This window comes from Ovis aries, chromosome 16 (assembly GCF_016772045.2).
Source record: "Ovis aries strain OAR_USU_Benz2616 breed Rambouillet chromosome 16, ARS-UI_Ramb_v3.0, whole genome shotgun sequence".
In the NCBI taxonomy this organism is placed as follows: Eukaryota; Metazoa; Chordata; class Mammalia; order Artiodactyla; family Bovidae; genus Ovis; species Ovis aries.
The window spans coordinates 26,155,598-26,269,257 of record NC_056069.1 but is presented as its reverse complement, the minus strand read 5'-3'; the positions used below and the strand labels follow the sequence as shown (position 1 = coordinate 26,269,257).

At 40.0% G+C, this 113,660-nt stretch overlaps 1 protein-coding gene across 1 annotated transcript; it reads left to right on the top strand.

Annotated features, from left to right (window-relative positions):
- The first annotated feature begins 208 nt into the window (after window positions 1-208).
- ITGA2 (integrin subunit alpha 2) lies at window positions 209-109,153 on the top strand. The gene is made up of 30 exons (XM_015101301.4): window positions 209-367; window positions 31,533-31,653; window positions 47,944-48,053; window positions 51,055-51,146; window positions 54,678-54,792; window positions 54,947-55,074; window positions 57,567-57,715; window positions 63,185-63,335; window positions 63,613-63,778; window positions 65,765-65,841; window positions 68,775-68,913; window positions 69,789-69,934; window positions 71,653-71,796; window positions 73,555-73,758; window positions 74,463-74,599; window positions 76,343-76,482; window positions 81,698-81,849; window positions 84,712-84,822; window positions 85,413-85,495; window positions 87,751-87,892; window positions 88,991-89,083; window positions 89,622-89,698; window positions 89,785-89,868; window positions 93,255-93,357; window positions 95,119-95,229; window positions 96,160-96,264; window positions 98,716-98,829; window positions 101,813-101,902; window positions 105,004-105,120; window positions 105,556-109,153. The coding sequence occupies exons 1-30, from the start codon at window positions 310-312 to the stop codon at window positions 105,634-105,636; spliced, it is 3,540 nt and encodes a 1,179-aa protein (XP_014956787.2). The 5' UTR covers window positions 209-309; the 3' UTR covers window positions 105,637-109,153.
- The last annotated feature ends 4,507 nt before the right edge of the window (window positions 109,154-113,660 follow it).

Below are 113,660 nucleotides of genomic sequence, written 5' to 3'. Positions count from 1 at the left end.
CATCCCCGCGGCTTCCTGGATCTCGGGGCTGGGATGGTGTGTGGGGGTGTAGGTGAGGCTTCCGGGGGTGTGGAGCAGCCAGGTGTGGCTCGCTGGGCGGAGGGGGTGGGCGGGGTCGGCCGGGGCAGGTCTGCTGTGTGCCGAGGCTAAGGGGCGGGCCTTGGCGCCCCTGGAGCTGCCGGGCAACTTTTCCCGGCTCACGCCCGGGAGCGGGAGAGAAGCCCTCGGGACGGCTTCTGGAGAGTCTCAGTGTCCTTGGATCCCCGCGCAAACCCACAGCAGCTCCAGCGCCAGGGCGACGGGCTCAGGATGCGGCCAGGACGGACAGGCGGCACGCCGCTGCAGCTGGTGTTAATGGTCAGTCAAGGTAAGCGACGTCTTTGCTCCGCATCGGTTGCAGGAGGAACCTGCGTGGGTCCCCGGGTGGGGGCACGAGCCAGGAGTTCTGCGCCAGCGAGACGCAGGCGACTTTCGTCTCGGCTCTGATTCCACGTGGACCCAGGCTTCCAGCCTTCCCCGCGGGACGGAGAGGGACTCCTCATCCCAGCTCCGGCTCGCCCCCGCCTGGTGTCCCCATAAGGCGTGTCTCACCCTGTCTGTAAAGCACCTTTCGAAGTTAACTGGAAGCGCGCTTCGCTCTCAGGCACACACGCAAGCGCACAGAAGCGTGGGGGAGTGGGGATTAGCTGGGCGCCTGCAGTCCGGCTCAGACAGGTGCCCCGCCAGACCCGGACTCCGGGGTTCTGTGCATCCCGACAGCTCGGTCCTGGGAGGTAGCCTGACCCTCAGCGCGATGCCTGGTGGCTTTGCAGGAGCCTGGGAGCCCATTAAGCTTATTTTTCAACCCGGAGCGTGTGACTAATGTCCTCATTTCTCCAGAACGCAGCACTGCTGTGTCTTCCCTTGGGGGACGTAGGAAAACCAAGCGCCTCTTAGATGCTTGGCAGAGGGGAATTCTGCCCTTCTGCCTTCCTCTTATTGTTGTAACGTCGTCTGTTCAACGAATGCAAACTTAGGTCCAGAAAAAGTTTTTTCCACTTTCTCGATCTCTGGCGCTACAACAAAAGAATTACGCGCAGCTGTAGCTCCTAGGGCAAGGCGGTGACAGGCAGGTCCGCCCCTCCCCTGACCCCTTTTTCACTAAGTGGAGAAATGAATCTGGGGGTGCCCAGCTGCGGCGCGACCACAGTCCCTCAAGAGCGCGTTGTCCAAACTTTATCCAGAGCCTCGTGTGTGCTTATTTCAAGAACTTTAGTTTACTTTTGGGGTGGAGTGGGGGAGTCACATTTGTATTTTGTAATTTGAATAGCTAGCAAAAGAAAAAAAAGTGGTCTCATTTTCAAATGTTTATACCTAGAGGATAATCTTTGCTAAACTGCCCTCCTTTGAGGCGCCAGTTGCTGTCCTTGATCCTGAGAGAAATCTAATGCAGAAGAGCCTTGTAGCCTTTGCTCCAGGTTAGAGAAATAGCAGAAATACAGAAAAATAGCAGAGAAAGAGAAATTGTCCTCACCCCAGCAGAGAATAGGCATCAGTTAGTTTTCTTCTCTAATCCTGGGTCTACTACCTCAGATATTCTCTCCTGGGACCCCAAACATGTTCTTATGGGCCATCAACCCTAATCTAGAGGTTTCAGATAAAGTTACTTTCACCTTGAGATTCAGTCCCTGGAGACCACCACTTTCCTAAGAGCTAATGGACCCTTCAGTCCAAGCTTTTCAGCTCTCTTTAAGTGCCCTTTATTAACATAAGCTATGGAAATATAACATTTTCTTATTTTCGAAGTGTTGAGGCTTGTTCATAACAAAGCAGTGAGAAATAACTTTAAAGGAATGTGGTACTGCAAGGCATAAAGTCAGGTTCAGAGTTTTTTTCCCCCCAGAGTTGGTTAACAAGGACAACTCGACACCTTGCTGCAAGCCAGCAGAGGTGATATAAAATGACATCTGTCCAAACAGTTTGTGTAGTTCCTCCTTCCTCCTGCTCCAGGTATTTCTGTACTCAAGGAACAGGTTTTCTCTTAATTCAGGATGATCGTAATAAAGCTTTCTCATTTGTGATCTGAACCCAAGTTCCCAGGAAAACAGCATCGTTTCTCTGATACCATGCATATCCAATATTAAGGTGAATAATTGAAAGCTCTCAGTTTGTGACAGCTACAGTTTTTTATGGCATGACCCTATCTGTATAAAATTTTTGAGCACCCATCATTATTATACATACATATTTGTAGTTGTTTATAGGTTATATCCATGTATAATTGTTCAATATAAATACCAAAAATTAAAATGTAAAAGTCTCATATGTGTGTGTGTATTTATACATCTAGCATACACTCCAGCATATAAGCCAACCACTATAGAAACTTAAAACCATCAAATCTCATTTTAACACTTAGATTCAGATTGGCTGTCTATAAACATTCTCACAGGTATTTAAGAAAAAGCAGTGCTCTTAGTTTGGTCTCATATTTATCACCTTTCATTGATCTTCCTTGATTTAAGTGCTTGCAATCATTGAAGTGGTAACCAGCAGGTTGAGACTGGAAAAGAAAGACCATAAGAGGCCTGGATAATCCATAAACCAAGGTCCATAGAGGAAAGGGAATGTGATTTTTAAATGCATGACGTCACTTACACTCTCTAGTGTGTTGCTTGGCCAAGGATAATCCTTGCCCCTGGATTCTAGGCCTCATCTTCTGCTATCTCTGGTACCCTGCCCAAGTCACCACTGTCTAATGAATATTTTCAAATCCCTAATTTCCCCTCGGGCTGTAAATATTCTAATTTCCCTCTTAGTAAGCAGGCCCTCCATTAGTATGTGATTTGGCCGCTCTTTCCTCCTGAAACACCGTCCATCCCTGGCTTCTGTTCCCCCTGTTTGTCTCCTATTTTCCTGGCTGTCCTTCCTTAGTCTCCTTCACAGGCTTGGCTCTTTGACCCAGTCCTTGCTGGTGTTCACAGAGTTCCATGCTGGATCCTCTTCCTTCTACTGGTTCTCTTTGGGCCTGCTCCCCATTCAAGTCAGCATCTCCAGCCAGACTCCTCTGCTGAGTTCTGGTTCAGTAAATATCTCCACTTAGGTGACTTCGTGTCCCCAACCAAAGTGGATACCTCTCCTCCTATGTCATCTATTAGTGTTTAATGGCAGCATTATCCTGCAAACATGAAAATCGGGGATCTCTTCCCTTGTTGGCAACCTCACAGCCCATCTCCAAGTTCTATCTGTTGTCCCCAACTCATGTGCCTTCTGCTCCCACCCAGTTCAGACCCTCACTTTTTTGTCTCTGGACCCCTCCTGTTTTTAAGCTGGTTTAACTGGGTGTTGCTTTGTCACCAGGGTTATCTTTCTAAACATTTATCTGTATCCAGTCACCCCCTTGTGTCAAACATTGAGTGGCTGCCCAGATCATGTAACGCAAAGTCCCAATTTTGTGGCATGTCATAAATAAAGTCTTTCACCATCTGACGGCAGCCTTCCTCTTCAGCTTCTTCTCTACTACACCCACCCTGCACACACACACAAGCACACACTGCACATAGGCACATCCACAGTACATACATCCCTGAACCACTCGTACACGCCTATGCACACCATTCTGTATTCTGACTGCACTTGATCATACCATATTTGGTATTAGAATATTTTCCAGATTATGTTATTTTGCCTTCACTGCCTTGATGCTTTTTCCCTTTTTCTCTCATCCCTTTGCAACTCACCTTTGTCCTAAGTTAAAAGAGACAACCCCGAGTAAAATGATAAAGTAGGGAAGTTTTTATAATAAAAAGGGAAATTTTAAGTAATCTCTTACTTCCAGGACCTGTCCTCAATGACCTCTCTCCACTCAGCGTCAGCCCCTCAACCACCTTAGGCCACCATCCCATGTGGCAACTCCCTTCCTCCACGACTCTCCATCTACATCTGCCCAGTGTACACTAAGCTTTACTCTCCTAAATACTGGTTCTGGAGCCACTGTTTTGATTCACATTCGTGGAATGAGGCTTAGGATTCAGTTTTTAAGGACTTCCCTGATGGTTCAGCATGTAAAGAATCCTGCTGCAACACAGGAGACACAGGAGATGCGGATCCAATCCTTGGGTCAAGAGGATCCCCTGAGGGAGGAAATGGTAACCCACTCCCAGTATTCTTGCCTGAAAATCCCATGAAAAGAGGAGCCTGCCAGGCTACAGTCCAAAGGGTTGCAGAGAGTCGTACATGATTATGCATGCACGCACACCATGCCATTTGGTATTTAAAAACAATTACTCATACATTTCTGATATACAGCCAGGTTTGGAAGTAATTGCTTAAATACTGCACCTTCTCTTTCCTAACAAATTAAAATTCCAAATTGCCTGTACCACCTTGCTCTGTGGTGACCACCAAGTCAGGTGTATTTCAACACTGAAAGAATGCATCAGGTGAAGTGAATTCCCTCTAAAGTAAGTGCTGACTGCTTCTGTCTTAGTGTGCTGATAGCCCTGGACATATAAAAAAGGAAGAAGCCTGTTAACGTAAAGAGATGAGCATCTAATGGTAGAATTTTAGACATTCAGCAAAATAAAGACCATTCAGTCTGTGTGTCAAAAATAAAGAATTTCTAGTGTATTATCAGCACCATTTGCGTTTCCATTGTGATCACCCTTTCCTATTCTTCATCAAGTACAACAAGACCAACAGCATCCTCTTCTATGGCTGATTCGCTTCCTCTTAGATGACATTAGCCAGCAGCTACTTTCAAGGGGACAGTCACAGAGTTGTTCCCGAATGTTGATTGCTAGAAGTAACAGGTTCGCTTTGATTCATTTTCCTTTCCAACTTCATAGTCATCACCAAGAATGTACTGGTTTAAATACCATGTCTGTCTGTCTCTTTCTGAAAACATATGTAAACCTACTCTACTTCCCCATAATAACTCTCATTTGGGCAAAATGTTCAAGATACGATAAAAAGATATTTCAGCACTCTATCTTTGCCTAAATTTGAAATAACATATCTGCTATTTCAAAAATTACGTCTACTACTCAAACCAACTCAGCTAGACACCCATATTTATTTGAATTTAAGTGATATGTGAAATTAAAAGAGGCTTACTCCTTGGAAGGAAAGTCATGACCAACCTAGATAGCATATTTAAAAGCAGAGACATTACTTTGCCACCAAAGGTCCGTCTAGTCAAGGCTATGGTTTTTCCAGTAGCCATGTATGGATGTGAGAGTTGAACTGTGAAGAAAGCTGAGCGCCAAAGAATTGATGCTTTTGAACTGTGGTGTTGGAGAAGACTCTTGAGAGTCCCTTGGACTGCAAGGAGATCCAACCAGTCCATCCTAAAGGAGATCAGTCCAGAGTGTTCATTGGAAGGACTGATGCTGAAGCTGAAACTCCAATACTTTGGCCACCTCATGCGAAGAGTTGACTCATTGGAAAAGACTCTGATGCTGGGAGGGATTATGGGCAGGAGGAGAAGGGGACGACAGAGGATGAGATGGTGAGATGGCTAGATGGCATCACTGACTTGATGGACGTGAGTCTGAGTGAAATCTGGGAGATGGTGATGGACAGGGAGGCCTGGAGTGCTGCGATTCATGGGGTCGCAAAGAGTTGGACACTACTGAGTGAGTGAACTAAAGTGATACGTGGGGCCCTTACATGCCAAAAATGTTTGCTCTTATACATTATCAATAAAGCAGCACTTATTCAGAAGAAAATGTAAAAAAATTCAGGAAGAATAGGGAAAATATTTGGGACCAAAAGTATCATCCTGACATATAAATGCTACCATCAAAGTCATAATCAGCCTTACTTAGCTTCGGACATTATGGAAAGACTAAACACAGCATAAGAGGGAAAGAACCATGGAAAGCAGTTACTCTAATCAGTAACTCCAAGATGCGGAGTGTGTGTATGCTTTTGTTATGGTAACTAATGATTTACCAGGAGGAGCACACAGAATAATGACTCTAAAGAGAAGAATCTTAAAACCACAAATCCTGAGACAACAATAGGTCTTGTGTATGAAAGTGATCCCTATGATCCCCCTTCTGATGAGATGTAGGTGCTTTGCTGCTCTGGTTACAGTGAATTCCATAAAACTAGTTTTTGATCATATCTTTATGTAACGCTCGCTTTATGTAAGGCAGTATGTTGGGTCCAATGTAGAACCACAGGGAACTTGAAACATGGTCCAGAGAGGTTGTAAGCTACTTGGAACACATCTGCACATGAGGGAAAGAAATTGTCTGAGTCCCTGGGAGGAGGCTGCCTAACCAGTTTCATACCCTGCCATCCTCCTTTCTGACAGAAGCCCAGTTACTGCGTTAATCTCTCCTCTGCACAACTAGGAGGTAATTGAAGGGTAATTGAACTGAACCAGTGATGGTGGCCCCAGATCTCTTGCTACTATCTGACTTGGACATGGACATATAATGGAATTTTAGCCAATGAGATGTGGAGAAAGCTTTCTGTGTAATTTAAAACTTGCTTTGTTTTTGTTGTCTATGCCTATAACAAAGATATAACTAAGTTTTTATAACATAATGGATGTCATGTGGTTTCATGTAATTAATTGCTGAATAAGTACAGATACATTAATTGCTGAATGAGTGGTACAGATCTGCTCAGGGACTTTGGGAAAGAATTTTTTATTCCTAAGAGAGATACTCTTTAATAAGCATATTGTCAGGTCTAGATGGGAATCTTGTAATAGCCACAGCCATCTTGCAACCATGATGTCAGCTAGCCTGGGGATGAAGCCAACACACTGGCCTAGTGGAAAGAGAGAAAGAAAGCAGGTCCTTGGTACTGACTTTGAGCTCCTGAGTTACTGAAATTTCAAGTCTTCATACCTCTTGGTGTTTTTAAAAATTTCCATGTAATTTGAAACTTGTGTTGTTTCTGTTGTGTTGTCTATGCCTATGACATAAACATGTAACATAAGTTTTGATAACATAATAGGTGTCTTATGGTCTCATGTAATTAATTGCTGAATGAGTAGTATACAACTAGATGTTGAATTCAGAGGATGGAGAAATATCACTGAGACATGTTTGAGTATCAAACTCTGGAAAGGCCATCCTAGGGAATAATCGTTACCGTTCAGCTCTGCTGTGAAGTGCTTTGGAGTCCAGTTCTTTTTAAATGACTGTAAGCGAAAATTTATTGTGATCAGGAGTAGGCTCCATCTCCTAGTTCCTGAGCCAGATGTCTCAGATGCTTGAATAGGAAAGGAGAAGGCCGTTATGCCAGGAGCACATTGCTCAAAGTATTCACAGAAAGTGAGAGCTGGGAGGTGAGCAGGCACTCTACCATGAAAGGCCTTTATAAGTCCTGGCAAGGAGCCTGGAGTTTATTCTGAGGACCGTTGGAGGGCTCTGAAGGGCCTTGAGCAGGGCAGTGATACACTCAGGTTGGCTCCTTGGCAGATCACCCTGGCAGCAGGAGGGGACAGTGGAGTGAATGGTCTCATTTCACCGTTAGAGATGGCAGTGGTCCAAACCCAGATAGCAGCAGTAGGGAAAGATAGCTGGGGACAGATGTGAAAGGAATAAGGATGAATCGACGGGATGTGGTGATTGACTGACAAGAGTGAGAGGCTGTAACACTGACCCCTGGGCTTCTGATGTGAATAACTCAATGTAGGGGGTGGGGGGGAGCATTCACTGGAACAGGGAAGGCTGAAGGAAGCCGGGATCAGAGGAAAGAGAGAGCAGTGCAGGTTGACAGGTTGAGTTTGAGACGGCCAGGTGTACACGTGCAGTTATTAGCTGGTTGTGTGCAGCGGTGTTAGGAACAGGAGCGAGAGTAAAATGGGGATAGAGAGCGAGGAGTCTGGGCATCTGGAGAGGGATTGACGACGTAATGTTGATGAGTCAGATGGAGACAGACTAGCAGGTGACTGGCTACAAGCTGAGGAGCCACCTTAGAGGGTCAGATGAGGAAGTGGAGACAGCAAGGGAGAGAGAAGGCGCAGCTGGAGGAGGGAAGAAAGGACTGTGGGGACTGGGGCGCCACAGAAGTGTTTCGAGAGCTTGGTCCGCAGGATCAGCTCCTTCCCCTGAGTCAGGCAGGTCTGACGCCTTGGCAAGGACAGTCTTCACTGATGGACAAAAGCACAACCAGAGTGTTGTGGGCTGAGCAGTCAACCAGAGATGGAGAGTAGGGACGGTGTCTGGAGGTTTGACAGGAAGAGAGGAGAAAGGAGTAGAGGACTGAAGTGGGAATATCTGCTCAAAAACAAACATTGGAAAAACTTGTGTAGACATCGTTATTATGAGGGGTTTTTTCTTTCTTTCTTTTTTTTTTTTTTTTGCTTCTGTCACTTACAGTACTGCGCGGTACCTTTGTAGTTTTGAAATTCACACTGAAGCATCCATCTTTGGCAGGAGCCCATGACGTGAGAGGAGAAGGGGGGAACTGATGTCCGTGAAAAGGATGCTGTCAGGGATAAAGGAGAAGGAGGGGGAAACTGGATGCCCTGTAGCCGCCCTGGACAGATTAGAAACCACACATGATCACGTGAAGGAAGGCAGAGCAGATTCTGGGCTGTGAAATGGAGAGAATGTTAATTGATGAGAGAAAGGTGAAGCTAACCAAGGCCTGCAGAGAGAAGACTGCAGAGCTACGGGAATCGGCACCTCCCACCCCCCAAAGTGGCTGCTTGGGTTAGAGGGAGCTGATGTATATACACTTTTGTTTGCTTCAGAACATATTACTGCATTAAAACAGTTGTAATTAACAAGCTTAGAGCTGTTTTTAGGGTGCATAATATATAAAAATATTCCAATTCTATTAGTAGAATTAAGTTCAGTGCTTCAGACAGATTTTCTAAAAAAAAAAAAAACAAAGAAATTCTTTTGTAGCTATAGATTTATGTGTCTCCAGTTAAGCTTTTAATGCTTTATTTCTATCTAGCATAATAAAGATCCTCAAAAATATCTTTTGAGAAATCTGAGTCCCATATAGCACAGAGAATTAGTGTCATCTTCAAAAGGTTCTGTTCTTAAATATTAAAGCCTTTTATTCTGTGTATAACTCAAGTGGTTCTTTTCAAGGCATTTTAAATATTTCCATTAATATAAATTAGAAAAGAAAGCCTACTCCTAATTTTCTTTAAGTTATTAGTTCAAGGTATTTGTAGTCAAATATTTTATCTAGTCTATGCCTGCCTACTCTTGTACATGTAAATTACACTTACTAACCAGTATAAACTTGAACTGCATATTTTTGTAATGTTTTCAGGTTCATTGAATATTGGGACTGTTCATAATTTTCAAATAGGTTTTTCTTCCTTTGAGAGAATGGTCTGTTCTATTGACCAAACAGTTCCTAGAAGATTCCTGCAGTATTATTCTGTGTTTGAAAGAGTAACTGCAATTCCTCTTGTTATTAATTTAAAGAGACTAGAGACAGTTTGTACTACAGAAGCTGTACATAACTCCTGATCATTGAAAGGCTTTCTGTATAAAAATGAGGTTAATGTTTAAACAGAGCAATGAAACAAAAGAGAGTGATGGACGCTGTATTGTCAGTGTAAGAGACTATTCCATTGTGTTCTGAAGAGCGTGTGCAAAGCCATTGTGTTCATGGATGCCTTGAACGTTGGCAGTTGTCATTCTCCTGATTCATTCAAAGGTGGCCTTTGTTGGTCTTTGTGCAGGCCTGATCTCATTTCCATGGATACCACATAGAAATGCAGACTAAATGCAAGCTGGCTTCTGGTCAATTCAGTCAGATAACTCTATCCCAAATTGTTTACCAGCTTCCTTCAGGTCCTGTAACTAAACAGCCTCTTGGACACTTGTTAAAATATGGACACTGAATTATAAAACCTTTTTGTAACATTTTTCTGAATGTTAGTACATAACATACATATTTCAGAGTAATTGATTTAGTTTTCTGTGTACTTATTAACATTGTTTTGCAGGGAAGGGGGGGACATAGCTTTGAAAATTGAGGTACTTTTATATGCTCTTTATTTTCCTTTATATAAATTGTAATAGCCCAGATTTTAAAAAGTCTTAGCGTCAAATTGAAAGATGGTTAGATAATTTATGTAAATGTCATAGTGTCTTAGTTCTTCAGGTTGCTATAACAAAATGCCACAGACTGGGTAGCTTATAGACAATACAAATGTGTTTCTCACAGTTCTGGAGGCTGAGGAGTTTAAGATCAGGGTGGCGGCAAGGTCACATTGTGGTGAGTGCTCTTTTCCTGGGTCATAGCTGGTGGCTTTTGCCATGTCCTTGTGTGGTGAAAGGGGCTAGGGGCCTCTCTGGAGCCTCTCTTATGAGGTGCTAATCCCCTTCATGAAGGCAAAGCCTGAGTGCCTCCCGAAGGCACCCACCTCCTGGTACCATCATCTTTGAGGATTAGAATTTCAATTTAGGAAGTTTGACAGGACACAGACATTCAGACCATTTAGCATGTAGTAATTGTGAAGTCCCTTTTCTTATTGCAGTATTTAATTTTGCCCCTAAGATCAGTATCATCTTATTTATTTATTTTTGGCTATGATTCAAGTGAGATGAGAACTTGAAAGTGAAAGTGTTAGTCACTCAGTTGTGTCCCACTGTGACCCCATGGACTGTAGGTTGCCAGGCTCCTCTCCATGGATTTCTCCAGGCAAGCATACTGGAGTGGGTAGCCATTCCCTTCTCCAGGGCATCTTCCTGACCCAGGCATTGAACCTGGCTCTCTTGCATTGCAGCTGGGTTCTTAACCATCTGAACCACCAGGGAAGCCCCAAGATGTGACCTTGGCCCTTTTTAATAGTACAGTTCCATAGTTTCTTACCTTTATCTGTGTTCTCTCTTTCTAAGATACAATTTAGCCCCTAACTCATATTCTATAAATCCTTTAATCCAATTTAGTTGTCCTTCTCACATGGACCTTTCATAGCAGTTGTCACATTCTATCTCAGTGATCTGTTTACTTGGATTTACATCCTGTAGATCACAAAATCTGAGAAGATAGGAGCGTGTCTTGTTTTGTTGAATGAATGAAGCATGTATGACAGCTAATGTAGTATGGATTAAACGCACACTTTCTGAATGAATGCCAAGCTGAAAGCTTTCTAGCACTTTCCAGTTTGTATATGCAGAGATCCTTTTATTTACAGGTTTATCCAAACATGCTAAAATATTCCTTTAGTTGATTTTTTTTCACTTTGACAAAGTTTGTTTGCTTTTGGAATGTTTCTCCTTTGTCTTGAAATGTCAGACTAAGATAGTGCTGTTTACAAATAACAAGATAAAGTATTAAGACAGTGCAGACATCTTTTTTCCCCCTAAAAAGCCTTCCTGACCCCCTTTTGTGTTTTCATAAAGCGGCACTATAATTTATCTTCAACTTGACTCTCTCAAGATAGAATTTCAATAATATGAGGTAAATATGTCCATCAAAGTGCTAAACTTGATTAATACTTTAAGTTTATAGCTTCTCTTTATAAAGCAGACTATTTCAATATACTTATAGAAAACGACATACTGATACTCATGTTAACAGAAAAAATATATTTCTTTCTTTTGATATTCGTGTGAAAGTAAATTTTCATAAATATTATCACTGTTTATATGAAAATGACTTGTTTACTCTTTTCACTTATCTTTTGTATATGCTTTGCCATGTGGTCCTTATATTTAGAACTTTACATTAATACATCCGGCCATGTCATGGTTAACTATTGTCCCATTGTTGGATATTTAGGTTGCTTCCTGTGGGTTTTTTCCCTCTATTGCAAGTAATGTGGCTATAAATATCATTGTATGAGAAGTTTTTTCTTTCTTTTTCCTTTTGGACAATTTCCAAAAGCAACATTACTGGATCAAAACTTATCTTTATTTTTTAGCTCTTCTTGCATACTGAACACTGTGGTCATCCGTAGTGTGTGATTTTTCACCACTTTTCCCAATATTAGACTTTCATTTATTTTTTGTAGGTTTTTTTAAACTTCTTATAGTTTGGTGAATGTAAACTGGTGCTTCATATTTACTTTAATTCTCATTCTTTATATTCATCAGAGTACATTTTAAGTTACAGTTTTAAAATGTCTATCTTTTGAAAAATATATTAGAGTGGGATATTCTAGTTAGTCCTAGAAGAAGCCTCACGAGATCATCTGGTATTGCCAATAAATATCTCATCTTTACAATAACTAGCTTTTGAAAATGACTGAAATCCAGGACTCCAACCTGGAGTCTATCATTTCAAGATAGCCTTCACAATTTCTTCTGAAAATTTCTTTGAGAAACTTCTCCTTGTCCCCTACTTCCAAAATGGATTCTAATCCGTTTTCGCTTGAGGAGTTGTAGTCATGTAGTTCAGATTTCCATGCTTCTGTATGTCAGAATACTTTAGAGAGAAATAAAAGACATTCTGTTTGCCAAAGCACTTGACTTTGAGTCTCTGAAGATTGTTCTGGTTAGCTGTTGCCGTGTAACCAATCACCCTAAAACTTAGTGGCTTAAAATGATGACCATCATTTGTTACCTCTGATGGTTTCTTGCATAGGACTTTGAGAAGAGCTTGGCTGGGCCTTTCTGGCTTGAGGTCCCTCATGTGGTTACTGTCAGAGGGTAGGCAGCTCTCTCTTCACGTGGTTCCATCAAGCACGTGGTTTCTCCAGCACGGCACTCTCTGGGTGGCCTGATTTCTTATTGGGCAACTCAGGGGTCCCAAGGCAAGTGTCCCTCTCAAAAGTGGCAGAAACTGCATGATCTTTTCTAACCTAGACTCAGAAATCAGGCAACTGCGTCTATTCATCAAAGAAATTACCAAACGACACCTAGATTGTAGGGGAGATTTACTCAGCATCTTGATGGGAAGAGCCTCAAGTCAGTCCCAGACATGTTTTAAAACCACCGCAATGACTTAATCAGCTTAATGGTGTTTATAAGACCATTGATTGTTTAGATCCATCACTTCAGCATTATTGGCATGTGAGACTAGGTAACTGTTTGGGGGCATGGAGCAGTAGGGGTGGCAGGAGGGGCTGTCCTGTGTACTTTAGGATGCTGAGTGACATCCCTGGTCTCTACCCACTAACTGCCAGTAGACACTCCCTTTCCCCACGATGGTATGACAACCAAAAATATGCCCAGACATTACCAAAGGGCCCCCGAGGGACAAAACTGCTCCCAGCTGAGAACCCTTAATATATTAAACAAACATGTTCATGGCATCATGGGAGGAGCTCCACCTCTGAGGAGCAGATTTCAATTTTATTGCCGTTTTTCTGGATGACTTTGGATAAGTCATAGGCAAACTATTCCCAACCTTGCTGGGTCACTGGGAGGATCAAATGGAATTGTGAACAGAAAAGTATTTTGCACACTGTAAAAGCAGATATAATGTTACATTTTAGAATTTATATCCTAGGTATTCATCCTTTTCATCACCATTCATTATTTGAAGGGTCCTCAATGCAGTGCCTATCATTGGGAGGTAGAGTGTCAGACACTGGCGGAAATAGAGGATTCAAAGTAGCCCCCCAGGCCCTCTGCTTTCCATTTCTAATGTCACTTGTGGAAGAGAATCTAGATCCTTACTGAAAATAAAATTTAACACTCAAAACAAAGACTTTTAAGAAAAAACTGCATTTTTCTTTCTTAATGAAAGCAGGAGAATGTTACACTGCTGTATTTCAGAAGCAGTTTTAAGGGTCATTTTATGCTTTTGGCTTTGCACTGCTTTTTTTTTTTACTTTTAAGCACTATAGCTATAAGCCAAACACTGTAGAGCTTAAATCTCTCTATGGAATAAATGTGTGGTACTTTTCAAAGGGCCTATAATTTCTAAGTTTAGCCACTTTATTATTTTTTTGAGAGGAAGGGGGAAGGATTTTCTAACTTCTTTCCACAGTATTGTCCTTTCAGCATGAAGACAATACTATTGAGAATGATTTCCTGTAATTTTGTACATGTTCAAGGATCTAATGCGACCTATGCCCATTTTCTGTTGTCATACATATTCTAGGTAATGATTAACTACACTTGAGAATTTGAAGTCTGTTTTCTTAGTTTCAAAGTCAGGGTCTGAGTAACCCATTTCCTGCATCCGTGGCTTCCTGGAGGGTCCAGGGGCTGATAATGTTTTCTTGGCCCTCGTGGTGAGTGTGTGTCAGCAAATTGCAGGCACGCTGCCCTCCTACCCATTACACAGCAGTTCTCAGAAACTTAAATGGAAACTTATTCAGGATATGCTTTTCATGTCAGAGGTGAAAGTGGGATCACAAACTGACATGCCTTTTTAAAATTTCTCAAAAAAGATGCGATTGTCAGTAACATATAATGAATGATATTAATAGTAAAAATAATCACAAAAGCAAGCTATCTTTACTAAGTGCACATCGTGTGCTGGACACTGGGTTGAGAATTTTATTCTATTCTCTCTGATCACAATAAAGTAGGCTTATAGATTGGGTCTATTTCAAAGAAGCAGCAGTGGCTTATAGAAGATGAATAGCTTGTCCAAGGTCACAGAGCTATTCCAATATCAGAGGCCAAGCTTTTTAGACTCTACAAAGTCCTGTTGGTCTTGTCCAATATGTGGAGTTTTCAGTTAAAAAAAAAAATTCTTATACTTACAACATTGGCATAGTTCTGCCACTTCGTCACTCCAAAATAGAGTCAGTCTTCTTTTTAGGATTCTCCTAAAGCCAGGTAAAAAGTAAAGTTAAATGTTCTCTAAAATTCTAAATAGAAAATGAAACGTGTGTGTATATTTTTATATACAATCCACTCCAGTATTCTTGCCTGGGAAATCCCACAGATGGAGAACCCTGGTGGGCTACAGTCCATGGGATTGCTAAGGGTCAGGCATGACTTAGAGACTACACAACAACAAATGTATGCCCATATCTGTATACACATGTGTTAATCTATCTTTTAATCCTTCTTCTCAGAAGGACTGTATCTCAAAACGTATCTTTTCAATAACGTGATTTCAAGCATCTTTCTTTGAATTAGTCTAGAACTTATATTTGTTAATGAACCAGGTCTTTACTTATCTCCCATTGTATGCATAACTTCTTCCTATTTGGAACCAGTCTGTGTTCCATGTCCAGTTCTAACTGGTTCCAAATAGGAAAAGGAGTATGTCAAGGCTGTATATTGTCATCGTGCTTATTTAACGTATATGCGGAGTACATCATGAGAAACGCTGGGCTGCATGAAGCACAGCTGGAATCAAGATTGCTGGGAGAAATATCAATAACCTCAGATATGCAGATGATACCACCCTTATGGCAGAAAGTGAAGAACTAAAGAGCCTCTTGATGAAAGTCAAAGAGGAGAGAGGAAAAAGTTGGCTTAAAGCTCAGCATTCAGAAAATAAAGATCATGGCATCCGGACCCATCATTTCATGGCAAATAGATGGGGAAACAGTAGAAGCAGTAACAGACTTTATTTTTGGGGGCTCCAAAATCACTGCAGATGGTGACTACAGCCATGAAATTAAAAAATGCTTACTCCTTGGGAGAAGAGTTATGACCAACCTAGACAACATATTAAAAAGCAGAGACATTACTTTGCCAACAAAGGTCTGTCTAGCCAAGGCTATGGTTTTTCCAGTAGTCATGTATGGATGTGAGAACTGGACTGTGAAGAAAGCTGAGCACCAAAGAATTGATGCTTTTGAACTATGGTATTGGAGAAGACTCTTTAGAGTCCCTTGGACTGCAAGGAGATCCAACCAGTCCATCCTAAAGGAAATCAGTCCTGAATATTCATTGGAAGGACTGATATTGAATCCGAAACTCCAATACTTTGGCCACCTGATGTGAAGAGCTGACTCACTGGAAAAGACCCTGTTGCTGGGAGGGATTGGGGGCAGGAGGAGAAGGGGATGACAGAGGATGAGATGGTTGGATGGCATCACCGACTCAATGGATATGAGTTTGGGTAAACTCTGGGAGTTGGTCATGCACAGAGAGGTCTGGTGTGCTGCAGTCCACGGTTCACAAAGAGTCATACATGACTGAGTGACTGAACTGAACTAAACTGATGCATAACTTATTGTTAGTTGGAAAGGTGAAACAATCAGCAGTCATTCTGTTAATTCAACTGATTTTTATTGATCTACAATCATGTAGATACTCCAAGTACTGGCAAATATAACACTGAACAGAACAGGTAAAGCACCTACTTTTAGGGACAAAGGCAGATAAAACAAGTGAAGCTTAAGCATCAGGACCCTCACTTCAGGCCTGTTTCCATGTATTCACGTCTGATATTTTTAGTACATGTGTGAAAGTTCAGATCATTTTCTCCTTCATACCCTAACATATTTCAACAAAGACATCAACAACAAACTGGTTGATAAATGTCATCAGTTCAAAAAGTTTCTGGATTAATCCCTGTAAAAGAAAATTTGAAGTGCCTTGAAATATTATAGCTCCTGTATCATACCGGGGGGCTTCCCTGCGGGCTCAGATGGTAAAGAATCTGCCGGCAATGCAGGTGACCCGGGTTTGATCCCTGGGTTGGGAAGATCCCCAGGAGGAGGAAATGACAACTCATTCCAGTATTCTTGCCTGGAGAATCCCATGGACCGAGGAGCCTGATGGGCTACAGTCGTTGGGGTCACAGAGTCGGACGACTGAGTAACTAGTGCGTGCATACACGCACACACACACAAGATACTGGATAACAATCCTGAATATTTACCTGACATACAAATAAGGTATTATGGAAATGAAAGAAACTTTTTTAACTCTAAATAATAATAATTTTAAACCTTCAATTTACCATGCCAAAAAAAATGAAATACTTTTTAAAGAATACAATTTCACACAGTTATCAAGTGAAGAGGTGCTCAAAAGATGCAGAGCCAAGGCAAAAGATATTACAGGAATATGTCAGGCAATCAGTAAAATGTATGGTTTTTTTAAATATTTTTCAGTTTTTAAAACTAGCTTGCTAGGATTACTTTTCTTATTATAAATAGGTATTTAATTTTATATCTGAATGTGTTCTACAATTTTTAAATTTTTTCCTATGGAGAGATTCTGCCTCAAATTGTTGAAGTGTGAACCCCTATAAAACTTAACTCTTCAAATATAGATTCTAATAAGGTTGGCAAACAAATGAAAAAGATAAATATTTGTATATAACATATGAGATAAAGCTCTATTAAGAAAAAAAAATAGCACTGTAAGGGGATCTGAAAATGCTGCGCAGGTAGTGGGAAATGGAAAGTTATTTTTAACTTGGGATTCTATTATGTCTTTTGCTATATAACAAATTACCATACCTAGGGCAATTTAATATACATTTATTGCCTTATCATTTGGGTGAGTCAGGAATTTGGGCATGGCTTCACTGGGATCCTCTGCTTCAGAATCTCTCATAAGACTGCAGTCAAAGGTGCTGGCTTAAGGGGCAAGGGTCTCATCTGAATGCTTAACTGAGGAAGGATCCACTTCTGCTCATTTTTAATTGTTGGCAGAATTAATCTTGTCTGGGGCTGTTAACCGAGTGCCTCAATTCCCCATTGGTTCTCACCTGAAGGCTGCCTTCTATTCCTTGCCCTCTGGGCCTCTCTGTTTTGTCAACAAATGATAACATCTGCTAGCAAGATAGAAGTTATAATTCTATGTCATATAAATACAAAAGTAATACTCTATGATATTTGATTCTACATTTCAAATCTTCATCTCAGTTGGTTTGAAGTCACAGATCCTGCCCTCAAGGGAAGAGGATCACACCAAAGCGCGGATAGCAGGAGATGGGGCCCACTGGGGACCTGCTGACCACCACAGCTGATGAGGAAAGGCAGCTCTGATAGACTGGTGTTTGATGCAGAAACAGGAAGCTCTCTGGGAACAGGGTTCCACACAGAAGGGACAAAACAAAAGGACAAAAGTCAGGGTGAGTTTAAGGAAGAGCCAGGTGAGTGAGCTAGAAAGGTAGGGTAGGAGGTGAGGTCAGACAGGATGGGGAGACAACGATTGCATAACTATTGAGACAAAGCTTACACAGGAGAACAGTATAACATTTCAAGATAGTACATCACAATAAGAGATGCAAATGGTGAGTTAGAAGAAGAGTGTGCAGGCTAAAATGATAGGGGAAAACCAAAAGTCTATAGAGAAATGGCCTGTGAACAGAGATGTAACTAAAGAAAAACTAACTTCAGTTGTGTCTGCTGTCTCCATACATGGCCTCGAGATGTGTCAGGCCTATCGTGTTAATGAGCAAGCTATTCCACAGGCCCTGACTTGCTAAATGGACACAAATGCTGTTCTGAGGAGGGAAAGGAAGATACAGGAGTTTCTCCTTTCATATAAAAGGAGTTTAATGTTAAAATAGAAAGTGAATTGATGAGCTGGTACCCCAGTACTTCACCCCATCCTCTCGGCCACTGGGAGCCAGTGAGTCTGCCAAATAGCAGCTCATCCTCCAACATCATTGTGAAAAAAAAAAAGAATTTATTGAGTTGTTAGGAAGCACTAAGTCATAATAAACGGACTTAAGAAGCAATTGCTATAGACTTTTGAAGATGTTGATTGCCTGCAAGGTCAACAATTGTAAAAGGACATCAAAATCACCTAACAATGTGCCACAATACTCTGATACTTGATATGTTTGCTTTGTCACAAAAAACTGACTTGTATTTTTTTGTACAATATATGAACTTTAAAAGATATAAACTTGAATTAGTATATATCTGTTTTGTATATGTGCATCTGTATATGACAGGCTTGTCTTTGAAACACAGCATAGAAAACTGAAAATATCTGATATCAATATAATCCTGTTCCCCCCGTCTTAGTCTGCTGTAGTTGCTGCCAAAACAAGATACACCTGAATGGGTGGCTTTAACAACAGGAATTTATTTTCTCATGGTTCTGAAGATCATATTAATATTCCAAGATCAAGGGACCCTTAGGGTTGGTTTCTGATGATGCCACCCTTCCTGGCTTGTAGACTTCTGGCTGCGTCCTCAATGTGACCTTTCCTCTGTATGTACATGGAGAATGAGAGATCTAGTGTCTCTTCCTCTTCTTAGATGAACACCCGTCCTATAAAACTAGGTTCTTTATGATCTCTTTTAACCCAATTATTGGCTGGGATGGATGGCGCAGTGCCTACCATAGCAAACTCCGCTAAGTCGCTTCAGTCGTGTCTCCTTGTGACCTTGTGGACTGTAGCCCACCAGGCTCATCTGTCCATGGAATTTTCCAAGAACACTGGAATGGGTTGCCGTTTCCTACTCCAGGGGATCTTCCCGACCCAGAAATTGAACCTGCATCTCCTGTGGCTCCTGTATTACAGGCAGATTCTTTACCACTGAGCCACCCAGGAAGCCCAACCCAATTGTTAATGCCTCCTTTAAGGTCCTATCTTCATATATAGTTACATTAGGAATTAGGGTTTCAATGTGGGAATCTGAGGAAGATACAACTCATCCATAACACCCCCTAAAACTTAACTGCATAGTGATACATTCATTTCTGCAGGGAGGTGATACACATATTTTTTTTAATATGAATGCAGAGTAATTCAGAGAAGGCAATGGCAACCCACTCCAGTACTCTTGCCTGGAAAATCCCATGGAAGGACGAGCCTGGTGGGCTGCAGTCCATGGGTTCGCGAAGAGTCGGACACGACTGAGCGACTTCACTTTCACTTTTCACTTTGATGCATTGGAGAAGGAAATGGCAACCCACTCCAGTGTTCTTGCCTGGAGAATCCCAGGGACGGGGGAGCCTGGTGGGCTGCCGTCTATGGGGTCGCACAGAGCTGGACACGACTGAAGCGACTTAGCAGCAGCAGCAGAGTAATTATCACATAAATTAATTACGTGCACACACCATTGAAAAAAAAGTGGCCATAAAATTGCAAAGCAGAACAAATTATGAAATCATGGCCCAGACATCAGCTGAAGCCCCTTTGCTTCTTAAAATTGAAAGATACTTCTTTTGAATCCCTATTCCACCCTTGTAGGAAAATACATTGCTCCCCTAAGATTTGTCTGAACCCCCAGGAGACATCCATTTTCATTGTCATTCAGTCCTCAGTATACAGACCGGGGAGTGTTTCTTCTCTACTCTGACAGGCCTGCTCTTTGGTTTTATCCTATGTACAAGCAAATACATTAGCCCATTGCCGTTTCATGGACGCCGACAGATGACATGAGATTCCTGAGTTAGAGAGCAAGGACTTTATTACTCACAGCATGCAGGCAGTGCGAGCATGTTTACACCAGTTCCCCTTGTGCTTCCCCATGAAGGCTCACAAGGGCCACGGGAGGGGGTCCAAACGGAAGCCTGCACGCTCAGTAGGCTGCACTATGAGAGAGGAAAAGTAAATTTGGTGACCTGCTGTTTTACAGCAAGAAGTCAGCACACCCTTTCTTTTTGTCCTGGAGAGTGAGATTACCTTGCCCTCAAGGCTTCTCACTACAAACACAACCCAGGCAGACCTCTGTCTGGACTTTGCATTGCTGGCAGACCCACTGTATTGAGTTGAATGGTAGTCCCCCCAAAGATATTTCTACGTCCCAGTCTCTCAAATCTGTGAATATTACCTTATATAGACTGAGAGGCTTTGAACCTGAGGCTTTGAAGGTTGCCTCAGGAGGATGTTGGTAGGAACATGAACATCAAAGCCACTTGCAGTGAGGGCTCACAAGGAAATGAGGAGCGTGTTGCTGGAGACTGGAGGAAAGGTGACCCCGGTTTTATAGTGGCAGAAAGTTTGGTCTGATTGTGTCCTCCTGTTGTGTGGGAAGTTTTTAAGCAATGAACTTAGACATTTAGCTGAGGAGATTTCCGAGCAAAATGTTGAAGGGGCAGCCTGCCTTTTTCCCTTGTTGAATGTAGTGAAGTGCAAGAGAAAAGATAAATTGAGGAAAGTATTAAACGAAAAAGAACAGCACTGGATTTCCGTGGTGGTCCAGTGGTTAAGAATCCACCAGCCGATGCTGGAGACATGGGTTCGATCCCTGTTCAGGAATATTCCACATGCAGCAGGGCGACTAAGCCTGAGCCACAATTACTGAGACTGTGTGCCTCAGCCTCGGAAGCCTGTGCACTCTAGATCCCATGCTCCACGACAAGAGAAGCCACCGCCACGAGAAGGCTGCACACCACGAGAGAGTAGCCCCTGCTCACTGCAACTAGAGAAAGGCCTCACAGCAATGAAGACCCAGAGCAGCCAAAAATTAATGAATTAATTAATTTTCAAAAAGAACAGTACTTAATAAGAAATTCTCAGCCTATATCCATAGTTGTTTTAAAAAGCAAACATTAGGAGACTGATTGTTAGGAGAGAATGCTCTGAAGAGAAGGCCAAGGGTGTGGTAGGAAAATGTTTTGCTGAATGGATTCGGCATGTGATTCCTGGATCCTCTCAACCATCTCAGAGGCCAGGAAGTGAGAAAGAGTTATCCAGGAAAGGTCTGTGGAGAGCCCTCTTGTCTAATGGCACAGATCCCCATGACATATACAAGAGACCTACAAGGTTTATAGAAATGTTGTCTCAGCAGAAATGCTACTCTCAGACTGAAGGGGAAAGAGAAGCAGAGGCTAGTAGAGCTATTGCAGGCCCAGAGGATGGAGCCTTGACTAATAGAGGGTAATTTTCAGACCTTAAAACCTAATAGAATTTGACCTGCTATGTTAAACTTTCTTGGTACCATTGACTCCTTTATTCCTTCAAATCTCTCCTTTTAAATGGAAAGTTCTATCACATATTTTTACACCATCCTTTTTCAGATGCAGAGAACTTATTCTTGAGGTTAATAGACGCCCAGATTGGGAGAAATCTACCCTAAGATAGACCATACCTGGAGTTTCACCCATCCCTGATCTAGATGAAAGAGTTTCTCCTGGACTCTTCAGCCCAGTTCTGCGGGGAACCTTTGCTGTCCCCTAAGAGAGGTTCTCTATATCTTGGTGACAGCTGCACCTTTCTGCTGTCCTTGCAATGCTCAGCTCACTGCCCTGTGCCCCTGCTCCCACCAATACCTCTGCAGCTTCTGAGGACCAGTCCACCAGGCATAGGGTAGAGGTGTGCTCCATGCCCTCAGAGCAGTGACACCCTGTACTGGCACTTTAACAGAGATGCAGGCCTTGGAGTTCATGTGTACGAGTAATGTGGATTTTATTTTTTATTGAGATATAATTGACATATAATATTAGCTTCAAGTGTATAGTGCAGTGATTTTTTAAAAAAATTTTGATTGGAGTATACTTGACTTACAGTGTTATGTTTCTTTGTTACAGCAAAGTAAATCAGTTATGCAAATATATATATTTTTTCAGGTTCTTTTTCATATAGGTTATTACAGAACATTGAGTAGAGTTCCCTGTGCCGTACAGTGAGTCCTTATTATAATATAGTCGTATTTATATGTTGGTGCTTCCCAGGTAGCACTAGTGGTAAAGAACCTGCCTGCCACTGCAGGAGATGCAGGTTTGATCCCTGGGTCGGGAAGATCCCCTGGAGGTAGGGCACAGCACCCCACTCCAGTCCTCTTGCCTGGAAATCCCATGTTCAGAGAAGCCTGGTGGGCTATAGTCCTTAGGGTTGCAAAAAGTCAGACACAACTGAAGCAACTTAGCACAGCATAGCAAAGCACAGTGTGTATAAATTAATCCAAATCTCCCAATTTATCACTCCCCGCCGCCACATTTTCTTTGGTAACTGTAAGTTTGATTTTGAGATCTGTGAGTTGTTTCTGTTTTGTAAATAAGTTTATTTGTATCATTTTTATTAAATTCCATATATAAGTACCATCATATGATATTTGCCTTTCTCTGTCAGACTTACTTCACTTGTATGATAATCTCTGGGTCCATCCATATTGCTACAAATGACAGTTATTTTATTCTTTTTATGGCTGAGTAAATATTCCATTGTATGTAAGTATCACATTTTCTTCATTCATTCATCTGTCAGTGGATGTTTAGATTGTTTTCATGTCTTGAAAATTGTAAATAGTACTGCAGTGAACATTGGGGTGTATGTATCATTTTGAATTATGATTTTCTCAGGGATATATGCCCAGAAATGGGATCATTGTGTCATATGATAGTTATGGTAGTTCTAATTTTAGTTTTCTAAGGAACTTCCCTCCATAGTGTTCTCTATAGTGGTTGTACCAATTTACATTCCCAACAACAGTCTTGGAGGGTTTCCTTTCCTCCGCATCCTCTCCAGATAGTTGTTTGTGGATTTTTTGATGATGGACATTCTGATTGATATGATGCTGCCGCTAAGTCGCTTCAGTCGTGTCCAACTCTGTGCGACCCCATAGACGGCAGCCCACCAGGCTCCCCCATCCCTGGGATTCTCCAGGCAAGAACACTGGAGTGGGTTGCCATTTTCTTCTCCAATGCATGAAAGTGAAAAGTGAAAGTGAAGTCGCTCAGTCATGTCCGAGTCAGCGACCCCATGGACTGTGGCCTACCAGGCTCCTCCATCCCTGGGATTTTCCAGGCAAGGGTACTGGAGTAGGTTGCCTTTTCTGATTGATATGATACCTCATTGTAATTTTGATTTGCATTTCTCTAATAATTAGTGGATGTTTAGCATCTTTTCATATGTTTTTTTGATTATCTTCTTTGGAAGATATATCTTCTTTAGAGAAATGTCTGTTTCGATCTTCCCATTTTTTGACTAAGTTGTTTTCAACACAGTGATTTGATACATGTATATTTGCCAAATGGTTGCCACAGTAAGTCTAGTTAACATCTATTGTTGTTGTTGTTTAATCACTAAGTTATGTCCGACTCTTTGCAATCTCATGGACTGTAGCCTGCTAGGCTCCTCTGTCCATGGGATTTCCCAGGCAAGAGTACTGGAGTGGATTGCCATTGCCTCCTCCAGGGGATCTTCCCAACCCACGGATTGAACCCACGGATTGATCCCACATCTCCTGAATTGCAGGTGGATTCTTTACTGCTGGTCCACCAGGGAAGCTCTCTTACCACACGTAATTATATATTTTTCTTCTCATGATAATAACTTTTAAGGTCTATTCCCTTATACATTTTCAAATACACAATACAGTATTATTAACTATAGTAACCAAGCTGTACCTTACATCCCCTTGACTTATTTTATATCTGAAAGAGTTCTTATATTTTTGTTAACTATTTAGCAGAGGTATTTCCTCCCCTCAAATACCAGCATGCATCTGTGGAATGGGCCAGAATGCCTTAAGAAAGTCCTAATTTAAAATACTCCTCTCTGGGTCATCCCCATGCACCAGCCCCAAGCATGCTGTATCCTGCATCAGACATGGGGATGACCCAGAGAGATGTTATGGGGAGGGAGGTGGGAGGGGGGTTCATGTTTGGGAACGCAAGTAAGAATTAAAGATTTTAAAATTTAAAAAATAAAAAACTAAAAAAAAAAAATAAATAAAAATAAAATTAAAAAATAAAATAAAATAAAATACTCCTCTCTGTCCAATTCTACCTCTTGCTTTTGGTCTTATATCTGTTAACTTGAATTTTTCCCTTTATCTCTCTGGATCTTTTTGCAAATGAATATCTTCCATGAAAAGCCAGCCCCACCTGCCCTTCAACATATATTCTTAAATTTTGCAATAGCTACACAAATTACTCTCCTCCTTCTACTGCAAATATTTGTCATTAAGCTCTGACAATGATATAGATGTCGACACTTCCCCCCAAAGTTTTGCTGCCAAATATAGAATGACATGTTTTGTTTAATACTTTTATTTCTGCCCTTTTTTTCAAAAGATTTTTTTCTTTCTGAGCCTCACTACATTTTGAGAACAAAACTGGGTTAACTATATCTCATCTGTAACCTTATAACTTAAAATCAGTTTTCAGAATAAAGTGGGAGAATGAACTCCATATTTGCTGAAACGAATTCTTAAATTATTAAAGTTTCCCAGAAATCTATTTCAGAGATGAGCAGGAACTCTCTAGACAGGAGGTGCTATAAAATTTTTAAATGAGTGGAAGAAAATAGAAGTTTGCATTAATCAATGTGTGCTTAACAATCTGGTTTGCCTGTGGATATTAAAATGACAACAAGCCAGGTTATAATCAAGAATGAAAGGCCCCCTTTAATTGTGAACAGAGAGGAAATTAGTTAACCGTCCAGGACCACGCATTGGTTATTTTTACAGTAAGGATGGGTGAGATTCACTGAATACTTGGGCTTGGTTACTGTCAACAAATACATAGCAAGGTCACCTTGGATAAGTACTTCCTGCATTCACAAGCATACACATGAGGACCGGAGGGAAGAGTTACACTCTGGGTAATGACATGACCTAGAAATGCACTGCATCTAATACAGACCTGGAAAGTATAAATCAATAATCTGTGACTTGCTGGGCCACTTTTTCCCTGTCCCCATTCTCTTCTCTTTCATGTCCCCATAGTATTCAGCAGGATGCTCCTTAGGCCTCGAAAGACCTTGGTCTTCCTCTTTGTGTAGTGAATTCCAGCTCATCCTCTAAGGTCCGTATAGATTGCCACCTCTTCTATGAATGAAGCCTTCAAATTTAGATTTATCCTCTTCTTAACTCTTGGGTCACGGTTCTTTGTAGCTTTCTGAAACTTAGTACTTATCCCATGATAATATAATTTTTTATTTCTTATTCCAGTTACAAGAATGGAAGCTCAATGACAGCAGAGGTCTTATCTGTTTGGTTCATTGCTTCTGTCGCTAGGTCAGTTCTGTCGCTCAGTCGTGTCCAACTCTTTGCGACCCCATGGACTACAGCACCCCAGGCCTCCCTGTCCATCACCAACTCCTAGAGTTTACTCAGACTCATGTCCATTGAGTCAGTGATGCCATCCAACCGTCTCATCCTCTGTTTTCTCCTCCTCCCACCTTCAATCTTTCCCAGGATCAGGGTCTTTTCAAATTAGTCAATTCTTCACATCAGGTGGCCAAAGTAGTGGAGCTTCAGCTTCAACGTCAGTCCTTCTAATGAACACTCAGGACTGATTTCCTTTAGGATGGACTGGTTGGATCTCCTCACAGTCCAAGGGACTCTCAAGAGTCTTCTCCAATACCACAGTTCAAAAGCATCAATTCTTCAGCACTCAGGTTTCATTACAGTCCAACTCTCACATCCATACATGACCACTGGAAAAACCATAGCCTTGACTAGACGGACCTTTGTTGGCAAAGTAATGTCTCTGTTTTTAATATGCTGTCTAGGTTGGTCATAACTTTTCTTCCAAGGAGCAAGTGTCTTTTAATTTCATGGCTACAGTCACTATCTGCAGTGATTTTGAAGCCCAAGAAAATAAAGTCTCACTGTTTCCCTTGTTTCTCCATCTATTTGCCATGAAGTGATGGGACTGGATGTCATGATCTTAGTTTTGTGAATGTTGAGTTTTAAGCCAACTTTTTCACTCTTCTCTTTCACTTTCATCAACAGGCTCTTTAGTTCTTCTTCACTTTCTGCTGTAAAGGTGGTGTTACCTGTGTGTCTGAGGTTATTGATATTTCTCCTGGCAATCTTGATTGCAGCTTGTGCTTCATCCAGCCCAACATTTTGCATGATATACTCTGCACATAAGTTAAAAAGCTTCTGTCCCCAAGACTTAGGAAAATGCCTAGCACAAAGGAATTGGAGAAATATTTTTGAATGATTCATTTCTTAGCATATGGGCATGTTTAGGATGTAAGGAAACAGGATGAACCAAGTAGGTTGTCATTTTCCATATGATTCAGTTAAGTTATGACAGACATAGGAACACATTACTGTAAGCAGTGGGATTGTAAAGAGGAAATAGACATTGAATTAGAATACTTACATTAAATTTGTAAAAGCTAATTAGCCATCATAGGCTAAGTGTGAAATGGTGACATAGTGAGTTGTAAATATATATGTGAAAAAATAAGTATAGAGAACAGAGAGACTTAATCAAAAGGGGCAGGCTCTTCAGGGAGGGATTGATGTATCAGGTAGGAAGAGATTTAGGATCAGTGGGATGAAGGCATTGTGATGGAGAAGATCATGTTTTGTGAGAAAAATGAGCAGACTATTTATGAATAGAAATTCTGGACTATAAGCTTGACATGATGAGCCAGACCAAGACTCAGATCTCAGCCACCAACTGAGTGACAGTGAGCAAGAAAGGTGTCTAACCTCTAATAACCTCCCTAGTTTTGCTGTTTCACAGTGTTGTTGTGGGGATCAAATGAATCAAGATGATTCTGATGTAGGCAGACCAACATAGGCATTAAGAAATAGTAGGCTACACACGGGAGTATACATTTTGGTTTATATATTGGAAAAAATATTAGAAGGAAATAGTATATCCAAATTACCTGTACTTGCATTAGAATGATATGATTATGAATTATCTTCTCTTAATAAGAGATATATCCATATCATCATCAAATAAAATATATTATTAAAAATTTACTTCATACAATAAATATTATCCTAGGTGCTGAGAAAATAAGAGTGAATAAAAGAAATAAGGTCTGGACTCTTAAGTCGCTTAGGTTTTACTAGGCAAGCAGAGATCGTTTCGGATGGTAAGTGCAGTGATAGTAGCATGATGATTGAGGAGGACGTAAACTGGTAGATGAGTCAGGGGCAGTCTCTACAAGGATAGCAGAGACCTATCTGAGCAAAGATCTGAATGATGGATAGATGGCAGGACATAAATACTGAGTTGAGAAGACTGCTCTAGGCAGTGGGTCTGGATGCTCCAAAGGCCATAAGCAGAGTGAACTGGATGTGTTCAAGGGACAGAAGGAGAGCCATTGTGGCTGGAATACAGTGATTGGAGAGGGTGGTGAAAAGTGAAAGTCACCAGATACATAGGGGCCAGATCATGAAGGACTTTTGAAACTGTGGTAAGGAAATTAGATTTTATTCACAGACATTGGGGGTATTTTAAGCAGAAAGATGATATGATTTACATTTTAACTAATATTTTATATATGTGTGTAAGATAATCATGATGGTGTGATCACTCACCTAGAGCCAGACATCCTGGAATGTGAAGTCAAGTGGGCCTTGGGAAACATCACTACAAACAAAGCTAGTGGAGGTGATGGAATTCCAGTTGAGCTATTTCAAATCCTGAAAGATGATGCTGGGAAAGTGCTGCACTCAATATGCCAGGAAATTTGGAAAACTCAGCAGTGGCCACAGGACTGGAAAAACTCAGTTTTCATTCCAATCCCAAAGAAAGGCAATGCCAAAGAATGCTCAAACTACCGCACAATTGCACTCATCTCACACGCTACTAAAGTAATGCTCAAAATTCTCCAAGCCAGGCTTCAGCAATACGTGAACCGTGAACTTCCAGATGTTCAAGCTGGTTATAGAAAAGGCAGAGGAACCAGAGATCAAATTGCCAACATCCGCTGAATCATGGAAAAAGCAAGAGAGTTCCAGAAAAACATCTACTTCTGCTTTATTGACTATGCCAAAGCCTTTGACTGTGTAGATCACAATCAACTGTGGAAAATTCTGAAAGAGATGGGAATACCAGACCACCTGACCTGCCTCTTGAGAAACCTATATGCAGGTCAGGAAGTAGCTGTTAGAACTGGACATGGAACAACAGACTGGTTCCAAATAGGAAAAGGAGTAGGTCAAGGCTGTATATCGTCACTCTGCTTATTTAACTTATGTGCAGAGTACATCATTAGAAAGAATGGGCTGGATGAAGCACAAGCTGGAATCAAGATTTCTGGGAGAAATATCAATAACCTCAGATATGCAGATGACACTACCCTTATGGTACAAAGTGAAGAAGAACTAAGGAACCTCTTGATGAAAGTGAAAAAGGAGAGTGAAAAGTTGGCTTAAAGCTCAACATTCAGAAAATGAAGATCATGGCATCTGGTGCCATGGCAAATAGTTGGGGAAACAGTGTAAACAGTGGCAGACTTTATTTTTGGGGGCTCCAAAATCACTGCAGATGGTGATTACAGCCATGAAAGTAAAAGACCCTTACTCCTTGGAAGGAAAGTTATGACCAACCTAGATAGCATATTAAAAAGCAGAGACATTACTTTGTCAACAAAGGTCCATCTAGTCAAGGCTATGGTTTTTCCAGTAGTCATGTATGGATGTGAGAGTTGAACTATAAAGAGAGCTGAGGGCCAAAGAATTGATGCTTTTGAACTGTGGTGTTGGAGAAGACTCTTGGGAGTCCCTTGGACTGCAAGGAGATCCAACCAGTCCATCCTAAAGGAAATCAGTCCTGGGTATAGAAGGATTGGTGTTGAAGCCGGAGCTCCAATACTTTGGCCACCTGATGCGAAGAGCTGACTCATTTGAAAAGACCCTGATGCTGGGAAAGATTGAGGGCAGGAGGAGAAGGGGATGACAGAGGATGAGATGATTGGATGTCATCACAGACTCAATAGACATGAGTTTGGGTAGACTCTGGGAGTTGGTGATGGACAGGGAGGCCTGGGGCGCTGTAGTCCATGGGGTTGCAAAGAGTCAGACACGACTGAGTGACTAAAGTGAACTGAACTGATACATGTTCATGTATATATGTATACACATAGTATATATATAAATGTATATGCACACACACACACACACACACACATATATATATATATATGTAGTAAAATTTAACTGCTAGGTGATAAAATGTAGCCTATCATGATTTCATGTCATGACATGATCTGCCAATGTCTAATTAATGGGGAGAAAATGAGGTCATTTCATATATATATATATATATATATATATATATCCATATGCGGCTTTTCAAGCATTATATATTTTAAAGGGGGACAGTTTGCATTACCTCCCCAAACTTTTACTGATTTGTTAGATAATTTGTAACATATTTAAATAAGATTTACTGAGTTCTGTACTATGGGGCAAAGTTAAGCTCTTGATTGGAAACACCAGTATTCTGAATGTCAGTTCTGGTTCTCTGCTTCCAATACTGTGTTATTTTCACTTGCATTTAATTTCCTGAAAAGGATAGTGGATGGTGTATTTGAAAAAATGATATTAAAGAGAAAATTTGCAAATGTAAAGCTGTGTAGTGTTTGCTTTAGAGTGTTTGAAAATTATTTGTCCTTCTCTTCCTGACAGCACATTATTTCTAAAAAAAATAGACAATAGTGAGCTGTGTACTCTTGAGTGAACACACCTATGGTGGAATGATTTTGGCATGTGAAGAGGGACATCAACTACTTTCATTCCCCAAAGCTTCATTACTGACCTCGTTATTCCTTTGGAGCACATTTCTGAATCTGCTCCCGAAGTACAGGGGCATAATAGGAGAGCCAGCCCTTTTCCTCCATCCTGTCAATGCCGGAAACAATAACGCACTTTCAGTGTTGCCCAGAAAGTAGAGTATTCCTTTGTGAAGACACATAGTTTTCAGTTGACAGTTGACATAGTTGATGTCAGTTTTGAAGGACTCACATTGCCTTCAGTGTCTGCAAAGATAACTACTGATCTCAAACAGCTTGAAGCCTGTTCCCATCTCTATGCACTAAGTCGATTCAGTCATGTCTGACTCTTTGCAGCCCCATGGACTGTAGCCCACCAGGCTCCTCTGTCCATGGGGCTTCTCCAGGCAAGAATACTGGAGTGGGTTGCCATTTCCTTCTCCAGGGGATCTTCCCAACCCAGGAATCAAACCCACGTCTCTTATGTTTCCTGTACTGGCAGGTGAGTTCTTTACCACTAGTGCCACCTGGGAAACCCCATCCCATCTCTATGAAGAACATTGGTGTCCACACTACCTTCTTTCTCCAGAATGCAGTACAGCCAGTGTCAATGCCATCAGTGTCAGAGAGGCTGGTCTTCATTGCCCCCTCTTTTCCCTCTTTTCTTTCCATCAAAAACAAGGTTTTTCAAAAAGATCTATCCTATCAGGGCCTTTGTTGTTTTTGAAAGTGAATATTGTTTCTCAAGTATTCAGAAAGAAACATCAAAAAGCAAAACCACTTCTATAGTTCCTGCTGGAATAAAACACATGACCCCTTTCCCTACATTTTCATCCTCAAAAGTGATCCCTTCTGAAAGAAATGAAACAATTTTCAAGCAGCTGTGTGGTTTTTTTAACCTCCTTTGATGTAGTCAGCAATGTTTTTCCAGCAGACATTTCATATAGAGTTCATGTCAAGATTTTCAGGAGAAATAGAAGATAACCCTCTGACCCTGCCTTCGGGTGGCTTAGAGTCTTCTTTCATTAGGAAGGACAAATAGAACCAGAGTTACTTAAGAATCTGTAAAGGTAATATGTGGTTTAAGAGTTCAAGCTCTTCAATCAGACAGCCTTATCCTGGCCTTCCCTTTTGACTTTCTACCTGTATTTCCAACAACTTCAGAAATTTCTGCAAAGCAAGTATAATAATAGCAATCATATTCTAGAGTTGCCATGAGGCCAAATGAAATAGTGAATCATGCACATAACGTATTTAGCTTGCTTCCAGGGCCTCAAATTAATACTTAAAACTCTTGGTAAACATTGATGGAGAATAATTATTATTTCAACCAGTTTTTTTTTAAGTGGCCTTTGGGAATTATATTACAACCTTATATTCACAAAATGTAAATATGGACTGTTTTCATTTTTCTCTAATAGGCATTTTAAACTGTTGTGTGGCATACAACGTTGGTCTCCCAAAAGCAAAGATATTTTCTGGTCCTTCAAGTGAACAGTTTGGCTATGCAGTGCAGCAGTTTATAAATCCAAAAGGCAACTGGTAAGAACATTCTTTATCTTTTCAGTAAAGTCATTAAATAAATTTAATATCTGACTACAATTGCTTGTTCAGATTGATGCATGAAAATGTTATTAATTGGTAGCCCTCAAATATCCTTAAATGAAGAATTTTTCTTTCAGACTTGGTAAATATCGGATTGATAATTAATGGAATGACTTAAAAGTACTTAAAAAAAAAAAAAAACCTCGATAGAAAGTTTTCTCTAAATATTCCTTTGGGTTCATAATACAAGATTTTGACCATTTGATGATAGATAAACAGATAAGACAGGTAGGTAGATGGACAGATTTGTCTTCCTTCCTTACTCTGTAAACTGGTATCCATTAGGTTTTATAAGTGTTCTACTAGCTAATGCTACCTCTGGACCATTTCTAGATGGCAGAATTGTTCCCTACATTTTCTCTTTCAGCAAAGCTTTGTCTACTGGCTTCATTTAAAGTCAGCATTCCCTACTCCAGGTAACCAAGGGTCCCTGCAAACATTCATGCTCCCTGTTGCAGCAGAAAACTCCAGGCAGATCCTGGCTCATTTAGAGATTTTTCTGATGATTAAATAGGCAGTTATTAGCTTATCAAATAAGGGCTATAATTTATACCCCTTTTCCTTCATGAACTTATGTCTGGTGCTCTAAAAAAGTGGAATTCCAACAAACATTCAGGATCCCAATGATTGACATTTAGGTGCGTGCCTATCTGTATGATAGGGAAACAAAATGAAATGATACTCAAGAGCGTAGTATGTCTGTGAAGGCATCGTAGAGGAGGTGAATCATGAGCTGGGTCTTAAGATTGGAGGTGAACAAGCAGAAGAGTATTAACTCGTTCCTGCTTCAGAGCTTTGGTGCACTGCTTTTCTCCTAGAAGGGACTGTCTTCGGAAGATCTTGGCTCTTATCTCTCAGTTTCAACTCAAATGCCTCCTTTTCAAAGAGACCTTTCAGAACCAACCTGTCTGAATTAGCACTTCACAACCGCTTCAGTCGTCTCTAGCCTTTTATTTTCTGAATAGCCATTGTTACTGTCTGAAATTATCTTTATGTGTTTGTACACCCATGACCCATCTTCTGCTCTGTCTCTGAGTGTAGGCACCTTGCTTTGGGCACTGGTGTGTGCTCAGAACCCAGAGTGGCAGCTGCTGTGGAGTAGAGGGTCAGTAATTATTTTCTTGATTACTGAATGAAAGTCCTAGTTCTACCTGGTTCACTCGAGGTAGTCTACAAAGTGATGTCTTGTAGACTGACTGACATAGAAGCTGAACAAGACCTTCAGACAAGTTCTGATGGTCCACTTCGTAAGCTTGGCCTTGCTGAGGACAACCTGGCATTAAACTTGAGGTGATTCTTTTTAAGTAACAGTTTTTCTGGGGCAGAGAAAGAGCCACCATCAGCAATAGATGCTATTAGAGATGTCAAGGATTGCTGGCAGCTCAGCCACTGGCCACTTTGTGGGTTGGAAGTTACCCAAAGAGACACAGGTGACAGAGATCTAGCAGGCAGAGTCCTGGCCAAGTGGGCCCTGTCTCCTTTCTCTCTCCAGGATTCCCTTTAAGTGCAGAAAGCATTGCTAGAAGACAAACACATTCCAGGGAGCTCTGCTCAATACTAGGTCATAACCTGAATGGGAAAAGAATTTGAAAAAGAATAGATGTATGCATATGTATAAATGAATCGCTTTGCTGGACACCTGAAACTAACATAACATTGCTAACCAACTGTATTCCAATATAAAATAAAAATGTTTAAAAAGACAAATGTATTCATTTGTGGTGAGAATCTGGTGCTGACAGGGTTGTTTCAAGACCAAGGACACCAGACATTTCTAAATCCTGCCTTGACCTTCTCAGGACATTACGGAAAGATACGTCAACACAGAGCTTTCTGTTAGATATAGGGTAAGGCTTATCAAGGACTTCTTTCCTCAAGCCTAGTATAACCACCAGCTGGTATGTGCGTACTCCATCCCCAGGAAGCAGAGAAGGGGAGGTCTTACCTGGGGGCTACACCCTGTGGGGGTGTGAAGCAGGAAGAAAAGAGAACATAAGCTGGCCTGACATGCTAGCCTAGGTCCCTCCCTGATCTGGCCTCCTAACATCCAAGTCATGGATGTGATCTAATGCACCACAGGCTGGATGCTATATGAGGGGCAGAAAGTATAAAGCATGGACCTTGACTTTAAGGCGTGTGGAATAGAGTCTGTGAGGAGGATGGATGTGCAGATCAGGCAGCCATGAATAATGCAGGGGCATAAATGCCAACCCCCATAGTCAACAGCATTTGCGTTCCTCTAGTGCCACTTGCTGTATTAACTTACTGTCGAGAGCTCATTTTCCCTTCCTGAGACCTGAGATGCTAGAGGGACAGGGCTCCTTCCTGACTGCTCTCACTAGTTGACACCACCTGGGTTCCTTGCCCAGGGGGCAGGGCTGGGGCAGGATCCAGGTGTGAGTGGGTTTTCACGCTGCAGTGCTGGGGTGGCCGAGGTTAGGACCAGCAGCTTTCATGACTCTCAGGATCAAGGAAAATACTATGAAACCTGGAATCCAGAATGGCCTATTTGTTTTGACAGTTGGCACTGTGCCCCTCCCCACTCCTAATTTATGACAATCACACAGACATTATGGGAGTAGCAGATGTGGGAAAGACTGTTTTAACATTAACTTTCCTTCTGATATTAATCAAGTTAACTTTGGGCACAGAAAGTGATATTACTATGAATTCCTTTAATAACTATGAGTCTTTTTCCCTTAGACTTTATATATGTAATACTCACACACATCTCTCTCTATTTTTTTAACTCCCTTACTGTAAAAAGGGAGTACAAAAATAAAGCTGCTGTGCTGGTAGTTTTCTCCTCAGCTCACTTTGACTTTCTTTACAGTCTGTCTTGTTGAACCCAAACTTCATCTCTCAGCTCTTTCCTGCCCTCTGAAAACTCATTTAAAGCTCTAGCCTGAGTTTTCTTAAGTCACACTCTGCTATTTTCAAAGTACAGATTTTATCTGTTCCATATGCCCCATGTTTCTAAGAATGTATTGGCATATTTCGCACAGGGATCTATAAGATTTTAACAAAGTGATCATGAATCCTTTGCTGGTTTTATTTATTATACTTTTATTACACTGTGGACTTTTACTTTAAAAACAGTAGTGATATGCTTTGAAAGTTCCTGAAACTTTTTCATGGTCTCTTATGAGCTGGATGATTTTAAAAGCATGATTACCTCCCAAGTAGAGCTCCACAGCACTCTTCTTCCTGTAAGTAAAGCTGTGGTCTGTTCTCCCTCCAGTTGTAGGCAAAGGGTCACCCTACTTTGGAGCCGTCATTTTATATACAGGATGTTCAGATGTGGGTGGTGCAATCCTTATCACAGTTGTACAAAGGACTGTGATACATTTAAAGTCATTTCCTGGAAGCTTGTGGTGATACGTACTGTTTCTGTTTGTCTAATCTGAGGGCCTGTCTCAAGAATCATCTGAACTCATTGTATGACTCAAAAATCTTAGAACACTGCAATCTCTTGTGTGACGAGGACTGTCTGGGATTGAGGGTATTTCCAGTTGTTGAAATGTATTTTCTTGTTGTAGTGAGGACCAGTGCACACTTGCTCTTTAAAAGGAGAAATATAATGAATTGTGTCATGCTCACTCAGTTGCTCAGTCATATCCAACTCTGTGACCCTTTGGAGCCCGCCAGGCTCCTCTCTCCGTGGAATTTTTTGGCAAGAGTACTAGTGTGGGTTGCCATTTCCTCCTTCAGGGGATCTTCCCAACCCAGGGAAGAGTTTTCTTAAGTCACACTCTGCTATTTCAAGGTACAAACTTTATCTGTTCCATGTGCCCCATGTTCCTAAGAATGTATAGGCATATTTTGCACAGGGATCTATAAGATTTTAACAAAATGCTCTCGAGTCCTTTGCTGGGTTTTATTTATTATACTTTTGCATCTCCTGTGTCTCCTGCATTGCAGGTAGATTCTTTGCCACTGAGCCATCAGGGAAGCCCTGAACATATTTCATAGCCAAAAATAAAAACCCTTCCATCTATATATATTATAGATTCTACTTTTTAAGTAAGAAAAATTATAGCAAAGCATTATGTGTATTATAAATATAACAGGGTGTATGAGATACCTCTTATAAGGGAATTTTAGATAAACAATAGAGAAGTAACATTCAATTCTGCACAAACAGCAATGATTATGTCATATAGTATATTGGCAATATCAGTACTAGTAAATTCTTAGCCAACACATAATACTCATGATGACTCTAAGAGTTTTGTCAAATTATTACCCATTTTATAAGTGATAAAGGGGTGAGACTTAGAAAGCTTTGTTAGTCGTCTAAGTTTACAGAGCTAAGAAGTAATATGCATAGGGTAGATTACTACAAGCAGCTTCCCTGGTGGCTCAGAGGTAAAGAATCCACCTGCAGTGCAGGAGCCACAAGAGACACGTGTTCAATCCCTGAGTCAGGAAGATCCCCTGGAAGAGGGCATAGCAACCCACTCCAGTACTTTTGCCTGGAGAATCCCACAGACCGAGGGGTCTGGTGGGCTACAGTCCATAAAGTCTCAAAGAGTTGGACACGACTGATGTGACTTAGCATGCACACACACAGATTAGTACAGAAATAAGGTGTTCCAAGTGGGCATGTTTTTTCAAGTGTCCAGGGAAGAACATGGGAGAATGTAATTGGCATTTATAAATAATATTTAAATATAATTTTCATGTGAAGTTTATAAAGTAAGATGAACTTCATTCAGCATTTTGAATTAAAAATTGTTATAAAAAGTGTTACCGGGGATGACAGTTCCCATCTGTCTTTTCATTCTCTGATAGACAGAGATTTGTCAGATGAGCCAAGAGCTAGAACAAAAGGGTTTTTATCCTCAGCTTCCCCACCATCAGCTGGGTGACTTTGGAAGAGTAACAGAGCCTCTCTGGATCACAAAGAAAAAGGCATCCTGACCAAACCAGAAGTTTTTAGTGCCTTGTGAGAGAATAAAAGTAAAGCACTTCAAAAACTAAACTACTGTGCATATATGAGATACTCTCATTGCTGCTGCTAAGCCGCGTCAGTCGTGTCCAACTGTGCGACCCCATAGATGGCAGCCCAGCAGGCTCCCCTGTCCCTGAGATTCTCCAGGCAAGAACACTGGAGTGGTTTGCCATTTCCTTCTCCAATGCATGAAAGTGAAAAGTGAAAGTGAAGTCGCTCAGCTGTGTCCGACTCTTAGTGACCCCAAAAGTGCAGCCTACCAGGCTCCTCTGTCCATGGGATTTTCCAGGCAAGAGTACTGGAGTGGGGTGCCATTGAGCTCTGTGTAAACACATCTAGAAGCAAAATCAGGATTTTTAATGACTCGTTCCTCCCCACCTCTGTCCACCCACCACTTCCTCCTCAGCCATTTCTCTTCTGTCACGGATTAGCTCCCATGCAATATTAGATTAATTTTGGTCCATTTCTTCTTCTTCCTGGCCAAGAATGCTGTTCTGATCCCTTTTCCAAAATAATCATCTTTGTCTTTCATTATACAGCCTTTAGATATCAGCCAATATCATCCTTTATATCTCTTCATAAAGATAAAATCCAATATCATCCTTTATATCTCTTCATAAAGATAAAATTCTCTTGCTATTAGGTTTTTCTGGCAGTGCCATTTAACATGCTTACTTTGTTTATTCATAAGGTTTGGCTTTATTTTAAATCCATGACATATATATTTCTTTTTGTTCTATTACATTTCAGTTATTTTCACCAACTTCTAACTTAGTCATATTTTTGACTCTACAAAGGCTTAGAAGTCTGACTGTAATATATTCTTGTATTTTTAAGTTTAGAAAACTTACCATTAATATTTTTATGGCTAATTATTATGCTATTGTCATATACTTAAACTAACACTATTACTAGGTCTACAAAGTGGTGTGTCTCCTGTCAACAATGACTTTCCCATGGCTGGCAGTAGGGCCAGGGTAGATAGGCAACCAAGTTCCTTTTAGAGCCCCGTAGACCACTCCAGTGTTGATTTACCTATCTTTGTCACACCATAGTTGCTAATTTTTTTCCACTAAGTTAAAATCATCTTTATGGCTACATTTTTTTCAATGATTTGCATTATATTAGAAAGGGCACTTTAAATATTCCCTGCTCCAACTAACTTCTTCCTTCCCCAGCTCTGGACACAAATTTGTAGGTGTATCCACAAACAGGGTCACACATACATGCCCACCTTTTGTGACTTGCCTATGGAATAGATCTTCTGAGCCAGAGACTCTGGAGACCTTCAATGATCTGTGAAAATCCTCCATGCCTCGCCGCCTCAGTCAGTTCAGTTCAGTTGCTCAGTCATGTCTGCAGCACACCAGGCCTCCCTGTTCATCACCTACTCCCGGAGTTTTCCCAAACTCATGTCCATTGAGTCGGTGATGCCATCCAGCCCTCTCATCTTCTGTTGGCCCCTCCTCCTCCCGCCTTCAATCTTTCCCAGCATCAGGGTTTTTTCAAAAGAATCAGTTTTTCACATTTAGCCTCACTCACCACCTAGTTTTATCGTTTTAAGCTTCCCTCTGTGTTAATGCCTGAAGGTCTGTTTTCAGAACAAGTTCATTCATGATGGTGCTGGGACACACACACACTCCCACACACACTCCCACACACATTCTCACGCACCCCCCCCCTTTCTGGTGGATACTTGTCTGAAACTTTCCATCCATTGACTCTGTCTTAAGAAGGATCTGGTAAATGCGAAGTGGCATAGGTGGGACCTATTTGTTAATTTGGTTAGGACCCAGATGATGGAACCACAGTGATAGCTCTCCTGGAAGGGTTCTAAGCCAGCTTAGTATGACAGAAAGAACTGGAGGTTTGGAGTGAAAGGACGTAGGTGCACATCTAGGCTCTGTTGCCAATCAAACTCTTAGAGTTGGATTTCTTTATATGGAAACAGGAATATTTCCTTATGTGTCTTATAAACTATAGTTTACAAATATTGTTGCTTTTCCAGTTCTTTCCATTGATAGCTATCTGCTGAAGCATCTATTTAAAAGGTACTGTCTCATGGATTTTGAGACATAAAAATGTGTGACCTTAAAAGCATTCCTTTCCTCCCCACCGGGGCACAAGCATGTGGAATTTATATCGTCACAAGGCATTAAATTGACTGTTTTGGCTTTTTATTTTAACTTCAGGAAAACTTCATGTTGGATGCGTCAGTGTAACAGAATCAGTTTTTATTGATTCATTTGCTTCCAGTTCAAGAGCTGATTTCCAGGGTTTTGTGAGATAAAACTATTATAGGCTTAAGATGTTCTAGCAATAATGGGGTCAGTGGACTCTGCATCGGGGGACTGAAAGATCTTGAGGATGTAGCCATCCCACTGTTTGAGGAAGCAGCCTGGCAGCCAGAGAAGTCTGGGGCAGCACAATGAGGCCAGGAGGCTGAAATTGCCTTGAAACATATGCTAGAGTTTAGCTCATAAATTATAGTAGTGGTGCTTCCCAACCAAGAGCTAAAAATGAACTCTTACCTGTCTTCTTCCTTCCTAGAGATGGGAAATCGTTACAGGTGAATTCTTCCCATGACAAACTCCTTTTATGTTCCAAGCAAGTAGCCATATGGAACTCACTGGATTCCTTGTGTTGTCAGTGGCCTGGAACTAAACAGTATAAGGAATAATATTCATATTTATTTATAAGCTATAGGCTTTGAAATGCCTCATCTTAATGTGGGTGTTACATTTAGTAGGCTTCTACTGCCAGACAAAACAACTCTGTGGGTGGCTGATAGACATTTCCAACTGAAAATACCTCCCTCTGAACTTCTGAGCTTCCTTTGCTGGAGTCTTGCTCTACTGACCATATCCTCCTTATCTGACAATGGCCACTTGGTTACTTTTAATTCTTGCCGACAACCTTGGGGTTACCCTTTGCTTTGTTTTCATTCAAAAACTAACTTCTCAAGAAATACTGCTGGTCCTACCTTCAAAATAAATTTACAATATATTGTTACCACCTTGTCACCACCTTCCCTCTGCCAGCCCCACAGGAGCCTGGCATCAGCTCTTGCCCGCATCGTGCCACGTGCCTTCTAAGTGCTTCACCTGCTCCACCTCCACTCCCATGCAATCATTCTCAACAGAGGAACCTTCAAAATCCTCCTAAAAAGTATCAGATCGTCTCAATACTGTGCTCAAAACCCTCCAGTGGCTTTCTCATATTTCCACTCAGAGGAAAAAACAAGTCCTTACAATTTCATACAAGGCTATCTGTGATCCAGGCCCATTACTAACATGACCTCATCTCCCACCATTTCCCCCTCGTGCATTCTGTGCCAGCCACAGGGCTTTGCACCTGTTGTTCTCATAGTCAGGACTTCTCTTCCACCAGAGTCTTAAGATGTTACTCCTTTCCCTCCTTCAACTCTTTACGTAAACGTCACCTCCTCAGTGACACTTTCCTGGCCCTCCTAATAAAGATTGCAACACCCTCCACCCCACGCTCTTGACTCTGCCCTCCTCACTTGTCCCACAAAGTACTGATCACCATTACCATAAGTCTTACTTGCTCATTACATTTATTGTCTGTTTTTCCCCCTAGAAGGTAACTTCTGTGAGGCCATAATTTTTTTAATTTTATGTATTTATTAATATGTTTGTTTATTTTTAGTTGTACTGGGCATGGGCTTTCTAGCAGAGGCAAATGGGGCCACTCTTTGTTGCAGCTTCTCATTTTGATGACTTCTCTTGTCGTGAAGCACAGGCTTTAGGTGCATGGGCTTCAGCAGCTGTAGCACAAGGGCTACAGGCATTCCAGCTCTAGAATGCAGGCTCAGGAGTTGCAGCTCTCCAGCTCTAGAATGCAGGCTCAGGAGTTGTGCAGCGTGGGTATATCTGCTCCATGCATGTGGAATCTTCCCAGACCAGGGATAGAACCCAAGTGCCCTGCATTGGCAGGCAGACTCTTATCCACTGTACCACCAGAGAAGTCTGGGGCCGTAAATTTTTGACTAATTTATAGTCACTAATGTATCCCCAGTGCCTAGAATTGAGTCTGGCACATAGTTTGCCTGGCTACCATGTACAGCTTCACAGGTTGTACACTGCACAAGGCCCAGGTACACCATTCATGTGGGAATGGAACTCCTTAGAGTTGTACAACATGTCAGTCTCCTAGGACCTCAAGAAACATGTATTTAATCAAATAAAACATGCTTTGCCCTAGTATTTTAAGTGCACCTCTGTTGGTAATCTCTGGGAAAATCTCTAGTATCAAAGAAATGCTTGGAGAGTTTAGAGACTCACAGACCAAAGGAAGATATTTATAACAGCCCCTGGATTGTGGGTTTAAAACTACCTACACCACTATAAATACTATTTACTAACTAAACAAAGTATTTTGAATTCCACTGGAGGTGGGCAAATTGGCTATGTTTTGGAACTCTATATAATCACTATTTTCCCACAAGATAATTGAACAGTAAGTGTTATTTTAAGTAGTCTTGGAAGAATTCCCAGTTTCACTGTAGGAAAAGAGAAGTTTATATCTTGGGATTTTGTTCTGTTTTGAGAATCAGCACACACGACTGTTCATGCAGCTCTTTGCCTGGTTGTGATTAAATTCAATCTGTTACTTCAGAGAGGCTTCGCCACACTTAGTTTACCCGCTGAGGTGTCTTGTCCCCCACCTTTATAACATTCTCTCCCTGCATGTTTCTTCCTGCTATAGCTGATTACATAAACTTTTGTAGATAAATATACCTGCCTCCCTCATCTTCCTGTCTGATTAATTTGAGAATGTCACAGTTCCCTCGGAGTAGCCACAGGTGATGTCATAACCTCTCCTTTTGAGGGAGAGTTGTCAGGAACGAGGATTTCACTGGATGCAAGACAGGAGGAGAATCTGCTGGAAACACTGCCAAAAAAGGAGGTGGGCAGTGGATTTTCAAACCTTCCCTGTAATCGCTAGTATGACCTATGACTACCTACTTAACTAATGTGGTTCTCAGTAGTTAAAGAATGAGTCATACACAGTGAGAACACCATTGCTGTTCTTCAACAGACATGATGGTCTGGTTGCCACTGTCCTCTACTGTTTTGTGGTAAGAGTTTAATATGGGGTGGTGCCGCCAGAGATTTCTATGCATTCTGTGTGAGACTCTCAAGCCCTGTCATGAATTTCTCATTAAATGGCATATAGCTGCACAGAGGCTTCATTTCTTCTTGTCTGATGAATGGGAGCAGGGGCAGGGACCCTAATTCTCACGGTGGTGGTAGAGATGTCATAACCCCCCAGCACCATGAGGTTATCCAACCCTGAATTCTGGGGTGAGGTGGAAGGGAGGCCGAGACAGTGTCCAGGGAAGACTTACTAGGAAACAGCAGGTGGCCTTTCGAGCTTTCTCACTGAGAAAACGCATAGCTAGTGATGCAGCTCTACGGCTGGAGGCCCAGAAGAACAAAATGATTAAATTTTAGCTGAGGAGCACTCAACTTATGTTTCTCGGTGTGTTTCTCTGGAATAAGCTAAGGATAGATAGGAAAGCTGTACAACAGAAGCTGCCTGAATGACCATACTTGGTACTGTCTGAACACATGCTGTTCTTACCTGACTGTACACAGCACATCCAGGGCCTACAACCCACGTCTCAGTAGGTGTGTGTCTGACCCTCAGGTTCCAGTTTTTACTCCTTTATGATTCTGGAAGCCGACTCATCTGTTCAGACAGTTTTCCCAACCTGGGCCCTTTGCCAGGCCTTCTTGCCACTATTTAGGAAAGAGAATAAATAGCCTAAGGGTTAAGAGCTTGGATGTCAGAATCAGTTATGCTTGGCTTTCACGACCCATGTGAATATTAGTAAGTTGCTCATCTCTCTCGGTGATTCCATCTATAAAATGGAGATAAAATAATCTCAGACCCGTTTGGCAAAGGAACTTAATAATGTTCAGAAAGCCTCCTATACAGCATCAGTTGTTGTAAGATTTGCTGTCATTAATATAAATTCCCACAGTTTAAAGGGGCAAAGCCACACTTTTTGTTATAGATTCTTGCTATAAGGTGCTATGTTGTTCCCTACAGACTCCACAGTCAGCCTTTGTTTAAAAACTAAAGACGTGCGTCTGACACGTGGTAGCTACGTGGAGACTGAATCAGGAGCAATTGACCGAAGAGTACCCATATAATGCTTTCTTCTCAACTCGGTGGAGTCTTTTCACCTCTTATTTTGCTTGTTTTATCTTTAATTCAGACAAAAAGAAATAAAAATTTTCTATTCAACTTTTCCTTAGCAAGAGAATTCTCGTGTGTGTGTGTGTGTGAAATTCGCTCAGTTGTGTCCGACTGTTAGTGACCCCATGGACTATAGAGTCCAAGAATACTGGAGTGGGTAGCCTTTCCCTTCTCCAGGGGATCTTCCCAACCCAGGGATCAAACCCAGGTCTCCCACATTGCAGGTGGATTCTTTGCCAGCTGAGCCACAAGGGAAGCGCCAGGTAATAATGTAGAATCGACACAACATTGCAAATCAACTGAACTCTAATAGAAATTTTAAAAAATAATGTTGACTCAGTCATCCATTTGTTTCTTCACTCATTTTTTTTCATTCATTCCTTTGACACCTAGTCACTCAGTGCTATAGGCAGGATTCCTAGTCCCCATGGACTTTTCCTCCATGGGGGGCAGGGGTGGGGGTGAGTGGTATTTAGTCAGGGAGCAGGCCCTTACAGGGTAATGTGATGAAAAGCTCAGAGGCTAAGAAATTACTTAGGCAATCTACCTTGCTCAAATGTAGAAGAACCAGGTGACTTCTTGGAGGAAGTGGTTGTCTAATGGGAGAACTAAGTAATGAGCAAAATTTTTCCAGTCAGGGAACAGCACATGTTAAAGTTTAGAAGCAAGAAGAACCCAGCTGCTCCACCAGATCAGAGTCTAATGACTAAAATACAGAATTTCAGGGAAGTAGAAGAAAACAGGCCTGGAAAATAAAGCAAAGGCCAAATTATCTCTTTCTTTCTTTTTTTAATTAAAAAAAATTTTTTATCATAGTTGATTTATAATGTTAGTTTCAAGTGTACAGCAAATTGATTCCATTTTATACATATATATAATCCTTTTTCATTTTTCAGTCTCTTTCTTAAATTTTAAAATGTATCCTGCACACAAAGATTAGAGGTAATTCTGTATAGTCCCACTATGGAATGAAGACCACAGACTTGTACAAATGGAGAAAATCAAGCTGCTGGAAGATAGTTTTTACAATACAGAATTCTCATAAGTTTCCTAATTTTCTCTGAGTTGTCATGAACTTGAAGAACATCAGATCTGCTCAAACATGCACTTCAAATCCTGCTCCTTGATTCTCATCCTTCACTAAGCCAAATATTGGGACTTATAGCCAACATATCCATTTCTATCTTTTTCAGAAATCTTAACCTATATGTCTGGTGCTATTGCATTCCTCTTTATAGGCAATATTTTGATGTGTTACTTTTTAATTGAGGTATAGTTGAGGTACAATATTACATTAACAAATGTAAAAGTTTCAGGTGTACAACATAGTGGTTCACAGTTTTTAAGGGTTATATTCCATTTAGAGTTATTATAAAGTATTGACTTTATTTCCTGTATGGTGCTATGTATCCTTACAGCTTGTTTGTTTTATACATAACAGTGCCTCCTCCTCCCCCTCCCCACTGGTTGCCACTAGTTTCTTCTCTACATCCATGAGTCTGTTTCTTTTGTGTTATAGTCACTAGTTTGTTTTATTTTTTTAGAGTCCACATATAAGTGATATCACACAGTATTTGTCCTTCTCTATTTGACATATTTCCCTTGGCATAATACCTTCAAGTCCATTTATGTTGTTTCAAATGGCAAAATGTCATTTTTTCTCTTTTTTTGGCAAAAAAACTGTATTTGTGACTAAAATAAAAATTACAGATGCATGTTTATAAAACCTTGTTATAATGTTACCATTAGAAATTATTAGCTGAAAATTAATCAAAAATTCAGATTGAAGACAGTTTACATTTTAAAATAGCTCATGTGGAATTCTACTTAAGTAGCATCTATTTCCTGGAGAAGGCAATGGCACCCCACTCCAGTACTCTTGCCTGGAAAATCCCATGGATGGAGGAGCCTGGTGGGCTGCAGTCCATGGGGTCGCTAAGAGTCAGACATGACTGAGCGACTTCACTTTCACTTTTTACTTTCATGCATTGGAGGAGGAAATGGCAACCCACTCCAGTGTTCTTGCCTGGAGAATCCCAGGGATGGGAAAGCCTGGTGGGCTGTAGTCCATGGGGTCGCACAGAGTCGGACACGACTGAAGTGACTTAGCAGCAGCAGCAGCAGCATCTATCTCCAACCACTACCTCTGGATTTTCTTTCCCCAAAAGGCAACAAAGTGGTGATTGAGGACATTTAGCAACAGTCTTATGTGCTTTACTCCAAATTCAAGGTTTAAGTTGAACTTGTGATGTGAGCTGCATTATCCTATAGCAGACCAACTATATTCTATAGTTAAAAATTCATTCAATCAAATAGACTGCATGCTAAATTTTTAAAATAAAGTTTGATAATAAAAATGGCATCCTTTTTATGATTAAGTAGTATTCCACTGTAGGTGTATGTGAAAGTCAAAGTTGCTCAGTCATGTCCAACTCTTTGCGACTGTCTGCAGCCCTCCAGGCTCCTCTGTCCACTGAATTCTCCAGGGAAGAACACTGGAGTAGGTTGCCATTCCCTTCTCTGGAGATCTTCTGGACCCAGGGATCAAACCAACTCTCTTGCACTGCAGGCAGACTCTTTACCTACATATGTGTGTATGTATGTATGTGCGTATATGTATATGCCACATTTCTTTATCCAATCATCTATTGATGGGCACTTAGGTTGCTTTTATATCTTGACAATTGTAAATAATGTTGCTATGAACATTGACGTGCACATATCTTTTCAAATGAGCATTTTCATTTTTTTTTTTCCAGGTATACACCCAGGAGTAGAATCGCTGGGTCATAAGATAGTTCAGTTTTTCATTTTTGTGCAACCTCCGCAGTTTTTCACAGTGACTGCACCAATTTACATTCCCACCAACAGTGTCGTAGAGCTCCCTTTTTTTCTGTATCCTCACTAACATTCCTTATTTGTGGTCTTTTTGATGATAGCTATTCTGACAGGTATGAAGTGATATTTCATTGTGGTTTTAATTTGCATTTCTGTGGTAATTAATGATCTTAAGGATCTTTTTGTGTGCCTGTTGGCCATCTGTATGTCTTCTTTGTAAAATGTATATTCAGGTTTTCTGCCCTTTTTTTTAGTTTGTTTTTTTTTTCCCTTTGATGTTGAGTTGTAGGAGCTGTTTCTATATTTTGTACATTAATCCCTTATCGGTCTTAGCATTTGCAAATATTTTCTCCTATTCATTAGGCGGTCTTTTTGTCTTGTAGATGGTTTCTATAGACAATATTTTAACAGATAAATTAGGTAAAGTTATCTACTCATGAGAAGACAAAAACTTGCAACTCTAACTGTAATCAAAGTTAACTGGTTTAAAGTCTTCTAGAATCCTCTACAAAATACTTGCTTGAGAATATTTGTATAAGATAAGGGGAGACGATTATTACTGAATCATTAACTCTTTCAAAATAATTTGTATTTCGCTCTTTCCATGATTGTTTATGCTGCTCCCTCTGATAAGAATGCCAGCTACCAGCTTCATCCTTCCATGTCCATGTTAGCTTCCTTTGACCGTTTAAATTTTTTTCAAGAAGAGCAATTTATTGATATCTTTCCATTCATTATGATTATTATTTTTTATTTGTTATTTTTTAAAACAGTTTTACTACATTTAGTAGACATAAACGTGCCTTAGACTTCTCTTAGTTCACTATAGCACTTAATTGAGCACATTTTGTTTAATCAGTAATGACAAAATATTTAGACAGAAGTATCATGAAAGAATTTCAGTTTCATAAATCAATAATCTAATCTTTCCCAACTTTGACAAGGAAAAAACATTGAGTCAAATATGCTTCCTTAGTTACTGGTTGCTGCTGAGTAGTTAACCTACAGGAGTTTCTAAAGATCAGACTGTTAAATGGACTCTTTCTGTCCATTCTTGGCCAGAAATGTCCCGTTATTCTACAAGGAAATGCTTAGTATCTTTTTGGAAAGCTCTGTAGGAAGTGAAACTATCCAAAAGGAAAATGTTAGCACATATCTCTGACCTCTGCTTCTGTATTCCAGCTATAAACACAATGCACATAAGGAGAGACCCACAGTATACTCGCTCTGTATTTTTGCTGAGCATTCCCTTATATAGACAGTAAAACATAAAGCCACTTAGATAACTTATGCTCCCTAAATAACATATGAAAGTGCTCAGGGCATGGAAGACACTCAACAAATGTTAGTTCTTGCTTTAGGTTTTAATATTATTTCATTCTTTAGAGCTATACTGAGCAATATGGTAGCCACGCAATGGCAACCCACTCCAGTACTCTTGCCTGGAAAACCCATGGATGGAGGAGCCTGGAAGGCTGCAGTCCATGGGGTCGCTGAGGGTCGGACACGACTGAGCGACTTCACCTTTACTTTTCACTTTCATGCATTGGAGAAGGAAATGGCAACCCACTCCAGTGTTCTTGCCTGGAGAATCCCAGGGACGGGGAAGCCTGGTGGGCTGCCGTCTATGGGGTCGCACAGAATCGGACGCGACTGAAGCGACTTAGCAGCAGCAGCAGCCACCTGTGGCTACTGAGCACTTGATATGTTACTTGATTGTGCTTAAAATATAAAATACACATTGAATTTCAAGCACTTAGTATGGAAAAAGAATGTTAAATAGCTCAGTAATTTTAATATTGATAGCAAGTTAGTATGGATATACTGAGTTAAATAAAATATATTATTTAAATAAGTTAATTTCATCTGTTGCTTTTTTCTTGGTTTTCTTGATGCAGCCACTAGAAAACTTAAGATTATATATGTGCCTCACATTTGTGACTTGCATTATATTTCCATTGGACAGAAATGCTTTAGAGAGACCTCCCAGGTATTGTGGCAAGACAGCGGCACTGCAGATGTTCATCAATTTCTTCATCAGCTAAGAAGAAAAGAAAAAGAACAAGTTATAGCTGAGCAAATAGAAACTGTCTACTTATTAAACTGAAATTTAATGTGGATTTTTTACTGTTTTGTGGTCAGCTTTACCTTTAAGAAACTATAGCTAACATTTAATGTCTAATGGAAAATAAAATCCCTATTTCTAGGTTACTGGTTGGTTCACCATGGAGTGGCTTTCCTAAGAACCGAATGGGAGATGTATATAAATGTCCTGTTGATCTATCCACCACTACATGTGAAAAATTGAATTTGCAAAGTAAGTTATAATTAGCAACGTGGTTTTTTTTTGAATACATATCAAAATCTTGTTATATACTCAGTTGAAAAAAGACAACAAAACCAGTCAGAGTTTTGCCTTTAAGAAATATATGCAGCTTTTGTTGCCTTTATCTCTGTAGTCACATGGGGTCCAACTGTATCCAAATTTCCAGCACAGTTTGATGACCTAATTAAGTAAGATGTGTGGGAAACATGCTGCCTCCTGGACCATCTGGCCCAGTCTGTGGACCAGTTTCCACCAACATTGAGGATGATTTTGATGATTGCTAACAGAAATCTGAGACTATTCATTCTTCTCTCCCTCCCCAAAATAAACCATTCAGTATAGAAACATCAGCACTAGGGATAATTTGGGGGGTGCTGAGGAACACTCTGTGTTTCTGATCACGTGAAAATGATCTTGTTCTACTAAAAAAAAAATCACTATTTGGAATTATTTATAATTGTTGGAATTGCTGGGTTTTAATTATCCACAAAAGCAGACCTCTATTTCCAGAAGTTAAGTAGTGAAGGAGAATTGGCAAAATAGTTTGATAAGATAGCAAGCAGGTTTAAGAAACAATTTTTCTAATAAAAAGGAGATGATCCTGTAAGTAGAAACATCTACTTCTGCTTTACTCACCACATCAAAGCCTTTGTGTGGATCACAACAAACTGTGGAAAATTCTTCAAGAGACAAGAATACCAGACCACCTTCCCTACCTCCTGAGAAATCTGTATGCAGGTCAAGAAGCAACAGTTAGAATTGGACATGGAACAACAGACTGGCTCCAAATCGGGAAAGGAGTATATCAAGGCTGTATATTGTCACCCTGCTTATTGAACTTATATGCAGAGTATATTATGCAAAATGCCAGGCTGGATGAAGCACAAGCTGGAATCAAGATTGCTGGGAGAAATATCAATAACCTCAGATAGGCAGATGACACCACCCTTATGGCAAAAAGTGAAGAGGAACTAAAGAGCCTCTTGACTGAAAATGAAAGGGAGTGAAAAAGTTGGCTTAAAACTCAACATTCAGAAAACTAAGATCATGGCTTCCAGTTCCATCTCTTCATGGCAAATAGATGGGGAAACAATGGAAACAGTGACAGACTTTATTTTTTGAGTGCCAAAATCACTGCAGATGACAACTGCAGCCATGAAATTAAAAGATGCTTGCTCCTTGGAAGAAAAGCTATGGCCAACTTAGCATATTAAAAAACAGAGACATTCCTTTGCCAGCAAAGGGCCATCTAGTCAGAGCTATGGTTTTTCCAGTGGTCATGTACGGATGTGAGAGCTGCACTATAAAGAAAGCTGAGCGCCACAGAATTGATGCTTTTGAACTGTGGTGTTGGAAAAGACTCTTGAGAGTCCCTTGGACTGCAAGGAGATAAAAACAGTCAATCCTAAAGGAAATTAGTCCTGAATATTCATTGGAAGGATTGATGCTTAAGCTGAAACTGCAATATTTGGCCACCTGATGTGAAGAACTGACTCACTGGAAAAGACCCTGATGCTGAGAAAGATTGAAGGCAGGAGGAGAAGGGGACAGCAGAGGATGAGATGGTTGGATGGCATCACCGACACTATGGACATGAGTTCGAGCAAGCTTCAGGAGTTAGTGATGGATAGGAAAGCCTGGGGGGCTGCAGTCCATAGGGTCACAAAGAATTGGACACGACTGAGCAACTGAACTGACTGATCATATTTATAAGGAGAGAGGAAGGAGGCAATAAAAGGGAGTGACGACCAATCAAGAATGAAGTTAACTGGATGAAATTAATGTCTCTGGTACCTGGGAAAATGAGTCTTATGAAGAATGCTCCCTTCTCTGAAACACAGAGGAAAAAGACAAGTCAGAATTCTAAAAGGACTGTTAGGTAAAGATGAATGAAGTTGAGATTACCCTTTGAGTGTGATTATCTTGTTTGCACTAGAGAGTGATGGAATCTGGGTTGAATTTAGAGGCTTGAGAAGAAGGGTGACGTTTTAAAATGGGCATCCTGGGAAATAGGGGATAGACTGTATAATAAAACTTTTGAGCTCTCATCCCTAAATATATATATATATTTATTTATCTTTAGAAATTTTATGCATATGTATATAAATGAGCAGATAATTAGGATTAGGGCTTCCCAGGTGGTACACTGGTAAAGAATGTTTGATCCCTGAGTGGGGAAGATTCCCTGGAATGAGAAATGGCAACCCACTCCAGTATTCTTGCCTGGAATTTCACCGTCAGAGTAGCCTGGCAGGCTACTATCCATGGGGTCACAAAGAATCAGACATAACTAAATGACTGAGGAACACAGTTTAGGATAAATGATGTATATATACATTTACAGAAATAGTGCAATTTTATATATATGTATACGTGTGTATATATATGTGTGTATATATATGTGCACACATACCCTGGCAGAGATTAGAGGATAATGAAAAACTAATATGTGAGGTATACAGGTTTGTGTACATGTATGTTTATATATACACACATATGTACCTTGGCAGAGATTAGAGGATAATGAAAAACATGATATTATTGAAAAAAATTTCAGTGTTCAGTAGGTCAAGAATGGATACAGCAAATGATTGCCTGAGCTGAATGGGAGAGAGAAGGGTGGAGAGATTTGTCTATTATTCTACATGTTAGTGTCATGATGGCCTTCTAAAGTTCACTTACTGTTGCTTTGGGCCAGATTTGACCATGTGGCATTCTTTGATAACACTTTAAGAATTTTTTTTCTGATCCAGAATAAAGCATTAGATGGAGTCATCATGACCTTTGGAAACCCCACCCCCGAGAACCATATTCTGTAGCCTCACTCATATAAGTAGGCAGCCAGATCAAGGAAACATCTCGTTTCCATACACTTGATTACACATTATGAGCACTAAACTCAGTGCTACATATAAACCTGAGTGTACATTGAAAAAAAAAAGTCTTTAAATGATAATTTAACCACTTTTAAAAATCTTTTCCCCTTTGAAAGCTTCCACGAGCATTTCCAATGTTACTGAGATGAAAACCAACATGAGCCTTGGCTTGACAGTGACAAGGAACTTGGGAACAGGAGGATTTCTTGTGAGTGTTTACTTTTCAAATTCTCATTCCTCTCAAGTATGAAGTCAGTGTCTTCTGACCATCCCTCCTAGCAAACCAAATCTTGAGGTTTAAACGTTCGAACTTGAATTTTGGATAAGTTATGCTAGAGGAGAGCCAACGTGAAAGAACAATGTGTTGATATGTAAGCATCTTAGGATATTTAGCAAAAATGTTGCCACAGAATGTTTTGGGGAAAGGAGGCAGAAGGAACAACGATTCTTTGCCCTTGAAAAATGTGTTTTGTATTTGTTGATAACAACAGAATTCTAGCTCTCATTTCCCCTTCCTGTAGAAACATTCTGGATAGATACAGCTAGTTCAGAAAGTAGGTTTCAAAGCTACAAAGTCCTTTTGTTTTTGATAATTTCTGATAATCATTGACTACTCTGATATTATTTAAAGCAATGATCTGGACTCATTTCATGTTAGCATTTACTCTCATTTAGTTTCTAGAATACTGTGTAAAGACCACCACAAATCAGAGTGGAAGAGAATGCTGTATTTAACAAGTGGTCTGGGGACAATTAATTGGTGAATATCTTGCATATCCAAATATACTTCCAAGTGAACTAAAGAGTTCATCTAAAAAACTAGAAGAAAATGGAAGTTTTCTGAGAGAATTTCTGACCTTGGAACTAACAGAAAAAAATAATATAAAAAATTGTTAAAAGACACGACTGTGTTAAAAAAAGAAAAAGAAAATCATCACACACCCAAAGATAAAAGAAAGACAAAAAGAGTTTAAAAGCAAACAAACACCCAACCTCATTTGACATTTCTACCAGCCCATGTAGGTGTAACCTAGTTGTATATCTCTGTTAAAATCATCTTAGAAAGCTTAATTATGACATGTTGCATTGACATGCTAACTTAAAAGCCTGTGTATACAGATTTCTCTAAAAATGTGATCAATACTGAAAAATATGATTCTGTTTTTACTGAGAGAGATTAGATTTTGGTACCACCTAGTGAATTAGGTGTTGCTTACAATATATGTTGGATCAATGCGTACATGAGTATTTCAATGAATCTTCCTGGTTTATAATCTTCTGAAGTCTTTATCATAGGGTTGTTTTATCTTTCTTGTTTCCTTTTTTAAAGTTGAATAAATTTAAAAAGAAAATATATTGAGGTATAGGGATTACAGAATATGTTTCAAAGTTTTTAATCTATAACTTCAGATTTTTAATCTGTAACTTTATCAATTTTTACATACGTGTAAAACCTTTTATAAACCTTATATATATAAAATGTTGAAGAGAATTTGAGGTTAATTTAATAGTCAATGTAGCAAGTAGAAGGAAAGAGGTAAAGAGGAAAAAAAGAAATGAAAAGGAAAAAAGCTAAGGTTTCCTTTCCATACCTAAAAGGTCAAAATCTTAAGATACTCTTAAGAATACTGTGGAAAAGACTGACAATCATCACATTTTTTGAACCTTCTTAAGTTCTGGGCTTAAAGCTGGAATGCTGTTCTGGCATTAACAATTGGCATATTCTAATTTCAACTCCTTAATGTTGTTTTCCATTGCTTTTACAACCAGAAAATATTTTTGAATACTTCATGAGTTAGTTTTTCAGGGTGATTAAGCTAAACCAATTTGGGGGTGCGGATGTAGGAAATCAGTAATTGGTATCTCATTTGGTAAACATACCCAAGGCATCAATTGTGATTCTCCCCTAATTGGCAAAATGAACCAGTTTTACAAGGGGAAAACTATGCCTTGCTCATTGAGCATGAAATATGACCACAGCTGCTTCTCCTTTGAGCTACCAACAATTAAACTGGGTCAAATAAGTTCCCTTTCATTCTTCCAATCACTTTTTGCAAGTCCACACTTTTCAGTTAAGTTTTAATAGTTGTTCCACAGCTTTACATAAGGTTAAACTTTGTAGATTTTTTAAAGATCATGACTAGACTTGTCTTCCCTATTTTTTCTCCTTCCACATCTAATGATTTGTATTTAACCTAATATTTCCTGCCTGCAATGCAGGAGACCTGGGTTTGATCACTTGGTTGGGAACATCCCCTGGAGAAGGGCATGGCAACCCACTCCCATGTTCTTGCCTGGAGAGTTCCATGGACAGAGGAGCCTGATGGGTTACAGTCCAAAGAGTCAGACATGACTGAGCAACTAGCACACAGACACTTGATATTCCCCACGTGATTTAATCAGGAGTTCTTGCTGTTCAAGGGCTACTGAAAGGGAGAGCTTTGGGACTGGGTTAATGGTGATATTAATAACTGGAGTATGGTGTGCACAAGAAGACAAGCGCTAGCTTGGATGACTGAAGGTTCTAGGGAGTGGATAGAGGCAGCTCTGAAGTCCTCAAAGAAATGCTTTGATAACTGCAGAGTTAGAAACCGCCAGTTCATGAGCCTACTAGTTCCTTTGTATTTGTTTAGCATGTAGAGTGTTTCAAAGGTTTTTTTTTTTTTTAATTATAAATTTTCATACTAAGTTTTTGCTTTGATTCTCCTTGAGAATTTGAGAGGTTCAGCCACACAGGGCCTGTTTCACAGCAGCCGGTGGGCAGGAGCCACGGTGGTCTGCCCTGCACAGCAGGTGTGGGCTCTTCACTCACAGTGGTATCTACACCTGGCCCAAGCTCTCTGCCAAGCTGCCTGCCTGGCCTATGGGGACACAGGGTTTATGATTTGTCCTGAATAGTGAAAATGGAAGGGACAGGAGGAGACATATGTTCAAGGAATAATAATGCTAATGAGGCTGGCTAACAATGACATTTCACTTGCTTTTACCCAGTACTGTTCTAAGTGTTTCATAGACATAGACTCATTTTGTCTTCACAACAGCCTTAAGTTAGGAGGTCTGATCATCCTCATTTTATAGATGAGTCAGGTGAGACCCAGGTAACTGAGAGACCAAAAAATGATCTTGGCCCCTTTTTTTCTCCTGGTTGTTCTCTGAAAGGATGGTACCCCTTTTCTCTGATTTGGTGGGTCACCTGATGGGCTCGGAGAAGGCAATGGCACCCCACTCCAGTACTCTTGCCTGGAAAATCCCATGGATGGAGAAGGCTGATAGGCTGCGGTCCATGGGGTCGCGAAGAGTCAGACATGACTGAGCAACTTCACTTTCACTTTTCACTTTCATACACTGGAGAAGGAAACAGCAACCCACTCCAGTGTTCTTGCCTAGAGAATCCCAGGGATGGGGGAGCCTGGTGGGCTGCCATCTATGGGGTCGCACAGAGTCGGACACAGCTGAAGCAACTTAGCAGCAGCAGCAGCTGATGGGCTCCTCCCTACACTGACAGTCCCAGTGTCCCTGTCCCTGAGACGCCTGCCACTGGGCACAGCACGTCTGCCACCCTCTCCTTCCCCTCTGTGGGCTCCAGTGCACTTTCTCTCAAAGACGTTGTTGACTTGTTAGTTTCAAGAGTTGGTGATTCCTAGTGTCTTAGAAGGGAAATGATTCCTAAGCTTCACAAATGGCAAGGTGGAAGGTTAACATTTGCTCTGTGTTTTGTTATTGTTCTCATTTTTTTAAGACCTGTGGTCCCCTGTGGGCACAGCAGTGCGGAAGTCAGTATTACACAACCGGGGTTTGCTCTGATGTCAGTTCCGATTTTCAGTTGCGGACCAGCTTTGCGCCTGCAGTTCAGAGTAAGTTATGAATGTGCCAAGCAATGCCTTACTTTAAAAGACAGGAAAAATTGTATCAGCAAGTGCCATTCTCTTTTACTCTGTCTCATTTTCATGTGGATGTGACTTTTGTCTTACTTATGGAAATATGTTTCTTTTGTCATTTCCTATGTAGCCTGCCCTTCCTTGATAGATGTTGTAGTTGTATGTGATGAATCAAACAGTATTTACCCCTGGGATGCAGTAAAGAACTTTTTGGAAAAATTTGTACAAGGCCTAGATATAGGCCCCACAAAGACACAGGTATGGACATTCTTTATATAGACCCTAACCCACAGCTTTCTTTCTGAGAAAATATTACTAGAGATGAAGTCTTCATCTTTGCATTTGTCCAATCCCCATATTAAAGGCATTTAATGGTAATCTTGAAAGTTAATTGAAATTTGTGCTACGTTGAGTTATTCTATCGTAACTTTGCCTAATGCTGGTCTTTTAAGCATGGGTTCCTATTTCTGACACAGGCATTGGATATGTGATATAGCATCTTAATTATGTTTCATTGCTAAGTTTTTCTTACATTAATTCATGCACTAATCAATACATTTTAAAATCCATTATGTATTTTTTTTTACACACACTTGGACTAATAATGATAACTTTCTCTTTTTACTGGTGAAAAAATTATTTTTGAATTCTAGGATTTTTATAAATAAGTTCATAGCATATTTCTGCCATAGCTCAGTTGGCAAAGAATCTGCCTGCAACGCAGGAGACCCCCATTCAATTCCTGGGATGGGAAGTTCCTCTGGAGAAGGGAAAGGCTACCCACTCCAATATTCTTGAGCTTCCCTTGTGGTTCAGCTGGTAAAGAGTCTGCCTGCAATGTGGGAGATCTGGGTTCAGTCCCCGGGTTGGGAAGCTCCCCTGGAGAAAGGAAAGGCTACGCACTCCAGTATTCTGGCCTAGAGAATTCCATGGACTCTGTAGTTTTGTGTAACTTTATGTTTTAAAGAGTCTTTGGTTTTCTTTCTTCCTGTGGTAGGCAACCAAAATTAAGGTGCAGAAAGGTCCTGCTTTTATAACACTGAATAGCATTTTTAAAGTTTTGGGTTTTTTCTTTCTTTCTTGTTGCCTCTGCCATTTTCTGGGTCATCCTGGCTGTAGGAAAGCATTGAACCGATATCAACAGGAAGCAGTTCACAGAGTTTTCAGTTCCTGTGTTGCATCTGATGCTCCAGGGCCCGACAGATATTGGAACACTTTTCCCTAAATGCTTTGCCGTTCTCTATATTGAAATCTGTCTTTCTGCATCTCTATACAGTATTGTAAAATACCATTGCATGTTTTCCCCATTAACATTGCTTTCCAATACCAAGAGGATATTAATATCCGTCAAAACTTTGAAGGTTTCACTGTGGGGTTTCACTGAAAATTCTGTTAAATAAGACTAAGTTTTGTACTGGTTTCTAGAGAACATCACTGTTAAAGCCCCTCATAAGAGAAGTTTTCATCTGTATCTGTTTATTTTCTGTCTCTAAATGAATTACCCCTGTAACGTGACTTACTGTGTTCAATAGTTTCCATGTGGAATTTCTGACCTTCCTCTTCTGTCTTGCAACCCCAGTGCCTCTCCTTCGTCTCTAAAGGTGGTTTTACTCAGCATCTCCTTCCAACCTAAATGTGACCTTTCTGTAAGCCCTAATCTACCGCATCTTCCCTTCCACCTCCCTCCCTCACACACAGAAGTTGTGGGCTGCGTCAGGGGGTCACCACTCTCTTCCTCTCAGCTTAGATTTTGAGATTCTTAGAGTTATTCTTGGTCCTTTCCTCTCTCTCAAGTCTTACATCTTACCTTGAAGAGAGGAGTTCAACAGTATCATGTGTTTTTGTTTTGTTTTGTTTTGTTTTTTTGTCGTTTTCCCAGGCCTTGCTGGCAAAAGCAGCTGATTGATCTCAGAAATCCAGGCCTTGCCCTACCCACCTTCCTTACACACTGGCCTCTAGTTCAGCGATTCTTTTACCACTGATTTTCTTATAACCACTTCCCATTCTGGAAACCCCAAATCCTAGGCATAGGGAGTGATCTCAGTGCTGAGTACAAGGACATTAACTAAAGTGTTTGACCTCCTTGATCTAAAGGATTAGGGTATATGCTCAAACGTCTTGTTCCGAAGTTGTCCTACCCCTCTCGGCTCTCCCAAATAAGCCTCTCCAGTGGCATTTTCCCTGAAGACCAGAAGTGTCCTGTCCCAAGCACACATATAGCAGCTTCCTTTCTAACGTCTGTGATGAGAAGAAATCCGGCACAGTGAAAACATTTATACTGACTGCATTGATTAGCAGTCACTTTTCCTAGTATTCAACTATACTTCCTTGTTTATTAGATAATTATCCTCACTTGATATATTATGTTCCATTCATGATTGCTTGTAATGGTTAACATGTATATATCCTTTTGTAACTAGAAAATCTATTTAAGTCTTCCTGTTATGAACTTTATTCTACTATTCATCCATATGGCAGTGCTTTAAAAGCTGCAGCTATTATTCTTGAGAACCATATGGCACATAAATGGTACATTATCATGCTTGTCAATAAGTCCCACTGCTGTATACTGATGGCCTCTGACAGGGAAGTTATCCTATTGGAAGAAAAATAACTATTCTTAAGAAAAAATTTGGAAATGATTCCCTTAAGCTATCAGCCCATGTATAAATGCACTTCTGATTATATTGGTTACATAGGAATGATTTATAACAAAGACAAGCCTGTAATAAACTTCTTTTCTCTTTAAGATGGGGTTAATTCAATATGCCAATAATCCAAGAGTTGTGTTTAATCTGAATACTTTTAAATCCAAAAATGAAATGATTAAAGCAACATCGCAGACATACCAATATGGTGGAGACCTTACAAATACCTTCAAAGCAATTCAGTATGCAAGGTAAGTTATGATGCTAATAGGTCAGTATGTTGATAAAATAGAAGTGCTCATAAGTAAGAAAAAACAAAGAAAAATATATCGTGCGTGCATGCTCAGTTGCTCAGTCCTGTCCAGCTCTTTGCAGCCCTGTGGACTGTAGCCTGCAAGGCTCCTCTGTCCGTGGGATTCTCCCGGCAAGAGTACTGGAGTGGGTTGCCATTTCCTCCTCCAGTGTTTCTTCCCAACCCAGGGATTGAACCCATGTCTCTTGCATTGGCAGGTGGATTCTTTACTACTGCACCACATGGGAGACCCAAATATGTGGTACCTATACTTAAATCAGAACTAGTAGAGTAGACAAGTCTGAACATTCTTTTACTTGAACACTTTGAGAAGGCAGAAGGGAATAAAATGTTTAAATCTTTGATTTCTGTGACTTTCATAAGATTTTTAAATATTTTATATGAAGTAAATAAAATGAAATTAAAAAACCTTGGGTTAAGTTGGACATGGAGCAATCTGCAATTATTTGTTACTATTTATTAAGACCACAAACAACTTGAGCTAGTGGGATACTTCAGCCAAGTTAAGAAGGGCTGTAGAATCTTAAGTGTTAATGACATAGGAGTCTGAATTGAAGGACTCATTCTGCTTACTACTATCTGGGGCAATTTCATAAATATATAACACTCTCCTAATTCTTAGCTCAGTGTCTGTATTTTCTTAGCACTGCTGACCTTCATCTTCACTCTGATTTGTTCAGATACCTTTACCAAAAAAGTGCTAAACATTCTCATGTTGTTTAAAAAATATAAATGAGAACAGTAAGTTCATCTTCCTTTAAACCTACTTTTTGCCCTTTTCCCTCTGGTTGTGCCTTCCTTCCACTGCCATAATTCCTTAAAAGAAGTATCTATGTTCCTTTCTTCATATCCTTGAAACAAATGGCTCTGCCACCAGGTAAATGTGGTTTTGCCTCAAGCTTCATCCTCTTTAGCTTCCCTTATCATTTGACAATAATGAGCATGCAGTGTTATTTCTACCCCAGATGCCTTGACACCACACACTTCTAGAAAACCTGCCAACTTTTGTCAACGAGTTTGCCTCTTCATTGGCTTCTTTTCCTAGTTTTTCTTCACTAAACAGAGTCCTTCTTTCATAGCTCTTTTTTTCTTAGGTGTTGTATTCACTCTCTTGGTTACGTGAGCCATCAGCCCTGCCTGGCTTACCCCACGGCTATGTCATCAGCCCTGACCTGTCTCTTAGAATTCACACTAGTGTCCAGCTGATGGCGAGTATCTTTATTTGGAGTGTTGGCTCACTTGTCAAACTGAGTCCATCCTAAACTGGCCCTGTGCTTTTCCCTTCCCTTCCTCGTGACTCTGCCATTTTGATTCATTGTCCATCTTTCCTCCTCGTTATTCAGACTGTAAACTTAATGGTTTATTTTATTCTTTCTGCTCCTCTTTAGGTCACATAATCTGGCCGGTCACCACATCCTGTCTTTTCTATTTCTGAATTTCCTATAATATCCATCCTTTCTTTTTTCAGTATATTCTATGTTCTAGTTGCTGCTTCTGTCAACTGCTGACTCTCCCTATCTGTCTCAAGAGTAGATTTCCTACAAGAGAAGATATGATTGGTTTGGTTTGCTTTGGAGCCAAGCCATCTCATCGGCTGCTGGCCAGTAGCTATTATGCGAAGCACCCTTCCTGGTTCAGTAAAGCAGGCTGAGGGGAGGACTACGATGACGTAGAAAAATGGCCTCCTAGGAGTTAGAAACAGTAAAGAGCCTTTATTTTTAGAAGGGAATGTGGGTGTGGCATTTTCCCTGGAAAGAGCCTAGGGGCCTGGCAAGCTTCCTTCTTAGGGAGAATAGGCACTTTCTGAGAAAATGGGACTCATATGGCTTTTATGATCTTTTCACAACTTTGTTTTTCTCCCTGTCATCCCTCTCTCACCATTATTTTCCAAGCTAACAGGAGTCTTTCCATTGTGAGGAGAACCACCTTTTTACTCATTCATTCCAAAATTTAATTACATCAAATTCTTTTTCTCTTTCTTCTTCTTTCTCTCTCTTGATCTGTTTCTTTACAACATCAAGTAGAATTCTGATACTCCTTCAGTGAATGTTTCCATTTTCTGTTGATCTTATTTGATTTGGTGCCTAAAGTTACAATTTACTGTTCCAAGCCATGCAGATAATCATGGGCTTCCCAGGTGACGCTAGTGGTAAGAACCCACCTGCCCATGCAGGAGATATAAGAGACCTGGGTTCAATCTTTGGGTCGGAAAGATCCTCTGGAGAAGGGAATGGCAACCCACTTCAGTATTCTTGCCTGGAGAATCCCATGGATAGAGGAGCCCCATGGACAGGCTACATTCCATAGGGTTGCAAAGAGTCGGACTTGGCCAAAGCAACTTAACACACACACACAGGTCATCAAGACTAAATGAGCCATAGTTTCTACTCTCAGCAAATTTATAATCAGACATGAGCTCTACTGTATGTCATAAAGAATATAATTCACTTTAAAAATTATTTGATGTGAGTATAAGAATTCAAATTTCTCTGGTTGAGAAATAGGAACTATTTTTCAATATTTCTGTATTCTGCTATATAGAACACAGAAAATCTTTAGGAAACAAAATGATATTCTCAGTTGTAAACATGTTGAATTAAAGAACTCTGTACACTTTCAGGTGAAAATATTCAATGCATTGAATACACAAACTTGAAGATGGGAGGGATGAATGGAAGAAAATATAGATTTTAAATTGTCATCATGTAAGTGGTGGTGGTAAACCTATATGATGACACCAGAAAGAATGTGCAACAAGAGAATTCAATAGACAGGGAAAAAGTTGTTGGACACCTGGCTAACCAAAAGCTGAATCCCTCCTCGTTGAATCCAAACAAATTTCAGTTTCTAAGAAAATGAAACAACTGAAGGACTATGAGAAAACTTGGCTGATGAAAAATAAAAGTCTTAGAGATAAGGCCCTTTTAAAATGACATGTCAAGTATAAATAACACAGATACAAAAAGTAACAGACTTGATTATACAAAAATATAAAATTTCCACACAGTATCAATGTCACTAAAATTTTAAAAATGATTAATGAACTGAAAAAATTATTTACAACATATATGACAAAGGATAATTTTCTTTATTAGCAGAAATTTTACTGCTCAGGAAAATGATGAAAAACAAAAATGAGCAAATGTAAAGAAAAATCAAGAGTTCATGAAGAAAGAAATATAAATGGCTAATAAACATAAAAATACTCATCATTCTTCATAGTTAAAAAGTACATAATAAAACAACAATAATATTATTTTTCACTTATAAGAGTATCCCAGATTAAAAAGTATTAATGGTCCTCATTGTTAAGGAAAGGAGATGGAGAAAAGTGCATTCTTGTATACTGATGGGAGTATAAATTGGAAGAAGTTTGAAGAACAATTTAGTACTATGTTTATCAAAATTTGAAAGGTGTAAATCCTTTGTCCAAATAATTTCAATGCCATAATTTTTACTACTGATGCATTTGAAAAAGTATGCCAAGATATATACTCAAGGACGTTCATTATAGCATTATTTGTAAAACCAAAAATGGCCTAAATGCATAATAATGGGGAGTTGGTTAAATAAACTATGGTTTCTCAAAACAATGAAATATTATGTAGCCATTAAAAAAGGAAAGTTCTAAACTAGTGATTACTAGTGGGGTGGTAGGGGTACAATATAAAGGTAGGGGCATGGGAGGCACAAATTATTGGGCATAAGACAGGCTCAAGGATGTAATAATACAAGGAGAATATAGTCAATATTTTATAATTTTAAATGGAAATTTACCTCTAAAATTATATAAAATGAGTATTTTTAAAATGAAAATTTAGAAACCAAATTAAACACAAAAAGGAGAGTTCTATATGTGCTGGTATGGAAAGATCTCCATCAAAATGAAAAACCACTGTATAAAATATATCCCCACATAAAAGTTTAAGGAGTAAATGTTGCATATATTTCTCTATATGCAACATTTTCTAGAAGGAAACAAACTGATAATAGTGATTACCTTTGAAATAGTGGCTTGATGTAAACTTTTTGTTTTATAGCTTTCCAAATGCTTTAGATTTCTTTTACCATGTGTATTTATTACTTTTACTTTTTTCAGATTTTATTTTATTTATTTTTTTTACTTTACAATATTGTATTGGTTTTGCCATACATCAACATGAATCCGCCACAGGTGTACACGTGTTCCCAATCCTGAACCCCCCTCCCCCCTCCCTCCCCATACCATCTCTCTGGGTCATCCCAGTGCACCAGCCCCAAGCATCCTGTATCCTGCATCGAACCTAGACTGGAGATTCATTTCTTATATGGTATTATACATGTTTCAATGCCATTCTCCCAAATCATCCCACCGTCTCCCTCTCCCACAGAGTCCAAAAGACTGTTCTATACATCTGTGTCTCTTTCGCTGTCTCACATACAGGGTTATCATTACCATCTTTCTAAATTCCATATATATGCATTAGTATACTGTATTGGTGTTTTTCTTTTGGCTTACTTCACTCTGTATAATTGGCTCCAGTTTCATCCACCTCATTAGAACTGATTCAAATGTATTCTTTTTAATGGCTGAATAATACTCCATTGTATATATGTACCACAGCTTTCTTATCCATTCATCTGCTGATGGACATCTAGGTTGTTTCCATGTCCTGGCTATTATAAACAGTGCTGCGATGAACATTGGGGTGCACATGTCTCTTTCAATTCTGGTTTCCTTGGTGTGTATGCCCAGCAGTGGGATTGCTGGGTCATAAGTCCTTTATTTAGAGACTTCTGGTGGCTCAGAGGGTAAAGCGTCTGCCTACAATGTAGGAGACCTGGGGTCGATCCCTGGGTCAGGAAGATCCTCTGGAGAAGGAAATGGCAACCCACTCCAGTCCTTTATTTATTACTTAAAAAAAAAAAAAAAGCCATTTGTTATTAGAAAAACCCAGATCCAATGAGTAAAATTTATGACAAAATGAATTATCTTTGCTCTGTTGATGAGTTTAATTTTCTTAGCCAAGGATAATTCTAAGGATTCCTGATGTGAATACATATACCCACACACTATGAAAACCATGGGAGCTATTTTTAATGCCAAGTGAGATTTACATTCTAAGGAAATGGCAACCCACTCCAATGTTCTTGCCTGGAGAATCCCAGGGATGGCAGAGCCTTTCAGGCTGCTGTCTATGGGGTTGCACAGAGTCGGACACGACTGATGCAGCTTAGCAGCAGTAGCAGCAGCAGCGTGTGTCTCTACAAACTACAAATATAATATAGTTAAAATGTCACCAAAACTAATAGAGCAATTCTAAGTCGCAATAGGTTATATTCAAAGAAGTCAGTTTCATAGTTACTTTTCTAACCAGAGGTCCATGTGTTAACTTTATCCATCAAGTTTTTATTTTATCTGCCACAGAGATACCGCTTACTCAATGGCTGCTGGTGGACGACCAGGTGCTACCAAAGTTATGGTGGTTGTAACGGATGGTGAATCCCATGATGGTTCAAAGTTGAAAGCTGTGATTGATCAATGTAACAAAGACAATATACTGAGGTTTGGCATAGCAGTAAGTGGCTTTTCTTTTTACTGGTTTTTCAGTTCATAGGGAAATATTCCTTTAAGACTATCCTTTCTTATTGCCTGTTCATAGCTTCATATTAAAGAATATTTTTACTCTATCTGAGCATCTTGCTGATTTTCGGTTATGATAACCAAAAGGTTATGGAAGTGTTGCTTATTTTACTTCTCCAAAAGGCCTATTGTGTTAAAAAAAAAAAAAAAGTCTAGAAGATACTAAAAAGTACAGCACTGATGGCCCTCTCCTCTCTTCCTCTGTTTTCAAGGTTCTTGGGTACTTAAACAGAAACGCCCTGGATACTAAAAATTTAATAAAAGAAATTAAAGCTATTGCCAGTATTCCAACAGAAAGACACTTTTTCAATGTCTCTGATGAAGCAGATCTACTAGAAAAGGCTGGGACAATAGGGGAACAGATTTTCAGCATTGAAGGTAAAAGAGCTCCTCCTCCTCAGAATTTTCTTTCAAAACCTTTTTTCAAGGATACAAACTTCCCAGCATATAAGGGGAACAGAAGGGATAAATTGGGGATTGGGACTAACATATACACACTACTGTCTATAAAATAGACAATAAAGACCTACTGTAGAGCACAGGGAACTCTACTCAATACTCTGTAATGGCCTATATGGGAAAAGAATCTACAAGAGTACATATATGTATGATTAAATCACTTTGCTGTACAGCAGAAACTAACATGACATTCTAATCAACTATACGCCAATAAAAATTTTAAAAATAAAAAGTAAAGTAACATGTTCTTAAAAACCTTTAAAAATTCTTTATTACCAAACACTCTTTTAATTAATTGGCTTCCCTTGTGGCTCAGCTGGTAAAGGGTCTGCCTGCAATATGAGAGACCTGGGTTCAATCCCTTGGAGAAGGGAAAAGCTACTCCAGTATTTGGGCCTGGAGAATTCCATGGACTGTATAGTCCATGAGGTCGCAAAGAGTCAAACACAACTGAGCAACTTTCACGTCACATATACCTTATACAAAGAGAACTCATAAGTAGCATCAATAAGAAAAATAAAGAATGATGACTACATAGCTTATAGAAGATGGTCAGTAAACAAAAGAAAATATTCCCAATTTTAGTAATTATTTTAAAATTTAAATTAAATCAATGTTTCTTTGTGCCTAAAAGACAACAAAGATTAGTAATGTTTAATCTTGAGGAGATTATGGGGAAGTACGGAAGCTCATACACTATTGATAAGATTATAAATTGTATAACCTTTGGGAGCAGCAATGTAGTACCGTCTATTATAATCATAAATAGTTTTACCCTTTTATACTGCTTCCATAATTTACATTGAAATTCTTAAAATTTGTTTACAGTAAATATGTATACTTCTAGGTTAGAAAAATACAGTGAAGATTTTTAATAGTTCAGATTTTGAGGAAACATTTACCAGCTATATAATAATTTACTTCTGTGGCTTGGGAGGTCTAGTCACTGTAGAAATATCATATGTTTAAGACCTCATTGTAAGGAGGACTGGAAAACAATTCCCAGTTGGTAAAAAGTCCCACGTGACCCAAATCCTAGTTCCGGATGGTTAACCCAAATAACTCTCAGCAATGAAGTGAATATTTTATTGAGCACTTGCTCTGATCAAAGGGATTGCATAGATTAAGTATTAATCCTTATAGTCAAATCTGTATCTCCTGATAGATTAAGTATTAATCCCTATAGTCAAATCTTTTTCTCCTGGTTATCCATTGGAAGCATCTATCCAAACATTTTTATTCTTCCCTACATTAATGTGACAGTGCACAAACTTTTCTTTTTGTGAAGATTAGTGAAATGTAACCACTTTGGCTGCTCTATATGGAAAAAGAGTTCTAAATGAGTCTTACGGTGCTAGCGTCAGAGGTAAGCACATATGTAGAACTTGGACCAGACTTCCAAATTGGCAAAATTCCTACTCAATCTTGAATCCTGGTTCCTGAAGCCAAATCCAAATATCTCTCAACACAGTCTTCACCACAGATCAATTGCCTGGCTCCTCCAACTATAGCTGAGATATATGTGCATTTATTAGTACCAATATTTAAAAGCTAAAAATTCAGTTAGGTCTTTAGCAAGTAACAATCATTTTTAAAAAGAAAAGATAATGTCAGTTTTCATCTTACCTCATCCCCTATGTTGAGTGTTTCTTGATATCAGGAATTTCATAGTATACCAATACATACATTAATGCACAATCAAGATTAATGCCAACTTCAGACTACCTGGGAAGCATTGTGGATTTCTGCATCTGTTAGAACACTTCCCTAGAGGTTCCTCCCTCCCAGCTCTGTATTTTTGAGTGGACATCAGAACTGTGTGTGTGGGGGGGGGGGCACATCTGTTTGAAGATTTGATTTAAAATCGGTAACAGTGATATAATTTTTGAAACTGCTATTTCCCAGGTACAGTTCAAGGAGGAGACAACTTCCAAATGGAAATGTCACAAGTGGGATTCAGCGCAGAATACTCTCCTCAAAATGTGTGTATATCAGATAACTTCCAGTCATATTGTCATTTGCCTTGACACTTCTGGACCCAGTAGCCTTGTCCTGAAATAGGAAAAACAGCCATCTAGTGATCAGCAGTTCTCACTCCTAGTCACGGTCGTTTAGTTTCTTTGTGCTGCTGGTTTATCATTCTAAAAAACAGAGGTTAATAATGCCTTCCCTCCCCTATTTTACAGGGATTTTTTAAATGGAAAAAAATGATAATATACAAGAAAGCCTTTGAGTGCTCCAGGGGACAGGCAGTATATTAACTCAAGGTATTATTACTGCAGGAATTTTCTTTATATCAATCAACTGCTGGAAAAGTTTGTTTAAAACACAAACTCGTATCCTCACTGTCATGGTTGAATTCTGAGTTATTTGAATATCTCTTTTTTTAACAGCAGAGACAGAAAAACAGTTGAAAAAGTAAGGAGTTAGGGAAAGAGTGCGATGGGACATCTTAGCTCAGGGAAGTCCATTCTTGCTCAGAGACATCCATCTCACAGGTCTCTGATTCTGATCCTACTCAGGATATGAGTGCAACAGTAGCAAAAGAGGCAAAGAGACAGGTGACCCTGGGAAATACTCAGGGAACAGGATTTGACTGGCTGAATAAAGGCCGAGGATCAGGGTTTTTTTGTAGAATAAAAGGTGCTAACATTCTCTGGATCATCAATCATTAAGAGATGCTCCTACAAGTTATAGGTCTTTCCTTCAGAAAAAATGTCAGTGAACCCACACAAACAATTTTTCATACAATTTCCTGAAATTTTGTATAGACCCTGAAGCTCCTTCCTGCACCCAGATTTCAGAGTCCAGGATTTATGACAATCATTCACATAATTTCATGGTCTCTTATCTTCAGAATGGGACACATTATTTCCCTATTTTTTTAATGGCTTTGTATTTTTCATCCCAAAATCATACCTTGAAAATGATAATGGAGAAGAATATGGAAAATAATGTCTATATAATGAGATCACTTTGCTGAGCAGCAGAAATTAATATGATGTTGTAAATCAACTATACTTCAAGAAAATAAATTTTAAACAATAAGAGCAAAACTCCAAGATTGTATCTCTGATATTTTCTAAGATCAAAAGCTTGTAAATAAGGACTTCCCTGGTGGTCCAGAGGACATGAGTTTAGTCCCTGATCAGGGAACTAAGATCTCACTTGCCCTGGAGCAACTAAGCTCACCCATCACAGCTAGAGAGCCCGATCACCACAGCTAGGGAGTCTGTGTGCAGCAGCGAAAGATCTAGCCACAACTAGACCTAACACAGCCAAAATAATTAACTAATTGGTTAATTGGTTGATTAACTAATTTTTTAAAAAATTTAAAAATAAGTCCCATCCTGACCATCTGCTTCCTGCGATGGCTTATAGCTTTGAATATTCAGATTGGGTTTTGAGCCAATCCTGAGTAGCCTGTCCTCTTTGGGCCTCCCCACTGGTGCTGACCAATGGCTGTTTTTCTTCCCATAGATGAAATATCATATCTTCAGTTGCTTTCTGTAGCTGTGCCATTCTCAAATAGATGGGATAGGAGAGAGAGGAAGGTTTGAGAAGGAGTTAAGAAAAAAGAGAAAAGGAAAAAAAAAAAAAAGAAAAAAGAGAAAAGGGACTTCACTGGTGGTCCAGTGGTTAAGAATTCACCCTCCGATGCAAGGGATGTGGGTTCAATCCCTGGTTGAGGAACTAAGACCACACATGCCACAGGGCAGCTAAGCTTGTGTACCACAATTAGCGAGGACCACACACTGCAGTGAAGACCCAGCACAGCCAAAAAATAAATAAAGTAAAATGTTTAAAAGAAGAAAGAGGAAGGAAGGTGAAGATAGGTCAGAAGAGGGCTACCACATGGGTCTAGGGGAACAGTGCCCACCTCTCTTCCTCTGGCAGCAGCACTTCCTGTTTCTTGAGCATGTCTCATAGCCCGAGCTCTTCCTAGGAACACATTAGGCCAGAGGCTCCCCTCTGACTCCTTTCTAAAGGCTTACAACTGTTCAGCATTTGCAGATGTGCACCTTTGCATGGAAATTGGAAGATGGCTATGTGCCCCTCCTGTACTGTGGTACAGATTTATCTTTAAAATGTGTTGTACTAAACAAAGCCCAAAGTAATACAGCCCATGGGAAGGCTTCTTTTCCAGCACAAAATGTATCAAAACAATTTGGAGATATATCAACATACAATCTGTTAAAAAACCAAAATTCAGCTGAGTGAATCTGATTGGCTTTATTCAATGATTCATGGGATTCTCTTGTAACTCAATTGGTAAAGAATCTGCTTGCAATGTTGGAGACCTAGGTTTGATCCCTGGGTGGGGAAGATCCCCTGGAGAAGGAAATGGCAACCCACTCCAGTATTCTTGCCTGGAGAATCCCATGGACAAAGGAGCCTGGCAGGCCACAGTCCATGGGGCTATAAGAGACATACATGACTCAGCCACTAAACCACCGCAATGATTCATGAATTGGGCAGCATTTCATTAAGCAAACAGAAAGGTGCTCTAAGGAGCTGTAGAAAACGGAAGGCTTTTATGGGCAGAAGGGGAAATGGTCAGACTGTTTCAAGCACAGTCACCTTCACATAGGGGACAGAAGGGGTCTCTCATGATTACCTCACTAGTGCTGACCAGGGAATTCCAAAGTGACCATTTAGGACGACCTTCCTGGGAGAGATTGAAGTTGCAGTTAGGTTAGGTTTGGTCTGGGTTTGATGATGTAGACTTGGCACGGGTGATTCCATTTTGACCTGTTGTCTCTCTTTTCTAAGCAATTCACGTATATTTTGCTTCATCTCGCTTAGTTTTTTTTTCTTTAAATTTAGACCATTTGTTTTGATGTTTTGCCCACCCGACACTCTTATGCCTTACAGGTGATTTGTTTTAAGGCTTCTCACTTTTCAATTATTGTAGAATATTCTGACGCTGGGTGCAGTAGGAGCTTATGACTGGAGTGGGACTGTGGTCCAGAAGACACCTCATGGACATCTGATCTTTTCTAAACAAGCGTTTGAACAAATTCTGCAAGACAGAAATCACAGTTCATATTTAGGTAAGACCTACCAGCACTTGGCTTAGCACATTTAAGTTGTTTCCTTTAAGCTAGTTGGATTTCAAGATCAGTTCAGCAAAACAGTTGAGCTGTCATCTAATTACACATATTTCAGCTCTTTGCCAGTCAGGCCTTAGCCCATAACTACTTAATGAAACACTGCATGTTTGACTCGTTAATCTCTTCTGGTTGTTCCAGCAGTTGTTATTCCTGGGACATGACTGTGTTTCTCCAAAATAGAAATAGGACCTAAAAGTCAGTACTGTAAGTGGTAGTCTTAACATCAATTTGGAGTCTCCAGTGTTTCTGTTCGTGTAATGATAGTCACCAATTTTGAGCACCTCCTATGGGACAGTCCCTGAGTTGGCTATTCTATCTACATAATGTTTAAATACTTCCAACTATCCTTTGAAGGGAGTACTACTATCCTCATTTTACCTTTCCAAAGAGCTTAATTACTTGCTCAAAGATAAAAAACTTAACAAGTGGCAAGTCCAAACTTTGAACTGGAGACTGACTCCAAAGCCTATGTTCTTCCCACTGTGCAAATTTCCACCTTTTAAATCCATTTAGTTATTCATTCTCAAATATTTGCTCATATTTGAGTTCACAAGGAGCTGGTGAGGACAATGCAGAATCTAGGGTCAGCTTTATGGGGACATGTTCCACCTCCACAGGGCAGAGTTTCCGGCCAAATGGCACAAGCAGTTCATCTTAGAAAAAGCAGGAGAATGTGACCTTCGTGTTATACTCAGGAGTGCAAGCAGCTATGCGTCACACTCACAAAAGGGCCCTCTGATCATCTCTGCTAGCTTCACAGGCTTATCTGGCCAAGATATTCAACAGTACCTACCCTGTAACCCTTTCTCTCCTAGGTTACTCTGTGGCTTCAATTTCTACTGGGAACAGTGTCCACTTTGTTGCTGGTGCTCCTCGAGCAAATTATACTGGCCAGATCGTGCTATACAGTGTTAATGAGAATGGCAATGTCACAGTTCTACAGTCTCACAGAGGTGACCAGGTAAATTCCATTGTTTAAGCAGGTGAAATTAATTTCATGGACAATTGGGGCTTGTGGGAAGGGAGGAGTTAGTAGAAATGGAAACTAACATTTATTGAGTGCCCACCCTGTAGCTGCCTCTGTGATTTGTCTTTACTTGAATATTCCTTAAATATTCACAACAATACTGAGATCTACCATCCCCTTTTGACTAGCTGCTGAGAGTTTACCTACCTTTCTAAGGCTACATAGCTTTCATGGGGTTGAGTTGTCGTTAAAGCTCAGTGATGACAGACACCTAACTACTTCTTTGTAGGCAAGTTCCAACAAGGAACCAAGGATCTGGAGAAGAAGCAAGTAGACAAAGGGAGCAATAGAGCGTTAGACTGAGCTACAACATCTGGGCCTGTACAGGTGTCCTGTGGCTCTGACATTTCTAAATGTCAAAAAGTTTGACATTTCTAAAAGTAAAGCAGCACTTTTCTCTGTCACTTTCTTCTGATATGTGGCAATTTGGTAGTGAGGACCAGTGATGCCTCCCAGTCAAGGTCCACAAGAACAAAAGCCAGCCTATAGAGTCCTATTTCTTGCTAAGTAGTTTTGACTCCTGAGCTTAGCAAATATTTGAAATGAACATCACTGTACTCCAATGACCAACAGAAAAATTTCTTCCTTAAATCAGAGAAACTGACAAAACAATGGATTTCCCTTCTCTGGGATTAAAACTGATTCACTGTCTCTATGGATTTTCCTGGAGGAAGAAGATCTGAGTCTTTGACTTCCTTGACCACAAATCCACTGTGGTCACACATTTTCCTCCTCTTTAGTATTTTAAAGTTTATGGTCTTCCCTGGTGGCTCAGACAGTAAAGAATCTTCCTGCAATGCAGGAGACCTGGGTTCAATCCTTGGGTCAGGAAAATCCCCTGGAGAAGGGAATGGCAACCCACTCCAGTATTCTTGCCTGGAGAATCCCATGGACAGACAAGTCTGATGGGCTACAGTCTGTGGGGTTGGACACAACTGAGTGACTAACACTTTCACTTTCTATTATGTTTTTTTAAATATAAATTTATTTATTTTAATTGAAGGTTAATTACTTTACAGTATTGTATTGGTTTTGCCATATATCAACATGAATCCGCCACAGGTATACACATGTTCCCCATCCTGAACCCCCCTCCCTCCTCCCTCCCCGTATCATCCCTCTGGGTTGTCCCAGTGCACCAGCCCCAAGCATCCAGTATCATGCATCGAACCTGGACTGGCAACTCGTTTCATATATGATATTATACATGTTTCAATGCCATTCTCCCAAATCTATTATGTTTTATCACAGAAGCCCTGTTATTTGTTTAGCCTTCCTCTTCCCTGCCTGCCTTTGTCTACAATACCTCTTAAGTGTAGTCTTTTTCCCACCAGCATCAGAAATACCTGGAGTGCTTACTTAAAATACTGTTTTCTTGATTGCCCTATAGATATTGCATCAGAATCTCTGGAAATGGCTCTTGGGAATCTGTATTTTACAGGTGCTTTTTTGGTGATTTTTGTGCACCCTAAGTGCTAAGAAGCAAGTGTTAGATTGTGACACAAAGGGAGAGAAGGGGCGATGTTATCTATCTTTATGTTCCTAGCACCTTACAGGCAACAGATGCTCAATTTTGTTGGTTGAATGAGTAAATAAGGTTTAATGTAATACTAGGAGTAGAATCCTAGTGTGGATATGCTTTATTCCTGCAGATTGGCTCCTATTTCGGTAGTGTGCTGTGTGCAGTCGATGTGAATAAGGACACCATCACAGATGTGCTCTTGGTAGGTGCGCCAATGTACATGAATGACCTAAAGAAAGAGGAAGGAAGAGTCTACCTGTTCACTATCACAAAGGTAAAAAAAAAAATTATTAAACTGATTTCATTTCATTTGCTTTAGTATTGATAGATAAAAGTGAATTTGCATTTTTACAGAATAAAGTCTTTATTATGAAATAAAAGTATGGTTTATATTTCATTTTGAGGATGTCACCATTGTTATAGTTTCAAAAATCACATTGAAAACCATAACCTAGAACTTAATGTATAGTGTCCTGCCATCTTCCACAAGAGGTCTTTGAATATATATTTTCTTTACAAATAAAGTCATTATAAATGCATGTTGTTTTTTGAAATACATACACACACATGCAAATACATCTGTGTGTTTCCCAAATATCTCATTCAATTATTCTTCTTTGCTATAAAGATAACAATAACAGAGCAAAGCTACTTTGTTGACATTTTACAACAGTAAGGACAAATTGTACCGGGCACTTTAGAAACAGCCATATATTCCTGTATACTTTCTACATTAGTTTGTCAGGAAATTCCATTGCTTGACATTTAGATATATATCCAAATCTTGGAAATTCCAGTTCTTACACATAGAACTGAGCATACTCTAACATGGAAAAGCCTAGTTTTACCAACTTATAGACTGAACTAAATCCATGCACATAATTATAGTGAACTTAGTGAAACCTGAAAAGAAAACCAAAATTAAAGGCACAGATTGACATAGAAAATTAGATGGCTAGATAAGGAAAGGATGGAAAGAGAGAAGCTGATATTCATGTAGTAAATGTTATATTTAACTGTTGCGATATTTTGTCTTACTTTATTTATTTAAATTAATATAGTAGCCCTTAAACAGAAGCAATTAAAACAATTTTAAAGCATATAAAGTGTAATTAAGTATTTAATAAGGGAAGAGCATATCTACTAGTTTGAAAATGTAACAAATCCCCAACTTCTTAAATGTTTCTTGCTAGTCAGATATTCTGAATATTATTAATTGCTAAAGGTGAAATGATCTTTCAATATTTTACCAAACTCAGTCAGTAATAAATTAATTTTCATAAGATTGTTATAGAGGAGAAAGAATAAAAACAGACTCAGTTTCATGGTTGAAGAGCATTGCTTTCTTATGAGGTCATGAAATGTTTCCATTCTTGACTTCAAAATCTGCAAAAAAAAAGAAAAAGCCCACAATTGTATCTTTTACAGGAAAATGTCTTTTCTTTGGCAGAACTATTCAGTGTTTTATATAATGGAATATTAACAATCTCATCTTTCACTTCCTATACCATTATAATTATGCCACTGTTGTTCAATAGCTTTTAAGTAAAGGACTGTATTAAGATATTGTGTTTTATTTGTTTCTACCTTAATTTTATTGAAGAGATTAGTAGACTTTTACCAGAAATTTTTTAAATCAAAAAATTTTGGAAACAGATGAGTGAAGATCCTAATATTAAGACGAAAAAAGACAAAGAAATGGACACGCTTATGTAGGTTGTACAGGCAGCCTACAGAAAAGAATTGCTTCTTTTCACCTTGGTTTATGAGCAGATAGCCTATGACCTTACTTTCAGTATAGCACAGTGATTCATTTGTACATAGGTAGGTAGGTAGATGGATAGATAGATTTTTGGGGGGATTCTTTTCCTTTTTAAGTAACTAAAATCTATTGAATATAATTCCTTGTGCCATACAGTAGGTCCTTGGTTATCTATTTTATATCTATATTTATACTACTATAAATATATAGTAGTATATATTTGTTAATATAAGGTTGGCTTTAATTGTCCCCTTTTTCCCTCTTTGCAAGGGCATTTTGAATTGGCACCAATTTCTGGAAGGCCCCAAGGGTCTTGAAAATGCTCGATTTGGTTCAGCAATTGCAGCTCTTTCAGACATCAACATGGATGGCTTTAATGACGTGATTGTGGGTTCACCTTTGGAAAATCAGAACTCTGGAGCTGTGTACATCTACAATGGTCATGAGGGCATGATTCGCTTGAGGTATTCTCAGGTAATCCATAGTTTTATGGTGATATGTTTACATGGGAGTATCATTGTGTTAGAGCTAGAGAGCATCATGTGGGTCATCCGATCCATCCCTCTTACTTTATAACCTAATTCACTTATTCATCAGATATTCAGTGAACCTCTACTGTGTGTCAAGCTCTGTCTAGGCTCTGGGAATACTGTAAAGAACAGGACGGTCACCTTTGTGCTTTGTATGGATCTTTCATTCTTGTGGAGGAGACAGAGGGAAAGAAGATAAGAAAAATATTCCAGAAAGTAGGAAATGATAAGGAACTTAAAAAAAAACTAGGGAATAAATTTCAGGGCTAGGAGGTATCAAATATTTGAGTGAGTGACCAAGGAAGCCTCACTCAGAAGCAGCTTTTGAGTGAAAATCTGAATGAAATGAGCTAGGAGAGGAGTCAGGACCCAAACCTGCATCTGCTCCTTCTCCGGTTCACTGATGTCTCACTGCTTTGTGCTGGCTTGTTATTTTATGTGAGAGATTCATGCCATTTTCTTTGATGAAAATGTGGCTGCAAGAATAATAATCAGATCATATGAGCTATGAAAAATCAATGGAGTTCTGTGGAGAATAAAACAATCTGAGAAATGGCCATAGAAAGAATATACCAGGGCAATGTAGATGCTACCTTTTTTCCATTTCAGTTGTCACAAGCTATAATTTCATCTCAAACTTGCTTTTAGAAAATCCTGGGGTCCGACAGAGCCTTTAGTAGCCACCTCCAGTACTTTGGGAGATCCCTGGATGGCTATGGAGATTTAAATGGGGATTCCATCACCGATGTGTCCGTGGGGGCCTTTGGACAGGTCGTTCAGCTCTGGTGAGTCATTGAGAGCCAGACACAAACCAGTTAACAAACACACGGCCTGCTAAGGAGAGCAGATTGCTTTGCTAGTATTGTGAAAATGTCACAAGCATTATATAACACTCTCAGACATTTGTATGTCATAGTTTGCATAGAGGAAGGAATATGTTTTTCCTGGTGGGGAAAAAAATGCTTGCTTAACATTAGAACCAAGTTTCTCTTCTCTATAAAATGAGGAGGAAAAGTGTATTGAAAAGATAAAGCTCTTGAAATGGTATTAAGGATATTTCTGATTATTTTTTAATTACCTCAACTTGTAGAAAAGAATTCTCATGGGAATGCTCTAAAAATACTGACTATCAAGGCCACACAAGTGAAGTACAACTTCTCCTGTGGTTAAAAGGTATCTTTTACAATTGTTAGTCATAAACAAGAAGCCATTATTTAGGTTTAGTTGACCTCTCATTGACCTCAGGAGGAGTTGAAGAGCAGGGGGCAACAATAAGGGATTCAAGAGCCAAGGAGCAAGGGCAAAAAATAAATATATTGGGCTGGTGAAGGAATGGAACCAGAAAGAAACTGAGAATTCTATTGGGAGTCTCTAAGAAAATATAGTTCAGTTATCCATTCATGTCTGTTGAAAAATATGTTTTAAATGTCCAAGTATGTGAAGAACAGAAAGAAATGAGGTATTGAGTAAATCACACTGAGTTCAATGAAACTATTTACAGTATCTCACCTGTGCTTTTAAAGGATGAAATGCATTGTTTTCCACGCATCATTTTTCTTTCAGTGCCTGACAGGCAGGTTGTTAGTTTCTCCACCAGGGATTGAACCTGTGCCCCTTGAAGTGGAAGCACGAAGCCTTAACCACTGGACCACCAGAGAAGTTCCTTAGTGCAGAGGTCCCCAACCACCAGCCCATGTTAGAAACCAGGCCACGTAGCAGGAGGTGAGCAGATGAGGCTTCATCTGCCGCTCCATTACTGGTGTCATCTCCCTCCCCTCTGCAGTCTGTGAAAAAATTGCTTTCCACGAAACCAGTTCCTGCTGCCAAAATTTGGGGATTACTGCCTTAGTGCATCATTTTAATGAAATCTTCATATGGAAAAAATAAAACTCAAATGTAATATTTAAGGCTTTGAAAAAAAGAAAATATATTTACTGGATAAAATCAGTTTAGAGTAACATTAGAAAAATACAAGATGTGATGACATAATTATGTGGCTGCTTTGGAACAATTTTGTAAGAAATCATACCTTTCAGTGAACTTCACCCTGTAGCCACCTTGGTAGACCTCAGGCATGGCAGGCCATATACTTCCTATACTGTGACGTTCCCTTTTAAGATAGCCCATGATGGCCAAAATTTTTTCTTTGAAGGTGGGTTTGATTCATCTAAAAAGTCAAGACACAAGGAGTCAAATCCATATTTTGAGGGGACCAGTTAAGCTAGGTTATAAAGCATCTGCCTGCAATGTGGGAAACCTGGGTTCGATCCCTGGGTCAGGAAGATCCCCTGGAGAAGGAAATGGCAACCCACTCCAGTATTCTTACCTGGAGAATCCCATGGACAGAGGAGCCTGGCAGGCTACAATCCACGGGGTCGCAGAGTCGGACATGACTGAGCAACTTCACTGTCTGTCTGTCTGTTAAGCTAGGTTAATGCTGTTTTGTGGTCACATTCCTACAAGGTGCTAAGACTAGTTTTTCTGGGTAGCTCCCTGAGAATAATTTTTTTTAAACATTGGTCTTTCAGGTCACAGAGCATTGCTGATGTATCTGTAGATGCTTCATTCACACCAAAAAAAATCACTTTGCTCAACAAAAATGCTGAGATAAAACTTAAACTCTGCTTCAGTGCTAAGTTTAGACCTACTAATCAAAACAATCAAGTGGGTGAGTAAACCTGAAATAATCTGCACAAGAGATAGGTTTGCTTATAGAGTTTCACTTCTGATGTAAACTATGGTTGGGGTATGGAAACCAAAAGAAATAAGGGTCCTGCAGACACTTGAATTGCCACATATTTGAGGTGCCTGAGAATTGTTAATTAGGTACGGAAGGTGTTTTAGACCTTCCTCTGTCATCCTTAGAAGGTCACATTCTGCTGCAGAAAGTCATGAAGTCAGTGACATAATTATAGCCTCTTCCAGTCTATTCTTTAACTTTCTCCTACCCATACCTTCCTAATGGAAAACCATGAGCACATGCAAATTACACTGAACCTGGGTCCGTATTAGATGAGTCCACTGTGAGTTGGCTATGCCATAATATAGGTAGAGTGTGTTCAGTATGAGGATCAAATATTTCTTTTCTTGAAAATTTAAGAAGCATGAAATAATGAGAGAGAAAGTATAGAACAATGTATAATTTGTGCCCAGTGTTTTATATTTTCTAAATAATCCATTATGTGAACCGAGAACTTTCAGATGTATTAGCAGGATTTAGAAAAGGCAGAGGAACTAGAGGTCAAATTGCCAACATCCATTGCATCATAGAGAAAGCAAGGGAATTCCAGAAAAGCATCTACTTCTGTATCATTGACTACACTGAAGCCTTTCACTCTGTGGATCACAACAAACTGTGGAAAATTCTTAAAGAGATGGAAATACCAGACCACCTTACTTGCCTCCTGCAAAACCTGTATGCAGGTCAAGAAGCAACAGTTAGAACCTTACATGGAACAACTCACTGGTTCAAAATTGGGAAAGGAGTATGTCAAGGCTGTGTATTGTCACCCTGCGTATTTAACTTCTATGTAGAGTACATCATGTGAAAGGCCAAGCTGGATGAATCACAAGCTGGAATCAAGATTGCCAGGAGAAATATCAACAACCTCAGATGTGCAGATAATACCACTTTAATAGCCAAAAACAAAGAGGAACCTAAAGAGCCTCTTGATGAAGGTGAAAGAGGAGAGTGAAAAAGCTGGCTTGAAACTCAACATTAAACAATGAAGATCATGGCATCTTGTCCCATCACTTCATGGCAAATAGAAGGGGAAAAAGTGGAAACAGTGGCATATTTTATTTTCTTGGGTTCCAAAGTCACTGCAGATGGTGACTACAGTCATGAAATTAAAAGATGCCTGCTCCTTGGAAGAAAAGCTATGACCAACCTAGACAGCATATTAAAAAGCAGACACGTCACTTTGCCAACAAAGATCCATATAGTCAAAGCTATGGTTTTTCCAATAGTTATGAATGGATGTGAGAGTTGGAACATAATGAAGGCTGAACACCAAAGAATTGATGCTTTTGAACTGTGGTGCTAAAGAAGACTTATGAGAGTCCCTTGGACAGCAAGGAGATAAAACCAGTGAATCCTAAAGGAAATCAATCCTGAATACTCATTGGAAGGACTGATGCTGAAGCTCCAATACTGTGGCCACCTGATGCAAAGAGCTGACTGATTGGAAAAGACCCTGATGCTGGGAAGGATTGAAGGCAGGAGGAGAAGGGGATGACAGAAGGTGAGATGGTTGGATGACATCACCAACTCAATGGACATTAGTTTGAGCAATCTCAGGGAGATAGTGAAGGATAGAGAAACCTGATGTGCTGCAGTCCATGAGGTTGCAAAGAGTTGGACATGACTTAGTGACTGAACAATAACAACAAATAATCCAGTGAAGTGAGGGAAAGTCTGAAACATGACCGATTGGCAGGGGAGAGTAAGGAAGACTGTGGGCAGTCTTTCTCTAGATTGGTCCAGTTGTCTTTGGCAGCCTGGCTGAGGTCCTACATGTCCCTTAAGTCTTTCTAACCACTGCATCTCACTCCATCTCTCCTGCTCCAATTATCTCAGTTCCTTCAATATGCAGCCATTGATTTTTAGCACTTAATCCAATATTACCTTCTTTCATTTGCTGCTGTTTCATGGGTCCACATCCTTTCCATCAGATTTTTTTAAGTTGAAGTGTAGTTGAATTACAATGTTGTGTTACTTACTGTTGTACAGCAAAGTGACTCCGTTATGCATATATATCCTCTCCATCAGATTTTGGCTCTAATTTTCAGAAACCTGTAGTTCCTTGTTATTCAGTCATTCAGTCGTGTCTGAGTGTTTGTGACCCCATGGACTGCAGCGCGCCAGGCTTCCCTGTCCTTCACCTACTCAAACTCATGTCCATTGACTCGATGATGCCATCCAACCATCTCGCCCTCTGTTGTCCTCTTCTCTTCCTGCCTTCAATCTTTCCCAGCATTAAAGTCTTCCCTAATAAGTCAGCTCTTTGCTTCAGATGGCTCAGATGGTAAAGCGTCTGCCTACAATGTGGGAGACCCGGGTTCGATCCCTGGGTTGGGAAGATCCTCTGGAGAAGGAAATGGCAACCCACTCCAGTACTCTTGCCTGGAAAATCCCATGGATGGAGGAGCCTGGTAGGCTACAAACTATGGAGTCGCAAAGAGTCGGACATGACTGAGCGACTTCACCTCTTGCTTCAGGAAGCTAAAGTATTGGAGTTTCAACCTCAGCATCAGTCCTTTTAATGAATATTCAGGGTTGATTTCTGTTAGGGTCGACTATAGCTATTTTATTAGGTGGTGAACAAATTAACTTAAAGGGTAAAAATATAGAGGCAAGTTGTCACGATTTATAGAAGAACTAAGAAGGCTAGGAACACAAAGTTAGATTCACGTCTTGGCATGTCTTCCATATTTTCTATTTTTCACATTCATCTGGCATTTTTCCTTTCAAGTGTTCAAACAGTACCCAGCTCTGAGTAGCACATTTCACACACCTGCCTTTTAGCACATCCATCTGAGTAGCCGTGAGAGTTGAGTCAGAAACCATTACTCCCTAAACATGAAATGGCTAGATGGAATGCACAGCGTGATGATTTTTGTTAATAATACTGTAGCGTATACAGTTACTAAAAGACTAGATTTTAAAGGTTCTCACCACACACACAAAATTGTAACTTTGTGAAGTGATGGGTATATTAACTCACCTTATTGTGGCAATTATTTTGCAATGTATAAAATCACTATGTTGTATGCTTTAAACTTACACAGTGTTATATGTCGATGATATCTTAATGAAGCTGGAGGAATAAAACATTAAATATAAAAAGTTAATTTGGAAAATCTATTAGTTGGCAGAAATAACCTCTGCTGGCCCTGAAGCATGGGTTTGTCTCAAACATCTTCCTCCTAGTTTTTGATTGTACTTCACCTCTTATGTTACCACACACTTGAAAGGCATTTTCTGCTTTCAGAGAATTTTATTCCCTCCCACCTATTCTCTAGGGTCTCTCACCATTGGGCACCGTTCCCTTTGAATCCTCTTCTTGATGCCTTAGGTCCATATGGTCATGATCATTTGTCACTTACTAGCCTGGCAGTAATAGTGTGTAAGACAGAAATTCCACCTCTGTGACTTTGAAAAGTCAATTTATAAAGCATATGACTTCTGTTATTTATTGCATTGGGTGCACACTCCAGTTTGAAGTTAATAAGATCAAAAGGATTATCATATTGCCTATGTAGCTATGTATCATTTTGGAAAAAATGAAATATTGTCCTTACCACATGTACTAACTTTGTCCTAGCTACCATCACTTCCCTGCCATTACTTTTCCTTTGTGTTATTTTCACTGCTTATTTGTAGTTCTTGATTCTTTTGTATTTTATCTTTGTTAACCTCATGAAGTATTCAGAGCCAGAAAAATTATACATCACTTCTAGCAGATATTTGAAAGGTTACATGTAGAATGCTTTTGGAAGTATAGTCAATCTTTAAACTCTTGGAAGTAATTCAGTTCAGTCGCTCAGTCATGTCTGACTCTTTGCAACACCATGGATTGTAGCATAACAGGCTTCCCTATCCATCACCAACTCCCGGAGTTTACTCAAACTTATGTCCATTGAGTCGCTGATGCCATCCAACCATCTCATCCTCTGTCGTCCCCTTCTCCTCCCACCTTCAATCTTTCCCAGCATCAGGGTCTTTTCCAGTGAGTCAGTTCTTCGCATCAGGTGGCCAAAGTATTGGAGTTTCAGCTTCAGCATCAGTCCTTCCAATGAATAATCAGGACTGACTTCCTTTAGGATGGACTGGTTGTATCTTCTTGCAGTCCAAGGGACTCTCAAGAGTCTTCTCCAACACCACAGTTCAAAATCATGAATTCTTGTAAATAATAAGATAGAATAATCCTAAGCAATGCAGTTGATGCTATTAATAGTATCAGATCTTCTCAGTGTTGGGTGGGTAGCCAACAGATTTTATTGAAAGTTCTGATAGTTGGACATTAGCTACTGACATCAGTTTTTATCACATATGTTTCTCATTCCGTTTCCCTAGGTTAGTATTATTATCTCTGTTTTATAGATGAAGAAATGGAGGTTCAAGGAGGTTAAGAAAATTGCCTAAAGCTTGTCAATGATGAGATTAAGATTCAAAACAAGTCTGTCCAATTCAACACTTGTTATTGCAGTATAACATGACTTTCCCCAAGTAAGCTTTTGGAATATGCAAGGCACTATACATTTCCCCTTAGAGTATCTAATTTAATCCTCAAATAACAGTGAATCCTCTAAACTGCATAGAAATAGTAGGAATATGGGGTCTGATTTCAAAATTACTCAAACTTTACTTCTGACCAGGCCCTAGCTGTGTGAGCTGAGGTGAATTATTTTGAAAAACCAAATAATATTCTATTAATTATCTGAAAAACAGGATAATAATATCCATGTTCCAGGTTTATTGTGAAACTTACATAACGTATGAGAACGTGTTCAATTGTAGGCACTCAATAATAATACCTTTCCTTTGCACGTCACCATGTTACGGACAATGAAATTGCTGTTTGAGGAGAGAGTTTGACCAACATCATTCAGTAGATTTCCGGGTGGCATGTCTACTTTTCCTTCCACTGCGTCAAATCACATTTCTTTGAATCACGTTTCTTTGTATCCACAGTCAACGTACATCATACCAGAGCTGCAGTTACAAATATCACAGGCCATGGTTCACAGTCCATCAAAAGGAAGACAGGTTTTTGTTTTCTTGTAGTCAGAGACTTAACCCAGGGAGATACAATAAAACAGGAATGCCTTTTCCTTAAAAATGTATTTGTAATGACATTTCTTTATGACTTTTATTATAGCCATTGTGTATAACATCACAATTGATGAAGACCAGTTTTCATCCAGAGTGACGTCCAGGGGGTTATTTAAGGAAAATAATGAAAGGTGCTTGCAGAAGACCATGATAGTAAGTCAAGCACAGCGCTGTTCTGAGTACATCATCCACATACAGGTGAGCCTCCGAGTCCTCTCTTTCATCGCCTTCCTTTTTAAAGACTAAGGAATGGTGGAAGCCTGAATTGGAGGCTTATGAGTGAGAAGACCCCTTGCTCTTCTAATTACTGCTTTTTTTGGTCTATGAATAGGAGTATATTTCCCTTACTCTCATCTATGTGGTTACATGCTATTATGTAAGTTAGTTGCATTAAGTTTTACTTGGGATGGCAAGTAAAAGGGCTAAAAATAAGATTCTTCAACAAATCAAAGATAGTGATTTCTTAAATGTTTAATAGGAAGAACTTTTAGTTGACAATAAATTTTATATTGACATTTTCATATCGGGAGAATATTTATTTTTAAATGATTGAAAAAGATAACTCTAATTGCCCTCATTATTAGATTTACGTTGATACAGGTGAAGGATGGTAGATTATGAGGTAGAAATTCTTTGCTCTAATCTTATGCCATAATTACTACAGTTCACATGAATTTTGAAATTCTCCCAAGTATAAAAAGTGCTTCTCAGAAGAAAATTCCTTTAAAAAGCTTATCTTATAAATTATATGATTATTTCCCCCCAGAAGCCAGGTTATGGTATTTGAAAGTACAATTTATTCAGGAAACTATTTTTATAAGAGTTATTTAAGAACTTTCCTAGAATGTGGTTCTCAAAGTTTAAGATGCATAAGAATTTCCAAAGAAACTTTTATAAAATTCATATGCTGGAACCCCACCCTCCTCAGAAATTCCCTTCAGATCCAGTGAATATGTCTAAGGGGCCTCCCCAGACATTTCTCAAATAGAAGGATGATACAGAAATCACATCTCAAGAAGTGCTAAGAGTTGAACAAAGAGCTGAATGAACTAAAATCAGTTGAGTAATTTATTGTTCAGGTTGAAGGTTTCTTCTTTGTGAAGGCCTAGACTTTTTTTGTTGATAATGTGCCAATTATACATCTTTAAAGGAATAAAAGCCAGATTCCATTCTCTCTTATCCTTGTGCTATGTGGTGGGTCAAATTAAACATGTAATCCATTGTGGGGGAAGTAAGACAGCCAGGATGTGGTGTACGTATGTATATATATAAACTGGAGAAATAAATGGCAACCCACTCCAGTATTCTTGCCTGGAGAGTTCCATGAACAGTGGCACCTGGCAGGCTACAGTTCATGAAGTCACAGAGCCAGACATGACTGAGTGACCCAACTACTACATATATATAAATATGTCTCCTATTCTCTCCCGTGTGTACTTGTGAAGTTTTTACAAGGTGTATATTATTGTGGTCAGCTGAGAGGTATTGTTCCAGGTAACACCATATTTGCTATCAATACCCAAGTCCATCCTATGTGCCAACCCTGCAGCCGAGGATACATTTCCCTGTAGTCAGGAACTCACTGACCCTGCCCCTCTACCCCCTGTCCAAAGGGCTCAAGACAGAAGTCCTGCTGAGATAAAGATATCACTCCTAAGAAAAGGAAATTTAATTTTTAGTGCTTACCAATGTACAGGCATTCTTTCTTGAAGGAGAATGCTAGATGGTGTTTGCAGCCCTGTTTTGGCATTATTTTCATTGTGCAATAGACAGGAAACCTCAAAAACTAGAAGCAGCCCAGGCCTCTTGGAGCATTGCAAATCCTCCACCATCTTTACTGGACAAAGAGGAACTGTCCTACTTACAGCTGGACAGTGCTGGTTTCAACGCCTGCTGAGTGATATGTGCATCCTCTTCGACATGCAAAAGAGCACTGACAGACAGCTAGGCTGGAAACTGGGGAGCTTGGTTTCGAGTATGCGAAACACTTTCATCTGGTTTTGTAGACTAGAGACTAGGAAGGGGAGTCCCCTTGTCGATTCCTGACAGTGAACCCTGGGACTTTCCCTTCCAGGTCATTATATTCTCTTCCAGAGGTTTGGTCAGGACACCTGTAGATGCCAAAAGTCTTGGCAGTAGGAATGGAAAGAACATGGCCAACAACCCAAGAGCTAGGTACTAACAGAGTGATCTTCTGAGCACTGAAAACTGGATATCTCATCTAAATATTGATCATGACTTATATAAATAATGAAATGACTGTTCAGTTTATCTGAATCAGTGCTTCAGATTTTTACTGAGCCCAAGTTTTGAAGTCTCTTAGAAGTGGAGAACCTAACAGCAGACTTCAGTTCAGTTCAGTTCAGTTCAGTCGCTCAGTCGTGTCCGACTCTGCAACCCCATGAATCGCAGCACGCCGGGCCTCCCTATCCATCACCAACTCCCGGAGTTCACTCAGACTCACCTCCATCGAGTCAGTGATGCCATCCAGCCATCTCATCCTCTGTCGTCCCCTTCTCCTTCTGCCCCCAATCCCTCCCAACATCAAAGTCTTTTCCAATAAGTCAACTCTTCGTGTGAGGTGCCCAAATTATTGGAGTTTCAGCTTTAGCATCATTCCTTCCAAAGAAATTCCAGGGCTGATCTCCTTCAGAATGGACTGGTTGGATCTCCTTGCAGTCCAAGGAACTCTCAAGAGTCTTCTCCAACACCACAGTTCAAAAGCATCAATTCTTCGGTGCTCAGCCTTCTTCACAGTCCAACTCTCACATCCGTACATGACCGCTGGAAAAACCATAGCCTTGACTAGACAGACCTTAATTGGCAAAGTAATATCTCTGCTTTTGAATATGCTATCTAGGTTGGTCATAACTTTTCTTCCAAGGAGTAAGCGTCTTGTAATTTCATGGCTGCAGTGAAGAAGCGAGAGCCTTGAAAGTTCAAAGCAGAGCTATTCTGCATGACTGAGAGTGGACTGTGTGTTTAATTGTGAGCATATGTGTGGTCATTTTCTTGTTTGAAGCTGCCATGCCCTAATCCACTAACTCTGTGTGTATTTAGGAGCCCTCTGACACTATCAGCCCTCTGAATCTGTGTGTGAACATTAGTCTGGAAAACCCTGGCACTAACCCTGCCCTTGAAGCCTACTCTGAGACGGTCAAGGTCTTTAGTGTAAGTACGGCTTGCCTTTCTTGGAATTCCTGACTAGCTGGCAAAGTTTCAGTCACTGCCTTAGTGTTTTTAAGACACTTAGGACATAGCCTAAGTTGGTAATTTTCTAATTGAAGTACAGTTACTTCTATGGAAAGTTCACCAGCATGTAAGTTCCATGAAGACAGGGATTTTGTCTTCCTTGTTCCCTGCTCTGTCTCCAGCACTGCGAGTAGTGCTTGGCCCGCCACAGGCGCTCAGTAAATGTTTATTGAAGAAATAAATAACAATAAAGGGAATACCTTGTGTTCACAACCCATTAAAAAAAAAATAAAATGGTACCGGTACCTCTGAAATTCTCTGTATTACTCCATACTCTATCATATCCACTTTTGTCTTATGCCCCCAGATTGCACCACCATCCTGAATGTTGCATTTATCAATGTTTTTCTTTCTGATGTTGCTAAACAGGTATATATTCCTAAAATGTGGTTTAGTTTCACAAGGTTTTGAACTTTATATAAATGGAATAATACTATTATGTGTTCCTCTACTTTAACTCAATAGCAAATTTGGGGGATTGTTTTTCTCTTTTTTTTTTTTTTCTGTAGATCCCTTTCCATAAAGACTGTGGTGATGATGGAGTTTGCATTTCTGATCTAGTTCTAAATGTTCAGCAGCTGCCAGCCACTCAGTAAGTTTTACTTTAAAGCACAGTGAAAATTGTTGAAATAAAAGACATGTTAGATTACTTTATTCAAATGATTGTGTATGGAAATTTTTTTCTACAAAAGAAGCATCATAACTCCTAAAGATCTTAAAATCTAAATTTCAAAGTATCTAGAAATAAACTTAACCAAGGAGGTGAAAGACTTATACTCTGAAAACTATAAAATATTAATAACAGAATTTGAAAATAATCCCAAGAAATTGAAAGATATCCTGTGCTCTTGGATTAGAAGAATTAATATTGTTAAAATGTCCACACCAAACTACAGATTTAATGCAATCCCACTCAAAATATCCATGACGTTTTTTTACAGAACTAGAGCAAATAATTCTAAAATTTATATGGAGCCACAAAAGACTCCACATTTTCAAAGCAATTTTGATAAAAAAGAACAAAGTTTGAAGTATCTTCAGGTTATGCCTTAAAGCTACAGTAATCAACAGAGCATGGTTTGGGCACAAGAGCAGACATATAGATCCATGGAACAGAATAGAGAACCCTGAAATAAACCCATTTACTTATGGTCAATTAAGCTACAACAAAGGCAAGAATATACAATGGAGGAAAGACTGTCCCTTAAATAAGTGGTTCTGGGAAGACTGGATAGCTACATGTAAAAAGATAAAATTAGAACATTTTCTCATATGAACTATGGAAATAAATGCTAAATGGATTAAAGACCTAAATATAAGACCTGAAACCTCAAAACTCCTAAAAGAAAACAGAGGCAGAACACTCTTTGTCATAAATTGTAGCAGTAGCTTTTCTGTCTCTGTTTCTGAAAACAAAAGAAATAAAAGCAAAAATAAACAAGTGAGACCTAATTAAACTTAAGAGCTTTTGCACAGCAAAGGAAACCATTAACAAAACAAAAAGGTAACCCACTGAATGGGAGAAAATATTTGTAGATGATATGACCGCTAAGGGGTTAATATCCAAAATATATAAACAACTTGTACAACTCAATGTCAAAAAACCAAAGACCTGATTTTAAAAATAGGCAGAAGACCTGAACAGACGTTTTCCCAAAGAAGACATACAAGTGGCCAACAGGCACATAAAAAAGTGCTCATCAGTGCTAATCATCAGAGAAATGCAAATCAAAACCATGATGAGGTATCATGCTATTTCATACCTGGCAAGATGGCTGTCATCAAAAAGAACATAAATAACAAATGTTAGTGAGGACGTGGAGAAAATGGAACCCTTTTACACTGTTGGTGGGAATGTAAACTGGTGCAGCCAACTATGGGAAACAGTATGGAGGTTTCTCAAAAAACTAAAAATAGAACTATCATATGATCTAGCAATTCTACTCCTGGACAAGCATCCAAAGAAAACAAAGACACTAATTTGAAAAGATAGACGTACCCCAGTGTTTATAGCAGCATTATTTACAATAGTCAAGGCATGGAAGAAACCTGTGTCCATCAATAGATGAATGGATAAAGGAAGATGTATATATATATTTATGTATACACATTTATATATATAATAGAATATTACTCAGCCATAAAAAGGATAAAATTCTGCCATTTGCAATAATGTAGATGGACCTAGAGGGTATTGTGCTTCATGAAATAAGTCAGAGAAAGACAAATATTCTGTTTCACTCATATAGAGAATTTAAAACAAAACAAATATATATTACAAAATAGAAATAGAAAAATAATAAACTAGTAGTGGGCAGAGGGAAGGAGGAAGGGGCAAGATAGAGGTATGTAATTAGGTGATACAAACTATTAATATTATGTAAATGTAAAAAAGATAAGTAACAAAACTATATTGTATAGCACAGCAAAATATAGTCATTATTTTGTAATAACTTTCAATGGAATATAATCTATAAAAAGATTCAATCACTGTATTGTACACATGAAACTAATATTATAAATCAACTATACTTCAATATAGAAAGTATAAATTTCACTTTCTCTCATCCATATAGGAGTAAGCACTAAGAAATATAAAACCACTTATATTTGGATGGTGTCTTTTTCTGCAATGTAATTAAAAGCAACAAAGAAGAAAACCCAACAGGATTTATTCATTCATTGCCAGTATTATTTTATTATGAAGATAATTTGTTATTAAGCAGTCTTCTCAGTCTCTAGTAAATCCAAAATTTGTTTTTTAAATGAGTAAAGTATTTGAATGCTGACTTAAAAAAAGAGAACAAAACTGTAATGACTGTTTTTTCTCCTTTTTACTGTTAACAGACAACAGCCCTTCATTGTCAGCAACCAAAACAAAAGGTTAACATTTTCAGTAAAACTGGAAAACAAGAAGGAAAGTGCCTACAACACTGAGATTGTTGTTGATTTTTCAGAAAACCTGTTTTTTGCTTCCTGGTCCATGCCTGTACGTGAAGGCACTCTGGTGATAACTGCAATTTTTGTTGTCAATTACTGTCTTCCTTCTACTCAAATCTCCAGGTCCTCTGTGTTTTCTGAAGAAATTCCTTGCCCCTCAACATGATCAATCTTGACACTTGTGGCTCCCAACTAGTTAAACTGCTTGAGAACATAGCCTGGCTGTGTATCTAGACCAGTTCAGCTTCATGGCTTAGATCAGATTTTTCCTTTGACCTGACCCTTGGCAGTTGTAGCCAGACTCTACTGTAAACTCTCCTCAAGCCATCTGTGTGATGAGGCTGCATGGAGGTGCACAGATGCTGGGAGTTGCACTTGCTCTCAGAAATTAGAGTCCCACAGCTCAGCCCAAGCTCTGTAACCACAGGTCTTGCTGCTGCCAAGACAATGCATTCCAGCGAGGTCAGTTACTCATGTTGACTTGATCGCTATACCAGGAACACGCTTGACCATGAACGCCCCCGTGGTTCCTCTGCCACCAAGCAGTGAAAAGGAGAGAAGGGAACAGCTCAGATTTTCCAAATTCACTACTTGATGAAAGGATTTTAAAAATGGTTTCATCCAGTTTCAAGTCATTGTGAACTTAATAGATTTAGTGTTCTATACCAATTCTGACTTTAGTGTTTAAATTTCTTGTGCCAAATGACAGCTTCTTATTTTAAAAAGAAGAAACTTGAAAAAATCTGAAGATGATTCTTTTAAGTTATTTAAAATATAAACAAAAGCTATATTTTATTTGCTCTTGAAGCTATAACTTTCAAATATATTGAGAGAAAGGTGTGTATTAAAGATAGCATTTCTAAATAGTGGATTAAATTTATTTTGTGCTTCTGAAATATGACATATGATTTATTTCTGGGGGAAATTTCAGTATCTGACTTTGCTTTGTTGGGTGGCCTGTCTAGCAATAAAAATAGATGTTAGCCATCCGGACAATACATAGAAGATTTTCAAGTCTTGGTGTGAACACAACCTTACTGCTAAAATATCTAGGTGGTTTATATTTCTTTTGGCACATATGTGCATGAGCGCACACACATACAGACATTGAAAAAGAATTGATCATTGTTTCTCTGGTCTCATTCAGGTTGATGGGACAGAAGTGACCTGCCAGATTGCTTCATCTCAGAAGTCTGTTACCTGCAATGTGGGCTACCCTGCTTTAAAGAGCAAACAACAGGTAGAAGTTCCATTTCATCCCCAAATCCATGCTGACCCCTTCCCATGATTGGTGTTAATTCACCAGTGAACCATCTTTCTTTATTAAGTGTCATCATTTGAGAGGCACCACAAAATAATTGGCTGCATAAAGGAAATTTTTAAATATCTGCATGCTTTAAATTATTAATAAAAGTGGGATTTCCCCCTATATAGTTCATTTCCAAAGACACACACAACATAGAAAGATTTTCTGAACACCAGTCAAAGTGGTTCAGAAAAGTGGTTCGGGTCTCCTTCTTTGCAGGCAGATTCCTTACTGACTGAGTCTTTAGGGAGACCTGCTGTATGTATTTGTTAAGTAAACTCAGTTCTGTTCTGAAGGTGAGGCAAGGTGGACAAATACATAGATATTCTACACATTAGAAAGCTTAAGTTTCATAAAATTCAGAATCAAATGGGACTGAGTTTACTTTTATGGAACAGTTTTTTTTTTTTTTTTTATGTTGGTCCCTGAGTACAAAGCATCATAGATTGATGAGTTTTCATTTTGTATATAGGTGACTTTCACTATTAACTTCGACTTCAATCTTCAAAACCTTCAGAATCAGGCATCTATCAGTTTCCGAGCCTTGAGGTAAAACACGATGAAGTCATGAATTGATGAAAAGTGGCTTTTCTAACATTTCTCTTTCAGTAATTTCCTAATATTCCTTTCAATAGTGAAAGCCAGGAAGAAAACATGGCAGATAATTCAGTCAACTTAAAACTCTCTCTGCTGTATGATGCTGAAATTCACATAACAAGGTAGGTGAAACAGTGGGGAGCCTAAGACCGCAGCTCACAACACTTTTGGTTCATGACTAACGAAGTTCTCTACATGCTCATTCTTTCCTGGAGAATTTGAATTTCAGTGTTTCCTCCTTGTCAACTAAAACAGAAGTCCAGGGGCAAACTGGTCCCTAGGGGACTCTTGAGGGACTCCTTAGATTTATTAAGAGCAATCCCGGAAAGATAATTGTCTGCCACGTGCCAAGGGGAGCTCCCCTGCAGGCTCTTGGATGAGCTGTCAGAGCACAGCTCGCAGGGCCCCAAGGAGCTGCCACCACTTGCTTCCCCACACCTCTGTCCTGCTGTCCACATGAGATCTCAAGGGGTAGCCCCACTCTTGGACATTGAAGCCCTGGGCACAGATATTGAATCTAGTCACAGAAAATTCCTGGCACAGTGGATTAGGGGTTTCTTCCAACCAAGATGAAATGAGGCATTTTTCAAAAGAGGTCATCCAGAAAGAAATGAGTTATTCCACTTTCTTGTCTGTCCAAAGCAAGTAAACCTGAGAGCACCGGCCAAAACACTATCACTTGATACCTATTATCTTGAATTGTTCAGAGAGACAGGTGTCTTGCGAGGTGAGTAACTTCCAGACACCACAGATGCTGATATTATCACCTTCATTCCCACTTAGTGAAGCAGGTTCATGGGCACGGACACGTTGCGGCACAGCTGTGCAGGTACAGAAGTCCCAGGTGAGGCCCACCTCCAAGCCTGGGAACCAGAGTTCTCTAGCTGCTGAAACACTACGGCAGCTTTGCAGTACAGCTCAATGACCCCTGGAAAACACACAGCAACCTATCCCCAGGGAGCCAGGCTACGAAGTGTCCAGTGACTGCAGCTTTCTCTAACATCACTCCAACCCCTAAAAGCATGGAATATGTGGATCATCCAACAGATCCCTGAGCAAAAACAAAAAGGAAAATATGTCATTATGTCTAGAGCTCAAGACACATGAGCAAAGATGAAAAGAATGCTTCTGTATCAAGTGAGTTGCAAACGGCAAAAGCAGAAACTGTATCTCAAGTCATCCATCCCTGAAAAATTATTCAGTAGCTACAGATTTCAAAGGGCCCTCAGCTGCTAAAATAAGTAACTGAAAACAGCTGCAGCCGAAGAGATTGCTAGCACCACATTACCTAAATGTTTTCCTTCCTACCTATAATTCTGCTTTCTCATCCTAAATGCTTTTTGTTAATAGGGCCTTTTCATCATTCCATTCTCCCACCATGGCCAACGTTTTCAGTTATTTTAAGATGAAATAAATGGGACTTCACATTTACTAAATCTTAGCTATGTATTTTTTGTGATGGTAAATTGGATTCTCAGACATTCTGATGTTTAAAGTATATCATGCAGTTAAAAAATATGGAGAATTATCAAGAATAAAGCTAAAGTGGTTCCTAAACCTACCATCCAGATAATTTGTTTTAATATGTTTTTAAAAAGAAAGATGTTAAATGTGCATGGATAGATAACCCAAACATCACGGAAAAATGCACGATGAAGAGAAATTATCCCTCCGATCTCCTCTTGTCATTTTGTAATGACTAATTCGACTGTTTCAGAATATTTTCCAGATACAAGGTCTATCTGTCTACTAGGATATATGCCCTCCCTCCACACACACACTCACACACGTGCACATGCACACACACAGGCACACACACAGACACAAACACAGTTTAATTACTTTTTGAAAAAAAAAAGAAAAAAGTCCTACCCAATCCCAATTATTGAATATATCCCTTAGGAACCATTTTGATACTACATAAGTGTGCAATTATATTTTGCAAATATGATGGGTGGAAATAGATGACAGTAGAATTTATTTCTAAAACAGGATCTGCCCCACTATAGCTAACTGCTAATATAAATATATTGATCAATATTTAAGTAACTGACGGAAGCCTTAAGGAACAAATGAAAAAATGTTGGATCTCTTTAAAATGCAGAAACAGAGCATATTAATTAATTTAAAAACTGGCCATACATAGGGGCTCACACAAAGATCTGAAAGGCACATACAGCCAGCCTTTCTATTTTATTTTTTTAATTAATTTTTATTGGAGTCAGGCTTTCTGTTTTAAATCCCAGTCAGTTTTCCCATTTTCCATGTAACGCTGACAAATCATTATTTCCTCTCGTAGACATAACCTTGACAAATACTACATTTATTTAAGTGCCTTTGACATATTTTCCTTTTGAGAATTTTGGGGAAAATTCTAATGCATAAAAGAGAGAAAAGGCAAGATTTTCAGTAAAGAAACCAAGGGACTCTATCTTGAAAATATCCAGTCCAATTTTTTTTTTTTTTTTAGGAAATAGAATCAATGTATTATAATTAGGATAAACTGTCTGATAGCAATAAATATTGCTTCTCAGACTCCTGCCCCTGCTATCTGCCCTCTACCCCCTAAGGAAGCTGCCCTGGTTGGAATTCAGCTTCAGATTCCCAGAAATGAGTGAAGAGAGGGAATGGTATTCAGTTACATTTCAGTCTGGGTGGTCCTATGCAGGTTCCCTCAGGCCTGGTCATTTTTTCACTTGCAAACCCTACTCAGCAGCCCCAAGCAAAGACATTCAGTTAGGCCATTACCTCTAGGTCTAATCTATTAACAAAACTCCTGACTTAGCCATCTTAGAAGTGGTTTCTGTGGTCAGTGGTGGAGACAGATGGACCTACCCCGATTCAGACCAAAGCTTCAGAGTTGGCTTGAAACTAAGGATTGTTGTCATTGTTTAGTCATTAAGTTGTGTCCGACTGTTTGCAGCCCCATGGACTATAGCCTGCCAGACTCCTCTGTCCATGGGATTTGCCAGGCAAGAATACTGAAGAAATAATAAAATGTACATCCTATTTCACAGGCATCCAGTGATCAGTAGTGCAGGAGCTAATGCCTGATATCTTATTGTATGATATTTCAGCCATCATACCAAGTGGAAAATCCTCTGCCTTATAAATTTGTTAGTCCAATCAATAAGACTCAGGTGTCCACTGTATTAACACAGCAGTCAATATAATAGCAATCTTGCAAAGAGTTTCACTCCAAATTCTAAAGTAATACATTTGTACTTATTCTAGAAACTTACAACTGATATATGCATCTATATATACAACTGATGTAACACAAAGAATCTTAGTAGAATGATCATGAAGGGGAACTTGTTTTAGCCTTAGAAATGTATACTGAACTTTAAGTCCATAACAAATATTTGTTTTCCTTTAATGTTTTGTACCTAAATGTGAATTCTTTCGCTTGTAATATAAGCTGGAAGATATATAAGTAAAAGAAATATTAAACTTCAAGAGCAATAGCATAACTAAAATATTCAGCTTTACAAATATCATCCAACAGATCTACCAACATAAATTTTTATGAAGTCTCCTTGGATGGGAATGTTTCTTCTGTCGTGCACAGTTTTGAAGATATTGGTCCAAAATTCATCTTCTCCATTAAGGTTGGTACACCTGTTACAAGAATGGGAAGTCAGGAGAAAGGGGGCAGGGGCGGGAATGAGGGCAGGAAGAGAAGAAGAAAGTAAAACAAAGTTGAAATATGCCTGCTGCTGCTGCTGCTACATCGCTTCAGTCGTGCCCGACTCTGTGCGACCTCATAGACAGCAGCCCACCAGGCTCCCTCATCCCTGGGATTCTCCAGGCAAGAACACTGGAGTGGGTTGCCATTTCCTTCTTCAATGCATGAAAATGAAAAGTGAAAGTGAAGTCGCTCAGTCGTGTCTGACTCTGTGCGATCCCATAGACAGCAGCCCACCAGGCTCCTCTGTCCATGGGATTTTCCAGGCAAGAGTACTGGAGAGGGGTGCCATTGCCTTCTCCGTGAAATATGAAATATGCCAGTGGTTCTCAAATTTGAGCACACATTAGGATCACCTGAGTCTTGTCAAACACATGTCACTGGGCTCCATCTCAGTAGTTCTGATTCGAAAGGTCTGGGGTGGACCTAACAATGTGCAGTTCTAACAAGTTCCCAAGGGATGCAGATGCTTCTGGGCCAGGTGCAATTCTTTGAGAACCACAAAGATGGGCCATCGATAAGTAAACAGCTGGGCTTTGTATTGATACATAGTTTTGTATCCAGGGTAAGGGATAATTGGTGTATTTTGAAAGCAAATGTTGAATATTAATCAACAGAGTATTAACATAAAGCTACTACTGTGGATAGAGTCTCTGCAATATAATGCCAATTTATGCTTGAAAACCACTTCTGTTTGAGAAGCTCACCATTTGTATACAAATATTTACTTTGTACAGTCATGCTAAGTAGTATACAAAATATTTTTAAATCAATTTCTATTAGTTGGTAATTATTAAAGTTTGTTTCCAGTTATATAAAGAGAAACGAATTTGTGAGAGAATATTTTATAATGACATTACATAAACTTTGTTAAATAAAAAGGAAAGAATCCATCCACCAGCCTGTCATTTTATTTTTGTACATATTCTACTAATCTGTCAAATGGTTACAACTCTATAATTTGGTGATAATTTATATTCTTTAAAAGTCCTTAAAGGAATCTTGATTTGTGATCCAAATTTATGGAATTTACAAAATGTGCATGGTATTTGGCAGTTACTTCTTTAATGAAACATTTAGTCAATTAGTAGTAACAATAAAATAATATTCAAAGACATACAATAAGTATCAGCCTTTGTATGAAATACTTTGTATATGTTAACCCATTTAATTCCCAAATCAGTTATTAGATTGGTAGGATTATTATTCCTATGAGTGTTCTTTAAAATGTCTAACCCCAATAGGGCATGAGCCCTGAACAATTAGGACAGACTTCCCACCAGTAAGAACAGAGGCTATACCTGTGCATGACTACTGAGTTGCTGAGTATCTTTATTTTGCAAATGAGAAAACTGAAGCGTGAAGGGGTCAAGAATCTTGCCTAAACCCCGCTGTTATCAGGGGCAGAGTGGGACTTCATGCCCTGACAGGCCAAACCCACAGATGGCAGGTGTTTCTAACCCTCTCCTAAGTCACAAATTATGTACCAGTCCCAATCATAGATGCTGAGATTTTAATGAGAGATAAAACACAAGGGCTCAGAGTCCATAAAGTAGTGGCTCACTTTCATAGGAACTCAGTCTATACTTAATAGTTGCCCGTCATCAACCCTGAGGTTATTGATCACTTTCCTTGCAATGTGTGTCTGATGGAGCACCAATAAGACTGTGTCCTTACTGCACAGGTAACAACAGGAAGTGTTCCAGTAAGCATGGCATCTGTGACCATCCACATCCCTCAACACACCAAAGGCAGGAACCCGCTGATGTACCTGACTGGGGTGCACACAGATCAGGTAAGGGCAGCCAGACTGCCTATAGAAATGCACACCTCCCATGTGGAAACACCCCGAGGCGGGGTGATCATGCCTGCCACCTTATAGACGAGGAACTGAAAAGATAATCCCTCTGCACTCTGGGTGCCAGTTAACTAGCAGTTAATTTCATATTAGAAGCAGGATATCGTCATCAGAAATGTCTGGGTCTAGGGATTTACAGATAGCAGAAATTGTTATTAGCACCTCATTCTGATCAGGTGAAGATCTGACTTTGTCAGAGCTCTGTTTATAGAGAAGTTAGCTGGCTGGGAAGTGAGAGGTTGAACCCATGGTGGGAGAGTAGTTGGGCCACACAGCTGCAGTCAGTAGCTTGGTTTCAAGCTCTCGGCCAGGGCTTTTGTCCGGTGGTTGTCCACTCTGGGTGCTCATTTAATCACCTGAGTCATTTTTCAAATCTGTGTGATTCCAAGGCCTACCCCAGGCAATTATACTAGAATCTCCAGGGCGAAGGCTCTAGCACTGGTGTTTTCCTTTTAAGGGCCATCCAGGTAGTTCCAACATACTCTAGCCAAACCCCGTGATTAGTGCTTAGCTGATGCTACAGCAGCAGTACTTCTGTGGTGTTCACAGGTGACCAGAGGGAAGCAAAAGCCTAAACTGTTCCACAGGAAAGAACCCGAGTGAAATCACTCATAGTCAGTTGTTATTGCAAATTTCTTTCATCACATATGGACTGTTAAGAACTGGTGCCACACCATCCAGCCACATCAGAAGGATTTGAATCAGAATTACAGTGGTGATATCCAGAAGTGTGGCCAGGTCAGCACAGTGAGGGGAATCCTGGGAGCCCTCCCCTGCCCCAACATGGGACAACAGGATTTCCTAACAAGTCAAAAACATCATAAACCATCTTGCTTCTGAAGACCAATTTGATGTCCTTCTTTGTAGGCTGGTGACATCAGTTGCAAAGCTGAAATAAATCCACTAAAAATAGGACAGACATCTTCTTCTGTATCTTTCAAGAGTGAAAATTTCCGGCACATAAAAGAATTGGTAAGGACAGGTTAATGGGTGAAATTTCCTTGGGTGATTCATTGTTTGTTTTACCTGGAAATTGAGGCACTTCTTTTTCCCTGCCACCACACATGTGGGAGAACTTTCCTGTTTTGCCTTTGATGGTCTGTGTGAATCAAGAAAATATACACTCAAATCCAGGTTATTGGCATTATCGCTTATGCCATTATTATAATTTCATGAAATCAAAAGGACCCCATGTCAAACTAGTTTTGTGTCGGGCATGTTGGAAACACTGCAAAGAGCTGGGCGAGAGCTGGGCATGTATGTGAGGTAAAGCCTCTCTCACCTTCTCCACAGAATCACTGATGTCTTTATTGAGCTGTTAAATTTGACTCTCTGACGACCCTGCTCTGCTTTCCATATTTGATCATATCCTGCTGCGCAGCCATATGCCACTTTCTTTGGGAAAGAGGCTTGTCTAGTGTCTCGCATGGTGCTTGGCACATTATTAAGTATTCAAATACATAAACATTTAGCAAACAATAAGATCAACCTAGGGCTTCCCAGGGGGCTCAGTGGTAAAGAATCAGCCTGTCAAGCAGGAGACATGGGTTCGATCCCTAGGTTGCGAAGATCCTCTGGAGAGGGAAATGACAGCCCACTCCAGTATTCTTACCTGGAGAATCCTATGGACAGAGGAGCCGGTGGGCTGCAGTCCATAGAATCGCAGAGTTAAACATGACTGAAGTGATTTAGCGCACATGTACAAGGTCAACGTCAGTTCTCCTCTATGAACAACATGGAATTGTTCCTGTTTTCCTTTCATTGCAATTGTTTTATTTCATAAAGGATGGGAAAACAGGAAGCTGGGAGAATGAAACAGTTTCTTAAGTAACTATAGTGTAATTACAGTGTAAATGTGGTCTAAATCTGAACAGAGATATGTAAAAATGCCCAGGAGAAACTCACCTCAGTGTATGCCAATCATACCTCTTGGAAGTTTCCATATTTTTGTGAATATGTTTGATTTTATAAAAATGGCAACTTCCAATATAAAGCAAAAGGAACACAAAAAACTGCAAAGAAGAAACTGAAGTTCTTTAGAAATCTAACAGCTGACCACTTAACACTTACTGAACATTCTTCTTTATAATCACTAATCTGCAAATAGGCACATGTATAATGTTACATAAATGGACCAAGCTACCTTTATTCATTGGCCCATATATCATAGATCTTTTAACAGGCTTTATTTTTTTTTTTTTTTGTATTTATTTATTTATTTTTTTTTCAAGCTTTATCTTTTTGTTTTTTGTTTTTTTTTCCTTTTCTTTTTTTTTTTTTTAATTTTTTAAATTTTAAAATCTTTAATTACAGATTCCCAAACATTCCCCATATAACATCCTTGCCCCAGCCCCACATATCCCATCACATAGACTGGCCACACATATAGTATACAGATCCCCCAAATCATTGACACATCATACATTACCCAAAGTCCCTGGCTTTATTTTTACAGTAGTTTTAGGTTCACAGCAAAATGAGTTTAAATTACAGAAATTTCCCATATACCCTTGCCACCACATACCCACAGCCTCCCACACTATCAGATCCCCCCTATTGACACATCATAATTACCCAAAGTCCCTGGTTTACATTAGGTTTACTCTTGATGTATAGTCTATGAGTCTGGACAAATGTATAATGACATGGATCACAATTATGGCATACAGAATAATTCACTGCCCGGAAACTCCTTTGAGCTACACCTATTCATCCCTCTCTCCCCACTAACCCTTCCTTGGTAACCATTGATTCTTTTAATGATGACTTTTTTAAAACTCAAGGAAGACATCTTTATCATGAGGTTACTAACTAAACTGTACTGAATTTTGTGTATATACACGAAAAAGTGAACATGTTAGTCACTCAGTAGTTGTCTGATTCTTTGTGACCCCGTGGACTGTAGCACACCAGGCTCTTCTATCCAATGGGATTCTCCAGGCAAGAATTCTGGAGTGGGTTGCCATTTCTTCTTCTAGGGGATCTTCCTGACCCAGGGATCAAACCCAGGTCTCCCACATTGCAGGCAGCTTCTTTACCATCTGAGCCACCAGGGAAGCCCTTTGTGTATATATATTCAGTAATAAACTAGTACACTGTTGATAAACATGAATTATTTCATTTTTCCCCTCTTAGCAATAGTAGTGCAATAAATAGGCTTGCTGTATTTTTCTGCACTCATTTATGATTATTTCCTGAGGCCCTCCACACAGATGGGAAATGGCGGGGCAAAGGACATGTACTTCTTACATTTTGAGGCAAAGTGCCAGAATCTCTAGAAGGGTTATATAATAATTACTCATAGTTCACAAGGCTGCCAGTTTCCCTAGATCCTTCCCTAGGTTTTATGTCTTCGTAAAATTTTAGCATTTCTTTTTTTAAAGCTCATACTAACTTCTTTTATCATTGACTCCAACCTGAAAGAACTGTAGAACCGCTTCATGTAGTAACATCACATGCTGGCTGAGAGACCTTCAGGTGAAGGGAGAATACTTCCTTAATGTGTCCACCAGGATTTGGAATGGGACTTTTGCAGCAGTAAGTATCAACTTTATTTATTGGGTTTATGGATAGCAAGGAAATGTAAAGCTTCACTGTAAGTTCACACCTCTTGACAAAATTAGCATTCTGGCTAATGTCAGCTATGCCCAGTGGCCCAAAGCAATCTTACCTTGGAAGGTAATATGCTTCCATCCCTTTCCAAAGCCTGCCCAGTCTGGCTGTGCCTCTGAATCCCCTGAGGTGCTTGCAAAGCCTCTGCTTCTTAAGACCCCAGGCCCACCTACCACAGCAGAATTCCTGGAGTGAGGGGCCACCTTCTCTATCTGCCTCCTCAGGCTCTTCTCTGACCTTCTGGTCTCCTCTGCCACACGCAAATCGAAGCATGCACATCTCAGTGTCATTCCTGGCACCCCCAGGTGGCTGCTGATTGATCTCAGACCACCTGGAGGGTGAATCTGACCTAAGAATCTGTCTTCCTAGAGCCAGATAAACACTCTGCTCTCCTGTTCTTACCCCTTCTCTCATGAAATCTCCAACGTGCTTACAATTTTTTTTTTTAAGTCATTTCAATCTCATGAAAAGTTCAAAGAAAGTGCCAGAACAATGTCAGGGTGTTATTCCATCAGCACGTGTGACTTGGCAGTAGTGATATCTGCTTCCAGTAGAGATTTCGGAAGCCAGAATTTCAATCTGGCTCAGAAACTGGAAGGATAGACCAAGCTCTTTAAATCTGACTACATAAGCAGAGAGTTGTTCATTTTACTAACACTGGCTCTAAGGCAAAATCTCCAGGGGGCCTTGTAGCTCTAGGTGATTTTTAAATGAATAAATCAGTCCTCAAGGTGCTTACCAACTGTATCCTATTCCCTATATTCCAACCACTTCGTGATCTCTCCAACAGACCCCATTCCCTGCTGAATGTTTTATGTAACATTGGAGAATTAGCTCCCTCCAAACTTGTCCCTGGAACAAGAATATAAGCAATATTCTTGGATAAAGAAATAACAGAAGAGCCGTGAAAGGCAGGGGAAAATTTGCTAGAGAAGTGGAGGAGTGAGGAGTTGGGTTTTCTGCTTGTTTGCTTTCTTTTAGTTGGTTTTTTCGTTAGTTGCTTTCAAGCCTTCAGGACGCTTCTAAATACAGTAAGAGGCAAAGCAGGCAGTTATGCCACCATCCCAGCTGCTACAGATTGGTGCTGGGTTTTACCCATTGGATCTTGGCTCCTTGGATTTGAGGAACAAATGTTTTCATAGTAATCTTTGCCAGCTGGGAGGGAAAACCATTGCAAATCAAAAGGCAATCACTCCAACTCTGTAAAATGGATTTGGTTTTTCTCGTTTGTTTAAAGCTACATCATTTTAACTGTAAGACTTTTTAAAGTACCTTCCTAAGGTTTTCTGAAGCAGCAGTTTCATTTCTGGGAGCAAAATTTTGAAGCAGTGTATTATTTACGCTGAAAAACACTCATGGGAATTGCTGTATATCAAGGCTTATACATCTTCCTCCTTCATGAAAGGTCAAATGTTTCTTCCCACCTGGTTTTCAACTATTTCAACAGCCAAGTGGATGTTCAGACCACCTAGGAGACCCAGTCTGAAACAGGAGTCCTATTTCCTGTATTAGAGCTCATTAATATACCACTTTTTGCCCTTTTTCTGGGCAGTGTAAGTCAACATTCCAATGTAATTTCATCACAAAGTGATTGCTCAGACCTCCAAATCAATGGCATGTTGGCTGCTCTTTGTAAGGAAAAGGCTGAATGCAAGCAAGTGTGACTTCCCTCTCCTGGGTATGCATGGTACGCCCACCTCTACTTGTCAGCCGTGCAGGGGACTGTGCGCCTGTGCAAATGGCCAGACTTGGGAGGGCAGATGTATCGATGCTGTAAGGAAATGCTTTCACCGGTGCTCTCTACAGGGACTATGAAGTGAGCATTCACTAAACTGTTACTCCTTTTTTAATTTAAACCATTGTCAGTACTCTTAATGTTCCCCAAATAATGCATGTTTGAGGGACCAGTGATCAGGGTTAACTTCTGCTGCAGTCTTCCATCTTGAGAAAATTAAGAAAACTAATCAGAGACTGAGCCAGTGGAAAAGAAATAAATTGCTCACTTTTTGGATATGCATTCTCTTCTTCTGGCTCCCAGATATAGTTTAGCAAATTACCTCATGGAGTATATTGAATCATGTGCCCTGGTAACCAGAAAAACTCAATCCTAGTAGCCAGAGCATGGGAAGGCAGTTCTCAAATCCAGGCATTATATTTCATCTCAGAATAAGATCAGTCCCAATATTTGATTACAGAGAAAATAACACAGTGGTAGTGCATAGCTTTTTCTGTAAGTGCATTCAGGAGCACATGCAAAACTATTTCATTTGTGGAGGTTACTAATAACATCACCATAAAATGTATGTCCTTCCAAATGCCTGCCCCAAATCCAATATTTCTGTACAGATACTTAAGAAATCTGAAGTTATCACTGTTATATAGTGCTGACATAAGGTTTAAGGTGTCTGCCACTGACATCTGTGGTCTTCAAACAGTATTATTTTATACATGTGTACCCAGAGGAAAAACTCTTTTTTAATCTGATTTTCTATTTCATTTTGTGACTTAGGCAAGCATAAAATTTTCAATTTTCTCTCACTTCAGAAACTTAAGTTTTTAGAAGCCTAAACTATGATCTTTCCCAATTAAAAACTTCAGTTCTAAACCTTTGTTTTTCACCCGTTTTCAAGTCAAGAGTCGTCTGGAGAGACATTTTAACAAGCTGATATCTAGACCCCACACGCCAAGACTCAGTTTAATTTGCCACTGCAGGGCCCAGCCACCCACACGGCTTAAGTTCCCGTGTGGGGTCCTGTCATATCAGTGATTTAAGCACACAAAGATGTTTGAGTCTTCAAAGTTGGCATTTGCTCCAGTCACTTTCCACAAGGAAATAAATAATGGACATGTTGTTTTATGCATTAACTTCTGCTAGGATAAAAATATACTCTTTATTTTTATGTTCCAGTCGACTTTCCAGACAGTGCAGTTGACAGCAGCTGCAGAAATTAACACGTACAACCCTCAGATATACGTGATCGAAGAAAACACCGTCACGGTGAGTGCTCATATCCCTCCCTGTGGGTTGTGGAGTCTCACAGGCTTTCCATTTCTGACAGTTTATAGAACAGTCATTCTTCTCACCTACCTGTATATACAACTATCTTAGTGAAACTCTAAAAGTCTAATGTTTATCATGTTGAGTTTTTTTTCTCTTTTCAGGCAAGGATTTATTGGGGCCCCTGCTTTAGCAGGTGGGGAGCAAGAATGAGTTAACAGATTCCCCTGCTTATTCGCCCACTGAGAGGGGAGCTGTTTTTTCTTATATGGGGTGAGGGTAGAGGGCTGTATCCAGGGGTTGGGCTGGAGGAGTGGCTCAGGCGGTTTGCCCACCCCTCTGCCAGTGGTATGTGCAGGGGGCATGTTGAGCTTTTGACAAGGGTGTTTGCTACTCAAAAAAGCCCAGCTATGTACTTGTCCTACCCCATGTCCCCACATTGGCAAAGTTGGATCAGACATCATGATCCCACAGAAGGCAGGATGCAAGGGGTTCCATCTGGCTGTGGCCCCCTTCTCGCCGCTCCAGCCTCAACCAGCACCTCGGCTCCTCCTTGCTGCTCATGCTTACACTAAGTAATCTACATCCTAGGCCATGAAGTCTAAGTCATGCTCATTTGAATCATACATAGTATTTCAGAGTATTTTTAAGTGCTGAAGTATGCTTAATAAATAAGGCGTTTATTAGAGGGCTTTTTTTTTTAAAGTAGTACCCCTTACAACTGACACTGTATGACACATCCATTCATTAGCTCTTCCGTCTAGAAAACTGTAAATGCTTCTCTTGATTTAAAAAAAAAAAAAAAGATTTGGCAAAGAAACATATGCTCACAGAAGACAGAGGCTCACTGTTCCAAGAGCTGGCATGGGACAACCTTCCTTTGCACTGGAACTCTGCTTAGAATATGCTGTTTAGATATAGCGGGATTTCCATGCTCAGTGAATCTGCTGGCAGAGACCTGGGCATTTTCCTCCCAATGCTTTTGTTAGGAACTGGAAGCCAGTTCAAGACTCTGCCCCCAAGGCCAGCTTTGCAGCTGGCCTCAGTCCACTGCTGCAACCTATGGACTTGGCTAAAATGCCAATGGCCTTGTGAACCCCGGGCCTCTCAGTGCCTGCGAGTACAGCTCACAGCACTGCCGTTCCACTACTGTCCCAACAAAAATGAAGCATGCTTTTCTGCTTCTGGTTTAGGACTGTCAGGGAAGGCCCACACCCTATCTTCAGAGGCTGGAGTGTGGAAAGACAGAAATGGAGCCAAAGGAAATGTGGGATTCAAAATCAGAGTGCTATGAATTTAGCCTGCGGGGTTGGGGAAGGAACTACTATACATATGTTAAAAGTTCATTTCAGAAGAATGCTGTATTCAGACAATACCTGGATGTCTGCTGAAATCTCTAAGAAAGCTGCACTGAATAAATGTGTTAATGAAAAGTTTAAATTAACATCAATGGACCTTTTGGGAGATTTTTCTTTTCATGGTCTTCTCTGCTCAATACTGATAATAGAGGCCAGCTACTACTTGTGTCTATAAAAATATTTCTTTAATTCAAATACTATTTTAAATAATTTTTAAATAGTTTTTGGAATCCAAAGAATAAACTGACCTATTCCTATAGGTAGACCAATGATTCTTAGATTTGAATTCTAAGCCTGCTTAAAAATCTGATACAAAAATCTGGTACTCATGGTTCCCTAAAGATCCGTGGAGCCTGGATTAGGACGTTATCTAAAATAGACAGAAGTAGTACCCTTGCCTGGAAAATCCCGTGGATGGAGGAGCCTGATAGGCTGCAGTCCATGGGGTCGCTAAGAGTCCAACACGACTGTGCGACTTCACTTTCACTTTTATGCATTGGCGAAGGAAATGGCAACCCACTCCAGTGTTCTTGCCTGGAGAATCCCAGGGATGGGGGAGCCTGCTGGGCTGCCGTCTATGGGGTCGCACCAAGTCGGACACGACTGAAGCGACTTAGCAGCAGCAGCAGGGATATGACAGCCACTACACGGTGAACTATATGAATTTATTTTATTCCTAAATTTACAAAGCTTTATTTTAGCTCTTCAAAATCCAAATTAGAACTATAGTCACCAAAAAACCAGACTAAAATTTAGCCCAACTCATAAATTCTTTGGTGAAAAGCAGCTCATCTCTCATTGTAATTCAGTGTTAAATTCAAGTAAGTTAGGTTTTTTCCTCTCATTTGGTTCCAAAATGTAACTCTTTTAAGAATATTCTTTGTGGAGGAAATGGTTGTGATTCTTACTCCAATTGAAAAAAAACAAAACAAAACAAAAAAAAACAGAACATTACTGTTAGAACTTACAGCAGCCATGCTGATGCTGTGGTTTAGTAGCTAAGTCATGTCTGACTTTTCGCAGCTTCATGGACTGGAGCCCACCAGGCTTCTCTGTTCATGGGATTCTCCAGGCAAGAATACTGAAGTGGGTTGCCATTTTCTTCTCCAGATCTTCCCAACCCAGGGATTGGCAGGTGGTTTCTTTACCGCTGAGCCACCAGGGAAGCCCAAAGTCACAAAGACTGCCACAAAGTGGACATTAAGAATCACGTGTAGCCTCAAGGGCAATTTATCATTGAAAATGTCAGCTTGAGTCTTGAGATATTACTTCTACTTGTTAACAACTCATTATCAAGTAATCTTGAGTGAGAGTAAGTGAAATCAACATTTTAGGAACCCAATACAAAATTGTTGTTTAATCACAAGGGATTTGGGTGGTTAATTTGTTGACTCCCCTCCCCAAGACTGGGTTCCAAATGCTTTCACTTGAGTGGATGTCAGAAACTGAAGTTCCCATTTCATAAATGATTAAAGCATCTGAGATCGTCAGAGATGACATACCTGCTAAGTACTGATGCAATTAAAGGAAGAAAAGGGGGAGACTTGCGTGCCTTGCCTATATTTGCAGGCGCATTTCCTCTAGCAATTCTACTTCACAGTGTTTAACTGAGGACTGCGATCACAGTCGAAATCACATCCCCTTTCTGGACCATCACTTTTAAGATTAGAGGATTTGACTAGGCCATCTCACTTTTTTCCCAGTGCTGAAATTAACACAACTGTTTTGTATGTACACTTACAGATTCCCCTTACGATAATGAAACCCCATGAGAAAGTTGAAGTACCAATTGGAGTGATAGTAGGAAGTGTAATCGCTGGAATCCTTTTGCTATTAGCTCTAGTTGCAATTTTATGGAAGGTAAGAACTGTTTCATATTTTAAAATATGAGGGTCCTAAAGACCTCTGTCTTCCAATTTCCTTACCACAGAGCAACCCTACGTTTTCTATTGTAAGACAAAAGGAAATGCAAGTTTGCTTGCAAATTATCACTCATGTTTTCAAAAACGATCAGTAAGGATTTTATCTCCAGTGGTCTTGATCCCTTTCCCCCAACCTTCCTTTCGTGCTGACCCTGAATGTTTTGTTCAGCTGCAAATAAGCAGACCCTGAAAATTTTAACTTTATGCAATTCATTCAACTCTGGGTATCAATCTCCTCCTTGAAGGGCTGATGCTAGGGCAGTATTCTGCACAGCCACCTCTCCGGAGCAGCCCCCTCTCTGGTGGCAGGGCCTTGGGTCTGGGTCTTGTACAAATTAGCCACAAGTGGTAATGTTTTTACATCATCTTACAGCTTGGATTCTTCAAAAGAAAATATGAAAAAATGGCCAAAAATCCAGATGAAACTGATGAGACCACAGAACTCAACAGCTGAATCACCCAGCAGCTCCCACCGTAGTAGCAAGGGGCAGCAGTACAGCCAGAGGTTACTATTCGCATGAATGCATTTTTTTTTAATCCCAGGGTAACTTAATAATGTAGTAATTAAAACAGAACTGCAGGTCAGTTTGGAAAGAAAGTGTGAGGGGATTGGGAGGACAGGGGTACAAAGGGTAAAAGACTTATTTTATATGGAGGAAAAAGTGATCTTTATGCTGGCTGGTCCAGAGTTTACATTATCATGTACATCGTATCTGAAGCATGACATATTTCCAAACAGGAGAAATCTTAGAGAAAAATACGATCTTTGGGGGCAGGGGAACCCAATTATTTAAAATGACTGTTTTTAAACAAGTGGAAGTGGTAAGCGTAGATACATCATTAACTTGGATTTTGATATTGTTGGGGAAAAAAACAGGTCAACTTTTGCTGCTTGTCCAAAGTTGCCACAGAGGATATTTTCAGTGATAATTTTGTTTATAAACGAGGTAAAACTTGCTGTTGTCAGCCCGCAGCTGTTTCCCAGAGCCCTGTTTCTTGTGATGATATGCTTATCAAAACATGCTTATCCAAACATGCTTGATGACTGGTAGGAGCCTCCTGCAGAGGAAATCTCCTCTTAAGTGGCGGAGGGTTAGGGGCCTAAAGGGTTTAGAGGCCACAGCACTAACTTTTGTTTAGCATCTATAACATTTATAGTAAAATCTTGTCTGTTGGGAGTCCCCGCTGGGAAGCAGGAAGACATTTCCTTTCTCCTTTAGGATGAAAACTGGCTGACCTGGCTGGCACCATGCCAATTTCTGAAATTTGAGTAATTGCTTTGGAATCCTTTCTGCTTCCACAATGACCCTCTCCCATGTCCTGGTGCCCCCATATTCTGCAAGCCCGCAGCTGCCCACCTTCCTCTTCAGGAGTCCGGAGTTTCCCACGCTCCTGGGACTCTTGTCCAAACCTCCACTACCAGGGCGGGGGCTCTTCCCCCGGTGTGAGGAGGAAGTCATCCGTTCCACTTCCCACACTTGCGTGAGTTACTGTATAATCCCCTTAACTTCAGGGAGCTGTTTTCAGTTGTTGCTAAACATGTAAGAAAAAATTAAGCCCAAGTGAACTTCTAATTGTTGATATTTCCGGCAGGGTAAACAAGGTAAAATATAAATAATCTCAGGAATTTGCAGGGAATTACAAGGAGACCTTAGAAACCACCTAGTAAGCACCTGCTGTGCTTGTTTCTGGAGAACTTAAATTTCCAAAAGAATGACTTTAACCTGGGAGTTTGCTCACCAGATCGTCTCAGGCCCCAATTCCTGATAATCTTATTTAGTCATCAAATTGGGATGAAGCCTGATGACCTGTATCTTAACAAGGGTCCAGGTCCTTATGACGTAAACGGGCCACCATGAGGAACACCATGCATTCCTCCTGCGGTACCTTCTTTGTTAGTTTCTAGGTTCATCCTCTAGGAGGGCATGAGAGAGAAAGCACAGAGGCAAAGGCTGTGGGGACTAGTTTCTGTCAGAAAATACATACATAAAGCTTCAGACAAGTCGCTTAGCCTCTGAAACTTCAGCATCCTCATTATAAAATGGGGGAGACTGAAGTGGAGCTCAGTAGTGACACTTTCAACTTTAAAAAACCCATTGTCTGGGTTTCTTATAACACAAATAGACAATCCTCCCAGAATGTGATACTGAAGTCAGGAAAGCAGGCATGTGCCCGTGTGTGTCTGTGATGGTAGCACTGGGCTGTCTGCACAGTTCCGGGATTCATTTTGCATCTGACGAAACAAAGGGAAGAGAAACAATTATCAGTAAAATGTCAGGGGCTTATAGCAAAAATGACATGGTATTCTCTAGTTAACATGTGCTAGAGCCCAATTCTTGTAACAGCTGTGTGGACTCAAACACTGTTTCATTCCAAGAAGGATTGTTTAAAAAGAGAATGGAGGGGAAACTGGTCATTACATTGATAAAGACTATTTAAGTCTTTATAAAGACTATAAACTGGGTAACTGCTGTATATTTATGTATACTAGTTCTTCAAAGTAATATACTAAGAATTACAGCATGTCATCCTCCTTTACTCTGCCTCTAAGTTTCCTCAGATAAACACTAGGCAAAGGTCACATGCCCACAGCAAGCTGGTGAGCTCTGGTGAGCCTCGCCTTAGATGAGTCGCCTTGATGGCACCATTTCCATGAAGGAGCTGGAGGATTACTGCAAACTTAAAAAGCCAGCCGCTCATCTCTGCACCATTTATCTTGCTGGGGTAGGGTCTCTCAGCCCTGGCACTCCTGACACTTGGGGCTAGGTAACTCTTTCTGGTGGGGGCCTGTCCTGTGCATTGTAGGATGTTTAGCCACATCCCTGGCCTCGGTCTACAGCTCTGCCTACCCACATCAGAGGCACCCTCTCGCCCTCGTGGCAATCAAAAAATGTCTCAGACACTGGCTGACGTTTCCTGGAAGGTACAGTCGCTCCAGCTGAGAACCACTGCACGAGAGCACGTGGCCTAAATATACAACTTCTGTTACCAGACCACAGGTCTAAGGCAGAGGCGCCACTGAGGAGTATTCCTTGAGCACTTTTAAGCAAAGGTTGAATAGTCATCCAAGATATTTAAAAATTGTTTTTTGTTTTTAAAAAAGAACAGCTCTGTATTCCTATTCAGCCATACTTTTGTTTTAAAAGTAAATAGAATATAGGGCTTAAAAGATGTCATCTTAAAGTTTCCATTTCATAAATGGTATATAGACAATGTGTATAGAATGTGGTAAGAACTGAGTTGCTTCATGCATGGCTGCCATACAAGCTTTACAAAATAATAAAGTAAAACAGTCTAAAGAAACTGCATTGAAATTTGAATTTGTGCATCGTTCACTTCAGCAGCAAACTGAGAAACTGGACAGATTCCTAACTGGATATGTTTTCATAAAATAGTGAACATTATTAACTGTGAAAAAAAAGTGGAAAACAATTTATCATAATCACACAAGTGATTATACTAATGGTTATTACACAAGTAGTTATTATAAGGTGTAATTTTATAGCGTATCTATTGATATACAGTTATAACTTAATATATGACAATCTCATAAATTAAGACATCATAAGCATTAAGCAGGATTCCTCAATCTTTGCTCCCTGGTCCATCTTTAATATAGTTTGCACATAGAAAATAATCATATACACAACTTTTGGGAGTATGCCCTCATTAATGCACACTCATTCTAATCAGTTAGAAAGACTGAACATCTAGGGGTAAACAGTATATATGGGGGCAATGTTTGAAACAAAATGTTGACTGTTTGAACCTTAAAGAATGAAAATGTAGCCATTATGTAAATATTAAAAAATGGTTTCATACCTGGTTTATTTTGGGAGATAAAGTCAAAATGTAAATGTATATATTGCACAACTATGCTAAATTGTATATTTTTTAAAGACAAATTGTCTTGGACAGTTTCCTTCATACATAATGTATAAATCTTTAAGAATATTTGCTGTTTTGATGAACTGGTCTTTGTCTTTTTTTTCTCTCCACCAAACATATAAAAATGAATGTATGCATGTTTGTACATGAAGTGTCACATAGCTCATTTGATTTCTAAGAAACAATCAAATTGGAGCAATAATCAACCTTAAATTAGTTAAGAGCTTTTCTCCTATTAAAGTATGAGAATCAAACAGAAGAGTAGTATTCAACTGTAAACCACTCTTTACATAGCACATTACTGAATATCATTAAAATCATTTTGAAGATAAAGCTGTTCACTTTGGAATTTGAACTTTATGACTTATGGATCTCACTGTATTTATCTTGTGCACTCACTGTGCTTGAGAACAGTCAGTCAAGACTCAGTATAAGAAGAATGAGGATGTATCTCACCACTTACAACAGCAGTGGCCACAAGGATGTTCTGTAGGCAACACACCACCTGAACAGTTTAGAGACGAGGTGTAAAGCCTTGCTCCTCACGGTGTGGTGGACAGGCAGGCAACATCTGCATCACCTGGAGCCTGTTACAAAATGGAGCTCTCAGGTGCCACGCAGAACTGAATTCCAACTGGAAGTTTAATATCACCAGATGATTTACAGTATGCTACAGGTTGAGAAGCACCACTCTAAAGCACAGCTTATCTCTAGAAAGAAATACATGCCTGAAACAGAAAAAAAGAGTCAAACTACTGCAGCCTACACGAGCAGTCATCTGCAGAGTTTAAAAAACTCTTTAATAGTAAAAGCATGTGCATACTCTTAAGAATTAAATAAGCTGAAATGAATATGCTGAAACTGTTAAACAAGACACATATCAGGCTCAGAGACTGGCTGTCACTGCAGAGATGGTGCACTGATGCAAAGGCTGAGGGGTAGGTGCTGCCTTTCACAACCTGTGCACAAATACCTCTGATTCCCACCAAGTGAGCACTGCCCCCTACCCCTCCCTCAATTCGACCCATCTCAATTCTGGTGAAGCACCTGACAAAACCAGACTGCAGAACCACCACCAGTAAGTGTGTCTTATATGCTTCATACATTAAAATACAACTTTGGAGAAAAAGAACATTCGTTTTTGTTTTGTCACAGTGGGTTAGGAAATGCTGCTACCTGTATGAAAGCTAGCATTCTGTACCAAATCAGAACATATCTTTATATTTCAGTATTTTAAAAAATAATCCCTTTTATTTATTGTCACTTTTGAAAACCTACAGAGAGCATAAAAATAATCCTCATTCTATCGTGTTTATTCGCTTGGTTGTATCTGACTCTTTACGACCCCAATGGACTGTAGCCCGCCAGGCTCCTCCGTCCATGGAATTTCCCAGGCAAAAATACTGGCGTGGGTTGCCATTTCCTCCTCCAGGAGATCTTCCCGACCCAAGGATCAGACCCACGTCTCTCGCGTCTCCTGCACTAGCAGGCGGATTCTTCACCACTGCATCACCTGAGGGTTCATCCTAGCATAACCCTTTAGTATTTTAAAGATAACCAACTAAAGACTGAAAATTTTCTTATTCAAAAAGAAGGGCTGATTTTCATCTGAGGACCTCTCCAACCTAATTAAAAGAAAAAGGCTACTTATTAAATCTGAAATTTTTGATTCTATGCAAATAGGGCAAAAAGCTAACTCACTCAAGTTGCTCTTGCTATAGCCCTGGCTCTACCGCCCTCTGCTGGGTGAGCTGCCTAACTACACCACACAAATCACTTTGTAAAGAGGCCTTTACTAGACGCTCAGGAACTCTGAAGAGATGGTACAGGATGGGAGTGAGGAAGGGAGTGGAGAAGAAAAGCTCGCTGCACCTATCCACTTCATTCATCATGCCAGGTACTTTTACACATCTCTAAGCACTACAACTACACATCACATCAGGTGTGTTTAATACGGGCTTCAGTGCTTAATGGGCTTCCCTGATAGCTCAGTTGGTAAAGAATCCACCTGCAATGCGGGAGATCCCAGTTCGATTCCTGGGTCGGGAAGATCCCCTGGAGAAGGGATAGGCTACCCACTCCAGTGTTCTTGGGCTTCCCTTGTGGCTCAGTTGGTAAAGAATCCACCTGCAATGCAGGACAACTGGGTTCGATCCCTGGGTTGGGAAGATCCCCTGGAGATAGGGAAAGGCTACCCACTCCACTGTTCTGGCCTGGAGAATTCCCATGGAGTATATAGTTCATAGGGTCACAAAGAGTTGGACGTGACTGAGCGACTTTCACTTCACTTCAGTGCTTAATACCAACAAAACCTGCATGCATGTTACGGTTAGACACTGATGATAGAGACAAGTCCCTAGTCTCAGGAAACTGATGGTCTAGTGATGGAGACATACTAACAGATGTAGCACCTGAGACAGTGCACTAAGTGCCACTGTGAGATACAAAGTAGAACAAGGAATCCAGTTTTAGAGAGTGTAGTTGGAACAGGCTCTCTGCAGAGGTAACATTTCATCAAGGAGCAAATGAGGAAATAAAGCGAGGAAGCAACTGAGGGAATACCTGGAGGAAGGGCTTCCTAGCAAAGGGGCAGGCAAGGACCTCTGGGGAGAGAGAGCCTGCCACAAGTCACCACAGCAAAGCAGGGAGCCTAGAACGAGAGAGCAGGGAGGTGGGAGCCAGGTCGTGCAGGTTGTCGGTCACGGTGAGGACAGAGGTTCTGGGATGTGATTACCTATCAGAAGGTTCAAGTAGGATGATGAAGTGACCAAGTAGGAGAAGGAAGGGGGACTGTCTCCAGGCCATAGCAACAGTCCAGGAGAAATGGGAGTGGTGGCTTGGATGACAGAGGCGGCAGAATAAAGAAACATCCAGAGGCATCCAGGAATTGCTTTCCAATTGTCCAATAGGTTCATTCAAGATCTAAGATCAAGACTCAAACTCTTAGCTTCTTAATCACTACTTCTCAAAACATACTGAAAGTATAGCGACTCAGCAGGATATGCAGAGAACAAGCATAGCCACAAAATCACAAAGCAGCTCACTAGAACATGGGCTGCTACTTTCACGCAAATATAAAACTCTTTCACTTTTGCTACCTGTTAAAACACTTCAAACACAAGAAATCAGTTTCCTACTTCTTAAATGAATTTCCAAAGCTGTCATACAAAGCCACAGTCCCCAAGTGACTTTAAACATTATAGTCTATTTAAAGGCCAGTTTTTTTAGGTTACTCTTCTACTTAGCCGGTTAAGTCACAGACATAGAAAGGCTATGTCAGAGTGATGCCAGCTCCTTGATATTTCACCAATTAACTCTGCCACTCCTAAGAGAAGTGGGGATCAATGACGACCCTATTCAAGTCCAGTGCAACACACTGAAAACTGTCGAGACGATCCATCCCAATTTTAGCATGCCCCAGATTAACTCCTTAACCTGTCTGCATTGGAGACGTAAAAGCTTAATAGTCTGAGTTCCTGATTTAAACAAAACCTACTTAAAATGAAGATATGATTTTTTTTTTTAAAGATGCTTAGAGAATGTTTCATGTACTTTGTATCAGTTCAGTTGCTCAGTAATGTCTGACTCTTTGCGACCCCATGGATTGCACGCAGCACGCTGGCCTTCCCTGTCCCATCAGTCCATCACCAACTCCTGGACCTTGCTCAAACTTGTGTCCTTTTGAGTCGGTGATGCCATCCAACCATCTCACCCTCTGTCATCCCCTTCTCCTCCTGCCTTCAATCTTTCCCAGCATCAGGGTCTTTTCCAATGAGTCAGTTCTTCTTATAATTACTATCAATAAAGATCCTCTAAAGAAATTCAGTAGAAAAATTCCCAAATCCACACAGACCTCATATGAACATATACTCTAAGTCCCCTCCAAAGGAACCTTTAAGTTGCGGGCTTTTGAGGGTGCAACAGTGAGGTCTTCAGTGACTCAGTGACCCTCGGTGAGAAGCTAGAGCTGTATCTGCAGGAGACGACTTCACTGAACTCCTTGCTGTACAACAGGAGGAGCTTGGTAATGAAGACCTGATAGAACTGGAGGCCCAGAGGGAGGACAAAGAGGAAGCAGCAGTAACTGAAGGACTGAGGAAATTCACGACGAAGGAAGAGGCAAGGGCTCCTCTTTATTGGAGGAGGCACTGTCAGCTTCCCAGGCACGAGACCTGAACACAGAATGGCACACGAAGGCTGCAGCAGCCGCTCAGCATGCAGTCCAGTGCTACCATGTCACCTACGATGAGAAAGAGAGCTACTACTCAGGCATCACTGGGTCATTTCTTCAAGAAGGTAGATAATTCTATCTGCAGCCAGCAAGGAACCAGAACCTGTGCCGCCAGCGTCGGGGGTGAGTGAAACTGCAGCTTGCCCTCCGTCTTCCCGTTGCTGACGGTCCTTCAGCTCTGCCATCTTCCACTTCCTCTCCTTCCTCCAGTCAGTAACTCTTACCTGTCCACTGGATGCCAGCTCCTGTTTACCAGCTCTTCTACTGTACTACTGTACTTCTGGGGCTTCCCTGGTGTCTCAGACAGTAAAGAATCTGCCTGTAATGCAAGAGACCCGCATTTGATCCCTGGGTTGGGA

What these genes read in the sequence shown, in the direction of transcription:
- ITGA2 (XM_015101301.4), top strand. Translation starts at nt 310, where the DNA reads ATGCGGCCAGGACGGACAGGCGGCACGCCGCTGCAGCTGGTGTTAATG. An exon ending in TTGCTTCCTGGTCCATGCCT is followed by an intron (nt 87,893 to 88,990) that starts GTACGTGAAGGC and finishes GGTCTCATTCAG; the next exon opens with GTTGATGGGACAGAAGTGAC. An exon ending in ATCAGTTTCCGAGCCTTGAG is followed by an intron (nt 89,699 to 89,784) that starts GTAAAACACGAT and finishes TCCTTTCAATAG; the next exon opens with TGAAAGCCAGGAAGAAAACA.